The sequence below is a fragment of the Diospyros lotus genome, chromosome 14, assembly GCF_014633365.1.
Source record: "Diospyros lotus cultivar Yz01 chromosome 14, ASM1463336v1, whole genome shotgun sequence".
In the NCBI taxonomy this organism is placed as follows: Eukaryota; Viridiplantae; Streptophyta; class Magnoliopsida; order Ericales; family Ebenaceae; genus Diospyros; species Diospyros lotus.
The window spans coordinates 22886184-23030362 of record NC_068351.1 but is presented as its reverse complement, the minus strand read 5'-3'; the positions used below and the strand labels follow the sequence as shown (position 1 = coordinate 23030362).

Below are 144179 nucleotides of genomic sequence, written 5' to 3'. Positions count from 1 at the left end.
CCTACATGTTTTATGACACTTTGAGCATTTGTTACTTCACTTGTGTGTGGATGTTGGCTTGCATATCATGCCTTTGTGGCTTACATGTCATATTTTTCCTTAGTTATGCATATTTCTTCTGCTTTGTCATATATCATGTTCATGTTAGAAACTATGGCTAGTTGTTGGGACATCATGGAAGATCTCGTGCTCTGATGATGAGTCAGGAGTGACTATCATGACCGCGGGGGTGATTGCAACACCTTGGCATTGCTACCACATGGGTGGATTTCATAATGGCATTATTGCATTTGCACGCATGTACTCTCATTTTCTGAGTCACTCACTTAGATGTCATTATCTAACTTGGGTGTTTCATACCCTTGGGACATTCAACATCCCAAGTATATTAGCATGCCAGGTACCCCGAAGACAAGCAGGAGAAAAGGCTACGTGGAGGCCGATGTTTAGTTTAACTTCATGTACTATGGATCCTATGTAACCTTTGGTTTTGTTTGAGAATTATGTACTGCAGTTATAAAAATAGGGGTTATGTAAGGCTTGGGTTTACCTTTTATGCTGTTGAGGGTGTGAGTCGAGGTTACTATGTACTATGAACATGGTAAGAGTTGTTTGTTGGATTTAGGAAGTTTTCAAATGATGCATTGTGAATAGCAGCTAGGATACTCAAGATTGTAAGAAGTGTGTGTGGGTGTCCTACAATTGTACCTTAAGTGATGTGTTGTCTTTTGAAGTATTGGAGGTCGTGAGCATTTCTCATACTTGTAAAGGAACTATAGTGGAAACCCCCTTTCATTTAGCTTTGGTTAAGCTTTCAGGTTCGATCCAATGCTTCCGTTGGTAAGGGTTTCCATAACGCCCATAGGTGATGTCTGCTTATATTCCATGTTGTTGTGTATTTGGAAAAGTGGGGCGTTACAGACCCTTTCCACCGTGTGTACCCAGACTCAGAAACACGTTACTCCACTCATGATTTTGACCAAGACATTTAACCTACAGTTCTCAAAACACGTTACAGCTCATGTCCGGCTATTAGCCACAACCCTAACACTACCCAACATCCTATGTGTACAGGAGCCACCCATCCCAACCTTGCTCTGATACCAACTGTAACACCCTAAAATTTTCTCTCTCTTTTTTTTTTTATACAAGCTCTAATAACTCAAATACATGGGCATAAATTTTGCCCCACAATTATATAATAGCGAAAGCAAATTAATTACAAATGCACCTCTCAGGGGATTTTCCATACATAACAAAGCAACAAACATTCAAATCTAACAAAACATAATATTTGAGCCCCTGTCCACAACTCACTCCCAAAGATCTTTTGGGTCGGGATTGCCCTTTACACATAGCCACCTAGAGACAACAACGCCATAGGATCCATCCTTGAACATCATCTCCCATACCTAGAATGATGTTAAAACAAGGCAAGCCACAAAGCTCAGCAAGCATAATAGAAGAATAATGATAAGGCTAAGGATAGAACTCTCACATTGAATACACCCCACAATATGCCATGTGGTAAACTAAAATGTCACACCATACCATGCACTAAGATATCTAGTTCTCAACATAAGAATATCAATGCAGATAATGGCCCTTAGGGGCACATAAAAAATACACAACCTGGCACCCAAGTCCCGGCATACAAACCTGTCGCAGCCATGAACTGGCTAGCATAATCCACATAAGCTTGAAGCCCTCAACATAATCCACATGAGCCCAAGGCCCCCAACATAATCCACATGAGCCTAAGGCCCTCAACATAATCCATATGAACCCGAGGCCCTCATAACATAATCCACATGAGCCAAAGGCTCTTATAACATAATCCACATGTAACGGACCCCCTCTTGGAGCTCCTGTTAGTAAAGGAGATCGGTGAGAGAGTCGTCACTGATAAGGTATAGAAACACACTCAAACAAAAGCCATCCACATGGACACACGAGAAACCATAAACCCCATGTATATACATATACAACACAAAGTCATTACAATGCTCACTTCGGGCTTAATCGCGCATACAACATAAAATATAAAAAGGGCAAAAGGAAATTACAAAATAACACTCGACTCTCTGCCCTCAACACAACCCCTAAGGATCTTCAAGTTGTGAAGTCATCTGTACACATACCTAACGCGACCCATCGCTAATGACTAGATCTGCCACCTTCCTTAGCTTTAACTTTATCTTTACTTGAAATGGGGCAAGAAACAATATGAGCCACAAGGCTCAGCAAGTATATGAAACAAACATGGATCATAATAAAGTGAGATCATAACACAACAACCACAAGTGAATAAAAAGCTAATCAAAGCGGCTAATAGCAAGTACAAAATCACATGAGTAAAAATAGCACGAACACATGTCATCTGCAAGATCGTCTCCCCAAGATGAAACAACAGTGATAATAGCACGGATAAGATAATGTCAAGGGTTTTCTACCACAAGTAGGAATGTCAACGGACTCACTACCATAATGATGTGCGGATATACCGCCAGCAGAGTCGCTGTCATAGTGTCAACGGACTAACCGCCATAATGTCAATGGATTAACCGTCATAGTGCCAATGGACTAACCGCCATAGTATCAACAGACTAACTGTCATAGTGTCAACAGACTAACTGCTATAGTATCAATGGATTAACCGCCATAATGTCAAGGAACTCATCGTCATAGTATCAACGGACTAACCGCCATAATGTCAATGGAATCACCATCGTAGTAGGATGATGGGTGTTTACACCCCTACTTACAACAACAATCACTAACAAGCATGAAATATGTACTCTTATTTCCAACATAACATGCAAACTATGCAACTCATGATATTATTGATCATTATCTCATTCAAGGATGTTTTTATGAGAGTGTCTACATCTAATTTGTTTATCTTTATTCATTTATCACACCCAAGTGTGAATACAAATGCAACAAGAAATGCTCAATAAAACTCCCTCAATTCTCTAAGGAATTTGTTAACAAAAGAAGAAACACGTAGACTATTAATGGCTCTCAACCATACTCAAATCATATCCCAAGAAAGATATTTATTTCCCAAAAATCGAAGCAAGACGAATTACTCGAAACAGAAAAATTCCATATTCTAAGCAAGGATTGGCAAGGCTACTGCAGGGTCGAAACATACCCAAATGATCCACAAAGCTTGAGTCTGGTTTATGGAGAGAAAAAAATAAGATTTCAAGTTGGATATCTCTACAAAAAGTTATGTTCCAAAAACCGAGACATGGTCGGATTATGAAGAAACAGAGATTTCCAGATTCAAGCATGAACTTCATAGGGCTATTACAAGTTCAAAACTTGTCCAAATGATTCAATTCTTATACAAAATTGAGTCTTATTAATTCTAGTTTACAACGCAATAAACGATTCATGAATTCAATATTTCTACAAAAAGTTATGCCCAAACAATAAGACATGCACATGCTACCAAGGCTAAAAACGGTCGACAAATAGGAAGGAAACTGTCGACTAACAGACATTTTTTTCCCAAACTATCGACTGATTAAGGCAATGGTTGACTGACAGAACCCTCTACACCAAGACGGTTGACAGATTATGGAAAATGGTCAACCAACAACACCCTTTAAGCCACAAATAACCCACATAACACCCAAAATACATGCAAGCAACGCCAAATTCTTCAATGTAACTATACCCTAGCAATAAACACACTATTCCCTTTAGAAATATGAGGTGAATCAAGTCCCCATTCAGACGATAGGCACAGTTAACTGAAAATTTGGAAAAAATGACACGAAACACAATCAACCAAATTTATACAAAAGCTCTATTTCAAATTAAGGGTTTTAGGAACTTTAAACCCAGAAATGGATGAATCAAGATCATCAACGGAAGAAGAGAACCGAGAATTTCATCAACAAGAGACAATAAGGGAAGTTTTCCATGTAAAAGAAATAGAATAGTAACTTGCCTCTTAAACAAAGAAAGAGGAAGGAGAACTTGCCTTTGAAGCTTAAACCGAAGAGAAGAAGAAGAAGCCTCTTAAATGCTGCAAATCCCCACACCTTTGAAGCTCCAATTCAACAAATAATAATAGAAGAAGAAGAAGAAGAAGAATATATTGAAGGAGAAAAGCAAGGATGTAATGACCCGAATTTAGGAATTCAATGTTTTATCATGCCTTAAGGTTGAGTGGGTTAGCCTTGATGTGTAGTATATTATTTTTGGTGATTATTCTCTAAGTGTTGTGTCTAAGCTTGGAGTATCCAAATGTATAAAATGTTATATTCGAGTTTGGGCCTTAGATATTCAGATGAAAAGTGATGTTATTCGAATAAGAGGTGGAGATATCCAAAGGCTTTATATATTTGGATATGGTGGTGTTTTGGTGAGGTATCTATATGTGGCATGGAGTATTCGGATATGGGGGTGAGATATCCGGATATGGCATATGGTATTTAGATATGTTAAAAGCCTTGGAGTCATGTATTCAGATGGAGGATTGATGCATTCAAATACCTCCTTTTTTATTTTGTGTCTCATATTTAGATATGGGTGATGGTATTCGGATATCCTAGCTTTTTATGTGTCTTGCATTAGTATAAGAGGAAGTGTATTCGAATATGCTAGATTTGGAGGGATATCCAAATAGCTTGAGGCTTATTCAAATGTCCTCCTTGAGTTCTTATGTGTGATAATCGGATATGGGGGTGAGAGATCCGAATATGGCTTGTGGTATTCGGATATGAGCAAAGGCATTCAGATACCCTATGCTTTCATGTATTCCATTACCCCATTTGCAGCCCAATTTCTATCTTGATGCAACCCGAATCTCTCAAAACATGAAAGTTGTAGATATTTTTCTTTTCATTCCACGGCATCTTGAGTCATCTTAATTGGAGCTTGGACAAGAGAGTTATGCCCAGATTATGAAGTGATGTCAAAACTGTCCAAAATCTCCTAATTAACTCTGTTTTTCATTTAATGCCTCTCATATTTGGATATATGTATTGGAATTCAGATACGTTGAAGCTTTTGAGTCTTGTATTTGGATATATGGTGGTGTATTTAGATATTCCTTAGCTTTTGTCTCTATCATTCAGATAGGAGGTTGCAAGTTTAGATACCCTCTTTTGCTATCTATGTCTAGTATTCGAATATAAGCTAGGTTATTTGGATATCCCTCTCAATTCTTTGTCACTTGTATTTGGATGGTTTCCCACACATTCGGATATGCTCTTTCGGATAAGATTTTCTGAGATAACTTTCCAAATCACTTTTCTCTACCTAGATCTCGACTTTCAGAGCGATGGTGGAGACTTTTTGTCTAGTCTTGCCACGCATCCAAACTCACTCTTCTCTGTCTCTTGGTTATATAATGAGAGGGAATATTGAGAGAAGAGAGACATTTGTAGAGGCTTGGCAGATATCAAGAAGGAGAAGAGAAAGCCAGAGAAGAAGAAGAAGAAGAAGAAGAAGAAGAAGAAGAAGAAGAAGAAGAGAAAGAAGAAGTAGTCGTCGGCCAAGCTTCCGAGATATGGTCTCTTCTTTTGTCAGGCAAACATCCTACCCTCTTCTTATCTTTCATTTCCATTTGCGAGCTTCTTATCCTTCTTATTTCTATAACATCCTTATTCAGCTTATGAGAGATTATGCTACTTTCTCGTTTGGTTTATTTCCTTACTATGGTGTTGAATTACTGGAGGTTGTAGTTGGAGTTTTCTGATAAGCTTGTTATTTGAGGATTTCCTCACTGTGAGATTACAGATGATTTTATTCGAGAATTATAAGCTTGTTTCTTGTTAGTTTTCTCCATCTTAGTCAGATCATTGCCAAATGGTGGGACCTTTCTTGTGAGCTTTGAAGGGCTCGATTTCCCCTTCTATTTGATATTGGAATGAAGCTAGGATGTTGTATGGGTTGGTTCTCGTTGGGTAGTGAAGGCATGTTGTAGTGCCCAAGAGTATAGTGTATGTGGTCTTTGTAATTTATTTCTAGTATTTTGTCATTTCAAATGCATGCAGAGGCTTTGGGATTATGCATTTGGGGGTTTCATGTGACTGGTGTGCTTACTCATGGACATGCTAGATGCTTTTAATACCTAGGCTAGCTAGGCACGAGCACTACATCGTATGTGACTTCCTATGTGGGCGAGTAGATCTTGATGCATGGTTTTATGAGGGTTATGTATCACGTTTATGCTCATTATGCCACTACATTATATTTGTGCATTGCATGATTACTAGCGTTGTATGGGTGTGTAGTGATGGGTTTACTGACGCAGTTGGTTTGCTAGATTTACAGATGCAGTTGGAGTGCTAGATTTATGGACGCAGTTGGCGTGCCAGATTTTATGGTCAATTATTTTGTGATGGGTTTACATATGCAATAGGCGTGCTGGGTTTTCAAGTTTCGGTCGCACCAGCTTGAGGGAGCTTTGGCTCAGTGAGTTACTTATACTACATTTCAGGGTAATGATAGGTTTGTGATAAGGACTTAGGTATCGTGTGTCTTATATGGACCCCAAGGACCAGTATGTGCATATTTTATTATAAGGCATTTCTTTATATCTATCATGTGATTCATGGACATATGTTGCATGGTTATTGCACGTGGGGTGCGGGTTATTCTTTATCTTCCATACTCTTAATAGCCTTTCATTTTTTATATGCTTCTGAGTTTTGCGACTCACTCTTGCATCTCTTCATTCCAGGTAAGGCAAAGCTAAGTATGGGGGCGAGACTGGCAGTCTCTGAGCTATCTCGATAGGTGGTGTACAAGGTAGTCCTAGCAGATCTTATTTAAGGTGTATCTTGCAATAATGTGCCATGGAGGTTTAGCTTTTGAGTGCTTGGCACGGTCTTGTATATGTATATGTATATACCATGTAAACCTATGATCGGTTATCTTTTGTATGTATGCTTAAGATGTGAGTTATGTTTCTGCTGTCGTTTCTTCTGTATGAGTTCAGGTGATCCTAGTTGAGCATCATGGTAGGTCAGGGTGGTTCCTCTTATGTTTCTTTACCCCCTCGTGGAGCTCTCGCTCGGGTTCTTTGGCTTAGTTGGGGTATCCGGGAAAGGGTTCCACAAAGGAGGCATGGCTCTCTTACTAACCACCTGCTCTCACCTACCAACATTTGCTTTCCAATTTTGCCCTCTAATTGTACACACACACACACAAATATCCAAGCCTCTTTTGGTCTTTTGTCAATTTCTTATTTCTTTCACATTTTCTTTATTCCACTCATTTGCGAAATCCTCATATTACCCTTACCTTTTTCACACACAATACAAAATATAAACCCTCTTTAGTCATTACACGATCTCATTTTTCATTTAATCAAAACACCACATTTTATACGCATGGACTCATGCCCACATCAATGGCCCAACATATTTATCAAGTCAAATGGGCTAACTCTTCAACTTGGACCCAACCCATTTCATTTAACTTAAATAAAATACAACACAATTTGCACTTGGGCTTAACCCAATTTCAGCAACCCAATCCATTAGAGACGAGTTTATTTTAAATCTTCTAACAATCCATCACATTTAGGCCTTTCAATCATTGACCTAACCTATTTGTTGACATGATCAACCCAATTTATACTTCATTTTAATTGTCCACTTACATTTCATTTCCTATGAATTAACATTTCCATTGATTTGCCTTTTTATAAACAGGCTTATTTAATTTGGACAATGCTCGAAATGCATCAGACATAATAAAACCATATTTCTCATAAAATTCTAGACCCATTAATGGGTCGTTACACCACATGAGCCTCAGGCCCTCATACCATATCATAACATAACCATGCAATGCAACAAATAATAGATGTAATGGCGTAGTAAGCATCAACATGATACATTAGCCCTTATAAGCCAGGTATCAAGCTATGCTTCGCCCACATAGGAATACACATCCCATGCAATGCAACAAATAATAGATGTAATGGCGTAGTAAGCATCAACATGATACATTAGCCCTTATAAGCCAGGTATTAGGCTATGCTTCACCCACATAGGAATACACATCCCATGCAATGCTTGTGCACCTAGTCATTATAAGATGTTCGTGTCCAAGCATTCATAGCTTATGTTACCCCCAACGATGCAAGCCCAGACCCATACCCTATAATACCATATAGTATGTCACATAATAGCAGAGTCAGTCAACGGTGATTAACTACCGGTCGACAGGTCGTGACTAAGAGCAAGCAGTAGATAACTTTTCTCAGGCCAGTTGACAATTTGCTCCAGCATCACCAAACGGTCAACACTTTACCTTACCCGTCAATAGCTCCTACACCCTGTTACAACGGCTCACCCCTACAGGAATCCATAATCACAACCAAACCCCACCAATCCTCTAGGAACCTAGTCCTAAATTAGTTTGACATCATTCCCAAGGAAATAGGGGCGATACAAATGCTATAAGCGTTTAGAAATAAAATTTCCAGGAATCTCTTGTTTAACTCAAATCCACATAAGTAAAACTTGGAACCAAATCAAAGTAAGAGCGATAATAAAACATGCAAAACGAAGAGAACTTGCCCGAAGGTTAAAGAGTTCGCAAAGAGGTTTAGAACTTGCCCGAAGGTTAAGAATATTTTAATTCTTCTGGTCACATGCTGCAAAAATAACATTTTTACCAGAAACAATAAGATCGCAACCTAACAATTAAATCTAACTGTACATAATTCCTAATAAATATTTTTTCCACTTTCCTAGCTTCTTTAAACTTTAGTTGTGTAAATTTTTCCTTGATTTTCTCTCCTATTTTCTCTATTGCTCGTGGTTGTCTTCTTCCCCAATTTGCTCTTCAGTTACTCCTCTGTTTGTTGCCCGGATTATGCTCGAATTGTGGCTTTTAAATATAAAAAAAATGAGTGGCTAAGAGCTGGCCATGTGGCGGCTAACAACACAACATCACCTCCCCAAAACGGTATCATTTTGGGTTGGCTTTGTCTGAAAAAATCTAGCATTTTTTCTCCTCCAATACGCATGGCCTAACTGGAACCTGAGACCCCCGGCTCCTCCTTGCGCGCCTGCCACCCTTCCTCATTTATAATATGCACCTCATTAATTTTAAAGAGACTCTACAACCAGTTTTCAGAAATTACACCTAGATCCCACAATTTCTTGGAAATTAACACTCACACTCCACATTAATAATACCACTTATACCCCGATTTCTACCAGATACTTGCCCATTTTTTTAAAAGGAAACAAAATGAATTAACGTTTCCCCTTAAATTCTCAAATATTCAATTATCACCTCAAATACAATAATTAATTCTTCCATTAAACTATTCAAATCCACAAAACTTTAATAAATCATAAATCACTTCAAATATAAAAATTAATAATTATTATTTGTTCTTGAAATACCGAGATGTTACAAGAATGCTTCAAAATTAAATTGCTTTTTGTGATTAGTTTTAAGTATACAAGGAATGTCAAAATGACAAATGATGTCCTTCCAAACCATGTTGTCGACTTTCTTTTTGGTGATGATCACCAGTAGCTCAGCTTCAATCCACTTGGTAAAATAGTCAGTGGCTACTAACAAAATTCTCCTTTAGCCAAATGCAATTGGGAATGAACCGAACATGTCCAAACCCCATTAAGGAAAGGGGATAGGCTAGATGAAGGCTCTAAATATAATGGGGCATGCCTTTGACACTTGTCGCATGTGCGTACTTTAATAGTAGCATTTTTATGAAGAATGGACTAGAAGAAACCTGCCCTTAAGACTTTTGTTGCTAAGGCCCTTACCCCCAGATGAAAACCATAGTCTCTTTTACGTACTCCATCCAATGCTTGTTGCATTTCCTATAGGCTTAAGCATTTTATTAAGGGCATAGAATAGGCTCATTTGTAGATAACATTATCAATTATGGTAAAGTGAGTAGCTCTAGATGGAATATCAAAAAGCTCATCCATGAGAAGCTAGTTTACAATTGGCGTTCTCCAATCTTCTACCAATGTAATAAAATGTGTTGCAACCTTATCATTTATTTCCTCAATACTAGGCCTCTGTAAGATCTTCATATGAATCAAGTCTTTGAAATATTTGTTCATCTATTGATAGTTAGCCTTTGTATTCTTCAAACCGAAAAACATAACATTATAATAATAGGTGTTTCAATGATAAAGGATGTTTTCTTGTGATCTAGTGAATACATGCTAATTTGATGATACCTAGATAAGGTATCCAAGAAACTCAACCTTTCATAGCCAGACATTTCATTAACAAGGTGATCAATATGGAGGCAGCGGATATGAATCCTTCAGGCATGCTTCATTCAAATCAGTGAGGCTACACACACCATTTTTTAGTGAACTTTTTCAACATAACAACATTGGCTAGCCAATCAGGACAGTAAACTTCACAAATAAATTTAGCCTTAAGAAGTTTATTGACTTCATCTTCAAGGGCTTTGAACCTATTAAGAGCAATGTTTCGTTTCCTTTGCTTCATGGCCTTAGCATGTGATCGGATGTTTAGATGATGGAAGATCACTTTAGGGTCAATCCTAGGAATGTTGGTAGGTGTCCATGTGAATATGTCGGCATTAGTGCATAACTAAATGATTTTCTACATTTCTTAAGGCAAAAGCTATCTCCCCACATAAACTAGTTTTTCATTGTTATCATCATACAACCTCACTACTTCCAAGGCTTCAACTAGATGTGGTTTAGTTGTGGTTGGGTCAACAATAGACATCGTTTCAATTGCAATGACCACTTCTTTGCCCTTGGAGCTCTTTTGTGAGGAGACAAAATAAAATCAGTCTTTCTTCTGGTCACCTCTAACTTGCCCAATTCCATGAGGGGTTGGGAACTTCATAAATAGGTAGCCTAGGGAAATAACTACCTCATGTTATTGATTAGAGATTTTCCAAGAATAACATTATATACAGAAGAATACGTCTTTATCACCATAAGATTAACCTATTGAGTTACACTTTGAGGATGAATTCCCAAAGTTATTGGCAATTGTATAAATCCCATAACAAGTACTTCCTCCCCAATAAAGTTATACATAGGGAAGATACAGATTTTGAGTGGTCATGTTCTATATGCATTTGTTCCAAGTAGTTTCAATGTATGAGATCAATGAAGCTACCACTATCTATAAGGATCATTTCAATTGGGTGCATAGCAATCACTGCTAAAATAACAAGAAGGTCATCATGTGGCATTAAGACGTTGCCTTGATCCTCAGGAGTAAATGTAATGGGCTCTTCATCATTCTCAATGCGAGCCACTGAATCCACATGCAAAGTTTGGCGAGCATAAGCTTTTGAACCTAACCAGGAATCACCAGCTATTATCTTGCCTTTTGAAATAACATGGATTCTCTCCTGAGTAGGTTAATTATCTTCAAGTACTACTAATGTTTCTCCTCAATTCGTGGCACTGCTTGGATGAATGACCCAAACACTTGTGGAATTTACAAAAGGAGTTCAATTTTTTTCCAATTTGCCTTAAGATTTATTAGAGAAAGGGGGAAGTTGATCAATCATGTTTAGCCCATGAAATAAAGTATGGTTGTACGAGAGTCAGGGAAAGGTGTGAAACTTTGAAACTACATCTTGGAAAAATCTTCGATTTTGTGGGCCTTCGTCTCAATTCTACTAGGCCCTTCACTAGTAGGTCTCTCTCATTTCCTTTTTTTCTTTCTCACTCAAAATGACAAAAGTTTTCAAAATCTCCATTTGTACAATAAATATGTTGGCACCGACGAGCAATTCAACAAATGACATTGGTTGGTCAAAGGCCAAGGAATCCCTTAATGGCACAAATATGGTACCTTAAAAAATCGCCACTATTGCCATACCTGTGACGCCCCGTTCCCACTTACGGGTGCCACTCATGAACAATTATCTAAATTGTCCACCTGCCCGGCCATTGGTGAATGGCGGACCATTTTTCAAGATGAAACACCCTAGGTGGGAACTAAGCTCGTCCTTCTCTTCCCTCAACCTCAGGATTCACTAGTAGAATTGGGCTTAATCACACCGCACTTGGCTGAAAAGAAATCTCATTATGATGCCCAATCACCATTCTCATTTTTATTTTAAATTCTTTTTCCATCCAAGAATTTCACCGGGCTCCAAAAATTCACAAGCTCAATCCATACATTGATTGATTACCAATTTTAGAGGAAAAATTCAAAAATTTTCATTTTTCAAAATTCGGCATTTATCTCCAAAAATGCCCTGAAAAATCTCTTTATTTTGAAAATTTCTTCGGGACCCAAAATCAATTAAGAAATGCCCCAAAATCCCCCAAAAATTCCAATTTTTTGAAAAAAATTGGCCGACGAGGCTTGCTGACGCCCCCCCCTTCATGGGGCCCCGCAGTGCGCTAGCCGCACAGCTGGTAGCGGGCCGCGCGTGGCCTCACGCCAGCACCCGCGCTCCCCAGCGCTCTCGCCCGCATGCCTTGCGCACCTACTGCTGCCCGCTGTGGCCTCCTTATGGGCCACGCGCGGGCCCCGGCAGCTGTTGCTGCCGCTTCCACTACTTTTTCTTCTTTTTTTTTTTTCTTTTTTTTGGTCTTCCTAACCCAAATTTTCCAGAAATTACACCCCCATTAAATGCATTTAAAATCTCCACATTTCCAATCAAAATCCATATTATTTTACTTCTTTGTTACTTCCCACAACACACACCCAAAATGAGACTTTCACCCATCTAGGCTTCAACATGCCATAAGCCAATATCTCATTTCAAAATAAAATCAAACATTCAAAAATATAAAATACACACATGATCTTAGGCTTGAACAAGCCATTACCAACCAAATAAATTTACATCTCATAAATCAAACACAACAACATAGGCTTCCATAAGCCATAATAAACTCTTGGGTCTTCATTCCCATGCTTTCCCATGCCATTTCACTTTGCATTGACTTTCTCATGCTTTAACAACCTATAAGTGAGGACAAAACCTCATGAGCTATTAAGCTCAATAAAGGTGCAATGCAAAATAAATATGAACATAACAAGATTATATGATGCCAAATGCATGCAAGTGTGGCTAGGTCTCTTTGCCCTCATAACCCACCAAGGTTAGAGGCATCAACCCACCATTTTAACCATATTCCCAAACTACCCTATGGCCATAGGTCTCATGAACACAAAGAACATACCAAATGCAACATATACATTTATGAACCATACTTACTACACATTGCAAAGCCACCCTCCCATGGGCCCATCTCTTACCTCATTCTTGAATCTTCCAATCTTCATTTCAAGAGAGCTTCCATCATCATCTTCTCCCATCTAAGATGGCATTTCAACAAGAACTCACTTTACATACAAAGAAAACAAAAATAAAGAGAAGAAAGATGGATCTTACCTTGATCCCTTACTTCTTCTTCTTCACTTTTTCCTCCATGGGAGACTTCTTTCTCTCTCTTCTCTTTCTTTCCTTCTTCATTTCTTTCTCTAAATGGCCAAAGGAAGACAAGTCTTCCTCACTTGCCCTTAAATACTACCCTTTCTCATTTTCAAGAATGGATCTCCATCATTCATTAAAAGCATAATCCATGTGCTTAGGGAGAATTAAATCTCCACCTTCCATTTCTTTAGATACATTTCCTCTCTCTTGGAAGAAACACACTCCATGCTATTTCCTCTCTTTAAATCCCCACCCTTGGATTTATTCTCTTTCTAAAGAATACATCTCACCCATTAGATCTCTTGAATTTTTCATTTATTTCTCATTTACTTAAATGAGACTATTTTCATATCCATCACATTTGAGAGACATAAATACTTTCTTATGTATTTAAATAAATCTCATATTTTCCAAAGCATTAATGCATGACTAATTTAATTTCTTTTTAGATTTTCTTTTAATCCAAACCATCATGCCTCTTCTTTAATGATTGAAAGACTAATTTCAAATCTTTTGCATTTAATTAAGTCTCTCTTTTAACTTGGACCACACTAAGCCATGTGTCACTCCAAGACACCAACCTTGGCTTCCAAGTTCTAATCTCTTTCATCCATGTGGCATCACCACATTAATTCACCATTTTAGGAAAAATTAATTATTTTCTCCAATAATTGCATATTCTCTATTTTCTTATTTTCCATAATTAAATTCCTCTATGGAATTTTTTCCAAAATTCCCAAAATACCCTTTGTGAATTTATTAATCCCATATATCTCCACATAAATACCAAATTAGGATTTAATTCACTTACACACCTAACTCCACATAGGAATTATTTCCAATTAACCAAAATACCCTTTTATTGGACTTCACTATCCAAATTACCAAAATGCCCCTCTCATAGGGCACCAATATTTTCAAGGATCTAACACCTTCTCAAGGGCATTTTTGAAAGTTTTCTTACTTCCTTTCTCATTCTCATAACACTAGGATTACTGGGTGTTACAATACCTATCAGCAACTCATGTACTTCTAAAATGGCATTTCTAAAGCAATCAACATACTGCCTCATCATTTCATCAAAGCCTTAATGAATGCTAAGCAAGTATGTAGGATCTTTCTTCCTTGAGGCGTCAACGGAAAAAGCTACAATGAATTCCATCCGTAGTTGGTCAAAAGAAAGAATGCACCCTTTAGATAGCTCTTTGAACCACACACGAGCTTGATCGATCTGTTACGATCAAAGGGAATGTGTGGCACATTGTTGCATTGCCCCACCCATGTAGAAGAATGAGAGATTCATATTGGTAATTTCAACAATTTAACAAAAAATAGGACATTTTCTTCTATCCATTTCACCATAAGAGGTTATCACCCATTTTTTCTTGAGAATTTCCCCCATAATCATATTTACCTTAATTGATCCTAAAGGATTCGGTAAGATAGCCTCGGTCAGGTAGGCTTTAAACAAATAGCCTTGAACAGATTTCCATTACCCATTGAGGTTGTATTTTTCACAGTCTCATTTCGAGCAATTTCCTTTTTGGTCCATCTATGCCTTTCTACCAATATCTCTTTAGGAGTAGACCGGTAAGGTTGTGCTTCTTGAGGATTAGTTGTAGCCCACTCAAAAAAATAAAGGTTCTAAGAGGAATGATGTAATCTTCTCGAGGGTGATTAAGGCTTGTTTTATTCTAAGGCCAGATGCCTAGCTGACAGGGGCAGTTCAACATTAGGTAACATGACTTGTAACAAAGTAGTTAAGTCATTCAAATCCTTAGCATTCTCTTTGTGGTTTTTCTTCAATTCATCATAATTCTTTTTAAAATCTTCATATCCTACAAGCAAGACATTAGAAGGCAATTCTCCTTAAGGTCCCACTACGTACCCTTGTCATCATTTGAGAATTCCTTCTAGGGGTTGTAGAATCCCCGAGATAGTTCATATCTTGGACCTTAGTTAGAATAGGTAGTTGTCCGAGGAAACGGTATATTTTTCTAAGAGAACGACACAATGCAGGGCTAAACTACTAGCCTTGTTTTGGTGAATATTGCTCACTATTCTTATGCTTAATTAGTCTATGTCCTAGAGAAGTATAACACTGTCCAAGAGAACCACCTTTGCATTTGGGAGGATTTTGCATACAACCAGATGAACATCGATCTAGAGAAAGTATTTGACATTGTTTTTCGAGAAAATTTATACTTGTCTCAGGGGCTTCATTTCTGTATGGATTTTGATCTTTGGCACAAGTAAACCTAGTTCTAGCGATCAGATTTGGGTTTTTGTTGATTCCCACAAATGATGTCAAATTGTTATTATCAAAACACAATAATTGAAATTTATAATACGAGAATAGTTAAATAAAGGTAAAGTAGTGCACAAAATAGATAGGTGGTCACTGGTCCAAAAGAAAGCTCTACAAATTGATATGCTTTCAGAAAGTAGTTATAGGCTTAAATAGGTAGTAGGTTTTACACATGAGAATTTGGAAAAATTGTCCAAGAGAAGTCTCTATTGTTCGGGGAAGAGTCGCTGCAAGGTAGAACATAGTCAAAAGGCATACAAGGATTCTCCCTACTCATGCCATTTGATGGTTAAGTCAATAAAGGTTATCATGGTGATTAATAAACAAGTTATGCTGATAAAGAAATAGGTCAAAGTTATTCGAAAAAAGAGGTAAGCACTCATCCGAATAAACAAACAAGCTAAATAATGATTTTAAGCTTAAACGAGATGTTAAATGAATGGTTACTGTGTGATTCTAGGGTTCTCTTTTCCCAAGAGTAAGAGGTGGGAGGTATTTATACTCTTAAGATATTGATCGTGGGACACGTGATATACATGCACGAAGTATATATTGGGTTGTCTTAGGTTAAGCATAGATTAGGCTTAAGAGAAATTTCCCTCCCTTTTAGTGGATGAGAATAGCCCTAGTAAGTTTTTCGGGAGAAAAGAATACCTTAAAGGCAGGCTATTATGTTTGAGACAATAATAGGTTATTTATTGTGTGACTTGTCTAGGAAAACATCTCAGTTGAAGTCTCCCAAGAGAATAACCCATGGGAGAATATGCTGTCTGACTATTTTAAACTGACAAAGTAATTGTTGCTTTCTCCAAGTAAAAAAAAACTTGCTATAGGAAAATGACATTTTCCTGGGAGATTTATGCTACAATATATATAGTAATGATGATGTGTGAGAACGATTTTCATTACGTTTTCTTAATAGGGGAGATTATTGGAATTTTTGAAAGTAGAAGAGTGGCGCGTGAATTTCATGAAACCTGAGCTTAATGTAATTATTGCAAAGAAATAAATAGAATTCAAGCGGAAAAAGGACCAGGAGATGGGAGTAATTGACAATCAGTAGTAGAGCGACTGTCAATTCAAAACTTCATCGTCGTCTTGTCCGTTCAAAACTTCCCCATTCTTGAGGTTTCAGCCGACAATCTGCTGGAAATGCCGCCCGATTCAACGACGCGGACCCGCATGGTAAAACCCTAGGAAGCATCCCCAACCCCTTCTCTTATTCTCTGCTAAAAGCGGCACGATTCGCATCGTTCTTTCTGTATCATCTGTATTTCACATTATATACTACAATCCTTTTGAATTGTACTTTTAGAGATGATATTTGGTTGGTGCTGTGAACATTCATCTGCTTTAAGTTTTTCTATCTTCGCTTTTTCCTGTGTATCTGTTTCTTTCCTTTCCAAGTGAGGCAATGTCAAAATGTTGATTGGTGAATTATTTTGTTTTCTGGTTGCAAGATTTATCTGATCTTGCTCCATTTAGTGCTGTTTGTTTGTTAGGAAAGAATAGCTTGAATTTCTTATTCACAAGCCGTGTCTTTAACATAGTGTGGTTTCTGATTCTGTGGTGGTCTACTACATTCCCGAGTTTCCTCATTTCTTATTAAATAAGTGAAATTACTAAATTTGATTGGAAAATATTCTTGTTCAAACTTTTGATCTATTGTCCGTCTAACCATGTGAGGAAAATGAAAGCTCATTTTTAATTGCTTCACAGAAGTACACAATCTTTCTCTATGGGGAGAAGTGACAGTGTGACTCTGTACTTTGGTTGGGTCAAATTGACTCTCCTACTTTCAAAAGGGCCAACAAAGTCCTATTACTTTCAAACTAAGGGCTATGTTAGCCCTTTTGTCTGTTTGGTACAAATGGCATTTAAACACCTTCTAACGCCGCTTGTGTCCTTCTCCGAAGATAGTAATGGCAATGAGCCTCCCTCTTTCTCCCCCCTGACCTCTGTTGGAGACCCATTGCAGCAGCAAAGAAGGCACCACTGTGCCCACTAGGGATTGAAGAAGATGGCTGGATGAGGAGAAGCTGGCTAGTACATCGCCATTGTTGGTGGAAAAAGGCCAAACTAGCCCAGATATAGTTTCTGCACCGACAATTGCATTGCGAAGGAGGAAGATGGTCGTTGCAAATCCACTACTATTGAGGAAGATGGTCGTTGAGCCTTGTTGTCTGCTACTGTGGAAAAGTCATGTCAAAAGTCAACAAGCGGAGAATGATTATGAGAAGTAGAGTCCAGGAGTTGTTGGAAGGTGGAGGGTCGTTGTCGTTGCAGGAGAAGGACCCAAACAACATTGAAAAGCGTTTGAACGCCGCTTTTGTCGAACTTGCAAAAGGGCTAATGTGGCCCTTAGTTTGAAAGTATGAGGGCCAATCTAATCCCTAAGACAAAGTACAAGGGTCAATCTGGCAATTTGCATTTATCTATATTTATTGTGCCTTTGTTTTCTTGTTTAGAATCTTTAGAAAAATAATTTGGCCATAATTTTTATTTTCTTCAGAAATAACCAAAATTTTGTCAATTTAATTTAGGATCCCTGATATAAGTGGGAGAATAATTTGGCAGCTTATAAGCTCCCTGTTAGCTTTTAAAAAAAAATTACTGGCTTAGGTAAAATGGGAGATGGAAGGGCTTATAAGCTACCCAACTTATAAGTTCCTCCAACAGCTTTTTATAGAAGTTAGTACCCCCTATTATTTTTCTAGATCTTACAAGCTGTTTCAAAAAGGCTTTTGTTGACCAATTGAAGGACCAAAATGCTCTCCCTTAAAATCTAAAATTTCCAAGTTAACTCTCACACTTAAAAGCTGCAAGAGCTTATAAGCTCTTATAATTTAAGGTAAGCCAAACACTACCCTCTTAATACACAGGTTGAGCCACTTGGCCAGTTGTCTTGATACCAAGTGTGAAGAATTGCCTAGCTGGTTCAAAATTTTGAAGTTGGGCCTTTGAGATTTTGTGGGAAAGAATCTGATGATTTGTGGTTATAGCAAGAAGGTTACACGGTTATTGCAAGAGGGTATAGAATAGTGTTGCCAAATCATCCAAGTACATTTGATTTATAAGGTATTGTGGGCATATCTTATTTCTCAACATTTAATTCTTTACAATATGGACAACTAGGAAGATTTTTCAATTATTTGATTTTATTAATTTCCTTATTTGTTGATTGATTAATCTTAGGAGATTGATTGATGATTCTTAGGAGTTCTATTCGATAGGGATTTGATTGGATTTTTCCATTGTGTATATATATATATATATACCCCATTTGTACAGAGAATAGACATAAGAAATTCTTTCAGTTTTACATGGTATCAGAGCAAACCTCCATCATCGTCATTTCTCATTAGTCACCGTCAATCTTGATCGCCAACCCTACCTCCTTCACCGAAGAGAGCATCGCTTTTGTTCTAGGGTTCTCTCTCTCAATCCAGGTATATTCTTCCACCCCCTCATTTGTTGTTGTTCCTATTTATCATCCCTGGTATATCATTCTCGGCTTTGTCTTAGCCGTTGTTGTCCTTGTTATCTCCAACGTCTCCTTTCGTCACCGCGTCTGTCACCCATATCCAACCTCCTTTTTGTTCCTGTCACTATAGTCACTTTAGTTGAGTTATAGCTACCGAGAAAGTTACCTCACTATCGGAGATTGTTCCAAGCAACACAAGTGCTAGCAACAATGCCTCCTTCTCCATTATTAGCTGAATGGCCACAATTACCTCCCATGGTCACAGTCTATGTTAATTTTTATTTACGACAAAGGGCAAGATGAGTACCTCGCTAGTGAAGCCCAGCAACCAGAGAAAGACGATCGAAAATATCGCCCAAGGAAGATAGAGAATAATTTAGTTATGTCATGGTTGCTTAACTCCATGACCAATGAGATCAGTAAGAATTTCCTCCTCTACGATACATCGATAGAAATATGGACAGTAGCAAAGGAAGCTTACTCACATGTAGAGAACACTTTGGAACTCTTCAAAATTGAGTGTGTTCTTCACGATCAATGGCAAGGAGATCTCACTGTCACTCAATATTTCAACATTCTCAACTAACACTAGCAACAACTTGATATGTTTGAAGAGCACAACTAGAAGTGCCCCAGAAGATGGGCAGTATTACAGGAAAATCATTGAACAAAAATGATTGTACAAGTTCTTGATTAGTCTCAACAAGAACTTAGATGATGTTTGTGGCCGAATCTTGTCTACAAGGCCAACTCCAAGCCTTCGGGAAGCCTTTGCTAAAGTAAGAAGGGAAGAAAGGAGGAAGAAGGTTATGATGAGGGCTCATAATTCGTTTCCCAAATCCCCTGCTCATGGAAGTTACCCCCATCAAATCACAACAAGCATAAGAAGGATCAGCCAAAGTGTGAGTATTGCCATAAACTTGGCCACACCCACGATAAATGTTGGGATTTACATGACAAACTAGTAGACCTGAAGCCATTGAACTGACGAGAGAGTAGGGGGGCTGTTGTGAATTCGGAAGAAAAATCCAATTTCCCTGAAGTTGCTCCTTTAAGCAAAAAGCAGATGGAGTTTTTGCAGAAAATCTTTGGCTAGCCACCAAGCAGTCCATCTTCCTCAGCAATTGCAACTGAAATTGTGGCTCATAAAGGTAATTCTATACATGCCCTTACTGATAGCAACAATGAGTCCACTTTGTGGATTATCGATTCTGGGGCTTCAAACCATATGATAGGAGATTCCAGGATGTTCACTTTAATCAACCCCTATAAAGAGAAGTGGACAATACGAATCGCTGATGGAACATAGTCCCAGGTGGCCGGAGTGGAAACAGTGCAGTTAACCGAGGGTTTTCTCCTTTACTTGGTTTTGTTTGTCCCAAAATTAGATTGCAATTTGTTATCCATCAGCAAATTTACTCAGGATTATAATTGTCTCTAAATTTTTCTAACATTTGTGTGAATTTCAAGATTTGAATTCAGGGAGGACGATTGACAATGCTAGGTTGTGTTCGAGGTTATACCTATTCACAAGCACTCCTTCTCCAAGTAGACCAAATCTGCAAGTTGTTAATCTGGATTCTCGGAGTTCTTTAACTATTTCTATTCCCAAGTTTAATAATCCGGTCACACTTTGGCATTTTAGGTTAGGGCATCCAAATTGTTGCGTATCTTGAAAAATTGTTCCCTTTACTATTCAAGAATAAACGTTGCAATTTGTTGCAATGTGAAGTGTGTCAATTGTCCTAGCATACTTGCCATTCTTTTCCATCTCATCCCTATAAACCTTCTCGTCCATTTGCCATGTCTCATAGTGATGTATGGGGACCCTCTCGTACTAAACATGTTCTAGGATATCATTGGTTTGTATCTTTTATTGATGACCACACTAAATTAATGTGGGTCTTTCTTTTAAAAGAAAAATTTGAGGTTGCTCAAGTCTTTAGAAATTTTAATACCATGATTCAAAATCAGTTTCATACTAAAATTCAAATTTTGAGGACAAACAATGCCAAAGAATATTCAGTTCTGTCATAGGTAATTATCTTTTGAGCTGAGGCATTATCCATCAAAGTTCTTGTGTTGATTGTCAAACGAAAAAATCGACATATCCTTAAAGTTGCTCAGTCTCTCATATTTTCCACTCACATTCCAACACATTTTTAGGGGGATGCTATTCTCATTGCCATCTACTTAATCAATTCGATGCCTTCTCGAGTCCTTATGTTCCAAACTCCTATCCAGTCTCTTCTCACTATCTACCTGAATTCTTGGTTTGTGTCCACTATTCCTCTTAAAGTATTTGATTTTTCAGCCTTTGTTTATATTCATTCCTCTACTCGTGGAAAATTCGATCATCGAGCCCTCAAATGTATTTTTCTGGGATACTCTCCTCATCAAAAAGGGTATTAGTGTTTTTCTCCTTCCACAAGAAAATGTTATCATTCTATAGATGTTACTTTATTTGAATCTTAGCCCTTTTATCCCAATCCTACCACTCAAGGGGAGACTGAATTCACCACGAGGGAATGTCAGTCTTGGGATGTTGAGGATTGTCCATCATCATTGTTGTCTCCTAATTCCATAGTCTCCATTATCCCATCTCTAGTCCAACTAATTGACACCCAATCGGAGTCTCATTTTTCTCCTAATCCCATTGATTCACCTAATCCCATCGATATTGACTTACCAACAACTACAAAGCTTCATGTCTACTCCAGGAGAGAAACTGTTCAAGATTAAGGAGGACATTGATCACAGACCGAATCTAACTACCAATCCAATTTGGATTCAATGAATGAAGGTAACACTAATTCTAAAAATATTGCTAGTGAGACACTTGAGAATTATCTGGACTGGCCAATTGCACTAAGGAAAGGGGTAAGATCATGCACGAAACATCCTCTTTACAATTACATGTCTTACAAAAGTCTCTTACAAAGTTCCGAGCATTTGTTACTAGTTTGGATACAGTTCAGATTCCTACTATTATTCAAGAGGCTCTCGCTGATCCATTATGGAAAGTTGCGGTGTTGGATGAAATATGGGCAATAGAAAAGAATCAAACTTGGGAAGTCACCATCTTGCCTTCAGGTAAAAACCTAGTTGGATGCAAATGGATTTTTACTATAAAGTATAAGAAAGATGAAAGTATTGATAGGTATAAAGCTTGCCTTATTGCAAAGGGATTCACCTAGTCTTATGGAGTTGATTACCAAGAAATATTTGCACCAATGGACAAACTCGATACCATACGAGTTCTCCCATCCCTAGTAGCAAGTTTAGACTAGCAACTATTTCAACTTGATGTGAAGAATGCATTTTTGAATGGGGACTTAGAAGAAGAAGTGCATATGAAGATTCTCCCAAGGTTTGGGACATGGGCTACAAAGAATCAAGTGTACAAGTTAAAAGGTCACTATATGGCCTTAAGCAGTCACCAAGAGCATGGTTTGAAAAATTCACAAGAGTTGTAAAACTTCATGGATACTCCCAATGCCAAGCCATTCATACTCTATTCGTGAAAAACTCATCCAAAGGTAAAATGTCAACTCTGATTGTATATGTTGATGATATTATTGTCACAGGGGCTTTCATAGAAGAAATGAGTGGTCTAAAGAAAATTCTTGCCAAAGAGTTTGCGATCAAAAACTTAGGAAATCTCCAATATTTTCTAGGAATGGAATTGGTTAGATCTAGCTATGGAATCATTGTGTCTTAGAGAAAGTATGTTTTGGATCTACTAAAGGAATGCAGGATGCTAGGGTGTAAACCTACTGACACTCCAATGGAAGCCACCATCAAACTTGGAAGGGGAGAGAAGAGTGTTCTAGTTGATAAGAGTGTTCACTTATATACCTTTCTCATACTAGACTTGATATTAGTATCTCAATTAGTGTTAGTCAATTCATGAGTGATCTAAGGGAAACTCACATGGAGACAGTTTTCTTAAGATACTTGAAGCTAACCCCCGAGAAATGTCTCTTCTTTAGGAAAGGTTCCAACCAATAGGTGGAAATCTATAGTGACGCAGACTGGGCCAATTCAGTCATAGATCAAGGTCTACATTCGGATATTGTACCTATGTGTGGGGAAACCTTGTTACCTAAAGGAGCAAAAAACAATCAGTAGTCTCCAAGAGTAGTGCCGAAGCAGAATTCCGTGCCATGGCTCATGGGATTTGTGAAGACATGTGGATAAAAATGTTACTTGAAGAACTTGGCATGAGAACCGAAGGACCTATGAAAATCTTATGTGACAATCAATCTACCATTAGTATTGCCTAGAACCTGGTTCATCATGACAGGATTAAGCACGTGGAAATCGATTGTCACTTCATTAAGGAGAAAATCAAAGGGAATGTTATCTAGCTAATCTACACGTAAACGAGTTCTCAAGTTGCAGATATCCTAACAAAAGCCTTGCCACGAAAATGCTTCGAAGATCTAAGTTCCAAGCTTGGGATGAATAATATCTTCACCCTATCTTAAGGGGGAGTGTGGACATATCTTATTTCTTAGTATTTAATTCTTTATAATATGTATAGCTAGGAAGATTTTTTAGTTATTTGATTTAGTTAATTTCCCTATTTGCTGATTGATTATCTTAGGAGATTGATTGATGATTCTTAGGAGCCCAATTCAGTAGGGATTTGATTGGATTCTTCTTGTATATATATACCCCATTTGTATAGAGAATAGACACAAGAAATTCTTCCAGTTTTATAGGTATTCTTGAGAATTTAAAGCATCGATTGGTGGGACTTCAGTATTCAACTTTTTGTTTTTGTTTTCATTTTTTTGCAAAGCAACATAGAAAATGGTGTTTGATTGCTTGTTTTCACTTTAAAAAATTGGAAATTTTGGAAGGCTTTTAAAAATGGAAATAGTAAAAAGGTGTTTTCACAATTTTTATTTTGTTTTAATTTCCTTTTCCAACCCACCAACTTGAAATTTCACAAATTTTTCCAACCACATATTAGAGACATCAGACATCAAAGACTCTTATAATTATAGTTGTCAAAGGGTTAAGGCACAAAGGTTCAAAAGCTTGGAGCCTAGATGTGAGGCGTAGGGAGATTCCTAGAGCTATTATGATCTTAGTTGTCACAAGTGTGTCTACTGAGAGCCCCTCACTCTATGAGACATGCGTCTATGTTCTAAGGTGTGTGCCTCACCCTAAGGAGTAAGGCACATGCCTTTTGTGCCTATATCAGAATTTTTTTGTTTTTATCTTTTGATGAACTTTGGTTCAAAAAAGATGCCAGATGAATGGAGGAAGAGTACTTTGGTTTCTATATACAAGAACAAAGGAGATGTTCAAAACTGTGAAAATTACAGAGGAATTAAGTTAATGAGCCATACCATGAAACTCTGGGAGAGAGTAATAGAGCAGAGGCTCAGAAAAGAAACAAAGGTCTCAGAAAATCAGTTTAGTTTCATGCCTGGTAGGTCAACAATGGAAGCTATATACCTACTGAGGCACCTAATGGAAAGGTATCGAGATCATCAGAAGGACCTACATATGATGTTTATAGATCTAGAAAAGGCCTATGATAGGGTCCCTAGAGAAGTATTATGGAGGGTTTTAGAGAAGAAATGAGTTAGAATAGCCTATATACAAGCCCTTAAGGACATGTATCACAGTGTAGAGACAAGAGTCAGAACATGCGGAGGGAATACTGAACCGTTTACAACTACAATAGGACTGCATCAAGGTTCTATACTAAGTCCATACTTATTTGCTCTAGTAATGGATGAACTCACTAAAGATATTCAAACAGAGGTGCCATGGTGTATGCTATTTGCAGACGACATAGTGTTGGTGGATGAAACAAAAGAAGGAGTGAACACTAAGCTTGAGTTGTGGAGAAACAATTTAGAATCTAAGAGATTTAAATTAAGTAGAAAGAAAACAAAATATATGGAATGTAAATTTAGTAAGAATGCAAGAGTGGATGATGTTATAATAAAATTGGAAGACCAAATCTTACAAAGAAAAGACCATTTTCGATATTTGGGATCAGTGATTCAAAAAGATGGAGAAATTCACGAGGATGTCGCACATAGAATTAAGGCAGGTTGGCTAAAATGGAGAAATGCATCGGGGGTGTTATGTGATGGTAAAATCCCATTAAAATTAAAAGGAAAATTCTATAAGACAGTTATAAGACCAGTCTTGCTGTATGGCTCAGAATGTTGGGCAGTCAAATACCAGCATGAGCAAAAGACGAGTGTAGCGAAGATGAGGATGTTAAGATGGATGTGCGGCCATACAAGGAAGGATAAAATTAGAAATGAAGTTATTCGTAATAAGGTAGGAGTAGTGCCAATCAAGGAGAAGATGAGAGAGACTAGACTAAGATGGTTTGGTCATGTGAGAAGGAGACCAAGAGACGCTCCTGTGAGGAGAGTTGATGAAATGGAACAATTAGTCAAAAAAAGAGATAGAGGCAGGCTCAAGAAGACTTCGGGAGAGACATTAAAGTTTGATGTGAAGTGTATGGATCTAAATGAAAATATGTCAAAAGACAGAAATACATGGAAGTCTAGAATTCATGTAGCCGACCCCACATAGTGGGATAAAGGCTGGATATGTTGTTGTTGTTGTTTTATCTTTTGATGAACTTTGTAAAAATATAACAAGTACTAATGAGAAAAAAGATTAAAAGAAAAACCACATATGGGAGTCATTGGACATCAAGGACTATTATAATCATAGCTGTCAAAGGCTTAAGGTGCATTGATGTGCAAGAGTGCTTGAAGCCTAGGCACATGGTGCGAGGCGCAGGGTGATTTCCAAAGCTATTATAAGCATAATTGTCATAAGCATGCCAACTGAGGGCACCTCACTCCATGAGGCACGAGCCTAGGTTCTAATGTGTGTGCCTCACTCTAAGGAGCAAGGCACGTGCCTTTTTGTGCTTGTCATATTTTTTTTTTTTTTTTTTGTTTCTATTTTTTGATGGACTTGTTAAAATATAACCAGCAATAATGAGGCAAAAAATTAAAAGAAATGTGAGAAAACAATAAAAACACCCTATTAACTATCTAATAAATGTGTGCCTTGCATCCAAATGGCTCACGCTTGCATCTGTGCCTAGGCACCAAGCACTGTTGCATACTAGATTCAAATTTAGTTTTGTAAGTTTTTATTGGTTTCTAAATGCTAAGGATGTATTAATTTGAAGATTTAGATGTTTGATTGCATCACTGGAGACGATTTTGTTGTTTCTTTAATTTTTATCCTATTTATTTTTCTCTTCAAACATAACTCCACCTAGGAAGAAAAGTGGAAAGGTCTTGATTATATTTTGATGATTACTTGTCATCAAGCTTGTAGATTGTACTTAGTGGATTAATCCTTTGAAATACAATGCCTTTTTGTCATTTTTATTTTTATCCTGCATTGTTATTTATTTTTGCTTCTTGTTGCCAGATACCATGTTTTAACTTATATTATTAATTATTTAGAATTCTGCAATAACAAATGCTACTTAACCAACATTTTTATATAGTATTGGGTACCCAAGGTAAGCGATTTGAAAATTAAACTTTTGAAAGAGAACCTGAGGATAAGAAGGAATCCTTAGGCAAGGTTGAATGGCTTAGAGCTACAATGTTTGGGAGAGTGGGAAAGGAGAAGGGGGCTGCATTGAAGTTGTAAGAGAGAGATTTGGAAGCCAGGATGAATAGCATAAATGGAGTAGATTCATTGGAGAGAGAAATGAGGTACTTTGGCTGAAAGAGGGGGACAAGTTGCAAAGTTCTTCCCTAACTATATCATCTGGATTTAGGTTTTCCTTTCAATTTTGCAATTGCACTTTACTTAGATACCTTTGTCTAAGTCTTTATTTTTCACAACTACAATCCTACTTTTAGTACAGAACTTTACATCAAATATCAGCTAGTTTGGTATCAATTTTTGATCAAGTGATTATTCTTAACTTGCTGTCTTTTGACTTTTAACAGGTTTGTGTATGCGTTAAGATTTCTATTTACCACTGTTGAATTGTTAACTACCATATGATCTAAAATCTTAAGCTGTTAGATAGAGGGTATCTTTTATGCTATTTTTTTCCCTCTCAACACACCCCACACGCGTTCAAGCTTCATTGATAACTGGTCCAATCACGTACACCAATTTAAATATTGGGTTGGCAGTGAGATTTGAACTAAAGACCTTTGCCTGCTTTGATATCATGTTGAATTATTAACCACCATCTGATCTATAAGCTTAAGTTGTTAGAGGGTTATCTTTATCTTTTATGCTATTATTTTCCTCTTAACAACCACCTTCAATGAATACCAAAAAGTGATATGCTAACAGCTTCTTTAACTTCACCTAGTCACAATATTGTATAAAGAGAGTATCATTAATAGAATTAATTTCTTATGTTTCTGACTATGCAGGGTAAACTTTGTGAAATGTGTGGAGATCCTGGTGTTCCCTCTTTGCTCCTAACTTGCCCTCAGTGCAAATTATCTTGTCAACATTTGTAAGATCTTGGGATTGTGGTGCATACAGTTTTATGCTTGCTTGCATATTATTTTCTTTGTTATCCTGGGTTCTAAAACTGTTTTGCAACTTCCCCTATGTCTGCAGTTGGTTTCAAATTTTATATTGCTTCCATTGTTCCACATAGTTCATATGGTTATTAGTGTCTAAATCCAATTGGACCCGCTGTGTATTGTAACAATGTAATATGTGTCTTTCAATACATGTTCTTTTCCATTTTCAGTTACTGCTTGAAAACTTATGGCAAGGGTGCCCCGAATGTTTGGGTTTGTGATGAATGTGAAGCTGCAAGTATGATGCCACCAACGTCTGTAAAGGGAAACTTGCCTGAGGCATTTATGCCAAACTCTGATATGGTGGAGCAGGACAATACATGTTCAAAAGGTGGTAACAAAGTTCTCAAACGGGACAAGATTGTTAAAACTGGGAAGGTTATATATCTTCCTGCTCAAGAAGTGATCATGCTTTCTTCAAGAGCCAGCAAAATTCAAACCCCTCCAAGAAGTAATATGTACTCAAGTGCAAGGCCATCAAATATTGTGGGATCTACACCTGCAAGGGTTCCTGTCAAGCCCATGGCAGCACCACCTAAATCCTTGCTACAGAAGGTCAAAGCAAATCCTACTTCTCCACCTTCAATACGTTTGCCTCCCTCACATATCCAATTTCGGATCAATTCAGCAGATCGGCAACAAATAATTCAAAGACAAAAGGATCCCACAGGTGATAAATTTCTACAAATTTTCAGTACTTATTTCCATTATGAGTAGTTTTTTCTCTTTGACAAGTTTCAAAATAATAAATAAATCCATTCTTGCTGACAATTATTTTTGAGTTGCATTAGAGATTTCAAAAATATGTCCAAACCATAGAGTCAAATGTGATTTATGTATCATCAGTTGAGCACCCATCAAATGCTTTGCTCCTTCTCTGCCATTTATGTTCTATGTGGATTTATATCTCTTTCAGAAAAGAATGCCTCTCAAACTCCAAGGAAGAAACATATTCATGTGGGACGGACTCAAGATGCACCTGTGCCTTATGGACGTGAAGAAAATTTGGCTTCTAAACCATCATTTGCATCCTCTACTGTGACTCCATATCCACTCATAACAAATTCAGGCAAGATCATGTCCTGTAACATTAATTTCATCTATTGTTGTCCTATTTCAAATAAAAGAAAAAGAATTTCTCAACACAGTAAAAATATATTGTTGAATATATTTCAAATAAAGGTTTAAAGGAAAAGAATTTCTCAACACAGTAAAAATATATTGTTGTACAGTGTTTTAAAAGGCAAAAACATGATACAAATTGTTTTGCCCTTGACTCGTGGAGCATAAGCCCCCCATGAATTTTGAATTTTTAATAATTAAAAGATAAAAAATATAGTATAAAAATGTAGATTTGGGCAGAAAACATGATCATATCTTATTTGAATCTGTCAAAAAAATATATATGATACAACAGAGAAATTGCTCCATAGGAGTCAGTTAAGACATGGAAACTGCCAGATAAGGCCAGGGAAAAACTATCTCCTAGGGACAAAAATGTAATAAAACTGTACACTTAAACGAAAAATACAAAACTGCATAATTACATATTTTTCTACATTCTCTCTCAAGTTGGATTGTAGATGTTAAGTAAACCCAGTTTGGATCTCATATCCTCAAACTTGGTCTTTGGTGGAGCCTTGTTCAGAATGTCTGCAATCTGTAGAGCAATAGGTACGTAGGAAATATTGACAATCCCACCTTCAACTTTTTTCTTTTATGAAGTGCCTATCTATCTTCACACGTTTAATTTGATCATGATGAACTGGGTTCTTAGTTATGCTTATAGCAACTTGATTGTCACAACTTGTTAATTGGATTACCTACTACTATTTTGAGTTCAAGAAGTAATCGCTTTAACCACATTCCTTTGCATATTCCATGAGCCATTGCTCGGAATTTAGCTTCAACGCTACTCTAGGCCCCAACTATTTGCTTCTTGCTGCACCAAGTAACCAAGTTCCCCCATACATAAGTATAATATCTAGAAGTTGTTCTGCGGTCAATAATAGAACCCACCCAGTTTGCATCAATGAATACCACAATATTCCTCTTCTTAGTCTTCTTAAAGTATAAACCTTCTTTGGGAGTTTTCTTGAGGTATCTTAAAATGTGATACAATTGATTCATGTGCTCTTCAGTGGGATTGTTCATAAATTGATTGGCTACACTTACTGCAAAGCCAATATCAAATCTTTTGTCTAACAAATAAGTCTTCTAACTAGTCTCTGATATCTTCCTTTATCAGCAGGAGCACTTTTCCCTTTTCCTCTATCTTTAGTGACAATCTCCATTGGAGTTTCTGCAAGTTTGCATCCAAGCATTCTGGTTTCTTTAAGTAGTTCAAGAACATACTTGCGTTGAGAAATCACAATACCTATCTTGGATCTTGCAATTTCCATCCCAAGAAAGCATTTCAGATTCCCCAAGTCTTTGACTTCAAATTCATGTGCAAGAAATCTATTGAGTTTTCCAATCTCCTCTTCATGATCTCCTGTTAGGATTATATCATCCATGAACAAGGCCTTAAACCTTTTGACACTTCCATTTGCTTTGTGCTTAATGGTGAAAATCCATTTACATCCAACTGGATCCTTTCCAAGAGGCAAATTGATCGCGTCCCAAGTTCCATTCTTTTCTAGTGCTCTAATCTCATTATTTACAGCTTGCTTCCATCCAGGTATTTTAAGAGCTTCTTGTATATTGTTGGGAACCTAAATATCTGTGAGATTAGCAGTAAAAACATGGTATTCTAGGACAACCTCTTGTAAGATGGAAAGTTATAGATGGGATACTTTGTGCAGGACCTTACACATTTTCTTTGGGAAATTCGCAGATCAAGATCATCTAAAATTACCTCTTCAGAATTAGAATCAGTGTTACCTTGTTGTGTCTCTTTTAGAGTTGAATTCGGTTCAGCTTCATGGTTAGTAGTGAGTTGCACTTGTTCTTGTGCATGTCCTTGATCTTTCTTCCTTCTAGAGTAGACAATTAACTCTTTGTTGTTGACAGTTGAAATACCGATTAAAAGTTGTAACTTCAGTTGATCAAAAGGTGTGACAGTCGAAGGAAGGACAATAGGAGGTGCGGGTTCAAAATCCCAAAAAATGAAATTCTGAATTCTCACTCTCCCCCTAAGTGTCGGTTTTGGAATAATATGGTTGTTTTTCTAAGAAAGTAACATCCATTGAATGATAGAATTTCTTTGTGAGGGGAAAATAGCTCTTATATCCTTTTTGATTTGGTGTATAACCGAGGAAGATACATTTGATGGCTTTAGGGTCAAATTTATCTTGGTATTGATGAGGAATATGGACAAAGGAAGTACAACCAAGCACTTTAAGAGGTATAGATAAGATGAGACAATTGGAAGGATATGACTTGAGAAAAACTTGACATGGAGTTTGAAATTTGAGAACTCAAGAAGGCATTCAATAAATGAGATATGTGGCAGTAAGAACAACATCCCTCCAAAAAATTAGAACATGAGAGGATATTATAAGAGCTCAAGTAACATCTAACAAATGTTGGTTTTTTCTTTCAACAATTCCATTTTGTTGAGGGTTCTTAGGACAAGGACTTTGGTGGACTATACCTTCTTGAATTAGGTATGTCCCAAGAATAGAATTAAAATAATCTTTGGCATTATTAGTATATAGGATTTGAATTTTGGCATTAAATTGAGTTTGAACCATTTTATGGAGGTTTTTGAATAATTGACCTATCTCGGATGATGCGGTCACTATTTTCGACCGGTCCTAAAACTGGGTCAGAGACAAGATGGAGGGTATCGATTCAAGAACCGATCCAAACTGGTCTAGATGACTTCATAATTTTTAGGGCTTCAATTCTACTTCATATGTTTTAGTGTTTTATTCCATCAAGATTTTAATTAGCTTTTATTTACAATAATGCCATGGGGTGGCTGAACACTAAATATTCATTAGTTAGGGTTTGTAAACAATTTTTTTCGATTCAATTCTTCAACAAGACCTACTTGGTTTTCTTTTCTTACTCGAGACTAAATTTTTGGTGATTGAAACTTGTTGCTTTGAGAGTATCATTCATGTGTTAGTTTTTACACACGCGTTACACGCTGCATCAGGTGGTGCTGCATCAGGTGGTATCAGAGCCATTAATCAACCAATCAGATGACCGATCTTGACGGTAACGGTAGCAACCAGCCTCACGACGATGATTAGGGGTTGTTGGCAATTTGGAGACCAATCGAAGAACAATGAGAAATAACTTCTAATATGCAACAACAATTGGAGCAGATCAACAACCAATTGGGTATTTTATTACGAGTTGATGATAACCGGAACCGGAATAATGGTGTCAATCAAGCCGACGACGTTAATCCGGGAAGATTAGCCATTAATCCTGTCCCCATTAATCCTAGAAGACCAATGATGGATGATAGTGACGATGAAGATGATCTTGGTCATGTAATAGCTAATCTTGGTGGTAGAGGGGTTAGGAGGAATGCGCAGCAGCACAATCATTGTGGAAATGATGAGTATAAACTAAAGGTTGATGTTCCTACCTTTAGTGGAGATCTTGATATTGAGAGGTTCTTGGATTGGATTACTGAGGTTGACCAATTTTTCGAATACATGGAGATCTCAGATGAAAGACAAGTCAAATCAGTGGCTTATAAATTGAAGGGAGGTGCATCTGTTTAGTGGGAGCGATTGAGAGAGACGAGATTGAGGGAAGGTTGACATCCAGTTCAAACATAGAGTCGAATGAAATAGCTGTTAAGAGGTAGATTTTTATCTCCTAACTATAAACAATACGTGTTTGAAGCCTATTAGAGATGTGCGCAGGGTATGAGGAGTGTGAATGAGTATACCTCTGAGTTTTTGAGATTAGGGGAGAGAAACCATTTTCAGAAAGTGACAATCAACAAGCAACTCGTTATTTCAATGGATTGAAACTTGCTATTCGTGATAAAATTGGGGTTTAGATGGTTATGAGTGTAGCAAGGAACTTGGCTTTAAATGCTAAGTTAATGTTGAGTGAGAGGACCTGCAATGACAACTAATCATCGGTATAGTGGGAATGACAATAAACAAGCAGCTTTTGATAGAGGCAAGCCGGTTCAAGGAGTGCAACCTTCCAATCCAGCTAATGTAGTCGACACCAATAAGGCTACAATAGGAGGAAACACTCGAGGTAGTACTTCTAACCTTCCAAAACCCGCTAATCCTTATACAAAGCCTGTTCTCTTAAAGTGTTTCAAGTGTAATGAGGTTGGGCATAGGTCTAGTGATTGTCCAAGGAGAGAAATGATTAATATTGTAGAAAGGGAGGAGGAAGATGTTGTTGAGGATAAGGTATATTGTGGGCTTGATGGGGAGGATGATGGAGAGTATGGGCATGAAGAGTTTACATGTGTTGTGAGACAATTAATGCTATCCTAAAAGAATGAAGATAATATTCAGCGGCATAAGCTTTTTCGCACAAGATGTACGGTGAAAGGGAAGATATTTGAGCTGATTATTGATAATGGAAGTTAGGAGAACATAATAGGAAGAGATATGGTGGAGAAGTTGCAGCTAACTCTGGAGAAACATCCAAACCTGTATGCGATTGGACGAGTTAAAAGAAGTTGGTGGCATACGTGTAGATGAACGTTACAGGGTGCCTTTCTCTATTGGTAAGTACTTTGATGAAATTTATTGCGTTATTGTTGATATGGATGCTTGCCATATTTTATTTAAGAGGCCTTGGCAATTTGATGTGGATGTTAAGCACTCGGGTAGGAAGAACATATATCAGCTTGAGAAAGAGGGTGTGCGTTATACTTTGTTACCTATTGTTAAATAAGAAGTACTGGGTATTAGTTTAAATAACTTAAAATTCTTGTATATATATTCCTTGTATTACACACTTAATGTATGAATGCATAGTTTTCTTATCACATGGTGTTATCCCTCTAGCGGTGCCTTTCTTCTCAATACCCATTGCTCTGGTGTCAGCAACACACGTGAAGACGCCGGCTAACTCATCGACAGTTCCGACGCTTGTGAGCTCCCCGCCTTTGTCGCTGCTTGCTTAGTCTCGTGCTTAGTCACGCGGATCACCACTGCCTCTTGCAGAGCAATCGTTTGTCGTTGCGGCTTGCAGCTCACGACCTCCAGATCTGCCTTCATCTGCCATAGCGGTCAAGCTGTGGCCTTTAGATTTGTCGCCTATAGCCATCTGCATTGTCGCTATTGTCATCGCTGCTTGCTCTGCCTCTGCCACCATCGCCATTGTCCGTGGCCTCTATTGCAGCCATCGCCCGCAAACTCCACCGTTGCTGCAGTCGCCTACAATCTCCTTTGCCACCGTCCACTGCTTATGATCTGCTGCCATCCGTTGTAATTGTAGTAATAGATCGACCTTCCTCTTCGTGACCCATACCTCATCATCCAGATCTGCTCCTCATCGTTTCTATCCAGATCTGTCCCTCATTTTCCAGATCTGCTCCTCATCGTTTCACCTTTAATTTTTCTTTTTATGAAATGCCTGTCTATTAGGTCACTTTGAACATGTTGAGTTGCTACCAATATTTTAGTTAGAAATGTGACAACGCCTCTATTGTGTCTTTAGTGTCAAAATACTTCTCCTTTGCAGCATCCTAGATTTCTTGTGTTATCTTGTGGAGAATGACATTTATTCCTACTTCTTGTGTCTTCATTGATAGTAGATTTATTTTATTGGTATTGCAGCCAGCATCATCCTTCAATTCCTCTGGAGATATGACTAACAACAACCCCCTAAAGGCTGATTAGGATTTGATTTGATATGTCTCTTCTTTTTTGTGAGATTGGAGAGATGGTTGCGGTTGTGGCTACAATAATGGTGGATAAAGATGAAGGAGATGATCAGAGATGGGCAGTGGCCGATCTGTGACAATGGGTTTTCGCTGTGATTGTGGCTCCGTTCTGTGACCATCTTCGCCGCTCTCTCTCTCTCTCTGAACTCTCTATCTCACCACTCGAATACCATGAAGAATTTTGAACTTTTAAACTTCTCACTTTGTTATTCGGATTGGACATATTTATACACAAATGATAACTACTCATATAGAGGCAGTTACATATAAAAAAAACTGTCACTTAGGAAATAAATAACTGTATAATAAATGAAAACTGCCTCTATATTTTGCCTAACTGTCGATATTTCTTATACACGTTTTTCTACACTTTCCAAGAGCACATCCTTCACAAACTTCATGATTTTCCTCAATTCTTGGCAATCCATAAGCCATCCCCTTTTGTTAAAGTAGTTTGAGATTGTGAAAGTTCAAGTGACCAAGCCTTTTATGTCACAGCCATGAATCACCATTAACTTGTGCCTTCAAGGCATGATCTTCTGTATAGTTGAAGGAAATTGGAAAACTTTGATTCCTCAACATTCAGACCTTGGCAACCAGCTGTCTTCCATCCTTTTTATCATAAATGCAGCAATGAAAATCACCAAAATTAAGCACATAGTGATGCTCGAGAAGTTGCCCAAGGCTAAGCAAACTTTGGTCTAGATCCGGGACATGTAGGACATCATGAATCAATCTTTTCCCTTTTTTTGTTTGGACTGCAATGGTTTCTTTTCCTCTTGCTTCTGCCATGAACTCCATTGCCCATCTTTACTTGAGTGCTTACAGATGTATCCATGTCAGCAAAAATAGTTTTGTTACTTGTCATGTGGTTGCTATAACCGTTGTCAAGATACCACACATCATTCTTGGTTTCACTGGCACCATGACAAGCATAGAACAAGTTCCCTTCACCTTGCTTCTCTTCAGAGAATTGTGCTTCCTGGGTGTTCTTGAATCTGCAATCTTTCTTAATATGGCCAAATCTATTGCAATTATGACACTTTGGTTGGTCTTTGTACCAACAGTCCTTCTCAACATGGTTGCTCTTACCACAGATGTTGCAATGCTGGAAATTTTCAGCCTTAGTGGCTCTTTGAGAATTGCCTCTTCCTCTTGAGTTTCTGCCTCTTCCTCTTCCACGGCCATGCCTACCACCTCTTTGAGAGTCTCCTCTTTCATTAGATTTGGAGCTGAATTTAAGTTTGGACCAAAATGCACTTTCAACGGATTTTTCAGCATGCCTTGCCAACCTTTTCTCATGAGCCTTCAAAGATCCCATCAACTCTTGAACACTCAATGAGGAGATATCTTTTGTTTTCTCAATAATAGACACCATGCTATCAAATTTTGGAGGTAGACTTAGAAGTATTTTCTCAACAATTTTGCTATCACCTATTACTTCACCAACAGCTTTCATTTCATTTAAAATTTTTGTAACCTTGGTGTAATAGTCTTGCACAATTTCAGATTCATTCATCTTCAAATTCTCAAGTTCTCTTCTAAGAGTTTGAAGAGTAACATTTTTTACTTTGATATTCCCTTGGAACTCCTTTTGTAGAATTTCCCAAGCTTCCTTTGCATGAGTGGTTCCCATGATTCTTGAGAAAATGTTCGGATTCACTCCTTACTAAATATAGGACAGTGCTTTAGCATCTTTTTTTCTATGCTCTTTGAGAGTCTTTTGTTCTTGATTAGTGAGATTGGCTGTTGATTCAGGTACATAGCCATCTTCTATGTATTCCCACAAGTCTTGTGATTTGAAAATTGGTTTCTTCTTGACACACCAATATTCATAATATTCTCTATTGAACAGAGGAATTGAAGGATTACCATTGCTTGAAGAGGCCATTTGTGTAAAATAACACTGCGAGGCTTCAATTTAACTTTACCGTTTTAGCAACGCATCCATGCCACTACACTGCTTCGCTGTTCTTAATTTTATTCCACAATCAGCACTAGTCAGGCCCGATCGGCGATGGTTCTTCTTCACCGTCAGTGTCGGTGACAGTTCAGCTTCCACAGTCAGCGATGATGGCGGTTCAGCTTCCAACACCTCACACCTCAAGCCCAGTTTAGTCTCCTTGTCCATTCATCTTCCCCATCGGCTTGAGTTCTGATTCCAACAGCGACGGTTCTGTTTCATGATCGACTTGCAACCTGCTTCTTGTTCGATCTGTTTCAGGAACTGGAACCCTCGATGGGTCTTCTTCATTTCAGCCTGACTCCATTCTTCTCCGACTTTGTTCCGTCACTTCTGTTCTTCAAATTGATAGACAGTGGCAGGTATCCACCCTTCCCTTCTTCACCTCTTCTCTGATACCAATTTTGTTGGAGAATATTAGGAGGCAGAGGATTTCATGGAGCACACCAAATGCATTCTTTTCATATTGTTTATATATATTCTTTGAATACATAGGAGCTTAATTGACTCTTGGTTTACTCAATCACGACTCTTGGACTACTAAGTAACTGCACATCACTTAACACACTCTCAAAAATGTCAGTTGGGTTTTCTTTTTTTTTTTCAGACCATAAGTTAGAAAAGTCAAACAACTATAATATGGTAAAAATGCCAAAAAAAAAAAAAAAACAATTAAATTTTGAATCTCTGATTGTGGACTGGAAATGTTTCATTTGAGTATCAATTGCTTTTGTTAAATGGGTAACATTATTCTCTTAGGTGTTGAGGATGGCATTGTAAAAACCAAGAATTCTCTTGCTGAGAATGATGACCAAACAGATATTCAGCCTAATGCTCAGAAATGCTTCCTACCTGCACTAGATTCATCTTGGAAGTGAGTAACTGTTCTTTAACCATCATGTAGATCTGTCTGTTCAAAATATTTATTGAAAATTTGAAATTATCCGCCTAGAATAATACTTCACTGTTTCATATTCCACCTTGAGCATGCATGCTAGATAGAAGACCTCACAAGATACTTGTTCTTTATTTTTATCTGTCTTACTATGATTGCTTTTTGCAATTTCCCTTGCTTAAGAAGATGATACTTCATGATTTATGGCATGTGCCACCAATCTACTTCTTTTTATACGGCGCCAAAGTGGCAGAAACAACTTCCACCACTTATTGAAAAAATGTTCCCTTTTGTACCGAGAAAATTAATGTAGTACATATAGGAATTAGTATTTGTTTATTTTAGTCCTTTTGTTTATTTCCTATTTTTCTTTTTTTTAGTTTGTTTCCTTTAGTTATTAGTTTCCTACATTATATATAGTAGGTTAGGTTGTAATTGAAGGTAGCTTTTGATTTTTGACATTTATTATTGAATTGATTTGAGTTTTTTGAGTTTGTTCTTTTGTTCTTGCTTTTGGGTTCAAGAATCACAAGCTTTAATCCCTCTAGCTGGGGTCAGCTACATTAATTCTATACATTTGACCTTCTCTATCCATGGCCATATCCTCTATAAGACCATTATATCCTAAATATGATGTGAGCGTACCAAGAAGTATGATTTGAGGAAATTTGTCTAAATAAATTTTTGTATGCAATGCTTCATTATAATGACTGGCTAATGGTGCTATTTTTTTTACTGAATTATATTTTCTCCCATATTGATTATGATTTTGGTCTCCATTCTAGTTTTATGCTACAATGTTTATAACTGTGCGCCAACTGTATTTTCTCTTTCCATGACAATGAAATGATCCAGTTCTTGCTATTTGTTAGCCTGTATGCAATATTGGTCTGTTTGTCATATGAGAAAATTTGTTATTAGAAATTTAATACCAGGAAGGGGATGTTGCACAGTTCAAGTCATGGTTGGAATGTGGTTCTGTGTCCAGCTGCTAATGGTTTCTGTTTATTTGTCCAGAGGAAGCTTCGAAATTTTTGACTCCGTCAGCCTTAATGAACTCAATTATTGTTTTGAGGCTCATCCTCCATCTAAAGTTCGTCGTAAAGTTTATGAGTTCTCAAAAAGAATGCCTAAAGCTCTCCAATTTAAACTGCTTCCCCGTTACGATATCTGGGCTGATATATTTCAGGATGAGTGCCCTCACGAGGATGATATAGGACTGTACTTTTTCTCTAGTGGTGCTCAGAGGTTTGTTTTTATACACAAAGTGGATTGTGGATAACTTTCTTGGCAACTGATGTTTAAAAATTCTAAACAAGCTCCATCTGGTTGGAATGTAGATCTGCCAACTATATCTTCCTATCAGAGTTAATGGAGGCCAAAGACCTGGTGATGAAAAGTTATATGTATGGAGTGGAGTTATGGGTCTTTCCTTCAAAACTTCTGCCTGCTAAATCTCAGAGTATGCTCTCTACTCTTTGTGCCAATATATTTAACCTTGTAGCCCTGCTTTTGTCCTCTGTGCAATATTGGCCATGTTCAAATGATAACCTTGTTCTGGAGCTTTGTATATGAAATGAATTTATCTGGACATTAATGTATTCTAAAGAAGTGAAATCACCAGATTTGTAATGGCATCATAAAAGGGATAACTGGACTTTAATTTAACTTGGGGACAAGTATTATTCTCGTTATTTGTTGGTAGTTTTCGTGTCAATATGTTGGTGATCATTACAGCAGGAATATGTTGGTGATCACAAGAAACAAAATTGGAGATTTAAAGTATCCTGAAATTTGTCTGCCTTTTGGTATCCTTTTTCTTTTATTTCTTACATTTGTTTCGTGTCTAGCTGAATTGGGTGAATTTTTCTCATGCTCTTTGGTTTGTTGATTACCCTACTTAGTAGGATTAAGGCTTGTGATTGTAGTAGTAGTAGTAGTAGTAGTTGTACCTTAGCTTGTTGATCGAAATTTTCTTGTGTGTATTTTATAACAAACAGGATGGAACGAGGAATATTTTCTCTGGGGAATCTTCCGATGTATCAAAAAGGATGAGGCTGCATATAAGCTTAATGAGGAACTCCCTCGTTTAGTCCAGCCTTCAGATTGTACACCAGACAATCAGGCTGGTAGGAGTGGGGAGATGTCTGGGTTGAAGGAAAACGATATGGATTGTTCTGCTCCGTTGCCCCTCCCAGAAGCTGAGAAACAACGTATTCAGGACTTCCCTCCAGGCTTTGAGACGATTTATAGGCTGAAGCAGATCCAGAAAATGCTTAGAAGATGATTCTCTCCTCTGTCCTGGAAGCAAAACTAAGTTACAGTAAAGAAATTGTGAAGCTGTGTAGCTATTCTATGAAGTTAACAAACAAAAAAAGTTAAAAAAGTCATGTTGCGTAGAGAGCTGATGCATATTTTGGGTTGGTTTTGTGTAATTTTTCTCTGGAATTGCTGTGTCAGGTAGTCAAATTTACCTGGGATATTTGATGAAGGTATTTTGTGTCTTCTAATTATGATCTTTCAGCTTTTCAAATTAGCTTTATCTAGATATGGTTTGTTCGAATGGAGTGTTGACCCTATCCTCCTTGTTTTCAGGAATGCAGCAGCTAAGCTTAGCTAGCTAAAAATAAGTGTTAGCTGAGATTTGTTTTTGATTTCTTTTTTCTTTTGCGAAAAAACGGCTTGCTGCTATATGGACCCAGTCTTTGTTAATAAATAAGCTTGCCGTATTAAGTACTGCAATTATAGTGACCCAAATAGACGAATATTAGTACTAACCTACCAATTCCCCCCCATCCTATGGATCCAAAATTCATATTAGAGCTAAAGGTGAAAAATAGTGAACTTGAATTTTAAAATCAGACGTATTGTGTGGCAGTGGCTCAGATCCAAAGGGGGCGGGGTGGTTATGGTTGGATCTTTGGCTTTGACCACCCACCCTTGAGTTTCCAATTAATAAGGTTGGCTCGACCAAAGCTGTTTTGGAATAATTATTGCTTTGCTATACAAATTTCACTCACTAAAGTCACAAGCATCCAAGATCAGTGTCTACCTACCTGGGTTATCAATTGATTCAAAGAAGAGCACATGGGTCTTGGGTTTTTAATAGCAGTGATTGAATGGGAAAGCTGTAACTGTCATTCATTAGTGACTGGGATTTAATCGTGCGGTAGCATCATGTTTAATTGTGTGAAGGAGGGTGATTAACAAACCGAAAACTGCCATACACCAGAATAACCAAACAAAACTGAAAAATTTTAGAAACCAAAAGTCAAAAAGAACCCCCCATGCTAAGATGAAGTTGTGTGTGCACGAGAGGAATCGATATACATACTTAATCGCTTGATTTAGCATCTTTAAAGTTAGTGTTTCTCAAAACTCACAAGAGATCAAGAATGAGATATGGTCTCTTTTAGTCATCTATAGAGAGCATGAAAAGAGAGTACACCTCAATTGATCATTGGCTCGATCAAATAAAGTGAGTTAAACGTAGAGAGATTAAGCACAAAGCGCGCGCGAGAGAGAGAGAGAGAGAGAGAGAGAGAGAGAGAGAATTCTATAAAATGGAATCAAATGCACAAGGAACCTAAAATAAAATATCAACCATTGAAAGACATTGTAGTTATCTCAACAGAGATGGAAAGTTGAGATTGATTGAGGAATTTGATTGCATAAAAATTGGGAATGCAGTTGTGAGCTAGAAAGAGGGAAATGGGAACAGAGAGATAGAAAGAAAGAGATTTTTGATTGAGAATTTTGAAAGGAAACCTGCCAAGATATTGAGTTGATGGAGGAGTAGATTGAAAACCTTGCAAAAGCCTTCATATTGCTTTTCCAGAATGCACACACTAAGGGAGGCAAATCTCCTCTGCATCTTTAAGGGTTATTAAGCCCTAGGGGGCCCTGTTAGGGATGGGTTAGTTCCTCTCGATTTTAACCAAAAAAAAAATTAAGGCCCAAACCAGGCCTTGCATTCTTACCCCTTTCTTGAAAAATTCATAGCCAATTTTATTTTAAACTACTATACAAGAGGCAAATAAATGGGGAAATTTTGCCATGAACATGCATCAAAAAGCATGTCAAAGAACATGTGTATAGCTCAAAAATGAATAATAGTTGTCTGACACAAAAGATGTGGTCATTTTAATATGAAATTTTTGAAGTTTTTTTAATCAAAAGACTCGGTGAAATATCTAATTAGTATTTTTTTTTTAATAAAACTGAAGTGTGATAAATTGGAAAGATGTACATGAGGTATTTTTCCAATTAACTTAGCACACAAAACAAAAGTTGAAGCTTGTCCATACTAATGTTTCTAGCCCCATGCAAACTATCTCACTAAATCAAAACAAATATTTTGTTCTTTTTATTAATGGTAAACTAGGATGACTTGAGTGTATTTTATGAGCAACAAGTGTTAGATATTTTCTATTTTTAAGAAGTTTATAAACCTCTTTGCAACTAAATCTGGGTGCAAGATCAAAGATCTTGAGGTTAGATAATAATGAAGAAGAATACACTGTAAGTGAATTTGACAAGTCTCTGATAATATTAGTATCAATCATCAAGTCACTATTACTTACTCTCTAGAGCAAAATGGAGTTTTGAAGAGGAAATAGAACTATTGTTGAAATGGCTAGATGTATGCTTTTGCAAAAGAAGCTTTCAAAGTTTTTCTTTTCTTTTCTTTTTTTCCAGAGGGGCAAAAGTTGTCTATACAGTGTGTACCTACTAAATAGGCTAGCTACAAAACTTGTTAGTAGGAAGACTCCAATTGAGGCTAAGAGTGGTGTCAAACCAACTACAGAACATTTAAGGGTCTTTGGATCAATTTGTCATACACATACACGTGTTAGTTACATATTACATATAGATGACATAGTAGAAATTGGAATTTTCTTGGGATATGTAGCAAGGCCTAAAGGTTACATACATAGGATAGATTTAAGGGTTGTAATGGTTCTAAAATAAGTATGTAAGTTTTTCATGTGGAATGTATGGAAAATTCCACATAAAAAGAGGTAATGATGTGAAATGTGAAATTGATAAGGGCGAACATGAAATAATAAGGATTAATAATTATTATTATCAAATTGCATGTGTGTGTGTGGAAAAGTGTTAGGCCCATATAGATTGTGCCTAGCTTGACCCAACCTATATGGGAGAAGGGAGGCCACTGGGTGGAAGTGGGCTGACCCAAAAAGCCTAAGGATGGGCTAGGGCTACCCCAAAGGAAAGAGAAACTTAGGGTTCCAGTCTCTTTTATTTTTCCATAATCTCTCTAGAGAAAATATTTTTTCCTCAACTGCCTTTAACTCTTCCTTTTTGGGTTTTTGGTGATTGTCTTTATGTCCATTCTTCCATATGCTGCTTAGAGGCAACAATACTTGAGGCTTAATGCATTTTTTAGTCCCTGGACTAATAAAAAAAATGACTTTAAGGATATCAACTAAATTATATTCATTATTCATTCTTGGACAAAATAATTTTATATATTTTTAGTCCCTGCCTTAACCAACGTTAACTAAGGCGTTAACTTTGCCTCGTCGTGTCCACGTCACTTAAGATATTCACGTCCCTATTTTTATAAAAATAAAAAAAACAACAAACCATAACCCTAACATCACTAACCCGTCCCCACACTCGTGACCCACCCCTGCCCCACGTCGATCTCACCAGAGGAACCCATCGGTTGCTCAGACTATCGTCGCAACAACCACCGTCCATTACAGGTAATAGAAACACAGACCATCGTCATCCACATTCGATGCAAATAATAGGTCGCACACCCACATATCTGATTAACAATCACAAATATTTTTGAGTTATTTTAGCATTGAACACACTATCAATGTGAGTTAGGGTTTTGCTCACCCATTTTATAGGACGCTGTCAAATTTGGAGGTTTGTTTATGTTAACCTGTAGTAATTATGATGTAGGATGGTCGATGATGTGGCTGTCAACCTTTGCATTCATTTTGGTGGGAGTATTGTGAGAAGCTTGGAAAGGTCTTAGTATGTTGGTGGAGGGTCAAGGGAACTGGGGCAATTTGATGTAGACACGTTGTCTTTTGCTGCAATGTTTTGGTATATAGCAAATGTGTTAGGAATTAATAGAGCGCAGGGAATATTCTACAAGGAAAATGATGTTTTCTTTTCTATTTGGGATGACCTGTCAATGAGTGGGGTTTGTAACAAGACAAGGGTGAGGACGTAGATGTGAGAAGGCAGAGCCATGTTCACATAGAGGAGACATTTGATGATGAGTTAGTAGAAAGGGAATTGGATTGTGTAAATCTAAATGAGTTTATTTCTTTTGATGAAATCTATAATGTGGGGACTAATTTTAGTGACGACGAGGACAATGAACTTCAAGAAGCTAGGCAAAAGGTCATAGAAGCTAAGAGGAAAATAAGACAAAGGGATAAGGAGGAGGTAGATGCAATTGCAGCTGCTGAAACCAATGGTGAACGAGGTAAATATGTTGTTTGCTATTTTATTTTCATGGCTTAATGCATTAATTTGATATGGTTCTTGTCTTTTAACATGTTTGGTAGAAATTATTCTAGAGTCTTAGGGTACATTTCTCACTAGTTTCTTTCCACATTACCAATGTTTTGTAGGTGTAAATGAACCTGTAGCTGCAAATGATGCTACTAATGAAAATGCAAATCCAGATGTTGAGTTGGTAAGTGATGAAAGTAGTTCAGATAGGGAGAGCAAGTCCTCACATTACATACCAAGTGATGACCCGGGCAACTACAATGACAGAAGTAGTAACTCAGGATCTAAAGATGAGTTTAAGGTCCGTCCTAGTAGTCGTAAAAGGTTTGATGGTAGCAGTGAAATTCCTCAATTTACTCTTGGTATGACATTTGCTAGCCCTAATGAGTTTAAAGTTACTGTATGTAGATATGCAATTTTAAATGGAAAACGACTGAGGTGTGTAAAAAATGACAAGCTTAGGGTTAGATACACTTGTGTTGGAGATTGTAAATTTGTCATATATGCATCGAATGAGAGGAATGATGGTAGCTTTGTGGTGAAAACTTATTATCCACACCATGAATGTGGTAGGAGGGATAATAGAAACAAGTTAGCGAGGTCTTCCTTCATTGCACAACATTTTAGGACTAGAATATTGACTAATCCTGGGATTAAAATTAAGACCCTTAAATCTCTATGCAAAACTCAGCTGAAAGTTGAAGTGAATACTAGTGTCTGTAGGAATGCTAAGGCTACTGTGTTAAAGGAAGTAATGGGTTGTTATGTTGAAGAGTTTCGTAATCTTTGGGGTTATGTCAGGGAATTAAGGAAGTCAAATCCAGGCAGTACTATCTTTTTGAAAACTTGTGCAAATAATCCCGAGAAGAAGAACTACTTTGATATGTTGTATATTTGCTTTGATGCACTTGAAAGAGGTTGGTTAGCGGGGTGTAGGAAGATAATAGGTGTTGATGGATGTTTCTTGAAGGGGGTTTGTAAAGGTATTTTATTAGTGGCGATTGGAAAGGATGAGAACAACCAAATGTTTCCAATTGCATAGGCTGTTGTTGCTGCTGATACTAGTGTGATATGGACATGGTTCATTAGGGTCTTACAACATGATTTGCATCTTGGTAATGGGGCGGATTTGGCGATTGTCTCTAACATGCAAAAGGTAACATAACATTCTTTGATAGGTTTTTTTGTTTTACATTGTTTCATTGTGTATGGTTGATGTTTCATTGTTTCTTTTTTTCTTTTTTCTTCATGCTAGGAATTGATGAGGGTTGTAACTGATGTTCTCCCATAGGAAGAACATAGGCACTGTGCAAGGCATATATACCATGCCTTTAATAAAAAAATGGACGAGACAAGAACGAAAGCTTGATTTTTGGTTGTGTTCTAGGGCCCCTTTCAAGGAAGATTTAAAAGATAAACTTAAGGATTTGAGTAAGTTGGGGAAGGGCATAGTCGAAGATGTGCTCACATGGCCAGTTGAGAGGTGGTGCAAGGCATATCAAATAACTGATATTAAGTGTGATGTCGTCGATAACAATATGGCAGAGGCATTCAATGGTTGGTTATTGGATAGCAGGCAATTAACAATTGTGTCAATGCTTGAAGAGATACGACTGATGGTGATGCAAAGGATTGCCTCTAAACGTCAATTCATGGACACTTGGATATCCAACTTGTCCCCTACAGCCTTCAAAAAGTTGGAAAAAAACAAGGAAAATTCTTGTGACTAGTTTATGGAGTGGAATGGAGAATTTGTCTATGAAGTCAGCTACATTTTCGATAAGAATGACAAACACATTATGAATATGAAGCGGCTAAAGTGCACTTGTAGAGAATGGGATTTGTCTGGAATTCCATGTGTACATGCTATTAGTGCAATCTTTGCTGCAAGACAGCATCCAGAAAATTATGTTTCTCATTGGTACAAGAAGGATACCTATTTGAAGGCATACAACCACTCCTTGCTGCCTGTGAAGGGGAAGCAATTCTAGGAAGAAAGTATTGAGGTGCCTATTGTGCCTCCTGAGGTGAAGAGAATGCCAAGAAGGCCTAAAAAGAACAGAAGGAAAGATAAAGATGAGCCTCAAAAGGGATGAAAATTATCTAAGAGAGGGAGAATAATGACCTGCAGATTGTGTAAAACACAAGATCATAACGCTTATATGTGTCCAACCAAGCCTGCATCCTTAGAGGTAATAATTATGCTATTGAATTCTGATTGTTTTTATGTAATTCATACTTGTTTAACATATAATGGTTGATATGTATGAATGGAAGAAATGATTGATGGTTGTGAGACTTTTTGTTTGCAGCCTGTGCCAAAACCTGGCAGAAAAAAAGGAAGCACAAAAAGAACATGTGATACTGTTGTTGATGAGGAGCTGCGAAAAGAAGTAAGAAATCAAAATGCATCTACGAAGAGAGCAAGGCGATAGATTGGAATGGGACTATTTGTTTCTGAAAGTGGAGCTATGATTGAAAATGTAAATATCTATGTGTGAGTTGAATTCATCTTAGATATAGATTTTGAAAGTACGTCGAATGGTAATTTATGTATTTATGTTTTGCAGCCTGGTCAACCTTCAATGAGGATCTGGAAGCTTCCTCCAAAGAGGCAGAACTCTGCTGGTCCATCTTCTATTGTAAGAGACTCAACTTCTACAACGACTACCAGCCAACTCTAACAATCTCAATAAAAATGACAAGCTTCCTATTATTTTGTGGTGTTTCTGTTATTTTATGGTGACCAAGTACTGCAACTTGTGTCTCTTTCTGAGCTATAAAATGCTCTATTAGGTGTTGTTATGTTAGGAACAACTTGTCTCTAATTATGATTGGTGGAAAGATACTTGATTTTATTTTCGCTTTAATGTAACTATTGGCCATATTCTTAAATCCTTATTCAAGTGTTAAGCAAATCACAAGTCCGGAAATATGTGACTATTTTAGCTTCTTCTATCATTGTTTTGTTTGATTGGTAAAATAATGGCTGTGCATAACAGAAGCATGTTTATGACTATTTTGGCTTCTTCTATCATTGTTTCTGCTTCAACATCTTACTGTAAATAATATGCAAATAATTGGATGGTTCATATATATAATGTTCTTTTGTGAATTAGGAACCAAAATACAAAGAAATACATATTAGATTGACTGTTGCAAATAATTCAGGGACAACCAGCACAAAATCATCTTACATAGACATTTCCACAAACACCTAGTGTCCACACTAAATATTGATCATTTGCATAAAACAACACATAATACAACCACACATATGACAAATGCCCACTTCAACAGCTTAATCTCCCTCTTCATACCATCTTCAAAATTGTTGCTCTTTATCTTCATGTCTTCCAAAACCACCTTGATTAAGACAATGACTCCAAGTGCTTCATACAAAATCTAATTCATGTTGCTTGAAGTATACCCCTCTTCAGACGTCAATTCCGAAAATATTTCATTAACCCACATAAAATAATTACATCGACAACCCTAGTAACATAAAAAAAAATTATATTTTTGAACTTTTTTTTCACACCAAAACAGTTAAATTGGAAATCACTCACCTAAATTTTGGCACACCCAAAGAACTTTCAATTTGGGTTTTTCTCAATTTGTTATGTCTTCACAACTACCTTCATTTTGCAATCACATTTTCCATCAAAATCCCGTCTAACATACTGCGAAGATGAAGATGATTCATCGTGTCTCCACATTCTTCACGAAACCCACAAGATTGGTTGAAAATGGAGGAAGAAGACAAGTTGCGCAGACAATGACAGCAGTGGCTGTTGCGATGATGGCTTCAGCAACGGCGGTGGTTGTTGCAACGATGGGCGATAGTTGTTGCGACAATGGTCTAAGCGACGATGTGTTGATTTCCCGCTAACGAAAAGTGGCTTAGATAGAAAGTTGTGAGTATCCAATGATTAGCTTAGCCCGAGAAGCCCACATATGAAGTAGGAGAATCATAGTAAATAAATTACTGGCTCATTCACAATCAGACATTTTGACACTAGCCAGAGCGTACTACTACACAGCAATGGGAAATTCCAATAGTAGCAAATAGTATAGAACTGGAAAAGGAAGTTTCATTCTAAAATACTTATCTTATATAGAGTGACGACGATGGTTGCAGTGGCTGTTTCAATGGTCGTCGACGGCGTTGGTTGTTTCAATGGTCGTCGATGGGTGGGTTTCTTTGGTGAGATCAACATAGGGCAAGGGTGGGTCACGAGTGTGGGGATGGGTGGGTTCCTCTGGTTTGTTGTTTTCTTTTATTTTTATAAAAATATAGACATCAGACGTGGAATTATAAGTGACGTGTTAGTGGCGTGGCAACGTGACGAGGCAAAGTTAACACCTTAGTTAACGTCGGTTAAGCTAGGGACTAAAAATGTATAAAATTATTTTGCCCAGGGATGAATAGTTGTGACGCCACATTCCCACTTACGGGTGCCACTCGTGAACAATCAACCGAACTGTTCACATACCCGGCCATTCGCAAAGGACAGACTATGTTTCAACACGAAACGCCCTAGGTGGAAACTAGTTTTCGTCCTTCCCTTCCCTCAACCCCAAGATCCACTAGCAGATTTGGGCTTTAACCATATCACACTTGACTAATTAATTTCCATTAATTTTTGCTCAATCGCCATTTTTATTTATTTTAATTCTTCCTCTTTTCAAAAATTCCACTGGGCTTTATAAAATTCACCATTTTTGTAACGACCCGTTATGAGGTCTAGACATTTTCAAATATTTTATTTTGGGTTTAAAAATTTTTGTTTCAATTAATTGAGGATTGAAAATATATATATATATATTTTGAATGAAGTGTAGTGGAAATAATAATTTGGTAGCCATCCAATTGGGATTCAAAATGTGGGGAAGGTCCAAATAGATTGGGCCATTGAGATGAGTTTGAAATTTTAATTATATTATGAATGGGCTTGGATTATGATAATTTATTTGAGTTAATGAGTTGGGCCATGGAATGACCCACGGTATGGGCTGAGCCCAATTGGGAAATAAGATTTGAAATTTTTGAAAGAAAATCTCAATAAATTAAATTGGCTAGCAAATGTCAATAGTGCCCTTGGTCTTCCTTTTAACCATTGTAAAGGTGAAGGGCAGTCAGGTCATTTCGACCAAGTGGCAAGTGCAGACTATGCATTTTCCTTCTTCGTGCTACACCTGCACTGGTGACCTTTCTCCTGTGCGTACTCTCATTTCTCATCTAAAACTACTTCTTCTTAACCAGCATTCTTCTTCTTCTTCCCTGCTCATTCACTTCTGCTACATTGCTGTTTCTTCATTACTGTGGCAAAGTAAGTTAAGTGGAAAAGGTTGGAGGTGTTCTTCTTGGATTTCATCTTCATTAGGCAAGTTCTTCTTGCACTCTCTCTTAATTTTCAGTGCGAGCTCCCTTGGTATTTATTTTCTTATGCAAGTTCCCCTGTTAGTCTCTTCATTTTAGTCACTGTGAGGGGTTATATATATAAACATGTATAAAATATATTTATACGCTTGTTGCTGCGTATGGTTCACTCTCTGCTAAAGTTCATTGAGTCTTCAAATCTGGGTATCTGTTGGAGTCTTCTTGAGGTCTCGAAATGGGGTTTGTTTTCACCCCAAGCTTTCTTCGTGAATGGCATTTTATATAGCTAGGTGAGGATGAGAACCTCTGCTCGTTCTGCATCCAAAGAAGCAATGTTAATTGTATGTATATATATATATAGCTGTGTGTATATCACCTCTGTATGAGCTCGATGTTCCAAATGCATCTTATAGTTGTATGTGCTATGTCAGAATGTAAAATGCTAAGTCATCTGCCACTCATTCGAATGATTTTATTGAGGTATTCGAAGGTCTTGCATCAAACAGCAAAAGCTGAACTGAAAATATATATATATATATGTTGTTCACCCATATATGAGACCCACTTATAAATACATATATACAACATGCGTAACGAGCTGATACCCCTCTGAGATTTGTAAAGCTTATTAGAGCGTGCCCTGCCTAGCTAATCCACTATATATTCATGCTTAAACAGTCATTCGAATGCCTCTATTTTTTTCTGTTCGACAAACCCAATTATATATATATACACATTCAGCTTCTTTGATGTTCTAGTGAGCTCGTTCCAGTTCTTTCCGCAAGCTTGTTCCAACTCTTTGCTGCGAGATCACACCTATATGCTATAAGCTTAATCGCGAGCTCGTCCTCGCGAGCTCATCTCTCAAGCTCTTGGCCGCGAGCTCTTGCTGCGCGCCTGACCTCAAGCTCGTCCAGCGAGCTCTTGCCCAACCCCCTTGACCGTGAGCTCGTTCAGCGAACTGATGCTCACCTCATAACCTCAAGCTTGTTCGCTTGTCCTTCCCACAAGCTCTCTTGAGCTCTCTTCGTAAGCTGCGACCTCAAGACCTCGAGCTGTTCCCGAGCTCGTCCCATATACCTTTGAATGGGACCTATCAGCTCTCACCCTTCCCGCGAGCTCTCTTGAGCTCTCTCAGAAAATGTTTGCATTTTCTTTAATTTATATTTTACTTTCATTTACTTTAATACATAAATGTAAATAAGAAAGTACCCCCCATTTGGATTCAATAAAAATATCAAAAAAATCAAAATTCATAAAAATAAAAAGTTAAAATTTTGGTTTTAGTACAAATTCACGAATTTGCAATTTTACCACCATCGAAATACATAGTTTCCGTTTCTTGAAAAATTCATTAAAAATCATTTTTACAACAATGAATGCTAGTTATCAAATTACTGGGAATTAATTTTTCAAAATGAAGACATTTTTAAAATATGTTCTATTTGGTCCATTGCCTTAGAAAAATTTCAGGTTTATGTTGCGCCAGCAATTTCGCATGGTGTGGTCATTTGATTGCATAAGGCCTAACCATGAATTTGAGCTATAAGCATGAATGCAAGTAAATGCATACTATCACTAGTTAAATGAAATCACAACAATCTTATGATGGGAAAAATAGTTATTAAATTTAGTGTAAATTATATGAAACCCCCCTACACTTAGGGTCATGTGTAACTTACCCCCCTGTGCTTTCGATTGTATCAAAAAAAACCCCTGCACTTTCAAAATGTTGCTATCAGCCAAAATTTATTATTTTTTTGCATAATTTTGTATAATAATGTACATACAAAATACATAATTCTACATATATAATTTCAATTTCAATATATCAAAAAATACAAAATTTTGCATTAATCAACCAATAAATTGCATAAAATTATGTAAAAAAATAACAAATTATGGCTAATTGCAACATTTTGAAAGTGCAGGGGAGTTTTTTGATACAATCGAAAGAATAGGGGGTAAGTTGCACATAACCCTAAGTGCAGGGGGATTTCATATAATTTATCCTTAAATTTATAATACCCCTCAGTTGGTGAATCGATATTTAATATTAAATAGCATCTCTCAAAGAAGTATTCTTGTGATATAAATTACATCAAGCATTTCTGTGGCATAAATTATATCTTGAATGTGGTAAACGTTATGAAGTAAGATATATTGAATTTATCTGATGATGGAAAAATATTCGGTATGGGTAAGTAATGTTAAAAGTATGAATATCGCGAAAACAAAAATTTAAATACATGTGGTTGGAAAATGCATGCATGATGCATACATGTACATGTTACATATATATATGTTTTGTGCACCTATTATTTTTCGCGGAGGGAGAAAGGGTACCCTAGAGCACCTAGCTCGGGACGAGGTGGCCATAGCCCGGCAGGTTGGCTCCATATTTATTTGTGAGGTTTTATGGAACTTATGCACTTTTGCATGCATTGATTTATGGCTTGTGAGCCGGGAAAATTGATATTGATAATGAGATGATGCACTCTTGCATTTATTGATTGATGGCTTGAGAGCCTATGAGAATTGATAATGACATTGAAATTTTATGCACATTTGCATAGTGATACATGGTGATATGATATATTAAGTGAATTGATAAATTCAAGAATTATGAATCTTGTATATAATTGTGGAGTCCTTGATTACTCTTCTTGGTGTCATCGTGTTTTTGGATCCTATATATTGTTTATTGTTTCTCGAACTTGCTGAGCCTTGTGGCTCACTTGATCTTCTTTGCCATTCCAGGTAAAGGACCGATTGTTATTTGGGGGCGAGTCCGGTAGGACTGTAACCAAGGGATAGTGGTATACGGAGAGGCGTCCTAGCTTTAAAGATCATAGTTAGTGATTTGGTGAGGTTTGTAACAATGAGAATTTATTATGTTATGGGCATTTGAGCCTCTTAATATTTTGTATGACCATCGAGCCTAGAGTTATGAGATGTTGGGAATGTAATTAAATTTTATTTAAATTTCTGCTGCTAGAAATGAATGAGTTGAGTTCAGTTTTGTTCTATATCATCTATGTAAGGACCTTCTTTCGAATATTCGGAAGCGGGCCTTACAATTTCAATCAACCCATTGATTTTTACCAATTTTGGAGGAAAAATTCATATAATTTAAATTTCCAAAAATTTTGACATTTTCTCCAAAAAATACCCAAAATCCCTTTATTTTTAAAAATTCTTTCGGGGCCCAAAATTAACCAAGAAATGCCCCAAAAATCCCCAATTTTTCTAATTTTTTTTAAAAAAATTGGCTGACGGAGCCTGCTGGCTTGCCCAGGGCCCGCGCGGGGCCCCGCAGGGCGCTAGTCACGGGCCGCGGTGCCTGCCGCACGCCCTGGGCCTCCCTACTGCCCCCTGCAAGCCCCAACTGTTGCTGCTACTGCCATCTTCACTTTACCTTTTTTTATTTTTTTATTTTTAGGCTTTCTAAGCCAAATTTTTCAGAAATTACACATTCCAAAATAAGCACCAAAAGCACCATATTTCCAACAAAAATTATTTTATTTAACCCCTTTGATGCATCCAACAACCCATACCAAAAGTGAGATTTACATCAATACTTAAGCCTCCACAAGTCATAAGCCAATATCTCATTTTCAAAATAGAATCATACATTCCAAAACTAAAAATACACTCATGGACTTAAGATTTAACAAGCCATAACTAACAAAATAAATTACAAAACATGAATCAAATGCAACAAAATAGGCTTCCCTAAGCCATACAATACTCTTGAATCTTCATTCCCATGCCTCCACATGTCATTCCATCTTTGCCTTGATTTTTCTCATGCCTTTACAACCTATATTTGAGGGTAAAAACCTCATGAGCTATTAAGCTCAATAAGGGTACAATGACAATAAGTATGAATAAAAACATATCATGTGATGCCAAATGCATGCAATGCAACAAAGTTAAGGCTTCCACATCCTCACAACCACCTTGGTTTGAGAATTTAAACTACCCTACCCCACACAACCTCATGGCCATAGGTCCTTGAACACAAGAAAAACATGCCAATGCACATATTTAAAGGTTTAAGCACATACTTACAACTTGCAAGCCACCATCCCATGGGGCTATCCCTTACATCTTTTTTCCTTGAAGCTTCAAGCCTTAACCTTCAAGACTCCCTTTTTATTCCAACTCTCCACTTGATAGAAACTAGAAAACAAATGAAGAAGCTAAGACACCATCAAGAGAAAAAGATCTATACTATAACAAGGTAACAACCTTACCTTTCATCCTTTTCTTTTCATTTCCTTCTTCTTCTCTTTTCTTTCTTCCATTCTTTCTTTCCTTCTCATTGGAAAGCTTCTCCCACTTACTCTCTTGGAATTTCTTTCTTTCTTGAGAGATTTTCCCCTTTTATATCTAATAGCCTCCACATTAAATCCTAACCTTTGGATTTACTTTAGGAGAGCAAATCTCATCCACACAAACAAACACAATCCATGCCATTTGTTCTCTTTAAATCCCAACCCTTAGATCACCTTGCCTTTACCAAGGCTTAATCTCAACCTTCAATTAAAAGCACAATCTAAGTGTTTTGCTAGGATTCAATCCTAGCCTCCCATCTCTTTAACTCATGATCTCCACCATCCAAAATCAATTTTAAAAAAAAAAAAGATTTCTTAAATAAGTTGGCAATCCATGCCAACTTGAAGGATTTTATCTCATCCCTTAGATCACTACCCATTTTCAAGAATAATCCTCCACCCTTGGATCATCTTGAATTTCTATTTCTTTTTCAATAAAACAAATCTCTATATTTTCTAAGGCATTAATGGTGACTAATTTTCATTTCATTTTGATTTTCTTTAATTCACCATAATCATGCCTCTCATTAAATGCTTGAAAGACTAAATATCTATTCTTTTGGAATTATTTAATTTCACCTTTTTACTTGAACTAGAATTTGCCAAGTGTGATTTCTAGACACTAATCTTGGCTTCCAAGTTTCCATCTCAACCATCCATGTGGCATCACCATATTAATCTACCATTTTAGGAAAAATTAATTATTTTCTCAAATAATTGAATATCCACTATTTTCTCATTCTCCATAATTTAATTCCTTTATGGAATTTACTCCAAATTTATCAAAATACCCTTTATTGGACTTCACTATCCAAATTACCAAAATGTCTCTCTCATAGGGCACCCTTATTCTTAAGGATCCATCACCTTCTTAAGGGCATTTTTTTGGAAGTTTCTCACTTCCTTTCTCATTTTCTTAACACCAGTAACATTGGGTGCTACAATAGTGAACACAATTTAGTTGATATCCTTAAAGCCATTTTTTTTATTAGTCTAGGGACTAAAAAATGCATTAAGCCCAATACTTGGTGACCAATACATCACCTCAAGGAAACCAAAAAGTCACCGGAAATAGAAACATTACACTCCATCAGAATCAGCGACAAATATCCTCTTTAAATTCAACCATTTATTGATATCTTGGTTAGTCTGATTATTGAATCCCTCAACGCTTGACACATTGCCAGAATCCATTCAATTTAGGGGTTGGTGTCTAGTTTAAGGAAAGAGAGCATGGGCATGATAGTGGGTGTAGTTTGGTTGAGGTGTGTGGCGTGCATTTTGATATGCCCTACTTGTTATTAATGATTCTTGTTATTGTTAATTCTCATTAGAAATATAAGGAATGATTCACTGGAACATTCTTGATTTGTAGGCTGATTTTAGGGATAAATTACTAGCCTAGTTAGTTTGATTTATTTCCTATTTCTTGTGAATATAATCTTTCCTATTATTCTACATATGAAATATTTTTTATTTGTGCAAATCTCTAACCTTATAAATGGGGGTTGTATCAAACATGTAAATTAAGTCAAAACAATCATTCTTTCTTTCTTTCTTCACATGTTATCAGAGCCATAATTTCAACCTTCTCATTGCCTTCATTGCTCAATTATTGTGTGTCTTCATCGCCACATATTCTCCTTCATTGCTTTACTTCTTTTTAGCCTTTAGTGCCTAATATCCTACTAATTATTATACCATGTTTGAAATTTTTGAGACAACTCCTATGGCTATAGTAAACACTACTCTATTTGAAAAACCTTCCCTCTACTACTAATGAGTTACAAAGGATGCACCACTCATACCGATTGGATGGTAGGAACTATCTCTAATGATCTCAATTGGTAAAAACCTTTCTAGGGGATGAGGAAAGATTGCCCATTTAGTTGGACCAGCACCCCAAGCCTTTAATCTTTCATTTATTGCCTAGGACGTTGAGGATGTAATTGACTTTGGAGTTCTATGCTGCTAAAGGTGTAACGCCCCACTTTTCTTTTTCCAAGGTACACATACTTAAATGCATGATGACGCTAACAACCACATGATAATCAAAGGGTGTTTATGGAAGCCTTTGCCAATGGAAGCAAATGATCGAACCTGAAAACTTTATAAAAACCATAAGCTAGATATTTGAGACTTCCACTGTATGCTTTTAACACAAAAATCACCTGAAAAGCCATAATACAACTTGGAAATCTAAGGATCATTTAGGCTCCCTTTTACAACAAGTAAAACTCACACTAAAGTTACAGTACAACGCTTTGCAATTAAAACGTAAAGAAGCTAACTATTCGATAACCGCTTCATTTCCTTTCCTCTGGCTTGATTCCGGGGCACCTGTCACGACTAACCCACCTGGAACGTTGAATGTTCCAGGGGTAAGAGACACCCAAGTTAGATAGTTATATCTAAGTGAGTGCAACAAGAAGAGATAACATGCATGTAAATGAGATATGCAAAATGATATGAAACTGCCTGTGTGGTAGTGATGCCGAGGTGTTGCAATCACCCCCGCTGATCTATCATGTTCTCACATCTCCATGACTTTTCACCAATCTAACATGAGATCCTGACTTCAGCTAGCGACACACACCAAGTGATGCATGACAAAGAAAGAGAAAATGCTTGGTTTAAAGGAAAGTCATGCTTATGCAAGTAATCACCCTTACCCGTGTGAAGACAAAATGTTCGGTATGTATCATAAAGATGCAAGAAGCACTCACCTAGCTGGTTCGGAAGTGATAAGGTACTGTTCACAGGGTTTGGGAATGTTTTTCTGGAAAAATAACATACTTTCGAAACTCAAACCTAAAATATTTTTACATAGAGTCCTAGGGATAAATTTAAGGACCAAGTATACAAAATTTGGGGCCAGGGGGGCCCCTCACGCGCTGGGGAAGGACCCCCACGTGCTGCACTCGCAGCAATCAGGTGGCGCATGAGCTGCACACGCTGCCCCTCCAGCTTTGACCTCTTGTGATTTTTCAGCCCGTTCTCTCTCGTCCGAACTCTGATTTGACCTCCGTTTGAACTCACACGACCCTTATTCAATTATCTATCGAACTATGGAAAGAAATTAGAATTACCTTGCTGTTTTGATGCTATTTAACTCCTTTTACGGTGGCGGTCCAAATTTTCTGGTGAAGCATTTTTCCACTCTATTTTTGGGTAGAACTTTTCCTCTCAAACTCACTTCCTTTTTGCTCTTGATTAATGGTGAGATTGTCCCTTCTAAGGGCTTGGTATTTATAGGAATCTATGGCCAATCCAAGTGTGTCATGTGTCACTTGGATAAGGTTGTAATCATTGCTTTCGTAGGACGCGCCACGTGTTCTACGTGATTTAAGCCACTTCACCCCATTGCGACATGTGTCCTTTGAAACATGTGCCACCACATGTTAATTAGGTTTTTCAAGATTCTTCATGATTATGTTCCCTAACTAAGTTAGCTCATTTGATTCCTTTAACTAACTAGTCATAAGATATTTTTAACTTCTTCAAATAACTCTTTAGCCCAAAACTTCTTTGCACTTATATCACTTGAGCCCTATAACTCCTTAAACCTCTCCAAAATACCTTAAGATGATGCCCCTTCATGGTAGTTTCCATGATATTTTGAAAAACCCTTCATTCGTTCCTCGACGATTACCCCGGAACTTCACATGCATCCTCCGATTTCCAAGAAAACATTTATTTTTTTGAACAACAATGCCTAGGAAAACTTCGGGTATTACAAAAGGCAAGTAGAAACTATATGTTTTTTCCTATAACCAAAGACATTTGGAAAATAATAAAAAGAAACTATTCTAAAATGCAAGATACCTCTGTTATCTTTGAGATTAAGACAAAAATGACCAATACCAAACAAGGATCTTTGTCAGTGACTGACTATTACAAAAAATGAATGGTTACTGACTTGAGTTAAATCACTATCAAGATATAAAGATGTTATGCAATGAAGATGCTATCACTCTTACTTCCATACTTGAAAGGAACAAGATTGTGGAGTTTCTAGATGTTCTCAATCTTGAGTATGATCAAGGGAGGATCTAAATCCTTGGCAAGAAAAAACTTCCATCCTTGAATGAAGCTTTTTCTATTATTTTCAATGAAGAACATATAAGAATAGCTATTCTAGATGAACCTAATCCTGAGGGGTAAACCATGATTTCCAACAAGATGGAGGTCACACATTCAAGGCCACGGCAAGAAAGAGATGGCTCTTACCCTAGATAACAACAAAAAAGTAGAGAAGATTTGTGGTATTCATAATACAAGAAACTAAAGCACACTAAAGACTCATGTTTCAGGCTTCATGAAAAGGAGACTGTCCTAAGAAAAATGAGAGGCTTCAAGAATCTATAGCCCAAAAATCAAGCTCAAGCCTGTCTCACAATCAAGGAACTTAAGAAACCCCTAGAAAATATAGGTTCTACAACTTCTGAACTAGGCAAGCTTAACGAAGATGAAATTAATAAGCTGCATTCATTCCTGAAAACTATTCAAACTGGTTCTTACTCTCTAGCACAAAAAAGGTACATGTCTAAATTTTAAGAACTTTAATGCTTCACAAAATTTTAAAAATGGCTTATGGGTTATTGATTCAAAGGCTACTGATCAAAGGACCTATGATCTAACTATTTTTGAAACCTATAAATCTATGTTTAGTTCCAAAAGAATAACTATAGCTAATGGTCACACAATTCCAATAGCAAGTTAGGGAGGTCTTAAACTCAATGCATCACTCTCTATTCAAATTGTTCTCCATGTCCCTAACCTCCCTACCAACCTTATTTTTGTTCATCAGCTAACCAAAAACCTTAACTGTCCTGTTGTTTTTTCTCCCTGTGACTGTGTTTTCTAGGAACTAAGCTGGGTGAAGCAAATTGAGGTTGCTAAGGAATAGAATGGGTTATATTATCTAAGGATGGACTTTGATGCTTCTAAAGGAGACCAGTCTATTCTTGCCTATTTATCACAAACTACACCTGCCATGAATGAAATCTGGCTCCATCATTTTCGTTTACACCATCCACCTTTCAATCTGATGCAAATTATGTTATTCTTCTTTATTTAAGAGTTTAAATGTTGATTAATTTTATTGTGATGTTTGTGAATTCTTTAAAAATCACCAAATGTCCTATCCAGTCAATAATAAGCTTCCATTCATTCTTTTTTATTTGGTGCATTATGATGTTTAGGGACTGTAAAACCTTGTTAGCTTAAGAGGGGGGTGAATTAAGTTTTTACCCTTAAAAAACTAACTTAAAGGCTCAAAAGAAAAAATAAAAAAATTGAAAGATTGCAACACGCAGGATATATAATGGTTCGACTATGCCTACTCCACTACCTTATCTCCTCACCAATGATTTAATAAAACCAACTTACATGGATAGATTTTAAAATAGGCTCAGTTACAAACATTTACAACCAATGGCTTTTTAAACAAGGTTAGCCACAACTAATGCCTCTTATTAGGATCAAGCTTAACCTTTGCAATATCACAAAGGAAATGTGAATAAAGAGTATAAGAGATGGTATAAGATGATACAGAAATACAAACACTTCTCTTGGATTTACAAAGAGATAAAAGAATGAGAATATGTGAGTTCAATCTCTCTTCTCTTTTGATGTAAATAATAAGGCACTCTTGAAGTCTTTTGAATTCAAGAGGTTATAACTCTTTTCAAGTTCACAACATTCGTCTTTCTTCTTTAGACTGTCAACTCCTTATATAGGGTTATATTCTTTAATGCATATGCTGAGCTATCTTTCAAAGAGAGAATGCTCTATGTGTCTTAACTACCATTTTTATCTCTACAACATCTCAAAAATCAATTAGAACCTGAAAATTCATGTACAATTTGTCTGGAGATCATTTAATGTTAGTAGAGACTGGTTGCATTTAATGTGCTATAACGGCTATAAATTTTAAATTTTGCTAAACATTACTCTAGTACAAAATGCTATTTAATTGACTAAGTTGTATCCTTACTCGAATATAGATGTTTTTGAATCGACTATTTTTCTAACTTACTCGATTATAAATTGCTTTCACTCGATTAAATTATTGAGATAGAAAATTGCAATACATACCGATTGAAAAGCTATATTTACTCGACTACACATAAACCTTTACTCCATTAATGTTTTAAGTACTCAATTACACAATGGGTCCTGAGACTCAACAGATTTTTTGAAGTTATATACTCGATCATAAAATGAGTTTACTCAAGTACACTTGGATTATTACTCGATTACAAAATTTTCATACTCGATTAATTTAGCTAGAAACTTACATTCTCTACTCAAGTACAAAGCCTATTTAGTAGTGTATACACAATCTTACTCAAATATATTATAACTTGTAATCGATTATTTTTCACACAACTTTTACTTACTTGATTACAAACAAGATTTACTTGATTGAAATGACAAGTCTTATTTGATATGGTCTTAAGGCTTGTCTAAGAAGAACATTACTCGAGTATATAAGATTTTTACTCGAATAAAAGACTTACATCAGTAGATTACTCCGATTACATAGTACTTTATACTCAATTATAAGAACTAACTTTCTGACCTAATATGAATTATCACTATATTACTCGAGTACCATGGATTTATACTCAATTAGGAAAGCTAATTTATTCAATTAATATATATACATTACTCAATTATTTTCACTAATATATACTAACTTTAGCACATTGTTTTGATCATCATTGTTGATTATCCTATATCCTCATCAATTCAAAACTCTAACAAATTTAAAAATTACTCAACAAGGACCATCTAGGGTTTCTAATTGTTCTAGGGCTAGATGGTTTATTTTATTTATTAATAATGGTGCTCAGATGACCTCAGCGTATCTTGTTGGGTTTTGTTTTTCTTAATGAGGCCCAAGGCGATGACGATGGTTCGGGTTAGCTTCATAGGCTTCAACCCAGGATTGAAGCAATGACTCAACCCACTTATTGGCAGCCCATTTATAGAACTCGGGCCATAAGCCCTTAACCCTCCCTTTTGAGGAGAAATGGGCCTTGACCCATTTGCTCAAGGGAGGGAGGAAGCCCATGAAGCCCAAGCCCATTTCCTCTCACTTTGTGCCCTAGGCGCTTAATATAAAAGAGATCATTTCCCCTTTTATGCCCTATGTGTGGCGGCCGATTGTGTTCTCTCCCTTGTTCCCTCTCTCGGCTGATTCTCCCTTCATTGATGGTCGATCCTGTTGGGGTTTCTTTCCTTCTCAGTCAGATGCTTCTTTCCTTGCTAAGGGTCGCACTTTCCTTGTGCGTTGTGGCTATTCGTCAATGGCGTTTACAACGCCTATTTAGTCCGAGTTGTTGTCTTCTCTTTGAGGTAAGTTTTTCATCCATTGTTGAACTCATATCTTTGTGATTTCTCTCTGTTCCTTGGTGGACCCTACTGTGTGTGGAAGCTTGTGTGGCTTGGATAAGGGGTGTCGATCAGCCAAGAGATTTGGGGGTTTAAGGGCTTCAGTTCTTGGGGCTTTTGGGCTCCTTTGTGGCTTGATTTCCCTATTCGTTGGTTGTTGCCTAAGTGGTGATTGAACGAGCCCAGATCTGAGCCTTGGAGCAGTCTTCGTGACTGCCATTATTGCTAAACAGGGAGTTTATTTTTCTGCCTTGATTTGTTCTTGCATTCGGTTGTTTTGGTTTGATTTCGATTGAGTACTAACCCATTGTTTTGTAGAGATTTTTCGCAACAATTAGTATCAGAGCCTTATGTGGCTCCTGGGTTACTTGAAATCAAGACCAAATCGAGAATCTCCTTTCAGTTTTGGGCTCAATTCCACGGTAAGAGTTTATCAAAGCCAAATCTATGTTTCCTTGATTGCTGTGTGTAGGATTCAATTCGGGGGTGAAACATCCCATAGCCGAAAATCGATCGACCAAGGAGAGTCCCCTTAACCAGCGATGGCTCGTGAGGAGCCGGCGGTAGCGACGCGTGCCAACTCCGACAGAAGTAGTGGTTCAAACTCTTTTCTGTTTACTGACTATTAAAACAGTCCGCTCGGTGAGAAATTTCCAAACCCTAGTTGAAATTTCAACAACTAGCAAGTCATCATGTGGGGGTGACCATTAGGTTTTGGGGGTTATCCTATGGTGGTAACCATTGCTTGTTGCTAGAATTAGGATTATCTGTGATTTCCTTGTGCTAGCATAACCTGTTTTGGTGCGGTTAAGTCTTGCTTAGAAAATCAGTTGCTTAGTGTTGTGTGTGAATTCTGCCTGGTCTAATCTTTTGTGGGTTCTAGTAGCTGTTTATGATTTACTGTTATCTAAAATGCTTAGTGCGTTTTTAGATATTGTTGAGTAAACCTGTGTTATTTTGGTACCATTTTGTTAGAATTGATTCTAAGTGAATCTGCTGCCTAGGTTTTAAATTGAAACTTTGTGTTTCTGAAAGTCCACTTAGGTAGCATCATATCTGTGTTTATTTTGCTGCTTTAATATTGGGAAATTTTTTTGAGATTTATCTGTAGCTATTTTAACTACTTAGTGCTTTAAAATTGTGCGTAGAAAATCAGTATTATCCCTGTTAAAAATTTTCCCCTTGATTGAATTTGTTTTGTGCATACCCATTATTTAGGATATAGTGTGAAAAACTTAGTGTTTTGTAAGTTGCACTACTTATTTGTGTGTTCAGCATATACTTTGTGAACATGACTACGTATTTTGAAATGGGGGTGTTCAATGGGAAGGGGGATTTTTCTATTTGGCAACAGAAAATGAAAGAGATTTTAGTTCAACAAAAAGTATCAAAAGCCATAGATGGCAAATATCCTGAAAACACAATAGCTGAACAAAAATTAGAAATAGATGAACTTGCTTATACTTCTATAATCTTGCATCTCTCTGATTCAGTGTTAAAGAAAGTAAGAAAACTTGACACAACTAAAGAACTTTGGGAAAAATTGAAAAATTATATATTAAAAAATCCACTCCTAATAAGCTTTATTTGCTTGAAAGTTTCTTTAGTTTTAAGATTGACCCCTCTAGAGACCTAGATGACAACTTAGATGTCTTTAACAAGTTGGTTCAAGATATCACGAATTGTGGTGAAAAAGTGTCTAAGGAATATAAGGCTATAATTTTTTTGAATGTCATTCCTAATGCCTCTAAGGATGTAAAAAATGCCATTAAGTATGGTAGGGATACTCTAACACCAGAAATTGTCATAGATTCTCTTAGGAGCAAAGAAATGGGACTTGAAAGTGAGAGAAAATATGGTGAGGTTCACGTGATAAAGGGTAGGTCTCAGTTAAGGAGTCAAGAGGAAGGTAACAAGAAAGGGAAAGGTAGGTCAAAGTCCAAAACCCAAGGGAAGGGTAAGAAGTGTTACAGTTGTGGGAAAATCGGACATTTTATTAAGGATTGTTATGTCAAGAAGGACAAACAAACGGGAAAAGAAAAAGAAAAGGCTAATGTAGTGACTTCCTATGACCCTAGTGAGGTTGGTGAGGTGTTCACACTCTTAGATTCAGCATTTTGAGTGTCATGAATAGAACCTCGAGCAAGGTGGAGAGTCTTAGCCAACTCATTTTAAAGAGAGATCCTAACCTAAGTGGAAGGATTAGATAGATCCTAGCCTAAGTAGGAGGATTAGAGAGATCCTAGACTAAGTGAAAGGATGAGAGAATGCCTTAAAAACATGTTTATGCATTTGTTGCATTTCCTATGTGGATGATATGCATTTGTTGCAAGTTCATGCATTCGTTGCATGTTTAAGCTTTTGTTACTTGTAAGCATTTGTTGTTTTTTTAAGCTTTTGTTACTTGTTTAAGCATTTGTTGCCTATTTTATGCATTTGTTGCATATTTTTGCATCTGTTGCATGTTTTGCATTTGTTAGATGTTTGTTTCGTGTTGCCTGTGTGTGCTGGCCTCATTAGGAATCAAGGTGGAGATTGTTGGGTTTTGTGTTTCCTAACGAGGCCCAAGGCAATGACGATGGTTCGGGTTAGCTTCATAGGTTTTGGCCCGGGATTGAAGCAACAGTTTAACCCACTTATTGGCAGCCCATTTATAGAAATTGGGTCATAAGCCCTTAACTCTCCCTTTGGAGGAGAAATGGGCCTTGACCCATTTGCTCAAAGGAGGGGGGAAGCCCATGAAGCCCAAGCCCATTTTCTCTCACTTTGTGTCATAGGCCCTTAATATAAAAGGGATCATTTCCCCTTTTGTGTCCTATGTGTGGCGGTCAATTGTGTTCTCTCCCTTGTTCCCTCTCTCGGCCGATTCTCCCTTCATTGATGGCCGATCTTGTTGGGGTTTCTTTCCTTCTTGATCAAATGCTTCTTTCCTTGCTGAGGGCCGCACTTTCCTTGTGCGTTGTGGCTATTCGTCAATGGCGTTTGCAACACCTATTTAGTCCGAGTTGTTGTCTTCTCTTTGAGGTAAGTTTTTTGGCCATTGTTGAACCCATATCTTCGTGATTTCTCTATGTTCCTTGGTGGATCCTACTGTGTGTGGAAGCTTGTGTGGTTTGGATAAGGGGTGTCGATCGGCCGAGAGATTTTGGGGTTTGAGGGCTTCAGTTCTTTGGGCTTTTGGGATCCTTTGTGACTTGATGTCCCTATTCGTTGTTTGTTGCGTAAGTGGTGATTAAACGAGCCCAGATCTAAGCCTTTGAGCAGTCTTCGTAACTGCCATTGTTGCTAAACAAGGAGTTTATTTTTCTGCCTTCATTTGTTCTTGCATTCAGTTGTTTTGGTTTGATTTCGATTGAGTACTAACCCATTGTTTTGTAGAGATTTTTCGCAACATATCTCTTAAAAGATAAGGCAGAAATGAGTACCATTCTACCATTATTCATAAGATGGTTTCTACCCAATTTAGGTCTCCTATTAAGAGATTTTGTACTGATAATGCACAAAACTATTTTAATCAACGTATTCATAGCTTTTTTTTTAGCAAGAAGGCATTATTCATAAATCTTCCTACATTGATACACGCCAACAAAATGGGGTTACTGAAAGAAAAATGAGACATCTACACAATATTACCCGAGACCTCCTACATTGTCATCATGTTCCCATTTTTTTTTTTTTTTTTTTTTGGGGGGGGGGGGGGGGAGCGGTTTTAACTATAGCTCACCTCATCAATAGGATTCCTTTTAAAATTCTCTAGCACCAAAGTCCATTGCAGTGTCTCTTTTCCCACTTTCCTGATTTCTATCTTCATACCTCTCTTCCCCTAAAAGCTCTTAGATGTGTATCTTTTGTTCATATTTCATAAACAACATAGAGAGAAATTTGATTATTGGGCCCTTAAGTGCATCTTTCTTGGCTACTCTCATACCCAAATGGGATACAAGTACTATTACCCTCCTTCTCAAAATTTCTATGTTTCTAAGGATGTTACTTTCCTAGAAACTAAAGCTTTTCTTTTTTTTTTTTTATTCCTCTCTTACTAGTCACCAAGAGGAGACTATCAGTGGTGACCTTCCATGTTTGGATTCACCTTTGAGGTGGCTAAAAACAAGAACTTCTTTAAACCCTCATATATCAATACCACCCATTCTTGATTCCTCAGTTTCATGTTTGGGTGAATAGGATAAACAAGAACAGGGTGACTTTCTTACAAAATAACCAGTGCCGCCACCTACTGTCAAATTTAAAGGATCTCCCTATGTTTTTAAGAAAAGAACCCAGCCCATTCTGGATTCCTAGCATGTACCAATATCTGCTCCTCGTCCAAGTACTGAAATCACGCACTCACCAACTTATAACAATTATATTGCCAATGATTTGACTTATCTATTGCTATTAGAAAATGAACTAGACGTTGTACACAACATCCATTAGCCAATTACTTCGCCTATCATCAACCCTCACCACAACATAAAAACTTCTTGTCCTCTCTTAATGTCATTGTCATTCCTAAAATTGTTAAAGATGTATTAAAGGACCAAAATCGGACACAACCCATGGAAGAACCAAACTTGAGATATGGTGCCTAGGCCAAAGGGAGTAAGACCTATAGGACGAGGATGGGTGTTTTAACTTAAAATATAAGGAAGATGGCACATTGGAGAGATATAAGGCATGGTTGGTTGCTAAGGGATAGATATAAACCTATGGGATAGATTATTTGGAGACCTTTCCGCTAGTGGAAAAGATGACAATTATAAAAATTCTCTTATCATTGGATGTATGTTGTGTATGGAATTTACAACAATTTGATGTAAAAAATACCTTTCTCCATGGAGATTTAGAGGAGGAAGTTTTTATGGAGCCATCACCAAGGTGTGTAGGTTTAAAAAAGTTCTCTATAAGCTTAAGTAGTCCCCTAGAGTATGCTTTGACAAGTTTACCAAAACTATGAGAAAAATGGGATACTAGCAAAGTAGAGGAGATCATATCCACTTTATTAAACATTCAATAATGGGAAAGGTTACTACTTTGCTTGTGTATATGGATGATGTCATATTAACTAGAAATGATGTTGTGGAGCAACAAATGCTCAATGAAGGCCTTGCAACAGAATTCATGATTAAGGATTTAGGTAAACTCAAAGTACTTTTTGGGAATCAAAGTAGCATACTCCAAAGAAGGAATCTTCCTTTCTCAAAAAAAGTATGTCTTAAACTTATTGAAAGAGATTGGATTGTTCAAAGGAAAAGCAGCCAACACACCAATGGAACCAAACCTCAAACTAGGTGAGAATTCAGACTGTCAACTAGTGGACAAAGGAAGGTATCAAAGGTTGGTTGGTCGCATTATATACATATCTCATAGTAGACCTAATATTGCATTTGTTGTCAACCTAAGCAGTCAAATTATGCATAATCTGAATGAAGAACATATGCAGGCAGTCAAAATAATTCTAAGTTAACTAAAGTCCACACCTGGAAAAAGAATTATATTCAATTCAAGTAATAAACCGGTTGTTGCTGTTAGATTTACCATATGGACGTGTATGCATTTTGTTGAGTTTGTTGTTAATCACGTTTTGATGATGAGTGCTTTACGCAAAACTTTAATGTAACTTTTAATACTATCATATTTTTTTGTTTTATTCTATTGTGATTATATGACTTATCTTCTCATAATGCATAATGTTCCAATGTCTTCTTAATGTATTGAACTTTAATGTTTTGTTACCTTGTTGTTCTGTTGTGATAGTTTCAGATCTCTATTGATGTTCTCATATAAGGTTGTAGCTATTTTATCCATCAATAGATGGTTCTAGGTTCTCAAGGGATATATTAATATTCATAATAATAAGTGTCATTTGAACCTTATGATACTTAAGAGTAAGCATTAGGATTAAGATAATATCCTAGGTGCTTAAATTATGTGGAAACATTACTCAAGTCTACGAGCAATGTATTTCATATTCATATTTAATGTTTATGTGTCAAAACATCAAAGTCCTTGAGTGAGTGTTTATATATTCAAGTTGTGAATCATAGAGCTTAAATTGCTCATTTGATATCTAGTATCACATTTTTAAGGTTCTCAATGTTCTGAAAATTAATGGATGAACATTTGAAGATCTTACAATTTGAATGATTATTGCTTTATAAGCGAATTTCATACATTTGAAGGATTTAAAGCTAGTTGAATCAAGTAGTACTTGGTCAATCTACTCTTCAAGATGCCATTTGAGTGATGCTTAATCACTCGAGTGGAGAGTTAATAGAAATTGAGTAGCATTACCTTGAAATATCTAGATATAGCCATCTTTCAAGTATCTCTTGAAAGTTCAATATTAGTGATTGAATGAAATGTTAGAATAGAATTCAAATATGTTTTGTTTCATTCAAGTAACATGTGATTATTTGACTTATATATGATTTAGTACAAAAATGAATGAGAAATCATTATACTCATATAGTTGCATCCTTGTTGTGCTTTGATTGAATGATCCCTCTTTAATCTAGAAAGGAGATTTCTTAGTTAAGTAGTAAATATTGTACTCAACTTATATATGCAAAGTTATTAGAATATCTAATTATAAAGCTCTCTAGCAATTGCGTGAATGGAATACGAAAGTTAGTTTTAATCAACTTTCAAACCATCACTTGAGTGCTCATATGTTAGTGATTGAGTATTCGAATGTTTGAGCTTACAGTATTCAAGTATCTCTTTTGAAGTAAAGCTATAGATAAACGAGTGAATGTAATTGGAAAGTTAGTTTAGGCTTCACAGCAGCACTCAAAGTGTCCGAATGATAGTACTGAGCTTACTATCAATTAAGTATTTCAATAAGCATTAAAAGACTCGTTTGAGTACATGCTTATTAATCTCATAATCATTTTTGTAGATTTCAAATCAAGTGATTAATTCCGTATTTGAGTAAGAAAATTAAGATTTTATGTTAAGTTTTTTATGCTTGTTGTTGAGTCCATATGTTGATAATGTTTTGATGATGATATATTAATATAAAAATTTAATTATATATCAAATATTTTTTTAAAGTAAAAGAGATATGTATAGATAGCGAAAAAATGTCTGTACAGAACCCAAACTAAGGCATACCCTAGTGCACAATAACACATAAAACAAGATAAACATAGCACTCAAGATCCTCACGCAGACGGGATCTAAACAACATAGAAGAAACAAAGGAGTAACACAAAATAAATGCTAAGTAATAGGTCTAGATCAAAGTGTCAACTCTAGAACCAAAGGCACACCGGGTACATCATCTGAACCAGTGCAACTCCGCAGAGACCAAGACCAAGCAGCGAACATGAAGGCAACCACAGATAAAGCCACCAAACTGACAATGTGTATAGAGTAACAAACTAAGACCAGAGGGATGAACGAGTAAGAGTCACCAAAGGTCGTTGTTGAGCAATCAACCCCGAGACATGTACTGGAACAAACACTCAGGGCCACGACCATCAATTTGAGTCATACTCAGGAGTTATCATTTTACTAGGAGATGCACAGGGGCTCCACATGCTCCAAGTTACTAAGTAGACCGACATATCGTTTAACTATGGAGGTGCATAGGGGTTTTGGTCGCTCCAAGTTATTAGGTAGGCAACAACTTGAGCAAGCAATATCAAGAGGCAACAAAGCCACTCTACATGACATCATGCACAAAGTAAAAGCTAGGATCAAGGGAGAATATCAGCTTTGGTCACTAGAGTTTTGCAACTCCAGGATACTCATTGACACAACCCAAAGATCCAACATCGTCAATTCATAGCCAGTATTAGGAGCTTTCTACCATTGACTATGGAGATGCACAAGGGTTCTGCCCACTCCAAGTTACTATGCAGAAAGGCTTACCTAAGCCAAGAGTGTTGGTAGGTTGGAAGCTGCCAAAAATGCAGCAATGCATGGCTCTGAAGCGAAGGGGGAAAGGGATGGTGACCAACCGTACCCACACGGCACACTGTACATGATGGACAAGCTGGTCCGTAGACCGCTCAATACCTCATCAACACCAGTTGTTGAGCTCACACCACAAGAAGTAGACAATCACATGCAAAACCAATCAATTAGCCACATGCCACGAGCTCTTACGCTTCCACTGAGAAGCCACCCATAAAACTCCTGTCTCCCATCGACGCCAAGGCCATGCAAACTTCTTTGAAAGCCAGAAAAAGGACAACACTTGCTTAGAATAAGAACACTCAAAAAACATATGGTTATGTCGCTCAGAATCTGCCCTGCAAAGAAAACATCTATTGGGAAAAGGAAAATACAGGTTAACACGATCAAGAGTATATAATCGTTCTCTAACTGCCAACCATAAAATAAAAGAATAGGCAGGGACTCCATATCCAAACCAAACCAACTGATGCCATGGGACCAGGTTCTGTTGCTCCAACAAACCCTATAAGACAGACCTAATAGAAAAGGCACCATTTGAGGCCAAAGTCCAACTCAACACGTCATTACTCCCAACCCTAGGGGGGCCTGGCATTCGTAGCTAGATAAGCTCCAGAGAAGGAGATACCAGGTCCGACGGCCAGGCCCACCTACCATCGACAATGATGTCAGAAACACGAGTTGTAATTGGGATACCAACCACCAAGGGAGCTAACAGGAGAAACAACAGACCAAAATCCCAAGCGGGTGCCACTTATCATACCACAGAAAGACCCCCACCTTCCAACCAAACTTATCTCTAACCACATATCGGATATATAAGAGTTTCCTCTAGTACTGGAACAAGAATGTGGCCCTGGAAGCATCCACAGACGCTTGTTCTTGATTCAAAATGTATGGAACCATTTTACCCACAAAGAATCATGCTCACTCAACAAAAGTCTCCAAATTAACTTTGTCACCGTAGCCTAATTCCAGACATAAAGGGGCTTTAACAAGAGACCCCCCTACTCCTTAGGACAACACACATCTCGCCATGCAACCTTAGCTTTGTAGGAGTCCCCGTCTGACCCACTCCAAAGGAAATTCCTAATAATGCTCTCTAGCGCCTTAATCACTCACTTAGGAAGCAAGAAGACAGATGCCAAGTACAGGTAAATCGTGACAAAGACCAAATGAGCCAGCTGAAGCCTACCCCAAAAAGAACAGCAATCGATTACGCCATGAGCACACTCGACTCCTAACTTTATCCAAGATAGGCTTACAATCCCCATATTCTAACTTCGTCGATAACAGGGGGACACCTAGATATTTCATGGGGAGCTAACCTCTACAAAACTCCAAAGCAAGGAACAAATTCTCCCTCAAGGCCGCATCCCGACAAGAAATAAAAAAAATACTTTTCGCGGGGTTAGCACATAAACCAAACATTAGAGAAAATTTCCCCAAACAGTCCTTGAGGATTCTTATGAATGCAACATCTCCATGAGAGAACAGTAACAAATCATCAGCAAACATGAGCATCATCGTCTTGGATTGCTCACATCTCCAATGAAACTTGAATTTGAGAGACTGAGCGTACTAGCTAACCATACCCTGTAGCACTTGCATGACCAGCACAAACAGGTAAGGCGATAGTGGGTCTCCCTGCCTCAAGCCCCTACCTTGAAAAAACCCACGCAATTGGCCATTTATCTTGATTGAGAAGCGAGGAGTGGTGACACACTCTCGAATCCAAGTACAGAATTGCAGCGGGAAATTCATCAACTGAATAATCGCTAAAAGAAAATCCCACTCCATCGAATCGTAAGCCATTGCCAAGTCAAATTTCATAGCACACCTCAGCTGGCCCTTATGAAGATGGTATTGATGCACTAACTCTTAGGCTAATAATACATTATCACCTATGGATCAGCCTGGCACAAAAGCTATCTGAGACTCATCAACCAAGCCTAGAAGCACTACCTTTAGCCTATTAGCCAAGATATTCGAAATATTTTGTATATGACATTACAGCACGAGATCGACCTAAACTAGGTAGGAGACTCTTGATGGGAAACCTTGGGGACCAAGCTAATCACTGTGGCATTAACCTCTCCCAAAATGCCCCAAACCAAAGAAATTCCTAAGAGCCTCTACCACATCAGATCCCACAACATCCCAGGCTCTCTTAGAGAACTTAACCGTGAAGCCATCAGGCCCCGTCATCTCCCATGCTAAACAGAACCTGCCTAGCCTCCTCTAGAGTCACAGGAGCTGTAAGACCCTCCCAACTATCACTGGCCACCTGCCTAACCACAAAAAAGGCGATATCTCTCAAATGAAGACCCAACACCCGAGCACTATTACCCAACAGATTCTTGTAATAGTTCACTAGAGTCCCAACTACCTCCTAATTAGAGCCCATCGTGGTAACATCATCCCTCTGCAAACTAAGAATCTTCCCATAATTACACTGAGTCACCATAGACTGGAAGAAGTACTGAGAATAACGGTTGCCCTCCGCAGAGCATTGCACATGCGCTCGCACCCTAAGGAACTCCGACTCTTGGGATTAGGAAGCCAATAAATTCTCGCTTAACTCAAACTCTCTCTATCGAAGATCAAAATCACTAGGGTTATCAATGAGATTCTATTGAACCTGATATAACCTGGCCCTAAGATCCATGACTCTCTCAGTAATATAACCATGGGAATTATTGAGGGACTTCATTGCCCCTTTTACAGACTTAAGCTTGCAGACCAGGCTATACATTGAATCACCATGCTCCACCAAACCCCAGGATGACCTCACTTTGTCAAGAAATAAAGGGTGATCTGCTAAGTGATTAAGGAAGCAAAATAGGCCTCCCCTAGGCTGGAGAAACTTGAAAAAGCCCAGTGGAGGCCCATTTTTCCACCCCAGGACTATGGTCCGATACCCCTACTTGTAAGAAGATAGCCCTACTGGAACCTACTAAGCCAACCATCATTCACAAGAACTCTAAAGCTTTCAAAAGATACAATCCTCTCCTGAGCGCTTATTATTCAACATTAGAATGGGGCCACAAAAGACCAAGTCCTAAAGCGAAAACTCCAAAATGAAATTATTAAATCGACGCATACCTAGAGAGACACCAATATTACCACCCCTCATCTCCGAAACATAACGACACACTATATCAAATATTCGAGTGAGCCCTTACGCATGATTCTAGTGGAAATTGAATTCATAACTACTTGAATAAGAGATTACTAGGTATTTGAATGAGTGAAATAGGCATAAGTTGTTTTAACCATCTTTCACACTACCACTCAAGTGAACTCTTGTTAGGTATGGAGTAGAAGATATTTTACATAATAAAGTATTAAAACAAGCTTGGTAAGGGTAAATCGAGTATCAACTTGTTAATCTCAAACAACCATGGTAATTGATACACTAGTTAACTTAAGATAGGGGGTGAATTAAGTTTTTTCACCCTTTTTGAGAAATACACTAGAATAAAATAAATCAAAGTAGGAATGTTGTAAATGAAATAAAGAAAGAAGAACACAATATATATAGTGGTTCAGTCTCAACTGCTTAATCCACTACCTTAATCCACGACCAAGGATTTTGCAATCACACCCACTGGTGTATTATCTTACCTAGTAGTTTTTGAAGGATCAACTACTAACCTTTACACTTGGATTTTTCAGATGGGCTCAGCCATAATCACAACATTTTCACAAAATAAGGTATAGCCTTTACAACTTGGCTTTTCAAGTAGGCTAAGCCACAACCACTACCTTTTAAAAGCTAAGGCGTAACCTTTTACAAGTTCACAAAAGATTGTGAAAAGATATCTCAAGAGAAGAATGAGTAAAACAGTAAGCATAGATGCTCTTCTCTTAACAGAGAGAGTTACAAGATTTTTGAATGAAGCACGGTCTCTAAGGATTCTCACTGAAAGATTTTAAATAGAAGCACATGAGAAGCAGGAATAGAATGTAGGAAGATTTTTGAAGCTCTTAGAAGTTGGTATGAATCGCGCAAGTAGTTCGGTAACCTTCTTCAAGATGCTTCCACTCCTATTTATAAATTTCCTGCATTGAATGTTAGCTATCATGGTAGAATTCAAATTAAATGTTCTATTTGTCTCTAACAATATTAAACAACATTTATTAATTCATTCAAGAAAGCTCATGTTGTCTGAAATATATTAAATGATTTGAAAAGTAAAAACTGTCAAGCATTGAATGCGCCTAATGGCTATAGTTTTAAAAAGTAGATGACAATTACTCAACTGGGTTAAAGAGATACTCGACTAATACAATACTCCAATCAATTGGACTATAACACCCCGTTAATATGATATGGTTACACTACTATTCTAGGAATTACCTATCATGTAGGGAAAAAAATAACTTAGAGAATTATTTTGCTAGGTGCAAGGTGGCCTGAAAGAGTAAGGAAGATTAAGAAGTCAAAGGAAAAGCAAGCAAAAGAGTTGAATAGTCAAAGACAAAGGTTAAATAGAGAGGTGGCTTAAACATAAGGTAAATGGATATAAAATTCAAATAAATGAAATGCAAATTAGGGAATTTAATAAGCTTAAAGGGGCTGGAAATATGGACATTAAATTAAATCAAAAAGTGGGAAAGTATAAATAGGAGAAAGGTTAGAAGAAAGAGGAAATTTAAGGCAGTGGAATCGAGAGAAGCTCTTTCCCAAGACTAGGGTACCTCTTCTCTTCTTCTAGTGGCAACCAAGGATCTCAAAGAAGGGTTTCCAGGTAGGGAATTCATCCCCTATATCTTCTCTAACCTAGAATCTTGTTTTCCCTCTGTTTTGTGGTTAAAAAGAGATAGAAATCTCTATGTTTGTCAACTTACAAACTGTGTTGAGGGTAAAGGAAGGCTAGGGATTGTCAAAGAGGGAAGCTAAGGCAAGTTCTAATCCTTTTTCATGGTTATAAATCTAAGATTTCAGCTTTTGAGTTGGATTTTGCCAAACTCTCTGGTTTGGGGGCCAAACCTCTACATGATTGTAATTCACTTGCTTCTTTTTGTTTAAACCCCTTGTTAATGCTTCCAAAGAGATTTGTTCTCCCTATTCTTTCTTGGGAATGATGTTTTGTTTGATAGGGTGGAGATTTGGCAAGAGTTTGAATCATCTTGCCAAGGTTCAAGTGAGAGAAGCAAGGGAATCGGGTTTTTCAGGCTTCTGTTAGTCGACAGATTGCCTCCCAGAAAGCAATCTGTCAACAGATTGCCTTTTTATGGGCAATAAGTCGACAGATGCAAAGGCATCTGTCGACTGATTTTCTCTTGTTTGGCTCAAAAGCCTCCTACAAGTTTAAATTACCCTCTTCTCCCTCTCGGCTCATACTACCCTACTCTTAGATGCTTTCCATGCATATTAACCATGATTATACGAGTTTGATTGGCCTTTTACATGTAGATTATGAGGGATTCTATGCATGGGATGTGTGTGGAGCGTGATATTTTGTGATGTATGGCATGATCTTGTGGATTAAATGTGTTATGTATTGCATGCTACAGACTAGATCCGTTAGGATATACCTTATGGTGTAACACCATCGAGCTCGGGTGGGACTTAGATCCCCTAATATAATTAAGTTTAATGGTTCTGTGGTAGTATGCATTTTATTCTCTATTCAAATTGTGGTGACTCGAGGTTAGCATGGAACGGATGGATGCACCTATATGTACATGATGTGTGTGCGTGGCATGATTCCACTTCTTTATACATGCATGAATAAGGTGTTCACTATCCCCTAAGGTTGGACCCTGATACTCTCGTTGTCTTTTATTCTATATTATTTGCTAGGCTTTGTAGCTTATTTGTTTTTGCATCATTCCAAGTAGAGGCAATACTATGGTTGATAGGGAGCCTAGCAACGTGTGGTCTAATGTCTAGATGTGTACAAAGCTACACAGATAAAAGATCTTTAGGGGTCTCCTTTTGATATGGTGCCCGAGTTTATGGATGTATAGCCTTTGAGGGTCCTGTTTTGTCTTCTTTTGTAATGCTTTGAGTGGGTGGCCCATTGTATGTGATAGTACACGATGTTTGATCTTATGTATGTATATATATATATGTATAGTCATGTGGTTGATTATTAAATGTCGGGGCGTGTTCTCTTACGACTCCAACAGGTACCATTTCTTCTTGGCACTCCTCCCTTGGTGCCTCAGTCGGGGTTTCTAAGGGTGGGGTCGTCATAAGTTAGACAATTCAAGTAATTGATTATATGTAGAGCTTACTCAGGTATGACCAAGCATAACTCGACTAACTCATAAGCCACAGAGACTATGCATTAATCACTCGACTACTAGGCCAGACTGACTTAACTAACAAAAATATATATTCGAGTACAAACAATTGATACTCAGTTTACTTTGAAGTTCAAAAACTTGGCCAAAGACAGTCCAAACCTTACTTAACTAATTTAAAAAATATACTCGGCTTTTAGAAACACATATAGTCGATTACAACAGGCTTTACTCAATTATAATTTTTGAGAAATAGAAAGCATGCATAAGTTACTCAACTAAGGGAACTTTAATAGTCAAATGAAAGATTTTGCCAAAAGCACATAATCAACTAACTTGAAAAGCACACGAAATATTACTAGATTGATTTTTCAAATGAAAAACAAGATATGTGTAAAGCACTCGACTAACAGATATAGATACTCGATTAATTCAAGTATATTAGTCGATTGAAAACTAGGCTTTACCCGATTCAATATATGCTCAGATTTTAATATTATAGAGATACTCGATTAATCTCCAAGGCATACTTGAGTGTTGAAATATTAACACTTGATTATACAAAGTTCCATACTCGATTGTAACTTTAAAAGATATAGATATTGTATAACATATACTCGAGCAGGTACTTATGATAATTGAATGAAGAACTTCAATACTCGATTAACATGAAAGCAATGTTGAGCAGTACTAAATTATTTTTGTAAAGGGCTTTTTATACTTAGCTTATTTTTCAAAAGAATTTTCTCAAAAATTTAACATCATGCTCGATTAATGTAAAACCATATTTGAAGGATATGTGTGTGTGTGTGTCCGTGTGTGTGCGCATGTGTGAAGTTCTCCAATTTAGAGAAAGAATGTTTTGGAAATCATCCACAAACTAAATTTACTAAAGAAGGATTTTTCAAAATTATTTTCTTCGTAAATCAAAATACAAATTTCTCAACAGTAATCATCCAATTGAGTGTTCAAAGTAGTTTTGAGTATTTGGATAAAAATTGAGTGACGTATATTCACCAATCTATTAGAGTTAAAATGCTAAAATATCAAGGTTCTGTGCTTGCATAAAAAATCCAATAAATTTTTCACCAATCGAGTGAAGAAAATGTGCTAAAATATTAAACATTAATGCTTAAATCTCAAATCAATTTAAAATGTCATTTAATCGAGTGATCAAATTGCTATAAGATTTAAAGTCTATAGAATAAGTCAATAATCGAGTAATTAGATTACTAGTCAAATACTTAAGATGGAACAAAGAATAGGGTTCAACATTGTTTTATTAAATCGGCTCCTAGGATTGGTATACTCAAGTGATAACATGAAAAATCGAATGCCAAAAATTAGTCAATCGAGTATTCCTTGTGTAGCATATTTAAAAATCGATTGAAGGCTATCAAATGTTCAAGTAGTGTAAGAATCCAACAATGATTGCAAGATCGGATTAATCCTAAGACTAGAATCCATGGAAAAATTCAATATATTAAGTAAGTTTCCTTTAGAAATGTGCACCCAAGAGGGGAGTGAATTGGGTGTTTTCAAAATTTTGCAAATTTTGATATCCATGCATAAAATTTGATTTTGAATAATTATCTTTTCAACCAAGAACTATTGCCAAAAATAACGATTGTCAATGATAGACATTTGTGATAACAAAATTCATGCTATGATAAGGAAAAATTTGTGCTTAAGGTAAAGAAATAATTTAATGTATAAAATGTAAATGCAAGTGAAAGTTAAATACAAAGAGAAGCAGAAGTCAACCATAAGACAACATTTAGAGTAGTTTAGCTAAAAGGCTAACATCCACTACCATAACTCCCCACTAAGAATTTTAAAAACACTTCACTAAATAAATAGCATTTTAAGAGATCAACTACAACTCATACAATTTTTACAACCTCGGCTAAAACCTCAGTTTTTATAGTCTAAACTGAAACATCAACTTTTTAAAATTAAGTTGGAACCTTCGTTTTTTCAAATTTTGTTGTAACCTCTACTTTTAAGGTGAAAGCAGAAACCCTACATACCTTTTCATAAGATTAGGTAAAACCCTTACAATCACTTGTTAAGAATAGATAAGAAATATAGCTTACAACAAGAATGTCCCTCAAAAAATAAGAATTACAGCTTGCGAGGGAATGTACAAGAAAACTGTAAAAGATAGGAATACAATCACTCCGTTCTCTTAAAGTTTGCTAGTTTTGAAAGATATTCATGAAGCATAACCAGGTGAAGACTTGAGCTGAAGGAAGAATATGAACATGAGGAAAGCTCAAGCAGCCATAGACTTGAACTGGTTGTATCTCAGCTTGATGTAGCTAGGCAACAACAGCTTGATCTCATACAGTTCATGGCCTTATATAGAAGTTTTGAGTTCTTGAATATCTATACTTGTACATCTCAACAACTTCTTTGATTTGACTAACAACAGTTAAATTAGTTATACAAAATATGTAAATACTAAGGATAAAGCATTTGACATAACATATATAAGCATATTTTTCTTTCTATTAATAGAGAAAGCAATTAGACTGCATAAAATAATGAAAGAAATCTCAAATGGTTAAAATTGTCCTCTTTGATCGCTTCACATAATGGTTAATTAACAGCTATATTTTTCAATTTTGTCGCACAAATAGTCGAGTAAAAAATAAGGATAATTGATTAGATTAGCACATACTTGAGTGGACTTAAATGACAATTTAGTGAAAACACCCACAAGTGGTGCTCCCACTAAACTTTTCAAATCCCATACTTCCCGGGTGGTAAACACGAATCCCAAAGGACTCGTAATGGGTGATTGAAAAGACAACTCCTTATCCCTTTCCACATCTCATGTGGAGCTCAATCTTCGGCCCCTATGCCACCAAATCCTCATAATAGTTTCACGGACCGATAACACAGTTAGATTTGACCATCACCCTAGCCAGTGATCTATTTGCAATGCTTATGGCCTCACATTATAGATTCTTTGGCATGGTAGAGACACTGACATCACATGCTTTGATAGGTCAACCAATCAACTCTCCTTAAATGCACCCTCATATGTATCCATGGTCAGAATACACCCAATTGAGTGATGATCTTCTTACGGCAACGAAGGGCCATGATAAATCATATTTATCGCTTTAATTTAATATTTATTTTGCACAGTTAAGGAAGACGTTTCATCTTTAATTAGATCTCACTTTGCACATGCATTAAGTTTTCACTATGTATCACATACATCACAAAACAAAATGCATATAATTAATAACTGAATGATCATGGACTTTCGCTATTAATTAAATACAAGCCTCTAAATTTAATTAAGGAAGCAATAAGAGACACATACAAACACATCACATATGCTTGATCTCTTTCGGCCTTCGAGTCACCAACTTTTGATGTCTCCTTGCTCCATCACATCAACTCTTAATACTTCTTCTTCAGTTTACAGACTAATGTATAATACATTTGAAAATCTATAAATGAAAAAAAAATGGAGACTTATGTCTCTTACATACCGAATGAAAGAATAAGTTACAATTTAATCTCATTAAATACCTGTAACATTCATCTATTCAATCACTTTGAATCTAGTCCATGATCACCTATTTGATCTCATTGAAATAGCGCGAAACACAAATAATATAAAACTATGTCTATGTAATGCATGCCACTTTTCGAACTATTAACTTCTCATATCATACATCTTTCGGTTTTGCCATCCAATGCAATCTTATTGCTTTCCGACACCTACTGAAAAATCATAATTGGCAAATTGATAATGTTCATAAGTGCCAAAGGTTTTCAAGCAGCCACAAGACCAATGGTCAACCAATTTCTCAAAACAGTCGATAGTTCTCCCATTTCAAACGGTCAACTACCCTTGGAAAACTGTCGATTGTTTTTAGTAGATTTTCCAACCAATCAACAGGTTCCAGCACCGATCGACTTCTTTTTTGGGTTTCCCAAAAATGGTTGACCCGTTTCAAAACAATCAACTATTTCTCAAGGCGTACACTAGAATCAATTGACAATCTGGGCAATCAATCGACAATCTCGACAAATCTCACAAAAATAGGAAGCAACATCCATGTCTAAAACAAGAAAACCATTACACAAACACATGCATAGGCTAAAATCACTAAGCGGAGGCTCTGATACCACTGAAAGGAAGCAACGATTATGTGCACTAACGCTTAGCGGTAGATGCAAGAAGACATTGATTTTTTTAAACTTTTCAAAAACTATACAAATAAGCAGCGAAAACGGACCGTTTCTTGCATGACACAATGATAGCAGCCACATGCATATAACAAAACCATACATTATGGAAATGCAATAAATGGTAACTTTTACCTCAAACTCAAAGAACATGTTGGTTGCTTTTGTTGCACAACTATCCCGAACACTTTGGTGTCCTGATTGAGCTCTCGCGATCCTATCACGTACCAACTCACAAACCAGCTTCCCAAACCAACTTCGGTACCTAACATTGGCTCACCAAGCCACCCTTACAAGTGTAGGGGACCAAGTTAGCCCACCCATAGGCCGCCCTAGAGCCATTCACTAGACTCGTGCTAGGACCATCTCAACAAAGGTGAATAGGAGCTGGATAGTTCTACCAGCGGGCTATCCATCTCATGGACTTTGAAGTGGGATATAGCAAAAAGGGTTGTGGCTGTAAATTCGCCACCGACAACTCTTGTCGGACAGCCATTGGAACCTTGTCAGAAACCACAACACTGTCACCGCTGACAACTCTTGTCATCATAACTGTTGGAATCCCCAGAGAACAAACCACAACCACCACTAGCCACCTACAACAATCCATTCTCAGTCGCCGACAACTCTTGCGATGTCCAAGACGTTGTTCACTGGCTGCCACATCGGTCACCGCTGCAACTAAGACAACAAACAGCTTCGTCGAAAACACCTTTGCTACCCGTTCTTCAAGCATCCAATTTTCGCGATTAATTTCCATCCAAGGCCTCTCATCCTAAAGCTTCTCCAAGAAACTCCAACCCAATCGCACATCGTCTTCATCCCGTTATCTCAAATCTCTTATTAATATATGTCACATATATATACACAAGACAAATGGAGAATGCCGTGAGGAAGGAAGAAGGCGAAACTACCATGCGCACTACCCCTTCATAATATATAAATATATATACATATCATATGTGCATAGTACATTTACAGCCGAGAGATTGAAAGAGACTAGGGCTGGAATGGATAGCCCTAATATATATATATATATATATATATATTATTTCGTATATAATATAATGGCCGAGAAAAGAAGCACGGGAACAAGAAGAAGAACGAAAGCTTCTCGTGCATGTATGTATAATATATCACATATATTAATCGAGTCTAGATTTGTTGTCCCCATTTCTTGTCCCTTTAGCAGCCTTTCCAATAAAAATAAGCCAAGTCACCAAATTAATACACATCACCAAATAGTGATTATCCCAAACTAACGGTAGAAAACTTAATGTTCCTCTTCCAAAATCCATTCTACAATTAATAGGAAAAAAACTCATATCTTCACCTTCCCTTCTCATTCAATTTCGTCTTCCAAGATGAGATTCAATCTGTGTATAGATCTTCATGAAAGCTAGAAGGAATACAAATTTTGAATGAGAAAGGAAGTTGAAAATATGGGGGTTTTCCTATTAATTGCAGCATGGATTTTGGAAGAATGTTAAGTTTTTTGCTGTTAGTTTGGGATAATCACTGTTTGGTGAAGTGTATTAATTTGATGACCAAGCTTATTTTTATTGGAGATATAGCTAAGGGGATAGAAAATGGGGACAGTAGATCCAAACTCATATTAATCGGCCATCACGGATGGAAGAATGAAGAAAATTTGGGAGAAGGCTGAAACAATTTCAGCCAAATACTCAATTAATTGCGCGCATGTCTCCTCAATTGCCTTTTTGTCTTTCATTTCAATTGTCAATTTTTTACGCCAATCAAATCCCTTTTTTGATATATTCATTGATTCTATATAATAGATATATAATAATTATACACAAATATTATATAAAAATTAATTACACATCGAGAACATTTCTCATATTTAATATCTCACTAAAAAGCTCATTAACTCTTAATGGTGGAAGAACAGTCTACTAGTTCAAATTCACTAATCTAGCGCATTACCTATTTTGGACATTACCTATCTTGGGTGTGACCTTCTAAGTTCACAGTTATATAGCAATCAAGACATGTCAACTCTTAACGCCAATTGAACACTTTGATCTACTAAGATGATTTCTCCATCTCCCCAAAGCATTCTGAAATATGCTAAGTATCCTCTAGTCAAGACTCAAGACGATCCTAATGGCAATGAAATCAAAACTTCTTGTAAACCTATTTGGGGCTCTCAATTATTGTGTACTATAATCCTTTCACTAACTAACATCCCGACCAAGTGAGAGTCATGGACCAACTAAACTCACAGAACTCGATAACTATGCAAGATCCAATCCGAGGTGATCGAGATGACATATCGGAACTCCTTCCAACATCGGAAACTATTTTTATCATACGTGCCTTGGCTAAAGACTCCAACAATTACCGACCAACCTAGATCGCATAAGATGTTCACCCCCATCTGATGGAGGACAATGAATCCCATCAGCGAGCATCTATCTCCATACACCACTACACAGAGACCACACAAAGAGCATCCACACCTCTCACATCAGATGGTTCCACTCAACAATAAAGCCCCGACACCAATGTACAAAACAACTCTGTCACTTCCAATCAAATGACCAGATACACAATCAAAAATCAGTAACAAATCATTAATCCTCTCAGCCATGTGATCTGTTACAGGTGTCACATTCAGTAGATGTTCAACTAACACCTACCCACATGTCTACTTTCTACATCTTATTTAATATGGCATGTGACTTACCATCCTTTATCATCAATATCTCATATTGATCAAAAGTAGTAGTCCATGCACTAGTCTGTAATCGATTAATCTTAGTCCCCTTTAGAGAAATCTTAGAACTAGGAATACCTTTAAGAAATCTTGTGTTATATATCTTTTTCACATATTCTTAACAACTTAAGAATAAAGATCGTCAAGATATCTAATGGTTCATTATTATATAAATAGAGAGTTATGAATGAAGATATGACTATTTAAATAACAAGCAATATTATATCATTAGGCTCAAACTCATACTAGATGTCATCTAAATATAGCATTATGACACTGACACCAATAAGCTTTCCAATACCTAAGTTAGAAGTTATCATTATGCAGAAAGGGATATGCGGATGAGATGCCATGTGTGTGGACTTCGGAAAGGTTGTGGGTCTTCGAAAAAGTTATGTTGGTAGATCTAAAGTACTTAATTCTAGCTTTGGTATGTGTCTTCAAGGTTTGGATTTGGATCTTGAAGATATGGGATCAAAGGGTATTTATAGGTATTTATAGTAATCGAATGACTGGGACACGTGGCACGCATGCACGAAGGCACGTGGCAGGACCCTTCGTGAGAGACACGAGTCTTTGGGTGCCCTTGGTTAGGATCGAAAGGCCGAAAAGAGGACTGAAATTGAATGAATTATTAGGTCATTCTACTCGACAACATTCCAAAACAAATTTAATCATTTATGGACAAGTAGACCAAGCTGGGAGAATGAAGGCAAACATAAGAAGAATTAGTCATTGAAAATAAAAATACAGAAAATAAGTTGATTCAAATGCATCCATGTGTGCTTCAAATGACATGGTGTGATCCAGAAACTACAATACGGGTGGGGTCATCCAATAATAAAATTGACTTAGTGTGTACTTCAAATGACTTGTGTGATCACGGTTTTGAGCCTCCCAGAAATTATATTATTTTTGTGTAAATTATAATGCTAGTTTTTAAATTTTGTACTTCATTTTAAATTAATCACTGTAGTTTATTTTTTGTTATTTCTATTAAAATCCAGTCTCTTTTTTAATTCTCCATCAAATTATGTTAATGGAAGCTAATGTGACATATTAATATAAATTTCAAAATCACTTAATGTTTAAATTAATTTAAATTCCAGAGTCAAATAACCTTAGAATTATATAAATCTATATTGTACTAGCTTTTGTTAACAAAATTTGAAAGTTAAAAAGATTAGATTTTAACAAGAATCAAAATTTTAATGGTCATAATAACAAAAACTAAAATACAATTACCAGTTTTTTTTATTTTTTTTGATAAATCAGTTACTAATTTGTTACAAAATATAAAATTAAAAAAAATGTAATTTCAAGTTTATTAATCGCAACAAGAATCACAGCTTCAAAAAAAAGAGAGGAAATTGAGATTGCAAGATTTTGAGATTTTAAAACTGTAGCTGGGTGACACCAACTGATAAATCCTAACCCTAAAAACATTATCAACATACATATTTTCCACCCATGTTCCTGAGGACTATCAGAAGAATTGCAGCAGAAGGGGTGTCACCTACTGATCTCAAAGTTCAAATTACCATATGGCATAATAAGGCCTCCTCCTATATAATAGTAATATGAACTGCACGGTGAAACATACATTGCGGCTCAGCACTAACTTTTAGATGCCGGTTGCAAGGAAGAACCCTTGCTGTCTATTGACAAGCTCGCGACTTCTTGCAACTTATCATTCCTCATCGCTTCATTATTAAAATGGTCTCTCAGGAATTCCACAGCCATGAATGTAAGAGCAGATGCAGGAATGTACCATGTAATTCTGGGAATGCTACCTCTGAACAGTCCGCCTACGCCTTCATTCATCCATATACTGCGAATTGCGTCCAGCCAGCCATTATACCTGGACAGTTGTTTAATTTAGTATCACCCATCTCCTCTCTTTTTCAGCAAATATGAGAAAAAGAAAAATTCAATGCCCGAAACATTGGAACAACCAATACAGTTGCTTAGGGACTCTTTACATTTCTTCTTCTTCTTTTACAACCACCTTCATGCAGTCCAAACTGCCATACTAAGTTCACCAAATGGCAATCTTCATCCAATTGACCCCCGACTATTAAGTTGGAGAACTCAGCCCTCGTGGCACTAGCAGAGAAACACATCTGAAAGGAGGGTCCAACTGTGCTGTTTGTGTGTATAAAGAGAGGAAGGAAAACAAGAATAACTACGCAACTCAACAGTTAGCTTTTGCTACACTGAAGAGGGAAAGAATAAGTGGAGGTATCATACAACAAATGAGCACAGCGATAGGAGGGAGGAAATGGGCAATGCTTGATAACAATCTTGACAGCTATGCAAAAGACCTCACTGAAGCGAGTTTGTGAAGAACATATTATTGAAATTAATGGGTCTTAAATATGTGAATTGAAAAGGTCTCCAAGATTAGACGCGGCTGTTCATACGAGACACGGGTGAGTGGACATGTCTATTTAGATGTGAAAGGTGCAGGGAAAGAAATATGTACCTTCGCCAGATTGTGCAATCTAGACTGTTCAGTCGTGCCTAAATATGAAAGAATGCAATATAAAGATCAAGATTAAATTAGGTCAAACAACATGACATTTCACAATTAGACACTTGGAAATGGGTCAAGTAACATGACATTTCACAATTGGACACTTGGAAACTATAAATAGAACCCTCCATATTCCATTTTCTCCATCCAAAAATCAATTCAAGTAAATTGATTTCTTTCTTTCCTCCTCCAATATTCTTCCTTTATATAAAAGTCAATTATTGTCAAGTGTGAGATTCTAATCTCTTTCCTCCAATCAACAAAAAGAGTACTACCAAGTTTGGTTTTGCCTATCAAGGTTAATATAGTGTTGTACTAATTCTTGAAAAAAGTGTTATATCTTGGGAGACAGACACCCATGGGTTCTTTAGTACCATTGAGGGGGCGAAATCTGTCTTAAAGAGATTTGCTTCAACATACCTCACTTCAATCCGATTCTATGTTCTTTTTCAAATCTCTTTTCATTATACAATTGTGTTTCCGTTTTGCTGTTAATGTGCATATTATTCTAGTCAAATGCAGTTTTTATTCCAACAATCTTAAGACATAAATTCTTTTTCTATTGCAATCTTTTACTGTGTACTTGTTATTATTTGCAAGCATTATGGCTAGTTCAAGTGTGCCACCTAGTGAGGGGAACAAATCAGTTCCTGGTGTTACTCCATTCATCATGCCTTCCGCAGCCCAACATGAGAAGCCTGAGAAATTCAATGGCACGGATTTCAAGTGTTGGCAGCAGAAAATGTTGTTTTATCTCACCGTGCTGAATCTTGTCAAATTTCTCAAGGAAGAATGTCCTGCACATTCTAAAGAGAATTCTGGTGACAAAGAAGTCCAATTAGCAAATGATGCATGGAAGCATGCTGATATCTTATGCCGGAATTACATCCTAAATGCGTTGGATAATTCGTTATACAACGTATACAGTTTAATCCAGACGACTAAGGAGTTGTGGGAATCTCTTGACAAAAAATACAAGACAGGAGATGCGGGGACAAAGAAATTTGTTGTTGGCAAATTTCTGGACTACCGCAAGAAGATGAAACTAGATGATCTTATTGTTCGTCTTCGCATAGAGGAAGACAACAGGGTTGCACAGAAGAAGACTTTTTCCAACCAAATGGAGGCCAAGGCAAACATGATAAAGGACTCCAAGTTAAAGAAGAATGACAAAAGGAAGCATTCTGGATCATTCAAGGACAAAGACAAGAATGCTAAGCTGTTCAAGGGAAATTGTTATGTTTGTGGCAAGACTGGCCATCGAGCTAAGGAGTGCCACAACAAAAAGGGTATAGGGAAGAATATGTATAAGCCTCCCCAAGCCAACATGACAAAAGCAGACCGCTAAGCGGTTCAAGGGAAATTGTTATGTTTGTGGCAAGACTGGCCATCGAGCTAAGGAGTGCCACAACAAAAAGGGTATAGGGAAGAATATGTATAAGCCTCCCCAAGCCAACATGACAGAAGCAGACCACATTACGAACGATGTTGCTAACATGAACTTGTATGCAGTTGTGTCAGAAGTCAATTTGGTATCTAATGCCAAGGACTGGTGGTTGCACACAGGAGCTACAAGGCATATTTGTGCAGATAGAGGTTTGTTCATTGATTATCAAAAGATAGACCATGATGAATATCTCTACATGGACAATTCGATAACATCTAAAATTGAGAGAACTAGAAAAGTGATCCTAAAGTTCACATCTGGAAAGGAGCTAACGCTTTATAATGTTGTGTATGTTCCAGACATTAGGAAGAATTTAATTACTGGTTTTATACTTAGTAAGAAGGGGCGTACTTACTAAAAGAGGTCTATATGTTGGTAAAGGCTATCTTGTGGATGGATTGTTCAAAGCCAATGTGGCTGTTGTATGTGATCTAAAATTTGTTCAAAGCCGAGATGGTAAAAAATATTTTATCACATTTATTGACGATCACACTAGATATTGTTATGTGTATTTATTAAGTAGAAAAGATGAGGCTTTGAACGCTTTTGTCACTTATAAGAATGAAGTCGAAAATCAACTTAGTAGGACAATTAAGGTATTGAGATCCAATAGAGGTGGAGAATATGATTCATCATCATTTGATGAATTATGTGCTAAGTTTGGGATTATTCACCAAACTATAGCTCCATACTCTCCTCAGCAAAATGGAGTTGCTGAAAGAAAGAACATAACTCTCAAAAATATGGTTAATGCTATTAGTTCTGGATTACCTCAGAACTTAGTGGTGGAAAGCAGTGCTTACAGCTAACTTTATTTTAAATAGAGTTGCCCACAAGAAGACTAGATCAGTACCTTATGACATGTGGAAGGATAGAATGCCTGCCTACAAATACTTGAAAATGTGGGGGGTGTCTAGCCAAAGTAGTTGTACCACCTCCAAAAAAGGTCAAGTTAGGTCCTAAAACTGTTGATTGCATTTTCATTGGATATGCAATGAATAGTAGTGTGTCATGATCCACGTAGCAGGAGGGGGGATATAGTAATTAAATGTAATAGGAAGGGAGGAATAGCAAGTTAGTAGAATATGCTAAATGGGAGGTACAAAGTTTGTTGCTGCTTTGAGCAAGTTGAACATTCCCGTTACCACACATGGGGAAGGAATCCAGCTATATATACAGCTGATTCCTTCCACTGATAGCCATGGAATTATTCTAAGAGAATTCTACAACATTATCTCTTATTCTTTCTCTCTCTCTCTCTCTATCTGTTTCTCTCTCTCCCTGATTTCTCTCCCTATCCTTCCTCCTTTCTCCTTCGAATAGCTTGTTGATTGAAGGAATTACTGGTCAGATCCTTGGGAGCTGACAGTTTGATATCAGAGCAGCATCTTGGGAAATGCTCGGAGCTGTGGGTTAACCTCGCAATGGCGGATGGAACGAGGATGAAACAAATGGAAAATCAGTTACAGCAAGTTGCGACATCTATGACGGAAATGCAGGCCAAAATGGGTACACTCGAATCCTCACTAGGAGTGGGGGTGGATAATTGAATTACCCAAGCAATAGAAAGATGGCGAGAAGAAAACCTAGAGCAGAGTGCTCTGTTGAGGGGACTACTGATGGAACAGATGCAACAATTCATAAGGATGTTCACATCTCAGCAACCAATTAGGCTTTCAACGGAGTTCCCTCCCAAGGATAGAACAGAACCCATCCTTCCTAGGGGAGGGATGGAGCTTCCGCATACTGTAATGTTGGAATTTGAATTAGAACCGGAGATGATGAAGAAAAGCACAATGGGAAGGAGACCCGGAGCTCAGGCTCTTCGGAATCAGTCGAACTTCCCTATGCCTAAATTAGACATTCCACTCTTTGATGGAGGGAACTTGAGGTGGTGGATAAGGAGGTGTGAAAGGAAATTCACATTATACCAAGTTCAAGAACAGCAGAAGATCGTTCTGGCCTCTGCTTACCTGAATGAGACAGGGGACGCCTGGTTCCAAGGATGGCTAGCGACCAAAGAGGGGAGCCCATGGAATGTGTTCGCAAGGGACCTCTGTACAAGGTTTGGAGACAAGAGTTTGAGGGACATGATCGAGGAGTTTAACAAGCTCAAGCAAAAGGGAACAGTGCAGGCCTATCAACTCAAATTTGAGGAGCTAAGGTCCTTGATGGTGGTGCATCAACCCCACTTGTCGGAAGAATATTTTGTGTCGAGTTTTATCAATGGATTAGGAGATGAGGTGAGACCAATGGTTACAATGATGCAACCAAGGACGGTGGAACAGGCAACTGACAGTGCAAAGCTACAAGAAATGACGATTGAGGCACTGATGAAGAAACAAAAGTTAAGGGGGTAATCACTGGTGGATGGCAAGCGGTAAATAGAGCCACTGGAAGGGATACGAGGCAAAGGGGCAAGGGAGTCTTGGCCTTGCCTCCGACCGTTACCAACCCTGCTAATGGGGGGAGATTGTTGGAGCAAAGGCGTCAGGCGAGTCTCTGCTATAAGTGCGGAGATAAATACTTCTTTGAGCATAAGTGTAAGAGGCAACTGTTGATATTAGAAGCAGAAGAAAATGAAGGAGAAGAGGTAGAGGTGACCCCAGAAGTTGATGACGAAGATAAAGGGAAGATTTCTCTATACACCCTTAAAGGATTAGCCAATAGTAGGATAATTAAGATGGAGGGAAGAGCCCACAATGTTCCGGTGATGGTACTTATAGACAGTGGGAGTACCCACAACTTCTTGGACGAAGCCATGGCCCGGAAGTTGGAGTGTGAGATCTCCAGCTCACACCCTCTATCAGTAACAGTGGCGAATGGTAATAAGGTTTTGAGTCAGTCCTCCTGTGTGGGGTTTTGCTGGGAAATGAACGGCGAAGAATTTGTGGCTGATTTGAGGCTACTTAAGCTGGGGGGGTTATGATGTGGTGCTTGGGGTAGATTGGATGAAAGGGGTCAGCCCTATCAATTTCGATTTCAACAAAATGGAGGTAACTTTTGAGAAGGATGGGAAGAAAAAGACCCTTACGGGCAGTCAAGAGTCGGGAGTGCGTAAAATGATCTCAGGAAAGAGGTTGCAAAGGATGTTTACGAGCAAACTCTCCCAGGTGGCCCAGCTCTTCTCCATACATGCCCTGGAATACACCCAAGAGCAATGGGAGCAGAAGGGGGAGATGGCAATGACTGTGAATAGCAGCTCAAATGAACCTTGGAAGGTACAAGAAATCAACTCTCTTAACATGCTTTTAATTGAATTTAAGGACCTTTTTACCGAGCCATCTGCCCTACCACCCAAAAGATCACTTGACCACACCATTAACCTAAAACCTAATGCCGAGCCTGTCAACTTAAGGTCCTATCGGTACCCACATAGTTCTGAAAGGCGCGAGGCGCAGCGAGGCGCAAAGGGTCTTGGAGCCTGAGGCGCACGAGGCAAGGCGCGCCTTTGCGAAGCGAGGCGCACCTTTTAGAAAAAAAACTAAAAATCTTGTAAAATCATAAAAAACTATCAAATTATCAATAATAACACATGCATATCATTAATGTTTCATTATCTTCAAATTCTAAACTAACAACATCAAAGTTAATTCATTCATCATACAATTTCTAAACTAGAAACATCATCAAAGTTCAAACTTAAAGTCTCAAACTCAAACAAGTACCAACCATCGTGCAAAGTTCTAAACAAACATATAAATACTACAAGTCAACAATCAATAAAGAAGTTTTAATCATCATCATCATCATACCCTTCACCAAATTGAAAATCATCATCTTACGGTGCCATATTTTGCTCATCCTTGATTCCTTGTTATTTTTCTTCTTTTGCATGTACTCTCCAATCTCTTGTTTTATTGATAGAGGACATTTTGGAATAGCTTTAGTATTCTCCACAATCAATAAACACTACAAGTACACAATCAAGAAAATGCTTTCATTTTGAAAAATGCTATTTTTCTAGGTTTGGAAGATTAGCGCATTTTTTCTAAGTCTGGAAGATTAGGGCATTATAAGGAGACATATAAGAAAATGTTTTCATTTTGAAAAACTAACTCCCGGTATTTTGATAGTTAATATTCATTGTTGTTAAAATGATTTTTAATGAATTTTTCAAGAAATAGTAGGTATGTATTTTGGGGGTGGTAAAATCGCTAAATCCTGAATTTGTACTAAAATCAAAATTCTATTTTCTTATTGTTATAGATTTTGATTTTTTAGATATTTTTATTGAATCCAAATGGGGGGTACTTTCTTATTTACATTTATGTATTAAAGTAAATGAAAGGTAAAATATAAATAAAAGAAAATGTGGACATTGTAAATAAGTAGTGATGTATACATGCTGAAACTGAGAAGAGGGGATGCTGGAGAGGAGAGAGAAATGATGCAGGCAGGATGCAGACGCGGTTTTCATGAGGCGCGCCTAGGCGCGCCTCAGCGCCTCACCTTGCAAGGCGCGCGCCTTGCAGAAACCGCCTCGCCTCAGCCCAGGCGAGGCGCCAAACTGGCGCCTTAAGGCGCCTTGCGCCTAGGCGCGCCTTTAATAACTATGGGTACCCACCTAGACAGAAGACTGAAATCGAAAAACTCATTAAGGATATGTTACAAAAATCCATCATACAACCCAACCATAGCCCATTTGCATCTCCCGTGTTATTTGTCAAAAAGAAAGATGGTGCATGGTGGTTTGTGTCGATTACTGCCAACTCAATGCCATGACCATCAAGGACAAGTTTCCTATACCTATTGTGGAAAATTTACTTGATGAATTAAAAAATGCTTCTATTTTTACCAAACTTAACTTAAAATCCGGTTATCATCAAATTAGAATGAGGCCGGAAGACATCCCCAAAACAGCCTTCAAAACCCACCAAAGGCATTATAAATTCATAGTAATGCCCTTTGGCCTCACCAATACTCCAACAACCTTCCAAGCATTGATGAACCAGATCTTTGAACCTTATTTGCGCAAATTTATATTGGTTTTCTTTAATGACATTTTGATCTACAGCCCCACCTTTGCCCAGCACTTAACCCACCTGAAAACTACCCTTGAGATCTTTAGATTCAATAAATTGTATGTTAAGGAGTCGAAATGCACCTTTGCACAAAAGCAAGTGGAATATCTAGGGCACATTATATCAAAAACAGGGGTGAGCACTAACCCTAGCAAGGTGGCAGCAATGAATGTTTGGCCTAGGCCTCATAATGTTAAGGGACTGAGGGGTTTTTTGGGTTTAACCGACTACTACCACCGGTTTGTAAAAGATTACGGTGTTATCAGCCGACCCCTCACCAACCTCTTGAAGAATGATGGATTTCAATGGGACTCCAAGGCGAAAGAAGCTTTCGATGAGCTTAAACAAGCCATGAGTAAGGTACCCATCTAAGCCTGCCAGATTTCAGCAAGCCTTTTGTTCTGGAAACAGATGCGAGTGCTAAGGGAATTGGGGCAGTGTTGGTGTAGGAAGGGAGACCGATAGCATTCCTAAGCCAAGCTCTATCCCTTAGACATCTTGGGCTAAGCACCTATGAAGAGGAGCTACTAGCGATATTAATGGCAGTGGAGAAATGGCGTAATTACCAGGAAGGAGGAAGATTTGTGATTAAAACAGACTGTGAGAGTCTAAAATTTTTGCTACAGTAGAAGCTACACACTCAGCTGCAAAGGAAGGGGATGACAAAGCTAATGGGATTGGATTATGTAATCCAATATAGAAAGGGAAAAGAAAACCTAGCAGCAGATGCGCTATCTAGGTGTTTTGAGAAGGAAGTTTGGCTGCAATCACCACCATCATTCCCGATTGGTGCCAGGAGGTAGTTGACAGTTATGAAGCAGCTGGAAAGACCAAGGAACTTCTTCAACAGCTGGTGGTAAACCCATCATCAAGACCAGGTTACACTCTAAGCAATGGCTTAATCCGATATCAAGGAAAGCTGGTGATAGGAAAAGATGAGGAGCTAAGGAAGAAAATAATAGAAGCATTGCATGCTTCACCTATAGGGGGACATTAAGGCATTGAAAACACATATCACAAGGTCAAACAACTATTCCAATGGCCAAGAATAAAAAGGTATGTCAAGGATTTTGTATTAAGCTGTGATACTTGCAGGAGATGCAAGTCCGAGAATGTAGCCAAGCCAGGGCTACTACAGCCACTGAATATATCGGGGGGGACCATGGGAGAGTATTTCAATGGACTTCATTGAAGGGCTTCCCAAATCGGAGGGAAAGGATTGTATCATAGTGATAGTCGACAGATTCACCAAGTATGGCCACTTCATTGGATTAGTCCACCCCTACACTGCTTAGGAGGTGGCAAAGGTGTTCTTGGATCAGGTAATTAAGCTACACGGCGCACCTAAGGCCATAGTATCCAATCGCGACAATATTTTTACTAGTTTGTTGTGGAAGGAGTTGATGGGACTACTGGGTGTTAAGCTTCATATGTCAACTGCTTACCATCCTGAATCGGATGGCCAAACCGAAAGGGTGAATCAGTGTTTGGAGATGTATCTAAGATGTTCTTGTTTCCTATAGCCAAGAACCTGGCACGAGTGGCTTCCTATGGCCGAATGGTGGTACAACTCTAGCCACCACAGCTCCATAAAGTGGTCTCCTTTCGAGGCACTCTATGGCTATAAACCGCCACTCCTGCCATCCCTAGGAGACTCCTCTACAGTAGCAGTTTTGGATGTTTATCTCCAGCAAAGGCAGCCAACTTTACAGGTGCTCAAAAAGGAATTAGCTAATTCTCATAATCGAATGAAGCAGTTTGCAGATAGAAGGAGAAGTGAAAAAGAATTTCAGGTTGGTGAGTTGGTATATCTAAAGCTTAAACCGGGTCACCTGAGGGCTTTACTGCAAAACCCCAATTCCAAGTTGAACCCAAGATTCTATGGCCCATTTCTTATCATTGCAAAGATAGGAAATGTAGCATACCGGCTGCAACTACCAAAAGGCTCCAACATCCATCCGGTATTCCATGTGGCACTCCTAAAAAAATCAGTGGGAACACAAACGAGTCCTACCCTACCTTGTCTCCCAAATGCCAATGACAGTACCAAAGAACCTATAGTTGTGCTTGATAGGAGGGTGATCTACCGGCACGGGCATAATTGTTAAAAGCATGCCTAGGCGCTCGCCTAGGCGCAAGGCGCCAGTTCAACGCCTCGCCTGGGCTGAGGCAAGATGATTTCAGTGAGGCGCTCACCTTGCACAATGAGGCGCCGAGGCGAGAGGCACGCCTCATGAAACCTAAGTTTTAATTAAAACCTAGGCAGCCCAATTCCTCCCCACTTCTCAGTTCCAACATATATACATTACAACATATTTACATTTCTTTAGTTTAAGTAAATGTCCACATTTTCTTTTATTTATATTTTACCTTTCATTTACTTTAATACATAAATGTAAATAAGAAAGTACCCTTATTTGGATTCAATAAAAATATCTAAAAAATCAAAATTCATAACAATAAGAAAATAAAATTTTGGTTTTAGTACAAACCCACGATTTAGTGATTTTACCTCCCCAAAAATACATACCTACTATTTCTTGAAAAATTCATTAAAAATCATTTTAAAAACAATGAATATTAGCTATCAAAATACCGGGAGATAATTTTTCAAAATGAAAACATTTTCTTATATGTCTCCTTATAATGCGCTAATCTTCCAGACTTAAAAAAATAGCATAATCTTCCAGACTTAGAAAAATAGCATTTTTCAAAATGAAAATATTTTCTTGATTGTGGACTTGTAGTGTTTATTAATTGTGGAGAGTATTAAAGCTTGTCCAAAATGTCCTCCATCAGTAAAACAAGAGATTGGAGAGTACATGCAAAAGAAGAAGAATAACAAGGATGAGCGAAATATGGCACCGTTAGATGATGATTTTCAATTTGGTGAAGGGTATGATGATGAGGAGGAGGAGCTGCCTCAAAGTAGGAAAAGACCCAATGTATCTACCCAATGTATTAAACAAACTCGATCACAATCAGGTTCAACTTCAGCTTCGACTTCAAAGCGACAAGTAACTCAGGTGATTGAAGAGGAGGAGGAAAGTGAGACAAAGACCGAAGATGATGAAGACTAGGAAAAGGGAGAAGAATTGGGACAAGAAGAAGAAGATGAAGGGGTGATTGAAGGGGATGATGAAGATATTGACCTTGATGTTGATGATCTCCTTAATGATGATTGATTAAAACTTTTTATTAATTGTGGATTTATAGTGTTTATATATTTGTTTAGAACTTTGCATGATGATTGGTACTTATTTGAATTTGAGACTTTAAGTTTGAACTTTGATGATGTTTCTAGTTTAGAATTTGCATGATAAATGAATCAACTTTGATGATGTTAGTTTAGAATTTGAAGATAATGAATCATTAATGATATGTATGTGTTATTATTGATAATTTGATAATTTTTTATGATTTTACAAGATTTTGAGTTTTTTTTCTAAAAGGTGCGCCTCGCTTCGCAAAGGAGCTCCTCGCCTCGTGCGTCTCGTGCCTCAGGCTCCAAGACCCTTTGCGCCTTGCACCGTTCAGAACTATGGGCATAGGGCTCCTATCCCTCAAGTTCTCATCAAGTGGTCTCATCTCCACTCGAATAACATCATGTGGGAATACCTTCCGGACATGCTTTGCCAATTCCCAAGAGTAGCCAGCCGCCTCCACATTTCTAGAGGACAAGAAAATTTTGTAGGGAGAGGCAATTGTCATGATCCACGTAGCAGGAGGGGGTATATAGTAATTAAATGTAATAGGAAGGGAGGAATGGCAAGTTAGTAGAATATGCTAAAGGGGAGGTACAAAGTTTGTTGCTGCTTTGGGCAGGTTGTACATTCCCCTGCTGTAAGCGATTACTGCACATGGGGAAGGAATCCAGCTATATATACAGCTAATTCCTTCCACTGACGGACATGGAATTATTCTAACAAAATTCTACAACATTCTCTCTCTCTCTCTCTCTCTCTCTCTCTCTCTCTCTCTCTCTCTATCTGTTTCTCTCTCTCCCTAATTTCTCTCCCTATCCTTCCTCCTTTCTCCTTCGAACAGCTTGCTGATCGAAGGAATTACTGGTCAGATCCTTGGGAGCTGACATAGTGCATATAGATTTCTCGTACATAAATCTGATATAAGTGACATTCATGTAAACACCATTATTGAATCTAGAGATGCAGAATTCTTTAAAGATGTGTTCCTTTCTAAAGGAGATATTAATGATAATACTCAAAAAAGAACACATGAAATTGCATTTGAGAAGGATAAAGAATCTAAACCTAGAAGGAGCAAAAGAGCCAAAGTAGCTAAATCTTTTGGTTTAGATTTTATGACATATAGGGTTGAGAATGAGCCTCAAACCTTTACGGAGGCTATGTCTAGCCCTGAAACTTCATTCTGGAAGGAAGTTGTTAATAGTGAAATAGAATCTATTTTAACTAATAATACATCGCAATTGGTCAATCTTCCATCTGGAATTAAACCAATTGGTTGTAAATGGATTTTCAAAAAGAAGTTAAAGCCCAATGGTTCAATTGATAAGTTCAAGGTTAGACTTGTTGCCAAAGGATATCATTAAAAGGAAGGTATTGACTATTTTGACACTTATTCACCGATAACAAGGATTACTTCTATTTGAGTTTTAATTGTTGTTACAACCTTGTATAATTTGCATATACATCAAATGGATGTAAAAACTGCATTTTTAAATGATGATCTAAATGACGAAATATACAAGGAGCAATCTAAAGGCTTCAAAGTAAAAGGACAAGAACACAAAGTGTGTAAACTTGTCAAATCTCTTTATGGTTTGAAGCAAGATCTTAAACAATGGCACAAGAAGTTTGATAGTGTCATGATAAGAAACGGTTTCACCATAAATGAATGTGAGAAATGTGTCAACTCCAAGAAATTTGGAGAAGCACATGTACTTGTTTGCCTTTATGTAGATGGCATGCTCATACTAAGAACCAATATGGATGTCATCAACAAGACAAAGAAAATGCTTGCCAACAACTTTGATATGAAAGATATAGGTGAAGCAGATGCAATACAGGGAATGAAGATCTCTAGAACACCTAATGGGATAACATTATCTCAAACACATTATGTTGATAAAGTGATTGAGAGGTTCAAGTCCTATGGAATTAAAGAGACAAATAATCCATTTCTCCCACAAGTTATTCTTCACGAGAATACCAGAAATGGAAAGTTACAATTAGAATATTAAAAGATAAGTGGGAGCCTAATGTACATAATGAATTGTACAAGACTGGACATAGCTTACGTAGTAAGTTAAGTAGATATACAAGTAATCTGAGTAACGAACATTGGAGTGCTTTACTTAAGAGTACTAGGTTACTTGAAGAGAACCAAAGAGTATGCAATACATTATGGAAAATATCCTCCAGTCATTGAAGGATATAGTAATGCAAATTCGATTTCAAACAATGATGAATCTAAGTCAACTAGTGGTTATGTATTTATTCTTAGTGGTGCTGCTATATCTTGGAAATCTTCTAAGCAAACATGTATAGCTCATTCCACTATGGAATCAGAGTTTATAGCTTTAGATAAAGCTGGAGAAGAAGTGGAATGGTTAAGACATTTCGTAGAAGATATTCCAATATGGCCAAACCCGGTGCCCGCAATATGCATTCATTGTGATAGCCAAGCAGCTATAGCTAGGGCACATAATTTTGGGTATAATGATTAATCACGACATATTCGTCATAGACATAATACCATTCGGCAGTTGCTCTCTAATGGAACAATATCAGTTGATTTTGTGATATCAAAAGATAACCTAGCGGATCCATTTACTAAGGGGTTATCAAAAGAGAGAATAAACTCTGCATCGAGGGAAATGGGGTTAAAGCCTAAAGATTAATGAGTTATCTTAATGGAAACCTAACTTAGCAACTGGAGATCCCATGGACTAGGTTTAATAGGACAACTAGTTATGAAGGGCTCAATGAGAAGCACTTAGGAGTATAACTCCTCCCCATTACTATGATGCAAATAAGTGCTTGCCTACAAGGGTGTTAAGGATAAGCTTTGCTTTTAATGATGCTAATAGCTTGTAAAAGTACAAGTGGAGTATGGTAGGATACTTTTCATAGGACATCACCTAGGCTAGTTCTATGAGAATTTTCTTAGGTAGATTCTCTAAAACACTTGCAGAACCCAAGAGAGTTCAAGGTCGAAATAATAAACACAATAGAAAAACCAAGACTTGATATGAAGGGTAGTATGTGAGGTCTATTGTTTGGGCTTGCAATAACGACTGACAATTCAAGACTCTAAGTTCACTAATTAGCCAAGTGAGTCCGATAGGCTTTCACTAGAGGAGGTTCAAAGCAAAAGCTACCTATCTCGATGTACTATCTTTCAGACAGTACTCTTCTTCGTCTTCCTAGTTCCATGTCGACTTCTTCCATTCATGTGGGAGATTGTTGGAATTAATGGGTCTTAAATATGAGAATTGGAAAAGTCTCCAAGACTGGACGCGACTGTTCATACAAGGCGCAAGTGAGTGGACATGTCCGTTCGGATGAGTGGACATGTCTATTTGGATATGAAAAGTGCAATGGAAGAAATATGTACCTTCACCAAAGGGTGCAATCTAGATCGTCAGATCGCACCCAAATATGAAAGGATGCAATCTGAAGATCAAGATTAAACTAGGTCAAACAACATGACTTTTCACAATTGGATACTTGGAAATGGGTCAAGCAACATGACATTTCACGATTGGACACTTGGAAACTATAAATAGGACCCCCCTCATATTCCATTTCCTCCATCCAAAAATCAATTCAAGTAAATTGATTTTTGTCTTTCCTCCTCCAATATACTTTCTTTCTATAAACTTCAATTATTGTCAAGTGCGTGAGATTCTAATCTCTTTCCTCCAGTCAACAAGAAGAGTACTATCAAGTTTGGTTTTCCCGTCAAGGTTAATATAGTGTTGTACTAATTCTTGAAAGAAGTGTTGTATCTTGGAGAAAGACACCCATTGGTCCTTTAGCACCATTGAAGGGGTGAAATCTGTCCTACAGAAATTTGTTTCAGCATACCTTACTTCAATCCAGTTCGATGTTCTTTTTCAAATCTCCTTTCATTATACAATTGTGTTTTCGTTTTGTTGTTAATGTGCATATTATTCTAGTCAAATTCAGTTTTTATTCCAACACATATCTCACCAAAACTTTATATCACTAACAAAAAGGAATGAAAGAAATTAGGGATACCTCGGAGTTGATCCCTGCACCTGCAATCTTGTCTTGACAACATCCAAGGGAGTCGTAAGATACGCACTAAATCCTGCAAATTTTCTGAAAATTATGAGGCATCCCTTGAGAAATACGTCAATAAAGTTGGTTTAAATAAATACTAATTGAGTCCATCCTTTCTGCACTCAATTATTAGAATTCTAATAGCTTAGTTTAAAGCTGTACAAAGGAAGCCACATACCACCAGCTAATCCTCCCAGCAAAAGTCCTTCAAGAGAACTATTTATATGGTAACCTGAACTAGAGATCCACTTCCTCTTCCCATATTCTGTCAAATCTTTTAGGGCCTCATAGAAGGTAACCTAAGAAGAGCAGACAACAGAAAACTAATAATAACAATGATAACTCTTTTAAAACAAAAATCAAATATAAACTATAAAAGCATTAAGCAATTTAAGTTTATGAACATAAATTACTTATAAAGAACAAATAAACACAAGTTTATATGAATCTGAATTGCTATAGTTTAGGAATCAAACCTGATTAATGGAAGTCAACCAAAACCATATGGATTAATTCTCAAAGCAGCCACTTTAAATCAGTTTTTACAACTAAACAGCCCCTAGACATTCCAGTCAAAAAATGTGTTTCTATTGTCATAAGGTTCTCTTAGTTTTATTTATTATCACCATAACAAAAAGGACATTGCTCGACTCTATGGAAGATATGCTAGTAAGCATGAGAACATGGGTTAATTCTGAGAGCAGCCACTTTGCATCAAAATTGGAGTATGGTTTAAAATTATTCTACAAGGGGAAGCTACGGTTCACAGGCCAGGCAACTTGGATTTCAAAATAATCATTGTTGGAAAAATGTGCAGAACTTAAAATATTCACACAGTAATCAACACCTTGTAGAATCAAGCAGATTGGAAGAATCATCATCAAGCATGGTTTTGGTGTGAGAATGGTACATTCAATGAGTAACTAGGATCATTTATGGATGTATCAAAATCAGTCAGCTTGAGCAGAATCAAGCATGAATACAAATTGACAACTCAGAGGTGTATTTCCAGTTTAAAACAGAAGCAGAAGGAAGGAAAAAAACAAAAGGAATCTGTGGTTATATTAGTTACCATTAGACCAGCAAATGGCACATCCCTTGCAAGTGTAGACCAGTATCTGCTCAACAAAGAACATATAAAAATTAATATTTAAATTTGTGAAAGAGATGCATAAAGGTTTCAAGGTGCAATGATTTGTTTATTGCTAGCTTCCAATTGCTTGTTCACAGAATACATGATAATTCAAAATTCTTTAAATTTGAAACTTCACTTTGAGCAGAAATACAGTGAGGGGATTATTCAGAAGTGGAAATGGTGCAGCTTGAATAATCTCAGGAGCATCTTTCAAGTCAAGTCAAATAGTTATTCTCTTAAAAAGGTTAAAACCATCTGAGGAAATTAAGTTTGAGGAATTCATTTCAAAATGTACCCTGCATATAATCCCTTTAGACCCTGCTCCTTCCATATTGAAGAGCCAGCCTGAAACATCCCTGAGTAATAGCCATACATTTGCATGCCAGGTCTGTTATTCATGACAACAGAACTCCAGTATCTTCTAGTACCTTGGACCTGCATGCGTTGCTTCATGACTTCACATGGAACATATACAAAAGAGCCAAGAGTATCTCCTGAAATGGATGGAGAGAAGGAAGACAGACTCTGAATTCTCTGAAGTTTGCCAAAAACTTGTAATCTAACATCACTATGTTTCTATTTTTAAACAAAAAGACCTACTGTACTGTAAACAAGAATATGGATGGATAAAAGACATCAAAACAAAAGAGCCAAGGGGAAATCCATTTATCTGATGCACCAATATGAGGGCCCCATATGTCTATATATCCACATCAAATTCTTGAAGAACAGTCATAAAAAATGTTTGGTGTAGAAAGGGTACAAAAAAAAGGCTAGATTCCCTTGTCCCAGCAAAGAACCAATTACATAACAATAAAAAATAATAAATTCAAGACTATCCGAATAGGCTTCTGTAATACTCCCAGGTTTAATGAGAACAATAAACAAAGAAAAAAAGGTTTGTTGCAGCTTTAGCAAACTGTGGCATAACAGTTTTGTTAGTGTACTATGGCAGCGCCACTGTATGGGTGCATGTGTAGCAATATAAATTTGTTGTGATGCAGAGTCGTTTAACGACAAAGAACCATGTTAGTGTGAGAGAAAGGGTGGTGTGTGTATTGAGGAGAGAAGGAAGAAGAGATATGGTACTAGGAGAAAACCTTGTTGCTGAGAATGAGAGATGGGAAACCTCCAGTGAAGGCTTGCGCACGGTTAACAACACTGACGCAAGGTAAGCAAGTCTTTTTCTTGTTCCTTCTTGGTTCATGTACATATACACTCATGTTCCTCCAACAAACCCCAAGCCAATCTATCAACCAAACCCGCATCATGGATGCCAGATGAAAAGGAGAAAAACGTAAATGGAAGAGAATCCACCCCCCCCCCCCCCCCACCCAACACACACACACACACTCAACATGTCAGCTGTACTAAGATACTCAATTGAGCCTTTGTGTCCGCCAACCTCTATTTCAACGATGTGAAGTCTGGTTTTCTTGAAAGTCCCTGCATGATGCAACTAGATTAGATGGAAGAGGATCTTCCAATTGAATGGTGAATACCTTGAGCCCCTCAACCCCAAGCGTGGTCCTCTTTGGCTCAATCTTGGGGTTCTAACCATAGTTGTCCAAAACCATCATGGCCAAGAGTCCCAGGCCCCCCTCCCCCAGGTCTCACCTAACACCCTCACCTTGGCCACAATTGGTCTACAAGTGAGCTCTTGGGCCAATTGGAGAGATGAGCTTGTGGGCCAATGGGATTTTATTTATAAAATCCTTTGCCATGCATGATTTAAATTGATTATATATCACTCAAAATCTCGTCCCTTTTCATACCCTTATAGTTTCTAACTAATAGGGAGACAAGACATAAATGAGATTTGATGACTATGCCTTGGTACATGTAAATACATAATTCTTGATATGACATTGATCACCTAATGTGGCAAGGAAAGAATTGTGACATGATACATAATATTGTTACAATATCCATGACTTATTTTCTAGGAATGTTATATAATCATGTGATTTGAATATGGTGAGAATGGTACATTGCATTACAAAATATTTTATTCTTGATATGGGCATTAATCATGCTTACATGCATATTCCATGAAAGAAGACTAGATAGGACACTTTAAGTAAATAACAAATGTGTTAGTTGCAGGTACACCGTGTGCATCCTAGTCAACAAGGTAGTCGTTAACCTTGTGTGTTGGATAACATACAAAGCATTATACAATATGTGACGGTTACAAAAATTGATATCCAAATATTATGAGTCAATTGAATGACATTGGTGCCCTAATACAGTATGAGTTAGTTGAAAGACATTGTCAAGACCCCAAGGATCCCCCAAGATATAATAGTAATATGTATTATACCTAATTCTCTTTTGGTTGTACTCTTTTGCTATAGCTGTTAGTACCTTAAGTTGTAAAGACATAGTTTGGAATGATAATTTATTTCCAGACTTTTCTCCTAGATTCTCTCTCAAGTTCCCTCTCGTTTCCCTTTGATTTCTCCCTGATCTCTCTCTCTCTCTCTCTCTCTCTCTCTCTCTCTCTCTGTTTGTTTGGAACTCTCCCTATATGCTTTCTGTTAACTCCCTCTCTATGTCTAATTCTCCCTCCAAATTTTCTATATTCTTGATGTCTACCTAAAAAACCCTAACTTAAACCCTAGGTACATGATAGACATTAATGCTCAAATACTATTTAGCAATTTAAAGGCACTTACACCCATACACGATTATGTGGTACTAAATCTCCTACATGCTTCTTATTATTTTTATGCATATCACTACACATGAAAACCTTACAATCCAGTTGTATCTTTTTTGAACTACAATCCAGTTATATCTTTTTTGAACCATAACATTAAGGATTTTTCTTACATTAACTCTTTTTCCATATGCATTAACTTGTCTTCCATCCATCTAAGTATAGGTTATCTGCTAAACTATGTGCCAACGACTCATCCTATGTATTTATTCTTTTTCTACAAATTTTTGAGCAATTATATTTTTTAGAAGAGATTTGGTAGGCTGTATAAACAATCTTCTGTTTCTATGTTCTCCTTTTGTATTAGATGTCTTCTCCTGAACACATTATAGGAGAGTTCATTTTTCAATTGATCACATGATTACATGGAGATACACAAGCTTACTCAGAAATGTTGGCCAAGGTAATACTCAAATTCCCAAAATGACCATTTGGCTCCATTATATTTTGACAGTTAGCTACACCAACAACATTCTCCATTGAGGATCAGATGATATATTTTGACATTTCATTGCTTTATATACATGAGCTATATTCATGATGAACCGGTTATCACGACCCCAGGGGCAAATTTCAATTTTTTATGATAATGCATTAGCCACTTGTACTAGTTAGTTACTACTATGAAAATTGAACCCCTATGGTTATGCTGTTAGCAGAAAGGAAGAGCCTATTGTCATGACCCAAGGATCCATAGAGGGGTAATAGGCCTATAATAGTTGTTAGATGATATTTTAGCAATTAGTTAGAAGCACATGGTGTGTGTGCACGCTGTTAGGAGCCAAATATGGTCTATATAAGGCTACTGTAAACGGATGGAAGGCTCATGCTTAAATTGATTAAATGAATTCTTAATTCTCTCTCTCTACAATTCTCTCCCAATCTACCTCTCGTTTCTTCTGCACTCTCCCTCATTTTGATAGGCCACCGGTGCAACAAACCTATCATAGGCGTAACAAGCAACTGAAGGCCGGAGGCTGGAATTAAGGGGACCGCACATGCAAGTGTAACAACCAGCATGTGCGCATGGGGAAGGAGGGGTAAAGTTGTAACCCACACTGCTGAAAGAATAATCAGCAGTGTGAATGGGGAATTCTGTTAGGAAAGCGTGGGAAGGGGGTATAAGTAGGATAGGAGAGATGGAGAATGGATGATCGAGCCTTTGGTAGAGAATTGGGAGAGTTAGGGCCTCTCGAATGCCCTGTTTCATTCTTGTTTTTCTGTTGAAAGGGATTGGAATATATTGGATTGTATTGGAATTCTATTGGAATCCTAACAATTTGGTATCAGAGACAATCCGCACCTGATGGTGAACTTGACAGAGCGTGTTGGCGAGTTGGAGTCGACGGTGGAAGGCGTCCAAAGGGGGGTCGACGACATTAGAGGGAATGTACAGTCGGTGGAGCGTAATGTAGCGATGCTGCTTGAACAGTTCGCTTTCATGCGAACGAGGTGGGATGAGCTGGAGCGGGAAAGGAAGAACAAGTCCAGAGAGTGGGAAGGGCCTTCGGAATTCACCTTGGATTCCGAAGTAACCCCTGGAGTTAAGGGGGGTTACAATCCGAGAGGAGGAAGTGGGGGCGAGTACCGGGCGGACTTGCGTGGCAGACGATTGGAGATGCCTCTCTTCGAAGGAGACAATCCAGATGAGTGGGTCTTCCGAGCCGAGAGGTATTTTACCGTCAACCAACTCACGGATGAAGAGAAGGTTGACTCTGCAGCCCTGTGTTTTGAAGCCGCAGCACTGTCGTGGTTTCAATGGGAGACCAGGCGAAGAGGAATTCGAAGCTGGGAGGGCCTGAAACAAGGACTTCTGAGCCGGTTTCGCCCCACTCAGGAGGGGTCGTTAGAGGAGCAGTTCTTGGCTCTTCGGCAGGAGGGATCGGTGAAGGAGTATCGTTTGAAGTTTGAGACCATGGCTGCGGCAGTACCTGATGTGCCGGAGGCGTTTTTGGAGGGCCAATTCCTCAACGGCCTCAACCCAGAGATACGAGCCGAGATCAGAGTATTACAACCGAGGGGGCTTGATCGAATTATGGTGGTCGCACAAAACGTTGAGGACAAGTACTTAGCTCTTCAACATTACCATCGGGCAGCTGGATCAACTAGGAGCGGTTATTCCACCACCACCGCAATTGCGAGTCGGCTGTCACCGGTACCCGCCAAAGGGGTGGGTTCCTTCCAAAGGTCCGTGAACCAGCTAGGCCTCCGGATTCAGTCCACAGGTAATGGTGGCAGTTTTCCTTTCAAGAAACTTAGTGAGGCTGAGTGGAAGACAAGGCGAGAGAAGGGCCTTTGCTTTCGCTGCGATGAGAAGTACTCGATTGGCCATAGGTGCAAGAACAAAGAGCTCCAAGTGCTGATGCTCTATGATGACGAAATAGGCGAGGCTGCGGCAGAAGAAGAAGAGGAGCAAGGAGGTGACGAAGGGGTGGAATATGGAAGAGAGGTGATTGAATTATCTATGAATTCAGTGGTGGGATTAACTACCCCTCAAACAATGAAGGTGAGGGGGCTCATAGAAGGGCAGCCAGTGGTAGTTCTGGTGGATGGGGGAGCAACCCATAACTTCATCTCCTCCGAGTTGGTGCAACGCTTGAATTTACCAAGGACGAAAACGGCGGGATATGGGGTGATAATGGGAACTGGGATGGCGGTACAAGGTGCAGGAGTTTGCAAGGGGGTCAAATTGTCTTTGGATAACTTGCAGATAGTGGAAGAATTCCTTCCCCTTGATTTAGGAAGTTCAGACGTCATTCTTGGCATGAAATGGCTGGCTTCGGTGGGTAAGATGAGTGTGGATTGGAGGAATCTGACCATGAAGTTCTCAATAGGGGGGATGGCAGTGACTTTGCAGGGTGATCCGAGCTTAAGTAACACATTAGTCTCCCTAAAAGCTATGGTGAAGGCGTTGCAGGAGAGTGGGGAGGGAGTGTTGTTGGAGATTGGAGAGGTGGCTGCTGAATGCAATAAGCTGCAAGTTGGGCTGCCCGGAAGTTTGGAGGAATTATTGGCTAAGTTTGAAGGAGTTTTTTCCAGCCCAGTGGGACTGCCACCCACCAGAAACAGAGATCATGCCATCAATCTCCTACCCGACACCCCCCCGGTTAGTGTTCGGCCTTACCGCTACCCGTATCTCCAAAAGAATGAGATCGAAAAGATGGTACGAGAGATGTTGGCAGCTGGTATTATCAAACCTAGTGTTAGCCCTTTTTCTAGCCCGGTTTTGCTCGTTAAGAAGAAGGATGGGGGATGGCGGTTTTGTGTAGACTACCGGGCTCTCAACAAGGTGACAATCCCCGACAAGTTTCCTATTCCAGTCATTGATGAATTGCTGGATGAACTACATGGCGCGAAAGTTTTTTCGAAATTGGATCTCAAATCTGGTTACCACCAGATTTGAGTCAAGGCTGGAGACGAACCAAAGACCGCCTTTCGAACACATGAGGGCCATTATGAGTTCCTCGTCATGCCCTTCGGATTGACAAATGCCCCGGCCACCTTCCAATCCTTGATGAATGATGTCTTTAGGGAGTATTTGCGTCGGTTTGTGTTGGTTTTTTTTTATGATATTTTAATCTATAGCCAAAATTTTGACCAACATTTGCAGCACTTACGTTGTGTGCTGAAAGTGCTGGCCGCAAATCAGTTGTTTGCCAACAAAAAGAAGTGCTCCTTTGGACAGTTGGAGGTTGAATACCTGGGCCATATCATCTCCCAACAAGGCGTGTCGGCTGATCGTTGCAAGGTGCAAGCCATGCTCGACTGGCCAGCGCCAAGTTCCTTGAAGGAGTTGCGGGGATTCCTTGGTCTTACGGGGTACTATAGGAGGTTCGTGAAGGATTATGGTAAGATGGCATGGCCCCTCACCGAGAAACTAAAGAAGAACAACTTTCGTTGGGATGAAGAGGCTGAACGAGCATTCCACCAGCTCAAAACAGCCATGGTGTCGCTGCCAGTTCTTGCACTACCGGACTTCGATCAGCCCTTCATAATTGAATCCGATGCTTCAGGACATGGAGTAGGGGCAGTGTTGATGCAGAATCATAAACCGATTGCATATTACAGCCATGCTCTTAAACCATTGGAGAGGAAAAAATCGGTTTACGAAAGGGAGTTGATGGCCATGGTGTTTGCAGTCCAGAAATGGAGACATTATCTGTGGGGAAGGAAGTTCATAGTACGAACCGACCAAAAAAGCTTGAAGTTTTTGTTTGAGCAGCGAATGGTGAGCCCGGATTATCAAAGATGGATGCTGAAACTAATGGGCTTCGATTTTGAGATACACTACCGGCCGGGATTGGAGAACAAGGCTGCAGATAGCCTTTCGAGAATCAGCCACCCAGCAGCTCTATTCGCTATAACGGTGCCAAGGGTGGTGCAACTCGATCAGTTGGTCCAAGAAGTGGAGAAGGATGCTTATTTACAGGGAATCATACAGAAATTAAAGGCGGATCCAGCTTACAGCTCAGATTTTCAGCTGGTAGGCGACCAACTCCTCTATAAGGGGCGGTTGTTCCTGCCTAAGAAGTCTTCCCTAATTCCCTTGGTGCTCCAAGAGGGTCATGATAGCAGCGTAGGGGGTCATTCCGGGTTCCTAAAGACTTATAAGCGGATTGCAGCGAGTGTTTTTTGGGCGGGCATGAAGCGGGACATACGCCAATATGTGGAAAGGTGTGTCATTTGCCAACAAAGTAAATATGAGTCCTTATCTCCAGGGGGTCTTTTGCAGCCTCTTCCGGTTCCTTGTCAGATTTGGGAGGATATAGCCATGGATTTTATTGACGAGTTACCGAAATCGGGTCATATGAATGCTATATTGGTGGTTGTAGATAGACTCAGCAAATACGGCCATTTTATTGGTCTCAAACACCCCTTTACAACTGGCGCAATAGCTGGAATTTTCATAAAAGAGGTAGTACGGTTGCATGGTATGCCTAGGACTATTGTTTCGGATCGAGATAAGGTTTTTATGAGTCATTTTTGGGAGGAGTTATTCCGACTTCAAGGCACTAAGCTTCAACGTAGTACGGCCTACCACCCACAAACGGATGGGCAAACGGAAGTACTCAACCGGACTTTAGAGACTTATTTGCGCTGTTTTGCATCAGCAAGGCCTTTAGGGTGGTATGTGTGGCTGCCATGGGCGGAATTGTGGTACAACACCTCATACCACACTGCTTCACGGATTACTCCTTTCCAAGCTGTTTATGGAAGGGAGCTGCCAACCTTGATCCGATTTGACAAGGGATCAACCCCGGTATCAACAGTGGAACAGCAGTTGCTGGAGAGAGATTTAGCATTGGATGAGCTCAAGAACCAGCTGGAACGAACTCAGGTGATTATGAAGGGGGCTGACCGGAGGAGAAGGGATGTGCAATTTGCAGTTGGTGATTTTGTCTACTTGAAATTAAGGCCGTATAGAAGGAAGTCCCTAGCTGGCAGACCTAATGAGAAGCTGGCTCCGAGGTACTATGGGCCATTTGAAATTGAGCAGAAAGTGGGGTCAATGGCTTATAGACTCAAACTCCCAGTCAACTGTCGGGTTCACCCGGTTTTCCATGTGTCTCAGTTGAAAGAAGCTAAGGGCAGGCCCGGCGCAATGGAGCAGATTCCCCTCGAGCTGCAGGCTGATTTAGAAATGAAGGTTGAACCAGAAGCAGTGTTGGGGGTGCGGCCTGGGAAGGGTTCTAACTTACGTGGGCTGGATATCCTGATCCAGTGGAAGGGCTTACCACCGTTAGAGGCAACTTGGGAGCCCTACAACATGATTCAGCAACAATTTCTAGCTTTTCACCTTGAGGACAAGGTGAAAGTCCGAGAGGGGAGTATTGATAGGCCACCGGTGCAACAAACCTATCATAGGCGTAACAAGCAACTGAAGGCCGGAGGCTGGAATTAAGGGGACCGCACATGCAGGTGTAACAACCAGCATGTGCGCATGGGGAAGGAGGGGTAAAGTTGTAACCCACACTGCTGAAAGAATAATCAGCAGTGTGAATGGGGAATTCTGTTAGGAAAGCGTGGGAAGGGGGTATAAGTAGGATAGGAGAGATGGAGAATGGATGATCGAGCCTTTGGTAGAGAATTGGGAGAGTTAGGGCCTCTCGAATGCCCTGTTTCATTCTTGTTTTTCTGTTGAAAGGGATTGGAATATATTGGATTGTATTGGAATTCTATTGGAATCCTAACAATTTCTCTCCACATTCTATCCCCATTTCTATCCAATTTCCCTCTTCAATCGTTCTGTTCTTGGTTCTATTCCATCAGGTCCTTCCGATTGCCAATCCAATCCTAGGCTAAACTCTAGGTACATGACACCTATATAAGGCTCTGTATGAGGATGGGAATTCATGTGAAGTAATAACAAAATTCTTTCCCTCCTAATTCTCTTTCCCTCTCATTTCCCCCCTCCAATCTTTCAAATTCTCCCTCCAAAACTCTCTTCTCCCTCTTGGCTACTCTATAATTCCAGAATTGCTCAAGGCTCACATTAGAGACTTGACACCAGTCTTTAAGTGTTGGAAACTCTAGAGAAATAAGGTCACAATGGTTTCATCTTAGGCATGTCAAAGACACTTTCCTAAAAGGTACATTTCACCCCTTGAAGACAATGTCTTGGTGCATTAGGTTATGGCGACTAGCTCCCAAGCTTCAATGGGCGCTTCCCATAAGTGTGCACTCACAATGCAGGGATATCGGGAACAACATAGAAAATTGACAATAGCCCAGCAATTTACAAGGAGAGCAGAGAGGTTAGTTCACAAGAGAAGATGGAAGCAAGCAGGGCTCACTTTGTAATAAACAATATATAACAAGTATTTATAGGCAACGGATAGTGATAAGGGACTGGAATTTTACAAATCTGGCAGATTTCAAGACTATTAAAATGGGATAAGGACTGCTCAATGAGGAAAAGATAACGACTAGGTTATTAAAAGGAGATAAGTAATTAGTTGAATGAGTCAATAAGCTAATCAGAAATGGATAGTTTTGGATTAGTCAAAGAAGTTCGAAAAGTTTCACTTATTGAATTAGTCAACAAACACATAACCCTCAGCCAGATATATAGATAATATTTTGTATCAAAATATGAAATACGAGATTTCTAAGAAAACCTTTTTAAATATCCTTTTTTCACAACATAAGAGCCTGTATAGGATTTGACTGTTCAAAGGCCTGCAGGACCCTAACAGCTTCTATGGAGAAGAACACTGCTCTATATTCTCTTGTATATTTCTACACACTGTACCCTAGAGATTAAATACAAGAGTGGATCCTGATTAAGGTAACTAATTCCAAATAATTAGGGATTAGTCAACTCAATCAAGGAAGGTCAAATAAGGGAAACAATACAAATAGTAAAGTAAAATCTTGTCCAAATAAAAGGAAACTCTGACAATAAAGAAACTCTAACAATAAGGAAGGGTTTCCAGATTTCTAACACTCCCTTAAATTGGTGAGTGGATGTCATCTATTCCCAACTTGCTGATGATTTCCTGAAATCTTGACGATGGTAGTCCCTTGGTTAAGACATCAGCTAGCGTCATTAGCTGGAGTGTAGGGAGTACTAATCAATCCATAATCAAGCTTTTCCTTTGTGAAGTGTCGATCTACTTCAATATGTTTGGTTCAATCATGTTGAATCAGATTGTGAGCAATTTGATAGCTGACTTCTTGTTATAATAAAGTCTCATAGTCCCTTCTTGCTTAACTTTAAGATCTTTAACAATGATCTTGAGCCATAGAAGTTCGCATACCTCATTTTCCATTACTCTAAATTCAACCTCCACGCTAGATCGAGCAACCACACTCTATTTCTTACTTCTCCAAGTAACTAAGTTCCTGTCACAACCCTGGGGTGTCCGTAAGGGTAGTATTGTAATTGGATATAATTGGTTATGTCCAGGGGCGGATCCAAAAATCTATGTAGGGGGAGGCTAAATTTTTTTTTTAAGGTATAAAATTACACATCACAAATTTTGGGGTGGGCTGGAATTTTTTTTGACTAAATTATTAGTAAAATTTATTATTTTTTACATTAAAAAATTAATTTTTATATTAAAAAATAATTTTTTTTTAATATTAACAAATTATTTTTAATTCAGCCCAGGACAACTCATGCATGGATCCGCCCCTGGTTATGTCTTTCCCCCCTTATTTTTTTTTATTAGCATTGTTACTTAGCAATTATAGCAGTTAAGCTCTCCGATGAAAGGCATTCTATAAGTGTGTATGGATGGCTATAAATGAGCTAATTCGGAGGATGGGGATCATGTCATGAATGAGAATGATCTTTTCCCCCCTCTCTCTAGCTCTCTCTTTCCCTCCCTAATTCAAATCTTCCCTCCAACTCCCTTGCATAATTCAAATTACCTTGCCAGATCCTTTGGGATCTAACAATTGGTATCAGAGCCAAGTGATCTTAGGCCTGTGAATTGGGATTGTAGTGAATTTGGTGATTGTTAACCGAATTCCAGAGCATACAAATACGAATTCAGAGGTTATGGATGGCGGAAAGAACACCAATGAAGTAATGGGAATCTCAGTTTGAGACAATAAAGATCGGAATGCGACAAAATCAGGACCAGGTGGAAGATCGACTAGAAACAATGGAAAGGGGAATCAGAAAAACGCAAGAAGTGACCCATAGCCGATCCAAAAATGCGGTGACTCAAGAAGTGTTACTAATATTGGAAAGAACAGTGACCGGACTCAAAGAAGAATTCTCAAGCCTAGGCCAGCAACTAAGTGCTACATTGAGCCTTTTATCCCGACAGCAGAACATAAGTCTGCTGGTGAATTTTCCCCCAAGAGCTACCACAGCTCCAATCCTGTCATCGCCTAGAGATAGGAATCAAACCGCAAGTCCTCTGAAATCCGAGGAAAAGGGAGAGTCAGAGGGGGACACAACAATCAAAGGAAACGAAGGAGTTCAAGTGAATTTTTCGATGCCAAGGATAGAGATCCCTGCATTTGAAGGCATTAAACCGCATTGGTGGATCCGAAGATGTGAGAGATTCTTCTATCAATACTAAGTCGAGGAAAAGATGAAGGTGAGTAATGCAACCACATACTTCAACAATGCGGCGGATGCATGGTTCCAGGGGTGGAGCAGGGGTAGAATTAAATTGAGCTGGCCAAAGTTCGTTAAAGGCCTATGCAGTAGGTTTGGGGAGAAATCTAAGATAGATGTCATAGAGGACTTTAACAAACTTGAGCGGGAGGGTGCAATAGAAGAATATCAAGCTAAACCCTATTGATTTCCCATCCAATATTAGATGAACCCTATTTTGTAACAAGTTTCATCAATGGTCTAGATGATCAACGAAGGTCGTTGGTCAAAATGTTGATGTTGGCCATGATCAGGCAAGCGGCAAAGCATGCTCACCTCCAAGAGATGGTTCTAGAGGCATTTGCCCGAAAGCACAAGTTATCACCTAAGGGATTCCAAGAGCACAACCCGCAGATCAATGGGATACAGCCAACGGGGGGAAGTCAGCTGATCCAGGAGGGAAGTTTAATCCCTAAGAACTCTCCCAATCTAATTCTAGGAAAGTCATTATTGGAGGAGCAGAAGCGACAGTTAGGTCTGTGCTTCTAATGTGGGGAGAAGTACACTCTTGGTCACCACTGCAGGAGGCAACTAACGGGATCGGAAGGGCAGGAGGAGGAGAATGAAGAAGGGATGGATGAAGTGGAAGAATCATAAGACATTGGAGGAGGTACGGGGGAAGATGGGGAAATATCCATGCACGCCAACGATAATTAAGGTGAAAGGTTGAGTGGGCAAGAAGGAGCTAATGATACTCATAGACAAAGGGAGTACCCACAGCTTCCTTGACAAGGAGACTGCCTTAGAATTGCAGTGCAACACACAAGAAACATCTCCCCTGTCAGTGGTGATTGCAAGTGGGAGCCAAATGATCAGCAGGTACAAATGTCAAGGGTTTAAGTGGAAGATGCATGGCCAGGATTTCCCTGCAGACCTCCTTACCCATCTGGAAGGAATATGCTCATTTTTTGGTAGAAGTTTCACTCCTTACCAATCTGGTATTGTTTGTATCAGAACTTAAATGGACACACGCAAATTATGCTGCTTAAATTATGTACATGGCATACCAGTGATTAACTTACATGATAAGTTAATACTTTATATCTATGTACATATATAGGTGGCATCAGGTCAGCATTTTAGAACAAGCACTCAAGGGGAATCAAATTAAACCCAAATTTCATGAGCTTGAGCAACCAAAACTACTAAGACACATGTTACATACCAACGCCTATTATTAGTCCATAGATGTATGTTCTAACATAGAAGATCCAAAACAACAGATCGAACCAGCATCTGATCTTTGTCTGCTATTTATCCATTGGCAAGGAAATGCACAAGCAGACATTTCTGCAGAAACCTCAATGCCATCAATTTTAAGCCGTGCTTGACAGATAACAAAAAGGTTAACAGCTTACCAATAGCTCCAGCAATGAAATGCGCCCAATGGCCCCCAAGGCTAGGGTGTTTTTCATCAATCCACTTCTTGGTAGACTCAATGACACCAAAATATGTCGCTCCAGTTGCAAGAGATCCAGTAACCCCAGGAGTTATTCCTCTATAAAAACCTGTTAAAATAATCAATTCATGCAAACCAAATCACAAAGCAAGTTTGCTGATATATGTACTCAAGTATACATACGATCTCTAACATTTATCCAACATGAAAAGTTTGATCATTCCCATGTTTGCTCTCATTTCAACAGTGTAATATCTCAAAAATATAAGATACACAGAAAAATATTTCTGAACAAGGTTGTTGCCGTAGAAGTTTATAAAGATATATGAAGAAACATCCATGTACAAATAACTCTATACAAAATCCAGATGTTAAAAAAAATGGAATTTCATGTACCTCTTAGCCCATCAGTGACCCAGACTGTCCGGACCATCTGTAATATGTTTTTCTGATTCTGATAGTATTTAAGCCATACATCAGTAACACTCTATAAATAACAGTTAAAATCACAGGTTTATCAAAGATCAATATTCTAACAAAACCAAATTTTACAAGTTAAAAATTCAATTTATTTCCATTTAAATGTGTCTTGCAACTAGTATTTAAAATTGCATAACTAGTTCCCTTATCAAATAAAAAATGTCCAATGAAAATTATCACCCAAATGTGCACAAGAAAAAAATTACTTTCTTTTGATTGAAAAGGTTATTTCTTCTATGTTTTCTATTGATGTGATTGGACCATTCTCATACCTGACGCCCACTAATAATGGATTGACTTTGAATCCTGGTCTTTACAGTATCAATTGGATGCAACATTCCTTCCCCAAAGGCACCGGCAATAGCTCCCCATAGGAATTCTCTCCATACTGCAAAAGAAATTACATAATCACCAATACTGCAAAACAGAGACAATGGAGATGTGTAACGCCACTTCATTTCACAGCGCAACTAATTGACACTCGAATTAGTATAAAATTGCAATAGGTCAAACTAAATATAGTGTATCCTAATTTGATCTTTAACTATCAACTTTTACAAAAATTCCCACTTTTAGATACAGTGCACAATGGCGACTAGCCTATGGAATCTTTTCCTTCCATGCAGGCAATTCAGGTTGACCACGTTTTAGAAATTTTTTTAAGCTTTATAAATTCAGCTCAACAAATTTATAACCATAAAATACTATCAAACCATTTGAGCTCAGCTCAAGAATATCTCGGCTTACACGCATTTTGAAACCCGTTAAGTTATCAAGTAAAACTGCAAAAGAAAGAAACTAATCATTACCGTGCGGTTATATCCTGTTATGATGTTCTTTACAGCATATGCGTATACCCACAATCACGTGTCAAGATGGAGGCCACATATGGATATATATATATATATATATATAATATACTCGTGAAAAGAAACTACAAAGTATGGATGATTTAAATGGTTTGGGCACAAATTAATGTTGTCCGGGCATTTGAAAACCGATTACTGAAATAGAAATTTGCAGAGATCAAAGCAGCTTACCGAAGAACTGATGAGAGTTAATGAGATGAGATGTTGAAGCTCTGGCCTTGTCGGAATTCGAGTTAGGGGCTGCCATTGATACTGTGCAAAAGGTTTCCTCGCTCTCGCTCTGTCTCTCGAACTTTCTTCTTCTAATTGTAGTATGCGTTTCGCAGTTAGGGTTTGTCATTTTGAAGGGGGCGCCAAAGGCATAATAAAATTGTTATAATTTAATTATTGTCTTAATACTCCCCATAAAAAATGTAGTCTTTACATCATCAACTAAAATTTTGTTATATTTCATCCTTTAATCATTTATTTTCATTCCTTTTACTCCTCAATTAATTAAGAGTTAACAATTGAATTAACAATTATTGTTGCATGTATATAACAATTACAATTTGTATGTCTAGGAACCTCACCAAGCAATCACTAAGGCTAATTGGGAAAAAATAACAAGCAACCATATGAAGAGATCGGCAATTAGGGGCTCAACTCATTGTCCAAGAAAGTGGAATGATGAAGCACTGGTGAGTAGGGGGCATGAGCACTGGAAAGACGGGAGTCCCTTGGATGGGTCTCTAGAAAATGCCTATAAGGTTCGCGAATGAGTTTTTTGAATGATTTACAAGATAGGAGACAATCAGAAGGCGCGCGGAGATTTCTCCCACACACACCTCCTAATGCCTAAGTCAATACATGTCATGAATAAGTAAAGATGCAATATGTTGGGGTGTATCACATGGCCAAAGTTTGGGAGTGCAGTATGAGGTGGTGCATGGGCAAGCAGTATTAGTGAACTATGTATGTGGACTATTCAGGTGAGTGACACAAGAGGATAGAGATAGATTATGTAGTTGGAATGGCGTGCTTGAGGCCAGGGGGCGATAGATATTTATAGAGGTTGGCCATGACTAGGACAAATGGTCGACGCATGACACGTGAATACAAGAAGCATGTGACTCTCGTTGCATTCGATAGTCCCGGGGTTAGGCATGCATGGAGGGACATATGTGAGAAATCCCTTCCCCCAGGAGGGGGGGAAGGTCCCAAGAGGAATGAGAAGCTTAAGAGACTAGTCTTATCTCCCTAAGACAATGAAAGGCAAGATCTTGGGGGTCTTCGAGTGACTCAAGACGTCATTGAAGACTTGATCAAGTGATCATGAAAAATGAGCTTCTGACACGATATGGGGTGTGATGTGGCACACAACACGACACGAGAAGGCACGCAAGTGAATTAGCTGAAAGACAAGCAATAATGTGCTGTAGCATAGAATAGTATGGTGTGCATGACATGGCAGTAGACGCAACATAAGCCACGTAGGTGTGCATGGACATGAAAGTGCACAACTGAGGGGCAGCTAGACATGGCTAGGGCGTGGATGGGCATGGCTGGGAGCGCATAGGGCACACGAAAGGGTTTTCTACACGCTAAGTCTTTAAGGCTTTTACGTGAGTGGCCAGGTCTTCCGCAAGTACGCGCAACCAGGTCTTCCACATGTGCGCTACTGGGGCTTTCGCTTGCACGACCAAAAAGGGCCACAGCAAGGCAACCTGCCCCTATTTATAGGGGCAGGCACTACCTTGCTACTCCTTGCCCTTTCTTTTTTTTTATTATTTATGATTATTATTATTATTATTATTAATTTTGACTTTTTCCTTTAACTCTAGAAAATAGTATCCCGGTGAACGTTTGTGTGGCCATAGGCATGTTTCTCAAGGATCTTCCTAGGGACTTCTCCAGGGGGAATTGTCCTGGGGGCTAAGCTATAACAACAATAACATTTAAATTGAAATCTTTATTACATGTTAAAATAATTTTTTTAGACTAAATACATAAGAGATCTATAAATTAAAAAATATGGTCCTTAGCCCCTCAACTAAATCTCTCATTCAACCATTTGTTTTTAGCTAGAATATTTTTGTGTTATATGTTGTGATCTGTTGTTGAGTAATATATTTTGTACTCAACATATTTCAGTCAAGTAAAAGTGAATTACTTGACTTATGTGTGTTTCAAGAGTGTTTATTTGATAGTATGAATAAATGAGATATTGTGTCTCTATGTTATGTTATGAGCCTTGTAGTTAGAATGATTCTTATTTGAATATAAAAAAAAAAGTCCTTAATTGAATATTATATTTTGTTCTCAAAGCCATGTGCTTGAGATATATCTTTTTTATCTTCTAAGGCTCTCTATGTAACCAAGAGAGTGTGATTAGAAAATTAGTGTTAACCAACTTTCACAAACAACACTTGTGTTTTAAGCATCTTATTTGGTTAAGCTTAAGGTTTATATTAGACATTGGTAAGAAAATTGAGTCTTATATTTAAGCTCAATGTTTATGATATCTTATATGTCATTTTAATGATATTCAAAACAATATATGTTGATTAAATGATAGTTGAGTAAGGTATTAGGTATAATCAAGTATGTTTGAATATTACTTGAGTAAATGCTCTCATTAATTGAGTATTTTTTCCACAAGTCTCGGCTATATCAAAAGCAATCAAGTGATCATAGTGATAGTCGAGTGTTATATCTTGTTAATCGACTAGGAGATAAGCATAATCGAGTATAATCTTATATTAGTCAAGTATCTCTCTTCCTTAGTCGAGTATGTTTGCTTGGACTAAGATTATGAGGGTTTTAATCGAGTATTTCTATGAGCAATCGAGTATAAGTTGATGGAAAATTGACTATTACTGTAATAGTCTAGTATTTTATGTATTTCTTGGTTGGCAGAAGACAGTGTATATATAATTGAATAGTCGTTGAGTTCAATCGAGTAGCTAAAGAGTATAATCGATTATTGACCAATGTTAGTGGAGTAAAAGCTAAAATTAGTGAATTAATTTTGTGTTGAAGCTAAAAAATAGAGCCATTAGACTAGCCGTTGTAAGTGCTTTTAATGCACAATTTAAACCATAAGGCTTCAAAAAGGCTCTAAATTTGATCCCAATGATATTTGAATATTCAAATGATTATTTTATGAAAAAAGAAGATTGTCCTCTGTTATATTTGTAACTCAAAATTGATTAGGTCAAGTATATAATAAATCTGATTGGGTTGAATTGGGTTTGGGTCGCTGGTGTATGCAGCCCAACAAGCCCAACCCATGCATTTTATTCTTCCTTGTTAATTCCAAGCTTGTCATTTGACCCCAAGTATATAAAGCTAGAGATTGGGAGAAATCGGTAGACTTGCAAACCCACTGTTCAATTAGAGAAAACCCTAAACGAGAGCGAGAGAGAGAGAGCAGATCAAAGAAGAAAGATTGCGGAAGAACTGGATGATCGATATGGTAGGAAATGCAAGGTAAATCCATTCTTCGTACTCCTTGTATGTGTGAATCACATGTTTATTGGTTTTGTTGGGAGAGAGATTGGTGAGATTGAGTGCTGGGATTGCTCGAGTTGATTTGAGCGATATACTCCGTTGCATTGTATCAGTTTATGTTTTCTGATCGATGTATTGTTCTTGAGTTACCGTGAGATCCTATGAGAGGTTCTTGTATCTCTCGTTATAATCATTTCTGTAAATCTCTTGTATATACATATTCTAGTACTTGATTGACTAGGGGTGAAACCACTGCCATGAGTGGGATCTTTTAATCCAAACACGTACATGCTGCCTTTATCGATTTTATGTTTGTATTTCATTTCTTCGATTCTGTTTCGATTGTGGATCATTGGTACTATCGAATCTGGTTGTGTGTGTTTAGTTCACAAATTTCTTAACATCCTCCTTACAGATATCTTTCTTTTGACATCAACTATAAAAAAAGATGAAGATGAAGAAGAATGTTGTTCTTGAATACTTCCTATTGTCTTGAGACAAAGAGATTTTTCAAACTTTCATCTTCAATCAAAACAAGAGAGAAAGGGTGCTTATATTATTTCTTTTTCATTCTTTCTATCTCTCTCTTTTTTTTTTTTTTTTTTGTGAGAAGCAACTTTTATATTTGATCCCAACCATTGTGAGAAAGTGTTTTAAATTGTAATCCTTTTTTATCTTGTTGCAATTATACTCGATCCTTAAAAGGCAAGAGGTTACACCTTATTCTTTAAAAGGCAGTGGTTTTGGTTGAATTTTAAAAAATCAATTGTATTTGGTTATTACTGAGCCTATGAAAAGTAGAGATTACAGTTGCACCTGTGAAAAGTTAAGGTTATAGTTGAGCTTGGAAAAGTTATAGTGAATTGTTAAATTCTTGGTGAAGAGCCAAGAGAGTGGAGTAGGCTAGTTGAGCCAAATTACCAAAAAAATTTCTATGTGCTGCATTGTTTACTTTCTTTAATTTTAGCATTGTCATTATTCTTTCAGTAAAAGTTAGTTTTCAGCAAAGTTTGATATCAGTTTTATTACTTCATCAAAAGCTTTCTATATCTTAAAAATGTGTCTTTTCTTCTTCCTTCAATTTGTTCTCTTTCTAATTTTTTTGTCTCTTAGATGCATGATGGCTTCAATAAAGCATTCAATGCTCTGCCGACTAAAACAATAGAAGAAAAACATGTAGGATCTTATCCCACAGAGCCAAACTGTTGATTGTTCAATGCAAATTGTCAACAGTTCCTTCAAAACTGTTGACCGATCCAAGAATAATTATCAACTGTTTTATGCTCTTTTTCAAAGTTTTATCAAATTGCATCTAGACCCGTCATTAACTCTTAATAGCCCTTCCATTACCTCTTAATGGAACCAAGGCCCCACGTTAACTCTTAAAGGTCTTCCTCTGTTAACTCTTAATAAATTGTTGATCTATTTGTTAACTCTTAACAACACAACAATCATCATCATTTCTTCATAATGATTGAAAACACACGATAACAAGAAATCACGAATCCAATGCATTATGTAATACCCGGTATTACATGGTGTTGGAAAACATAGGATTTTCAATTATTACCTTGAGTGGTTCAGAAAACCCAAGAAGTGAGTTTCGAGAAATTAATTAATTAAAATTGTTAAATCGACGGCATGGAATTCCCTGAGACTTGGATGTCCAGGAAATAGGGCATGAGATTGGCGAGCGTCTCGAGGTGAGGCTATTAATGTTGAAAGTAATCAGACCAGGAATAGTTTCTAGAATAATTTCGGTATAAGCCCAAATTGTTGACTATACCGAATGGTCGTAAAGGACGTCCGGGACTCCGAGGGGACCCTGAGGGTGGTCCAGTTTTGTGTGTGAGGCAACCTTGAAGTGCTTTCAGGCGGAGAAAAGGTCCTGTGCGGGCACATCGATGAAATCAGTCCTTCCAAGTAAAAGTCAATTATTAATTTTTGGAGAAATCAAGATTTTGGTGCTTAATGGTAATTAAATTAAGGCCTTAAAAGGTCCAAGTGCAACTAAAAATGCCTAAGTGGAATTAATGAGTAGTTGGAATAGGGTAAATATGTAATTTGTGATATTTATATATATGTATATATGGGAAAGTTGGTGGCCAAGTGTGCTACAGTGGCATTGAAATTAAATCTAGAATTTGGTTCTCCCATTTGCACAGCTTAGCCGAGAGAGTTGGGAGTAGAGAGTATGGGAAAGAAGAGGGATCGAGAGAGAGGCCTGATAGCCGATCGTGGCTGGCTGGAATAGGCTGCCTGAAACGGTAACGGTGGTCGATTGGGGGCTGGCTGGTAGTGATGGTGGCTGGCAGGGCGATAGGCAGCGGCTCTGTGCATAGAAGAAGGAGTCGCGAAGAAGAAAAATGAAGAAGATGAAAGAAAAAGAAAATAAATTTTTGAAAATTGAGAAAAATGGAAAAATAGTAAAAAAAAATTCCAAAAAAATTGGGGGGAAATTTTAAAAATTAGTTTGGGGCTCGAAGGACGTGCCAGAGGCTCAGAAATAGGTTTTGGGCACAAGATGGCAACCAATGAGGCAACGTCGGTGTGGGCATTTTGTCATATTTATTCTCCAGATTGACTATGGTAAATTAATTAATTCCTTTCAAGTTATTTACATTATGTGAGATAATGTAGAATAAGTATTAGTTGGATTAAACCTTTGGTTGCGGTTGTTTGGAAATTATTGATGAGTGAGTTTTTACAAGGTATGGTAAAAACTTAGGCCCTGTTTAATTTCTAATGCAATGGGCGTTTTTGTGTGATTACATCTAAGTTCTATCGGGGAGGCGGTGGTCCTAGAAGGATTCGAAGTTTAGGCTAGTGTTCTCGCTCATGGCAGAAGAGACTTCAAGCCAGGTAAGGGATGGCCCTAAGGGTGGGCGGCCTTGCGAATGTTTGGTAAAATCGGTAAATATATGTTGTGTGTAGTTGTCTGTTGTGTATGTTCTATAGGTGGTCTAGTGGAGTCCTATGGCCAAGGGAGAGACTAGATGCATGCTAGGGGTATTATGAGAGGTTAATGCCTCAAACATGTGGGTTCGAAGGGTAGTGATGTCTCGCCATTCATGCATATTTACTTGTCATTACATCACATATATTATCTTGTTTACATTCATTTGCACTCTTGCTGAGTCATTGTAACTCATGAGGTTTTATCTCGTGTTGTAGATGTTGTGAGTCTAGATGCAAGCAGGGATGATGTCGAGATGATGAAGTGGCAACTAGAGTTGTTGCCCGAGTTTTGTATGCTATTTATATTTTTGTATATATATTCATGTGTATTGAATGTATGTGTTGTTGGGCACTACATGTTCTAGTTAGTTGTAATCAGGTAATCAGCGTGGTGTATGTGTGATTATGACGATTTCTTATTGTATGTGGCGTTTGTGTGGTTGAGCCAAGGTTGACCTTGAAAATGAATTTCCCATAAATCCCCAATACTTAACAAATTTGTATTATATTATTTTATACTTGGGTCACCTTTAACTTGTTGTGAGGTGAGCTAAAGAAATGTGAAGCTCACTCGGGTTTCGAGTTTCGTTCCGTTGTAATTTCTTTATCATTTTGGGAACTAATTCCTTGAGTGAAGTGAAATGAGCGACAAAGCCTAGTACCCACTGTTGGTCCCTTAAGGTATGGTTACTTAAGAGGGGATGAATTGAATGATTAAAATTTTTCTCAATTTTAATAAATATTCTCGATTAATAATTTTATTGAAAAATATATATTTGATAAATATAATAAATTATATTTAAGATTAATAATAAATGTAAGCCACAACACAATTTATAGTGGTTTGGTGTCTTCACACACACCTAGTCCACTCTCCCAAAGGTCTAACCACCCTTGGGGTTCCACTAAAATAATTTTACCAAGATTTCCACACTAGTTCACTTTGGAAACTAGATACACACCTATATTACAGTGAGTTCTTGGCAACCACTACTTCAAGATTTTCTTCCTAGCTCACATTGGAAACTAGATTCACCTAGATTTTAACGGATCTAGAAAACCTATACGATCCTCAATAATAATTTAAATGTTTACAAATAATTTATCCACACTTGGACATAAATAAGCAATTAAGAACAAATTATACAAGATAATAATATTTAAATAAATTTGTACCTCAAATGGAGAAGTTCAGATTTGTCGTAGAAGATTTAAAGAACTTTTCTCCTCTTACCTTGTGGCTCTTCAGTGGATGTGCAATAATATTTCGAAAGTCTCGGATTGCTTGGATGCTTTGCTTGAAAGAGTTTGAAAGCTTTCGGGTGCTTTGGATATACAATTGAAGTACTTGGATACTCAAAAAATGAGTTTGGAGGGGGTATTTATAAGTATTTTAGCCACTAAAGAAATGGTTAACCAGTATGTGTGTAATCTTCTAGATTCACTACCATGTAGCAATCAGGATATGCAAAACTTTTTAGCACCAACCTAACATTTCGATTTTGATATTTTACTCATGTATTTGGTTTTGATGATGAAAAACAAAATTAATTTATTCCCTAAGTCATTTGTCAAGAATATGATTTGTTGGAGATTATGATTTGTCAAGAATATGAAAAATAAAATGATCTATGATTTTCTATATTAGTTGGAGATTAGCAAAAAATAAGTATTATAGTATTTTGTGTATCAAAATGAATCAAGAAATGTTATTTCTCTAAGTCTATAAGATTAACACATTATAAGGAGACATATAAGAAAATATTTTCATTTTGAAAAACTATATTCCGGTACTTTGATAGCTAATATTCATTATTGTTAAAACAATTTTTAATAAATTTTTCAATAAATAGAAAGTATGTATTTTGAGAGTGGTAAATTTGCTAAATCTCGAGTTTGTATTAAAATCAAAATTCTATTTTCTTATGGTTATGGATTTTAATTTTTTAGATATTTTTATTGAATCCAAAATGGGGTGTACTTTCTTATTTACATTTATGTATTAAAGTAAATGGAAGGTAAAATATAAATTAAAGAAAATGTAAATTTGTTGTAATGTATTGTATCTTCAGAGTTTTCATCTGTCGACTGAGTGCTTCATCTGTTGGCTATATACATTGCATCTATCGACTAAATTCTTGCATCTGTAAATTAAGTCCTTCTTTCTGTCGACTAAGCTATGTGTTATACCTTGCATTTGTTGACTATCTCCTTCATTCTGTCAACTAATAGAGTGCAAGTTGTTGATTCTATCGAATAAGTTTAGTTTATGTTGACTAAGTCTTATCTTAATGCTTAAATCTGTCAACAGTTTGTTTCGCAGAAAGCTTCCAAAGGCTAGTTTTTCAAATCCCAACGGTTACAAACGGCTAGTTTTTTCTTAGACATTTTGAGATGCGTATAAATACAAGTCATGGATAAACTTGAGAAGGCTAATGGATGGAAATAAAATGATTTGAGCTTACATTTATTCTCATTTGTATTTACATCGACTATGCTTCATTTTTCTCTCTTCAAGGGTTTAATCTTTATTTATATCAATTTATTCAAGCCTTGTTTGTATTTTGAGAAACATTGTAACTAAGAGATTTATCTTTTAGATTCTCTCTTTATTGTACATGTCTTGTATTTCCTAACTTGTTGTGTTAGATGACTTGCTCTTTAAAGTAAGGGGTTGAAATTCCTAACTAGGTGTTAGAGGGCTTGCTTATATAAGCAAGAGGTTTGTAATTTCCTAGTCTTGGACTAGAGGGCCTACTTGATTAAATAGGAGATTTTAGTGGATTGTTTGCAAAATCCTTAGTGAGGAGTTAAGGTAGTGGATTAGGCTTGGGTTAGGCCAAACTACTATAAATCTTTGTGTTCTCTTATATTTGCATTCTTTGATCTTTATCTTTCCAAGCATTCGTTTATTCATCACTTGATTCACATATTTATCTTTCTTGATTTACATTTGTCATTATATATGTTTTAAATCACTAAAACCTCAATTTGTATCAAAACGTTTTTCAAGTTCTATCAAATTTTAATTACTCAATTCACCCCATCTCTTGGGTGTGTGCCATAGCATTTCAAACCTATCAGATTTACTATGAGAAACTCTCAATTTCCTTATAATACCCCAAAAGGTCCTAAGTAACCTCTAGCATAATTTTAGAATGATCCTAATGGAAATGAAGTCAATACTTTAATCAACATATTAGGGCTCTTAATTACCGTGCACTATAATCCTTCTATTAACTAATATCTAGACTGAGTGAGAGTTATGGACTGATTAAACTCACAAGACTCAGTAGCTATGCTAGGATGCAATACAGTGTGGTCGAGATGACACATCGGAACTCCTTCCAACATCAAAAACTCTTTCCAATCATGTTCACCTTGTATAGAGGTTTTCCAACCACAATAAATTGCGATCGCATAAGATGTTCACCCCATAACGGGGGTCAATGAATCCCTCAATAAGCTTCTGCCTCTATACACCACTACACAAAAATCACATAGAAAGCATTCCCACCTCTCACATTGAATGATTCCACTCAATGGTAAATCTTTGACACTAGTGCACATGACAACTCTGTCACCTTTGGTCTGAGGATCAGACACGTAATAAAAAACCAGCAACATATCATTAATCCTCTCATCTATGTGATATGTCGCAAGCGTCACATTTAGTTTATGTTCAATAACATCCACCCATATGTCTACTAGTCGCATCTTATGTAGTTTGGTATGTGACTCACCATCCTTTATCATTAGTATCTCATACTAATTAAATGTAGTAGATCATGTGCTAATCCATAATGGATTCATCATAGTCCTCTATTTGATAAATGTAAGGACTAAGAATACTTTTAAAAAATCTTGAGTTATATATCCTTGTCACATATTTTTAATAACTTAAGAATAAGACTATCAAGAACTCATTCATACACATTTGGAGAACACTGAATGAAGAAATGACCATTTTATTAATCCCAAGATATACATCATTAGTCCGATAATACATTTGTTAGATGTCATCAAAATTCAGTATTAAGGTATACATTATTAACCTGAGGGTGGCATGGTGGGCCAATGTAACAGCCCGCATCGAGCGATAGGAAGGACCAGAACAACTTACCTTGATGGGCCTACGCGAACTTCCCAGGGGGTCACCCATCCTTGAGTTTTCCCAGCTCAAGCACTTTTAATTCGAGAGTTCTTTACCTACATTCAGCCCAAAAAGTATCCAGCTGGTGTTGTTTCCTTCCTTACTTATCCTCGATATATACTATCTCTCTCTGGGATCTTGGGGTATTACTTTCTCCCTCTCTTGAGCACATGAAGTTCTCGTCATGCGACCTTACAACCGGTCCAGATCTTCTTCCCTTGAGGCTGTTATCCTAGAAATCGGCCAGGAGCCGCTCCTTGTACAAGCCCTCATGCCTTAGCGCCACTCCCCGCCCTCATCGGACTACCTTCTCCAAGGGTCGGCTATGATATCACCTGTAACATCCCGCATCAAGCGATAAGAAGGACCAGAACAACTTACCCTGATAGACCTATGCGAACTTCCCAGGGGGTCACCCATTCTTGAGCTTCTCCATCTCAAGCACGCTTAACCCGGGAGTTCTTTGCCTACATTTAGCCTAAAAGGTATTTAGCTAGTGTTATTTCCTTCTTTACTTATCCTCGATTTATACTACTCCTCTCTGGACTTTTAGGGTATTACAGCCAAGGTGCAAGGTCGAGAGGAAATAGACGAGGCTCGTGGCTGTTCGTGAAGGTGGTTCACGGGTATTCGATGAGAGACCGGTGAAGGCTGGACATAGGTGCAACGGAAGCAACCTGCAACAACATCTTCATCTCAAGAGGTAATCGTTACCTTTTTCTTTTTTATTATGAATGGCTTATATCTTTCATATGGCTGTCTATAATGAGTCTTACATGTGGTTTTGTTTCCTATTTCTATTGTGTTTTGCTCGTGGTTTGAAAACCAATCTAACCACCCACATGATATGCTAAATGTTGGCGTTATCTTTCACATAAGACTTTCCTAGCATATTAGTGAATCTATAGAATCTAATTATAGCCTCAAATTGAAGAAATTATGGGATTAGTCTTACCAAAATTAGCTCTGAAAGTTGCAATAGACCAATTAAATAAAGTGTCATCTCTCAACTTTAATTTCTATGACATCCCTTACTCCTACGACACACATAAATACATTCCAAGGGTCTTATAGGTGTAATGAAGAGGATTTTAACTTTGAAACAAAGGAAAAATGAAAGAAATCAAAGGAGTAATTAGTCAAACAACTTTTTTCAACAACTTGTGACATTTCTTCTCTTTGACTATCTTCCTTATTCTTCCTTTCTTCTCTGGTCATTCTTTCCTTCCTTTAGTTCCTTTCTCTCTTTCTTGGTTGGAACCTTCGAGAAAGCATCGTATAACATATATACACACACACATCATTTTTGGGTCTACCACTTTCACTTTATTTCATTTAACTTTAAGAAATCTCATGTCAACCCCTTTTTTATTCTATTTATTTCTCTTAGACCCTATCTTATTTCCACAATTCCATAAATGCCCTTATTACATGTCTCAACATTTATTATTTTTTCTTATTTTAACCTTGAACTTTTAATCTTTAAGTTTCTCAAACCCTTGAAAATTCTTAAAACATTATTGAGTCATCCTTCATGGTCTACTTGTGCCATTCTATATCTCCTCAAAATTCATCTTTACCCATATTTCTCTTTAAACAGAGAATAACGTGTAATGCAAGGTATTTTAGTTACAATTGGGATTGACATAATTAATTTCTTGCTTAGACTTACAAAAACAAAAGGTTGGGTTGTGTAAGGACATCCTCGAATAGACCTTCCAATACTCAAATTAATATACCCCTATAAAGACCTTCCAATACTCAAATTGATATGAGTGAGGGTTTAAAAGGAAAATTGTTATTAATGAGAAAATATAAGTTGTAAATGTGGAAGGAAAATAAAACAAGGGGAAGGCAGAAGGGGAAAATGAGACTAAAGGACTCTTGAGAGGATAAACCTTGGGTCTTATATATGCTTGACCTGTTGGAGTTTTTAATTTGGCTTTTCTCCTAATAAATCAAGTCTTAGCTTTAAGTTGAGCCTTCTTTCAAGAAACCTAACATGGGTAAGATCTAGACTCCTTATTGAGCCTGTTTTTGGCCACAACTCTTCTACTAGTAAATACAACTGCATCAATCTCGTTTTCTTTACTAATCTAATGCTCACACACTCGAATTCTCAATAAAATAACTCACCAAAAAGATATTCCCAATAAAATATCTTTGTATGCACGGGCTGTCAAAAGCCTCTCTCATTCAACGAGCCCAGACATTCCTGAAGCCCATTCAACGGATAACATAAGTTTCAACTCTCCTTATAACAACATCTCCAATGTGAGCAGAAATTGCTCGCCAAGCTAAAATATGGAGAGCCAATTGTTGGAAACCCACTCCAACAATTCTCCCTATACGTCTTGTCCCTCGCTAAATATTTGTTGAGTTTCAAATTACTTACTACAGGTGTTGAGCTTCAAATTGCTCCTTATACGTCTTGTCCAAACAATAACAAATGCAGATTCATAATTAGGAGAAAATGACTGATGATGAGCAACGGCAACAGCGATGGAGACGAAAAAAAACGAGCATTGCAGGCACATGAACAACTTGCAGACACCAGATCCAATGGTAGCGGCAACGACAAACACCTACAACAACGACGACGGTGGCTTCTTCTTCATATGCAAAATCAATCTGGTTTGTGATTCAATATATATTTTATACTTATTTTTGTATTGAGTGATTGATATTTTGTGTATTTGATTATTGATTTGTATATTTGATTATTAATTTTGTATATGCTTGTATTTAATTATTTTGTGTATTTAATTATTCATTTTGTGTATATGTGTATTTGATTAGTTTGTATATTAAGTGTTCAAAGATAATTTCATGTTTAGATTAAATGAATTCACAGTCGAAAATGTGACCAGTTATCTAAATAATTATTTTTTAAAAATATTAATAAACTTATTTACAAATATATTAAATATTATAAAAATATTGGACCGTCATATTTATTATTAAATTATCAAATAAATAATAAATTGTTATAGTAGTGAAAATTATAAGTAAGATAAAATAAATATAATTGAAGTTTATTAATAAAAAAATGAAATATGGAGTAAAATAGATAGGAGAATAAGGAGTGTGGTTAGAGCATATATAATTTATCAGATAAAATTAAAATATGGAGTAAATTATTTATAATATAATATTGAGTGTGATAGGAAGTTGGGTTGAAGATGACTAAGAAGATGTTTGCCTTACCGATTTGACCGCTTATAAGCTGTGGATATAACTTATAAGCTATTAAAAAAAGATAGTAGGGGGAGCTTTTGCAAAATGCTGCTTATATATAAGCTGTGTTGACCGACAAAATTACCATTTTACCCTTGCCAGTTTTACTAATTTTTAGCTATGCCTTTCTTCTTCAACATTTACCTCTCGGTGCTTTGCTTCCCTAACTCTTTCAACTGTCACCGTTGCCTCACCAATCGCTTTCGTCAGCCATCACCCCCATCAATCGCTGTCTCATCTGCTTTAACTCTTCCTCCGTTGCCTTATTAGAAGCTGCCTGCCATCGTCCCCACCCTCATCGTCGCCTGTCTATGTCCCTATCGCCCCCATCTGTAGCGCATATGTATATATATATAAAGTAGTAATATATTTTATATATATATAATTTATCAATATTTAATAATAAAATTCTACATTATTCAATATTATGTCTATTTTAATTTTTTTATCAAGTTTTGATAATTTATCATCTTTTTCAATTATTCAAACATATTATCAAATTAAACACTATCTAATTTTTAATTTAAAAGCTAAAAGCTTAAAAGCTACGGAAAAAAAAGATAAGCCAAACAGCCTCTAAGTAGCCCCTTAAACCCTGTTCCGTTTAAAACAATTTCTAGGGTCTCAGAGGAAAGAGAAAGAGAAGCCAAGCTCAAAGCCATACTCAACCACGCCGAAGAAGGTAATCGTTCCCAGAAACGATTTGCCTGATGTAAAAGTATATTTATTTCTCCTTATATGCACATGTGGATTTGCGTATTCTAATTTGCTCGTTGATTCAATGGGCCATTTATGCTGTATTTTCATTTATCCGCTGTTGGGTATTGGCTATAAACTGTGGGGTTTGTTTCCTACGCCTGTGTTTATCGATTTGGGTTTATTGTTGTATCTCAGCAACAACAAGTGGATTGCTGTTTTGTCGCTGAGAGTTTGAGAACCAACAAACATGCATACATATTCGTCTGTCCTATGTAACTAAACCAGGCCAGCAGTTGCTGAAGAAGTAAATCTATAGGGACTTGAAAGCTTGTCGACCCGAGAAGACGGCGACGGGTGGAACTTTTGTGGGCAACTGGGTGTGTATGGACTCTATAAAGCATGGTTTTGTGTGGCTTCCTGAAATATATCTAATGTGTGGGTGTATCCACACACACACACACACACACACACACACACATATATATATAAGCTAGGTTATCAGAATATATAACCTAAACCAAGCAGAGTTATGCTAAGGGCATGCCAAGGTAGGTAAAGGTAAAGGCATGCCAAGATTGGCCAAGGGCTTTATTATCCATGTATATATGCATATTCATATATGAAAATGTTCTAGTGGGTGGTTGGGCGTGTGTGGGTGGACTTTTTATAAGGGTTTGTGTGGCTTCTTCATCTTGAAATATATGCATAGATGTTGATGTCTCGATGCAAAAGTTAGAGAAAACAAGCTTTGGAAAATGTTACTGGTAGTTGATCCTTTTACCCAAAATTAGATGCTTAGGTTCCATGTGCTTTTTAAAAATGTTTGAAGCAGCAGCTATGTAACTGTGTTGTAAATGAATTTTCTAGCCTTGCAAGTTCGTACAGCTTCAGTACATCTTAAATGATAATATCAGTTCAGTATATTAGATTTGTGTGCATATATATAAATGTTTAGAACGTGCTGTCCTGTCCTCATATGCAACTACTAATATAAGAGTAAGGCTTTAGGGTGTCTGATTCCTATAAAAATGCACACAATAGCTGATGTAGCATAGTGCAATAGTTCAATAAAAGTCAAAAGAAAGGCTGTTGAGAATAAATTCTTGTGTATCAAAAGCAGTGTAAACACACCCATCCAGCTTCTTTTAAGGCCAGTTCTTGTGCTCCTGCTATCCTATCTCCCCATTTTTGTATAAATAGCTTTAATTTTCTCTACCTTCTTGTGTTAAGCCATGTAGGTTTTTCCTCTTGGTCTCTCAACATTCAAGCCTGGACATCAACTTTGAGTGACCAACACAAAAGATCATGCAAATATTCTTTAACTGCCAAATGATTGTTTTAGTCCTAATTCATGGAGAGCCAGTCTGTCATTTTCTGTGGATCTTGAATGTGCAATGATCCCCCTTGAAAATTTTATCTGCTAATGAGTAATCAACTAACTGATATTGTGTTGTTTTTCTGTAGGGTGAGGTTTTTATCTTTTATTATTATTATTTTGTTTGGTACAGATAACTTTCATCCTTGGAAAGCTAAAGATGAGAGTTTAAGATTTTGTGTATGTGGTTTTCGATTGCAGCAATGTCTTTCTTGAGTAAAACTGGGAGTATGCTCAGGCAGACTGTGAGCAAGCATATCAAATCTGAAATTTATGGGTCTAACCCTTTTGTCTTCCAAATGATAAGATGCATGTCATCTTCAAAACTCTTTATTGGAGGTGGAATTGCTTTTTCTGTCAAAGGGTTGTTATAATCCCATTATTGATAGTAATTTGCTTATGTTCCTTTTCTTTTCTTTTTTTTTTTGACTGTCAGGACTTTCATATGGCACAGATGAGACAAGTCTGAGAGAAGCTTTCAATAAGTATGGAGATGTTGTGGAAGGTATATATTAGTTAACTCACGACTTTGTAAGTAAGCCCAAAAGGTGATTCATGCTGATATTATTTGTTTTCTTGTGTTTATTTTGCTGGATTAATTGGGTTTCTGCATTAAACTTTATAACATCCTTGGAATGAGGGTTCAACTCCAAATAAGATTGTGGGGCTTCACATGCATTTTTTTATTGAATGGGATCAAGCCTGACTTGTTTGACCACATATTTGTGTGTGTGGTATTCATAGTCTAGGCTAACTTTTTTGTAAACTTCTTATTTTGATATGTGTATTTGTGTATCACCTCAATGCTTTCGCATGGTATCTATAAGTCTTTCTTGCAGATCTCTCTATGTAGCTGTGGATTTGTACATGTGGATGCATGTTTCCCTGCATTTTGGCTGCAGTAGTAATTAGACGTTTGTATGCTTAACTAATGTTCCTTACTATTCTATCATTATTCCTGCTAGCTTTAAGAATTGATATCATTCTTGATGTTCATGCTTCAAATGCCTACGATCCAGTATGGAAACAAATTCTTTTTTTATTGGATATCTGCTGAATTTTATGGGGATTGAAATGTTCTTGTGTTTAGGCCAAGTTTTATGTTTTGACCTGTTGAACGACTTTTTATGACCTGCTTAACATTCATGGCAGCGAAAGTAATTATAGATCGTGATTCTGGAAGATCCAGAGGATTTGGGTTTGTTACTTATACTAATGGCGAGGAGGCTTCTGCTGCTATCCAGGCATTGGATGGACAGGTACTGATTACTTGGATTTCTTCCCTGTCTTGTTAACAACCTTGGAATTGTTTTGAAAATATCTAGTAGTTTCAGGGATTATAGCTTTCATAATTTTCTTCCATAATTTGTAAATAATGATTTCTTGGCTGAGATTTTGTGGACGCTGAGAGAACTTTATAATTATAATACAACACTGGCCATGGCCCATGAAAAAAAAATTCAAGTATCTTTGCAAGCAAGAAGAAAATTATAATCTACCAAATGCTACTTTTGATTAAGTGCATGCTTCCTCTTGTATGGAACTCCTTGTAAGTCCAGGTCATGAAAGAGTATACAAATAGATTCTCCCTTTTATCATATTTCAGCTGGATATTTTTCTGCCCCCATTCTTTGAGAGTAGCTTTTATTGATATTATTTTTTCCATATGATGGTAATCATTGGTTAAGTGGGGATTGTTTCAAATGTTAACATTGAGTATGTTTTATGACTTCACATTATGTTAGGAAACATATTTAGATGTTTAGGTTGCCATACAGTTTGGAAAATGAAAAATGACTGTACATTTTAATTTCATGGCTTTAGCTGTTGTGAAGCTGACCCCACCAAATGAGATTAAGGCGCATAGGTTGTGTTTTGTTAACTCCTGAGATGGTATATTTGTTTAAGCCTATTTTGGCAGTAATTTATAATGGACCTTTCCTGACATTGATCTTGTCCATGCCAGGACCTGCATGGCCGTAGGGTAAGGGTGAATTATGCAAATGATAGACCACAAACTGGTGGCTTTGGTGGCGGTTATGGTGCAGGCAGCTATGGAAGTGGTGGTTATGGTGGCGTTGGAAGCTATGGAGGGGCCAATTCTGGTAGCTATGGCAGTGGAGAAGGATACGGTGGTAGCAGCTATGGTGGAGGGGGCTATGGAAGTGGAGGCAGTGGGGACGGTTATGGAGGGAACTATGGCCAGGGTGGCAGTTACCCGAACAGCGGGCACAGCAGAAATTTTGGCCATGTTGGTGTTGCTGGTGGTGGTGGTGGAAGTGATATATATGGTGGTAGCAGGGATGGTGGAGTGGAGAACAGCAGCTTCACGAGCAGTGGATATGGTGTTAGTAGTACAGGAGGAGGATTAGGAGGATATAGTCCTGAGAGCAGCAGCAGCAGCAGCAGCCAAATGGTGGATGGTTCGGATCCAGTAGAGGGTGATTACAATGCTGATGATGATGGTGATGACTATGCCAGCAGAAGAGCGTGATTCCTGAAAGAGGTAGTCAATTGTTGTGGTGGTACTAAGAAATACCAAGCGGTTGAATGTGTCTTTATCTTCCTTCCGTTCAATTCACCACTATCATTAGAAGATCACCCTTGCCCTTTGTTTTTTTTTCCCTTATTCCCCTGCCGCCCGTCTCTCCATTATGTGTGCCCGCCCCGTCTCTCCATTATGTGTGCTGTCTTCTTTCGCTCTGTGAAGTACATTTTATGTTGGGTGCAGTGGTTAGCTTTTGATAAAAAGTGCTTGTTTTTAGAACAATTCCAAGTTCCCGGGCATTTTATCTAGTCGCCTCACATTCCTTCTTGATATTTACTTTTACGTTTAGCTTGCTGGTGGTTGTGCTCATATTATTCAAAGAGAGGTAACCAGGAAAAAAAAAAAACAAAGAAAACAAAAAAAAGATATGTAGTTTTGTTTATGAAATGCAGTATTAGTGTCTGGACTTTTGAAGAAGAATGGCAGTGCTTGTGCGGTGTAGTGTTGAAGTAGTAGGGAGTGTGGGGCCAAAGAGACCTCCAGGGGATCTCTCCATGGCTTAGGCTTGCCACACCTTCATTGCTGAACACATAATTTTATATTTCATCAAAATAATCTCTTAAAACTTTCTTGAATTAGTTACTAGACTATTTTTTTTACTAAGGGCATTAAGTAAATTGATTACCTTCTAAAACTTTGGACTTTTAGGTGAAACATCTCTTGAACTTTAGTTTTTATCAATTCAATTTCGAAATTTTTTCAATATGGTCTTTGCAAGAAACAACATTAATTAAACTAAAATATTAGTTTAATTAATGTTGTTTCTTGCAGTGCGGGTGTCCTGATTATTTTGGAAAAGTTCAAAAATTGATTTGGCAAAAAATAAAGTTTAGTGGGCGTTCAAATTAAAGGTCTACTGTTTAGGAAGTGTAAGTTAACTTATATAATGGATTTAATAACAAAGAGAATATTGTGGCTAAGTTGAAATAGTTTAGAAACTTATTTAGTGAAATATAAAATTCATGAAATTTTAAAGTCAAAAGTTGAATATTTTGAGTGTACACGAAAAGAGGAACAAAGAAATGGAAAACGTATAATGATAACCAAATCCATATCCTAATAATGACTAAAAAAGAACAAAGAAATGGAAAAGGTTCCATATACACAACGTATGCGGACACGCAAATGAATAGTCTTCCGAGGCCTAGACCAAGGACCTAGAGTGCAGAGAAACCTAAGGTCAAGGTTTGCTCGAAAATCACTTTGAAAGCCCAACCAAGGTTGACATACTCCTTTCTTCATACTCAATTAGCTTAGTCTTCTAAGCACAAATCTTACTTAAGGACCACCTGGTCAAAAAAGGGAATCACTCTTCGTCGTCTCTTTGCACGAAAATATATATTTCCTTCTATCTCTTGATTGAAGAAGAATTATCAATAATGAACTTTCTTTGGAGAAGCATCCATAATGTAAACTTTGTTAGGTTAAGAGAGGGGTGAATTAAGTTTTCACTCTTAAAAGAATTTGAGAAATTTAAAATCAAAAGTAAAAATTTAAAGTCAAAAGTAAAAAGAATTGAAAAATAGCAACACATCAGGATATATAGTGGTTTGGCTATGTCTATTCCACTATTTTGGCTTTTCACCAAGAATTTAATCAAACCAACTTACTTTGCTAGTTTTTAAAACAGGCTCAGCTATAAACCTTTACAACCAATGGGTTTTAAATAGGATTAGCCACAACCAATGTCTTTTATTAGGATCAAGCTTAACATTTACAATATCACAAAGGAAATGTAAATAAAAAATGCAAGATAAGATATAAGATGATATAAGATTACTAACTCTTCTCTTGAGTTTACAAAGAGATAGAAGAATGGAAAGATATAGACTCAATCTCTCTTATCTTTTTGATGGATATAAACAATAAGGAACTCTTGAAAGCTTTTGAATTCTCAAAGAGATTATTTTTTTTTTTAAAATTCACAACATTCTATTCTTCTTTAGACATCCAGCTCCTTATATAATATTTTGTTCTTTAGTGCTTATGTTGAGTTGTCTTGAAAGAGAGAATATTTTGTGTCTTAATTGCCATTTTTTGTCTCTACAATATCTCACAAATTAGTTAGAACATCAAATTTCATGTACAATTTGTCTGAAAAATTTCTATTAGCATTTAGAGGCTGTTTGGCTTATCGTTTATTTTTATAGCTTATAAGCTTTTATGCTTATAAGTTATATAAAACTTAAATGCTGAGTAATATTTAAGTTGATAACGTGTTTAAATAAATGTGCTTTAACCTGTTCTTAAGATTAGAAGTGTTCTAGACAACTCAATCAATACTTACAAATGCTAATCTCTCATACTCTTCATCCGAAATCAACCCAATCAACAGAAATAAGAAACTAAAATTGAAAGAATAAAATTAAAGGAATGAAAAACAGATAAATAAACAACCAAACCAATTACGAAGACATGCGATATATCCTGGTTTAGGCCGCGAAAATGACCCTATATCCAGACACCAAAACGAGAGCAATTCCACTAGAAACCAATTTCGAACAATACAAGATATCCCTATCTTCTTCATTCTTTTTCACACAAATTCACTACTCAAAAGAGATTACAAATGACTCTCTCTCTCACAAGTCTTTTCTCTCTTCTTACAATAATATCACTCGTATACAGAAAGGATAGAATGATCAATTGTGTCCAACTGCCTCGCCCTAAGCCTTCTATTTATAGAGGGTTGGAGGCGATAATTACAAGACTTTATATTTTTCCTACACAAAGACTAAAATACCCCTTATAATAAAATGCCTAAGCTAACATCTTATTAACTTAGAATATTCAACCACTTCCATTCGCTCAAGGGATCTCCTATTCTTTTAAACCTTCTAGATAGATTTCTCAATGCAAAACCCAATAATTGTCATTTATATAGTTATGTGTTTGTTTTGAAATTACTAATAAGCTATCAAAACGTAACAAAAAAATGAAAATAGACATGTTGCTAAAAAATACAAATAAAATTTATAAAAACACTAATTTTTAATACAATATATATTAAAATATATATGCATATGCGTTAAATATATATGTTATATATATAGTGAATGGAGAAAGATGTGGCGGTGATGGCAATGGGCTTAGGCGGCCGCGATGGGCTAGAGGCGACAAGTTGGGGTAATGACGATGGAGATAGATGGAGGACAACACTAGACACAAAGGAGGCAAACAATGACGATAGACATGGAGGAAATGGTGTTGAAGGCTAGAGGTTGCGGCGACAAAAAAGGCAAAGCGACGAAAAGAAAGTTATAAGTTGGAAATATCTGTTTTATTTGGGAGCAAATTTGCCATTTACTTGATCAACAAAATATGCTACCAAGAGATTATTTGGAAAAGTTGGGGGAGTAGTTTATCGAATAAGCTGTTAAAATAGCTTATAAGCTTGATAGCCTTTAAGCTCTTAAATTATGCATAACAAAACAAGCTATATAACTTATAAGCTAAAATAGTAGCTTATAAGTGGCCAAACTTGTAAGCCAAACACCCTCTTAATGTTATGCAAAAGTAGAGATTGGTTGCATTTAATGAGCTATAACGACTATAAAATTCAAAATTTGTAAACCAATAATCGATTACAAAGTGCTATTTAATCGACTAAGTTGTATCCTTACAAAAGTATAGATGTTTTGTGATCCACTATTTTTCTGACTTACTTAATTACAAATTTTCTTTTACTCGATTAAATTTTTTAGACAGAAAATTGTAAAGCTTACTCGATTGAAAATTTTTATTTAGTCGAGTAAAAGATTTGTAGTTGTGCCTGTTGTAAAAGCTATCCAATTAAGTTTGGTTAACTAAATCTTTGGTGAGGAGTCGAGATAGTGGAGTAGGCAGTCAAGATAGTGGAGTAGGTAGGTAGCTGAAGCACTCTAAAATCCTGGTGTGCTCATTATTTCAATCTCTCTTTATCTTTTACTTCAGTTTATTTGAATTTTTTTTAAGGGTAAAAGCTGAATTCACCCCTCCATTCTTAAGCTAACTTTACTTTACATGCCCATATCAAGTATAATAGGGATCCTTTACGTGACACTTTGGTCCATTTGGCTAGAGCATAATAGGGTGGTTTTAATAATAATGAGCTAAGAGATCTTAGAAGTGCAATCACTAGAGCAGCTATATGGACAAAGGTGTTGTATTCGTCCTACCCTAATGCAATTTCTCAAGTTTTGTTCTCTCCAAAGCTACTAAAGTGTTGGAAGTTTTTTGGGCTTATCTTCGGGAGATTACTGATGGACTAGATTGGATGGTCGATTATGGCTTTAGTTAGGGGTGAGCATTCGGTTATAACTGAACCGAACCGAACTTAAGGATATAACCGAACCAAACGGAACTGACTTGATACACTAACCGCAATAATTGAAACTGAACTAACTGATTTGAACTTTGAACTAACCAAATGAAAACACAGTCCAAAAATCGAACTGAATATAAACAAAAAAATCAATTTAACTGACACACATCTTCCAAACCAATTTAACCAAACTGCATCATGAGATTTCTAGGTGGAAAAAAGATATTCATTATCTCTAGATTCACTACTCCATCAAAACTAATATTAAACTAAAAAAAATCAAACTGACATAAAACATTCATTCAATTCAGTACAACACTGGAATTTCAACACCTATTCAGACCATCAACAAGTATAATTTTAATTTTAACTAATATTCAACAGAAACCTAGGGCACACATCTTCCAAGTATCAAAGATGGAGAAAACGAAAAAATATTATAACTAATAAACAAAAATTCAAATCCCATGTACAATTCACGCTTCCATTTATTATAAAAATGATAGAAATGCCTTCAATCTAGGAGTACACAAAACATCCATTAAACAATAAGTTAATAACAACACAATTCATGCTTCCATTTTGTTCTCATTTTACCACAAGTGAAGTAAACTAGGATTCCAAAAAACCCAACCCAACAAAAGACCAAAATCATAGTTGCAAAAACCTAAAAAGGACCAAAATCAGGCAATCCTTGCAATCATAAGCCTTAAGATCACCAAAAAAAGCTATCATTAGGCATTCACTCATACATAGTTGGACTTAAAGCAAATAAGCAATACAAACATAAAATAGCTCTGCATGTTTAAAACAAGAATCCACACCAGTAATTCAGATCACAATTCCAACGTATAGTGCTGGAACTGGAAGCCCATGTCACCCATTGCAATTGCCTCCTTTGTTGAAGGACGTGAACAAACTTTAGATATTCTGATCAAATCAAACAAGTGATTGGAGATGTGGGTTTGAGATAAAAATGCAAAAGAACATAGACAATAGCACGAGATATTAGAAAACATAAACAACTAGATAGTAGAAAACATATATATTTACAAATGCACGAGATTTTCAAAAATCTAATTTTTCACATTGGATGTCATGCTACTGATGTCTATGGTAATTTTTGTCAATTCTAAAATCAATACGCAAAATGAATTAGTTAATTTCAAAGTATTGAACTAAAATTTAAGTAAATTTAAAAAAAGAGTAAAACTGAAATGACCTTTTTTCAAGTTATTCAACATGCTCCAAATATTCTTCAATACTCATTGGGGTGGTAGATGACCGAAGTTAATCTTGCGTACAAATCAAACTTTCAATCACTTTAGGAGATAGAGAACTCCTAAATGGATCAAGTATTCGACCCCCAATGCTGAATGTAGACTCGGACGTAACAGTAGAAATTAGAATTGCCAATATATCCCAAGCCATAGAAGATAGAATAGGAAATCGACGATAATTTTCTTTCCACCATTTCAAAATGTTAAAGTCTTTACTTGAAGGCTCACACACTTCACTGAAATACTTATTCAATTCTTAATGCACATTTATTCCACTACCATTGATACACTTATGTTTTTTTATGCGAGAAAAAAATGGATTTTTGGATTTATCCTTGTCATTCGTCACAACAATTGGAGTAGACACTTCTATTGACTCCAACATCACCTCAAGGTCCCAACTTTTTTTTATATTCTTTATACAAAGCATGAAGGTCATTTTTTAACAATAAAACTACACCAGCTCCTCTCTCACCTGGATACATCTCTTTCTGTACATATTCCATATACTCTAACTTGTACCTAGCATCAAACACGACAACAATGTAAATTAAATGATTTGTTTTGTGCGGATCCTCCCAATATTTATCAAACTTTTCTTTCATTTTCACTACCATTCTTGTAAGAAACAATGCATTTTACTAAGTTCATGGAAAAATGTGTTGGAGGTGACATATGATGAACCCGATACCCATAAAGTTAGCTCATAAAAATGTTTCAACACTTTAACAAACATTCTGACTTTTGTCTAATTCTCTGGCTTGGGTCTCCCATTTATAGTAATAACTTGATGTAAATCATTATTCCAATTACTTGTACTAAGATCAAGTTGAAAACAAGGATCTTTCTTATCAAATCTCTCAAAAGCCCTCTCAAACTTTTGAGCGGTCTCTAACATCAAGTAGGTGGAGTTCCATCTAATTGCAACATCCAACGACAACAAACCCTTACATTCGATTTTTTCCAGTTCAGCTCATTGTTTGAATTTTCTCAATCTTGCTTGGAATTGTCTAACATATCTTACTGGATCCATAACTCTTGTTATCGATTCATTTAGATCTTTCAACCCATATTATACAACTAAATTTATTATGTGAGCCATACAGCCTCATATGCAAATATTATCCATTCATAATGCTAGCATCCCATTTTTTCATTTTTTTTTCTTAAAGTTACCTACAACAACATTATTTGAACTAACATTGTCCATTATCAAAGTAAAAACTCTATCGAGTTTCCATCCCATGAGACATCTCTTAATTGCCATAGTAATGGCATCACCCTTATAACTACATATTAGACAAAAGTTTAAGATGTTTATCCAACACTCAACTGGTTATGTGTCATTACCAAGGCTAGTTGTGACCATAACCACTCATTTTCTTTCAACTTGTATCATTTTGTTATCTTCAAGTTTGTCGAGTGACTTGCAGGACTTATCTAGCTCTTTGAACATTGACATTAATTGTTCCAATTATGTGGCTCGAACAATCACTATCAAAAAACCAAATGTCTCTTCAAACATCATGTATGTAAGGCATGAACAAGTTATCTTGTTTTTCTTTTTCATCCACATAATTTTCTAGGTTATCTTTCCTCCAATTTGTAGCTATGTGCCCTAACTTCTTGCAATTGCAACATTGGATTTTACCTTTTTGCCTTGACTCATTTTGTTCATTTGAACATATTCTTTCTTCCTCAAGTTCCACCACACCCTCCACTTCTGTATCCACCTCTGCCTTAACCTCTGCCACCAAATTTTTTTTATTTCTATGGCTATCTTCCCTTTTGCTTGGAAGACTCTTTCTTAATTTTTCTTTGTTAACCTATTTAATCTAGTTTCATGGGCTTCCAAAGATCCCATTAGTTTATCAAAGGTAAGAATTGATAAATCGTTTGATTCCTCAACTAGATGAGAAATTTGCAAGAAACCAACATGAAAAATAGTGCATAAAACTTATTTTTTATTTATATAAAATTGAATATGTTGAATTAAATTGGTGTTTCTTAAAAAGTAAATTATACAATTGATATCAAAATTAATAATAATTAGAAAAGAACAAAGAAAAAAATCCATGTTGCAATGATTTTTATTTATTTAAATACATGTAATTTTGAATATTCAAAAAAAGAGAAAAACGAAACCTGGCTGGCAACAGCCCAGCCCATGAGTACGCTGGCTGAATGGCCAAGGCCGGATTGTAAGTTGGGCGGGCTTTGCTCGCTCCAACTATGGGCCCCATATTGTTCCATGGGCGTTGCTATAAAAGGGCCTCAGTTAAGGTTTCGAAAACCCTTAAAGAGTGCGGTTCAGTCTCCTTCTCCCCTATCGTCTTTTCCGACGGCGGTGGCGTTTGCTACCGGCTACCAACTCCTTCTGACCGGCGCGACGTCGGAAGGCCACTGCGATATAGCCATTATCGCCCACAACCGAGTGCCGTATCACCGCCACCATCCGGCCACCCTCGCGACCGCCTCACTGCCACCATCCGGGCTGACCTGCCACTGCCATCGACCTACTTTAGGTAACATATTTGTTTATAAACTCCTTCTCCGGCTTCATTATATATAATAGATAATGGTTAGATAGATATTATAAGGATGGAGAATGAATACATATACTTGTGTTACCAGGAGACATGTCCTTTGGTCTTAAAGAGATGTACTCTTAAATTTAAAGAGACATGTATTTTAGCTATTTTAGCTTCAAAGGTTATGTTGTTTCTGAAACGTTATAACCCTTTTTTAAGACACATCTATCTTAAAAGACTTGATCTTTTTAATGGGTGTGTCTTTTTCATTATAGATAATAATAGATGAAATTGTATGATGAAAATATTATAGATGAAACTGTGGTTACAAAAGTATTAAGTAGTTTGACACCAAAATTTGATCATGTAGTGTTACAACTCGAAAATTAGGTCGATGACCAATGTTGAACCCAAGGCCAACAAACCACTTGTGCAAAACTAACATTAACTTATCAAATACAATAGCATTCTAAGAAACATTAACATTAACAAATAACATTAAAGGAGCCACTTGTGCAAAATTAAGCCCTTCCTAGGCTAGCTTCTTAGTGCCTTGCTCATATTGTTCAAGATCGTTTGAACAATCTCGTAGGATGTAGGGTTATTATGGGACTAGTTGTAGTATATTATTTCTCTACAAAGAATTAGTTACATCCTGTAACTTATCTGTAACTGTTGTTGGTTGCCTATATATAAAGCTAACCAACTTGCATTGAGAGTGAACAAGAATTCAATACAATTTCTCAAATTGTCTCTCAATTCTCTTTTCTCTCTATTTTCTCTTTGTTTCTTTCTTCCATTCTTCTTTCTCGTTTCTACATTGGAAACCCTACTTTGGTCTTGACACAATACTATTGTAATCTGTCACGATCCTAGGGTTTTGAATGGAATTTGGAGGAAATTGAGGGAGAATTAGACTGAAAGAGAGGGAAATTCAGCAAGAATAGAGGGAGAAATTGTAGTCAGAATAGAGAAAGAGGGAGAATCAGAGTGATCGGGAGAGAGATCAGAACAATTGAGAGGGAAAATCAGAATTCAATTCATTCAACAATGCCGTATTCTCTCCTACTACAACCTATTTATAGGCTGTTATATCCTTTCAGTTAGTAACAAATTGAAGGTACAATACTACAGCAGCCTAAGGTACAGTCCGAGAAAAATACATGCATGAAACAATTACTTCTATAGCCCTGGGGGTCGTGACATAATCGAAGCAAATAACAGTGTATCCTCCAACAACCTAACATCGCGAACATTAAGGGTTACTCGTACAATCAAATTGGTAATATTCTGGTCGGGTTGAATAAATGTCCAATAGCATTCTATGAAATACTATGGTTTCATTTTAAATTCAAAGACTCACCCACTTTACTTAGGCTTGTAACTCCTAGATTAAGATTACCATTTAAAATATATCTATTATATACTTGTAGAATATTACATTTGAATTGCTTTAAAAATTCCATAAAATCAATAAGGTCAAGTAGTTGGTTAAGGGTCAATTTTATATGTTTTAGAGCTTAATATCCAGTTTAGAATATGAGACACTTTGGGGACCAATTATAATTTTTGAAACTTAAGGGTCATTTCGTAATTTTATAACCTTAAGGGTCAATTCATATCATTTATAAGCTTAAAGGCCCAACTCAAAACCTGAAAAACTTTTAAGGCACATTTATTTTAAAGGGTCAAGGCCTAATTTTAAAGTCCAAGACCTAGCCAAAACTTAGTTAACATAGCCAAACGGCCTGTTAGTTGAAAGGGCAGTTTCATGGTGGTGTCACTCTGTCAGCTAGTGGTCCCAGTGATTAGAAGTGATCATAGTATTCCTTCTGTTGAGCTAATTAACATATCCAAAAAAATGATCCAATATTCAGTTTTTCATAAATCTAAAAATTTATTTTCAGCCCCTTAGTGTTGCCACTAGCCACTGCAGATTTGTAATTTTGATGACTGGGATCGGTCATTGGATTCACTCGATTGCGGTGGTTCATATATCCAAAACTGATATTATCCAACAGGATAGATCTAAATATTAATATTTTGGTCAAAATACTGTTTTTGGAAAGCATTGACGGTCACCGTCCACAGCAAGTTCCAACCATCGAACTACCTTTGTGCCAGTGACCAACATATCCGAAAATCAAAAAGATTTAACAGTTGAATCTAAGTAAATCTAGGTTTTATTTTTTGAAGAACCCCACCTCAAATGTGTGTATATATCAAAAAACTGGTCGCTAGAAGCCTTATCAAAGGGACCGAAGCTTAGATGGTGTCAATTGTTGGAGATATCAGAGGCGGCTGAGGTGGTTGTCGCGTGTGATGGTGGAGCTTGGTGGCGATGGTGGCTTTGCTGTGGTTGTTTGTGGCGTTGGACGGCGTTGCTTTGCCACAGTTTGTAGAGAGGGGCGGTGGCCCTTGTGTTTGACAGAGGGAATATTTACCGGAGGAGAAGTCGTACATGACTTGCTGGTTTTGTTTCTCTCTGTTCTTGGTGTACTAATTTGAACTGAATAACTAACAGAATAATTTCATTTTATTGAGTTGTTTTTGGTTTAAACTTTAGAGTTCAGTTGCACATCTCAATCACTTGTGTGTGTTTGATCTCCTTTTCTATGATTCAAATTGGAAATTTTGTTTTCCTTGTCTTCAAGAAAGCTCAACTCATGTTAGTTCTTGTTGCTAGTTTGTGCTATTCCAGAATGGTGTGGTGTAGTAGCTGTTGTGCCAAAAATTGTGAGAGGCCCACATTCTGTGAAGGTTTCTTGTGAGTACCTTAAACAAGCTAGTTATTTTATTTTTCAATTCTTCCTTCTTGTTGGTTAATGCATTTTTAGAAAACTTTTTATCTCCTCTAGTTTTATATCACTTGGGTGTGGCAGACAACCGTGTGAACTACATTGAAGCTGATTACCCTTACTTATTCCTTCTCCTCCTCAGATATTGTCCTCTATGTGGAAGAGTTATTGATCAGGACAATTTTTCAAATGAACCAACATTTGTTAAAAATGCTGCTGGACAGGTAGGCACTTTTTGTTTTTAATTCTTACATTGTACATCTTTTGATTAACATAGAATGTCAAAACATCTCCTGTAAGAGGTTACTAAAACGTTCACGTGATGCTGTTGAGCATTTGGTTGTCATATATGTGCTTAAAGTATTCGGTCATCGTGAATAGGTTTGTTTGATAGAATTTTCAAACAACCACAAAGTGTGAATAGTATAGAATATTGCTTCAATGTTACACACTTACTGAAGTTGGAAGAAATAAATGTATTATTTGCTTGATATTTGATAGGCTTTAATTGTATACATATTTTTATCTAATTTTCATTTTAATCTTGTGTTATTTTTTTTACATA

At 37.3% G+C, this 144179-nt stretch overlaps 4 protein-coding genes across 11 annotated transcripts in view; 3 read left to right on the top strand and 1 right to left on the bottom strand.

Annotated features, from left to right (window-relative positions):
* The first annotated feature begins 16679 nt into the window (after nt 1-16679).
* Nucleotides 16680-40012, top strand: LOC127790813 (uncharacterized). The gene is made up of 8 exons (XM_052320508.1): nt 16680-16913; nt 27624-27709; nt 27953-28452; nt 28699-28851; nt 37331-37445; nt 38484-38714; nt 38807-38928; nt 39467-40012. The coding sequence occupies exons 1-8, from the start codon at nt 16881-16883 to the stop codon at nt 39751-39753; spliced, it is 1527 nt and encodes a 508-aa protein (XP_052176468.1). The 5' UTR covers nt 16680-16880; the 3' UTR covers nt 39754-40012.
* Nucleotides 40013-55984: 15972 nt separating this feature from the next.
* On the bottom strand, nt 55985-114579 carry LOC127790316 (uncharacterized). 5 transcript variants are annotated; one of them, XM_052319763.1, is made up of 9 exons: nt 114412-114579; nt 113644-113759; nt 113288-113345; nt 112851-113000; nt 99951-100149; nt 99593-99638; nt 98699-98819; nt 98476-98548; nt 55985-56051 (listed from the first exon to the last, which is right to left on the bottom strand). In XM_052319763.1, exons 1-9 carry the CDS (start codon nt 114485-114487, stop codon nt 56000-56002), a joined length of 891 nt encoding a protein of 296 aa, XP_052175723.1. In that variant the 5' UTR covers nt 114488-114579; the 3' UTR covers nt 55985-55999. The 5 variants fall into 5 exon arrangements, with proteins under 5 accessions (XP_052175723.1, XP_052175722.1, XP_052175718.1 ...); XM_052319762.1 differs by lacking the exon at nt 55985-56051 and adding an exon at nt 72670-73079; XM_052319758.1 differs by lacking the exon at nt 55985-56051 and adding an exon at nt 83575-84085.
* A 14073-nt stretch (nt 114580-128652) lies between these two features.
* LOC127791164 (glycine-rich RNA-binding protein 2, mitochondrial-like) lies at nt 128653-132924 on the top strand. 4 transcript variants are annotated; one of them, XM_052320996.1, is made up of 6 exons: nt 128668-128762; nt 128975-129156; nt 130356-130493; nt 130591-130659; nt 131307-131413; nt 132121-132924. In XM_052320996.1, the coding sequence occupies exons 3-6, from the start codon at nt 130358-130360 to the stop codon at nt 132646-132648; spliced, it is 840 nt and encodes a 279-aa protein (XP_052176956.1). In that variant the 5' UTR covers nt 128668-128762; nt 128975-129156; nt 130356-130357; the 3' UTR covers nt 132649-132924. The 4 variants fall into 4 exon arrangements, with proteins under 4 accessions (XP_052176955.1, XP_052176956.1, XP_052176957.1 ...); XM_052320994.1 differs by lacking the exon at nt 128668-128762 and adding an exon at nt 128781-128798; XM_052320995.1 differs by lacking the exon at nt 128975-129156 and having other exon boundaries at nt 128653-128762.
* Nucleotides 132925-140452: 7528 nt separating this feature from the next.
* LOC127790946 (uncharacterized) overlaps nt 140453-144179 on the top strand; it is a 4280-nt gene continuing 553 nt past the window's right edge. Inside the window, exons 1-3 of the mRNA XM_052320681.1 lie at nt 140453-140810; nt 143518-143583; nt 143757-143838. Coding sequence (XP_052176641.1) covers nt 140453-140810; nt 143518-143583; nt 143757-143838 — 506 coding nt within the window. The remainder of the gene's footprint in view (nt 140811-143517; nt 143584-143756; nt 143839-144179) is intronic.

Bases quoted from the DNA above. Each gene is read 5' to 3' on its own strand.
- LOC127790813 (XM_052320508.1), top strand. From the start codon at position 16,881: ATGCCGCCCGATTCAACGACGCGGACCCGCATG. The intron at 27,710-27,952 runs GTAAGATCTTGG...TTCCATTTTCAG, and splicing joins AAATTATCTTGTCAACATTT to TTACTGCTTGAAAACTTATG. The intron at 28,453-28,698 runs GTGATAAATTTC...TATCTCTTTCAG, and splicing joins AAGACAAAAGGATCCCACAG to AAAAGAATGCCTCTCAAACT.
- LOC127790316 (XM_052319758.1), bottom strand. From the start codon at position 114,487: ATGGCAGCCCCTAACTCGAATTCCGACAAGGCCAGAGCTTCAACATCT. The intron at 98,549-98,698 runs GTATGTGGCTTC...GAAAATTTGCAG, and splicing joins GCTGGGAGGATTAGCTGGTG to GATTTAGTGCGTATCTTACG. The intron at 84,086-98,475 runs GTATCCCTAATT...ACAACTGTCCAG, and splicing joins GTGCAGGGATCAACTCCGAG to GTATAATGGCTGGCTGGACG.
- LOC127791164 (XM_052320995.1), top strand. From the start codon at position 130,358: ATGTCTTTCTTGAGTAAAACTGGGAGTATGCTCAGGCAGACTGTGAGC. The intron at 130,494-130,590 runs GTGGAATTGCTT...TTTGACTGTCAG, and splicing joins TTCAAAACTCTTTATTGGAG to GACTTTCATATGGCACAGAT. The intron at 131,414-132,120 runs GTACTGATTACT...TGTCCATGCCAG, and splicing joins TCCAGGCATTGGATGGACAG to GACCTGCATGGCCGTAGGGT.